Consider the following 144,179-nt stretch of genomic DNA (forward strand, 5'->3'; position numbering starts at 1 on the left):
TCCTCTCCTCCCATGTTTATACACTCCTTGCTGCACTGAAGTCTTGGCTGTCATTAAGGATTTATTCAGTGGTGTAAATAAGTGTAAAAAAAAAAAAAAAATTCTATTGTTATTGACTGAAATAGTCAAAGGAAGGAGGGGAGAGAAACTGGCAGTCCTGCAGTGATGATAACTTACCTACAGCTAAGCCTTTGGACTGGCAGTTGCTCCTCATAATGTTGACTGGGGTGCCTGATCCTGCTCTCAGCCAATATCCAAAAAACCCAGCTTTGGGAGAACATAGGAATACCTGTTCCTTTGACACCAGTGTCATTACTTGATTCTCAAATTGTTTAATCATTTCTTTAGTGTTTACATCTTTTCTTAGTGTTTTACAGGAAGTTTGAGGCTGCCCCTGCTGTTTGTGTTACCACACTATAAATTGACATTTGATCCTAGCCGTTTTGATGAACACTCAGTCATGAAGTTCCCTGGGGAGAGGATGGTGGGGAGGATGATTTACTCCTCAATGCTAAAGTGGAGTTAGTGGACAATAAAAGTTCAGTAGGATCACTTAAATCATATTCTGAAGAGAATTTTAGAAACCTAGTCTTATATCGAGATATTTCTAAACCCTATCACATCCTTGTGGCAGTTTTTTAAATCTTGGTATCTTAATAATCCAGCTATCAAAATATGGTTTAGGGGAAAAAATACAGGATTCAAAGAGCACTATTTACTCTACGTGTTTAAATACTTGCATAGTTTATGGTAAATTAATATCTTATATCTTTAGGGATATTTGTTAAAAAATCACTAATGGGACAACCAACCAGTAAAAAGATCTGGCTGCAGCACTTTAGTCTCTAATCCACCACCTCTTTTTTTTTTTTTTTGGCCTTTTATGAAAAGGCAAAGATTCTTTTAATAGTAAACAGTGAGAGAAACTGCTTAGTGTTCAGTATGTCTCCTTATATTCAAGAGCTGTAGCTCTCTGTAGTCAGTAGTCTTTATGATAGTTTACAGAAAATTTGTACTGATGCCTTAGTTTTGCTCTGGTGCTATGCTGCTAAATATTTATCTTGACTAAAAGTTCAGCTGGTTTGCTCACATAAAGTTAACTTATGATTTACCTATAGCAGGATGGGAATCTGAAATGTGATCTTCTGATAGCTTATCCGTGTTCTTTCTCTTCTTACAGAAAAGGAAGAGCAAAGGTCTATGGGATGTGAAATGTCAGTGCATTTAGAAAATCTAGTTAATTGGATTATGAAAAAAAAGAAGATTTTTTCTTTGTGTTTATATTCTATATTCTCATTATACTGCTGGAAACTTCTTTAAGTAAAGTACAGAATTGATTTGAGGCAGTTCATTAGCGAACAAATATTATGAGGAGTAGCTGAGGGAACTGGGGTTCTTCAGTCTGGAGAAAAGGAGGCTCGGGGAGACCTTATTGCTCTCTACAACTACCTGAAAAGGAGGTTGTAGCGAGGTGGGTGCTGGTCTCTTCTCCCAAGTAACAAGTGATAGGACAAGAGGAAATGGCCTCAAGTTGTGCCAGGGGAGGTTTAGATTGGATATTAGGAAAAGTTTCTTCACTGAAAGGGGTGTCAAGCATTGGAACAGGCTGCCCAGGGAAGTGGCTGAGTCACCATCCCTGGAGGTATTTAAAAGATGTGTAGATGTGGTGCTTAGGGACATGGTTTAGTGGTGGACTTGGCAGTGTTAGGTTAACGGTTAGATGCAATGATTTAAGGGTCTTTTCCAACCTAAATGATTCTATGATTCTTACATTTCAAGACCAAGGCACATTGGTAAAAAGCATATGATCAACTTGGTCAAATGCTAGAACTGCCTTTTGTTTAAACAATATCCCACTTATTTGTCATACTTCATTTGTGCTCCCTTGCCCTTTTAGCAGCTTTGACAGCATTTTTCTGTTTGAAAATATCTGATACTGAAAAATTTTTCTTGAAAATATGTAGTGTGAAAATGAACTCTGTTCTGCCCATTCCAGAAGGAGAAAACATGTATGCTTGCTATTGGGTGTAACATCTGTATTAATTTAACAGAGATACTTGTATTCAAACTGCCTACATCTTTCCCAAAAATCCCCTACTAGTAAAATATGGTTTGGTGTCTTGCTTGAATACTCTTCTTCTGTTAGTAATCCTTTCTATAGCCTGTGGAGGTTGACCAAGGCTTTTGTACCAGCAATTTCATTATCCCAAAGGAGGTCTTGAGGACTGTAATAGTAAGGTTGTATTAGAATAACCTAGATGCATATATGAACTTGACAAGATGCACTCAAAAAGAAATTATTAAAATTCACAAGATAAATTTGTCTAGTGATACATTCTTCATTATGTAAAACAAAGTATGTAGCTGAGATGTGCTCTAACCACAAGTGTAGAAAGATTAACAGAAGCAGAGGCTACTTGTTTGGGTTCCTCTTCTGCTACTAGGTGATGGTGAACTCTTCATTTGGAACAACTGTAGCACCTGCTGTTTCAACTATTTTAATTGTGGTTCAGCAGCATATTGTCTTTGAGGAATGAAGATAGTGTACAAATGACTTGTCATATAAACTTGTATTCTTTCAGCAGGCAAGAAATCCAGAGTGCCTACCACAGAGTTTTTACAGCCTGTTTGGGAAAAACACCTCAACAAACACCTGTTTGTTAACTTAAATAAATTAATAATTTTAGTCTGAGAATGTTCCCTGCCTGTTCAATGCTACTAAGTTTTACCAGTAACGGTTGCACTTGTCGGGGCAGCCTTTCACACATACATCAGTCAGTTTTCTGAAGAAAACAGACCTCTGGGTAAAATCGCACCACTTATTGCAGTGATGCAATGTATCTATCAAACACATGTGAGCAAGCAATTGTAGAAATTCCTGTTGCAAGACAAGTGAAGGGATAAGCCTAAAACAAGGCTTGCATCTGAGAGAGTTGCACAACTGCAACTTGCTGTTGAGCTTCTTAAAACCACATTTTGTACATCCCTTGCTTGATTTACCATGTTTGCTTTGAAAGCAAAACCAATACATTATGTTTTGTTGTGTCCAAGTGGATGGTGGAAGCAATAGGTTATTTGTTCACAGAGATGAAAGAACACCTATATAACGATTGGTACAACACTTGGTATAATGCTTCTCCAGAGATGATGTGTTACCACTGCGCTAGCACCAGTCTTGCAGTGATGATGTTTGTTGCCGCTCCCTAATATTTGCAGCCTCTTTTTTTGGCAATGCCTCTCTAGCTGTCCAGTTTCTGAGAGGATGTGGGTGGCTGGATCCGAAGAGGGAGCGCTAGTGAAGCCACGTGTTCCAGCTGCTCAGGAGGGAGCACTCCATTTCTCTTGGGCTATTGAAAGGGAAAACCAGTACAAACTTAGATATAAACTTCTACCAGAAAAGAAAGAGCAGTGTGATCGTATCCATGAACCAGGGCTCAAATGTTGAGCAGCACTGTCAAGACTAAATGAAGGCCTGTCCAACATGAGCTAGCAGAAACTACCCCAGGTACCCACTATTGTGTCCTGCTGGCTGCTGTATTGGGATGGGATCCAATCTTTTTAATCCATATCAGTGTATTGGTGAACAGTCCGAGAGGCTTCCAGCTATGCCCCCCTGCCCCAAGTGCTGTGTTTGCTGCAGGAGACCAAGAATCAGATGCTATGCAGAGCCAGGATTTTGCTAATATGCGAGTGGCCCTGGGAGGAAACCCTGTGAGAAAGAAGCCCAGTGCACTAATGCAGATTTGCAGGATTTTAATGTTTTGCAAGGGCAAATGTATTTCCTCTTTCATTCTCTGCCTGTCTCTTTGAAAAATGGTGGCTGTATTGGAACAGGAGAACTGACTTGAAGGTCCCCAATAATATTTTGAAAGTGTTCAAGCGTTAAAGCAGAGTCATTAATATATTCTAACATCAGTAACCAAAAATAAAAAGAGTCTTTGGGATGTTTCAAATAATCCTTGCAAATTTTACTAGGCCTCAGACCTGAAGACTAATAGATTAAACGTAATATTTAGCATAAAACAATACAGTATATGATTATTACTGATAGAATAAAGTAATACTAGGAAAAGTGGTTTAGAAAATATGAATAGCTATGCAGACAGCATACGGCAGCATAGTCTTATGAATAGAAAGCTAAATGACCAAGAAAAAATGAGCAGGGATATTTTTATGGGCAAAAAGAGGACTAGTTTGTTGAGGAACAGGATGTAATTTTTATTAATTTTAAATTGAGATAAGGTAATATATTTGATTACTTAGACTGTGATAATTTCGTATTAGTCATTAAAATAGTACAGGAAAAATCTGGCAGTATGCATTGAACCTGTGTTCACCCAGAGGTTCCCATCTGAAGACACTCAAAACCCTCCCTGAAACATGATCTCAAGGTGCAGATAAATTAGGTAAGGTTTTTCTGCCTTAATAGTTTAATTCCCACTAAGTGTTCTGTAAGAAGTATTCCTGTAGCATTATCCTGGACATCATTTTTAGATCCATGGCTTAGAGTGCTAAGAAAGAGGGTGTTATGGAGCATGTGGCAGCAGCCCTTCTTCTCTGAGGCATGCTTGTTGAATTGAGCACAGCTTTCTCATTGCTTTCTAGCGTGTTCTCAGCAATGTCTCCAAGAAGATACACTTAAATCTCTCAGAGCTGTTTCTGAGAAGGGACGCCATTTAAAAAAAAAAAGATCAGTCCATTTTTCTAATAAAACTAGATATAAAAAAGTCAGGTTCCATTCAAAATTGTTGTACCCATGATATGTGATTCCCTCAGTTCTCAACTGGTTACTTCCTTTGCTCACTGAGGTCTGGTGTCCTCATTAGTCACCATGTGGCTATTGCTGGTGGAAGAGTTTCTTCCTCCCATTTCTCTTCCCTTTGTAAATTAGTCCCTGCAACTTCCTGCTTTCTTGATTTGCTGTCCTTTAAAATCTTGGTTAAAAGAATCTATTTTTTCCTTTACCCTGTTTAGTCTCTTTGCTATTATGCTGTAACTTCCTCTAATATATAAGCTTTTTATAAAACACATCATTCCTGTTGCTATCAAATTTTCCAATGAATTGTTATTTGCTCCTGATTAGGCAAATGTTTATGCAAGTTTGTGGTGGGTTGACCTTGGCTGGACACCAGGTGCCCACCAAGCTGCTCTGTCACTCCCCCTCCTTAACGGGACAGGGGGAGAAAAAATACGATGAAGGGCTCGTGGGTCGAGATAAGGACAGGGAGATCCCTCAGCAACTACTGTCACGGGCAAAACAGACTTGACTTGGGGAAATTAATTTAATTTATTGCCAACCAAAAGTCAGAGTAGGGTAATGAGAAATAAGAATGAATCTTAAAAACACCTTCCCCCCACCCCTCCCTTCTTCCTGGGCCCAACTTCACTCCCAATTCCCCTACCTCCTCCCCCCGAGCGGCGCAGCGGGATGGGGAATGGGGGTTGCAGTCAGTTCATCACACGTCTCTGCCGCTCCTTCCTCCTCAGGGGAAGGACTCCTCACTCTCTTTCCCTGCTCCAGCATGGGGTCCCTCCCATGGGGGTCAGCCCTCCACCAACTTCTCCAACATGAGTCCTTCCCACGGGCTACCGTTCTTCACAAACTGCTCCAGTATGGGTCCCTTCCACAGGGTGCAGTCCTTCAGGAACAGACTGCTCCAGCGTGGGTCCCCCGTGGGTCACAAGTCCTGCCAGCAAACCTGCTCCAGCGTGGGCTCCTCTCTCCACGGGTCCACAGGTCCTGCCAGGAGCCTGCTCCAGTGTGGGCTTCCCACGGGGTCACAGCCTCCTTTGGGTGCATCCACCTGCTCTGGCGTGGGGTCCTCCATGGGGGCTGCAGGGGGACAGCCTGCCTCACCATGGTCTTCACCATGGGCTGCAGGGGAATCTCTGCTCTGGCGCCTGGAGCACCTCCTCCCCCTCCTTCTTCCCTGACCTTGGTGTCTGCAGAGTTGTTTCTCTCATGTATTCTCACTCCTCTTTTTGGCTGCTGCTGCGCAGTAACTTTTCTCCCTTTTTAAAATATGTTATCCCAGAGGTGCTACCGCTGTCGCTGATGGGCTCAGCCTTGGCCAGCAGCAGGTCTGTCTTGGAGCCGGCTGGCGTTGGCTTTATCAGACTTGGGGGAAGCTTCTGGCATCTTCTCACAGAAGCCATCCCAGCAGCCCCCCCGCTTCCAAAACCTTGCCACGCAAACCCAATACAAAGTTTTATTTTATAAAATTACAAAATAAAAGAATTACATGGTACTTGTAGGCAAAAGTCTTTTGTCAATTGCTTTAAGCAGTTTTCTTAAACTGAAACCATCATGCAATGTTTTGGAAGGTAGACATTTCAAACCTCAACGGATAATACGCTATAATTACTACTTTTAACAGGGTTAGTAGCAAAAGTCCATAAAAGTGAAGTAATTGTACATTGTTTCCTAATTCTTCATACCAGATGAATTGCCATCGCAACAGCTTTTAATTTCAATTCAAAGTAGACAAAACAGGCAACTCCTTTGCAAATGTAACCCCGCCTGCTACTGTGGCTAAGACTCAGAGATTTTCTTGAATATTCCCATTTCTGATACAGATCAAAAAAGATAAATTACAACTAACACTGCAGATAACAAACCATGCCTTATTTTCATCAAGTAATAATGTCATCTTCTAGCACTTGATGTCTGCATTAACACTAGGCTAGCTAGAAACATGAGCAGATTATCTAACTTATTTTGTTACATGTAAAATCCAGTCAAACACTGTTCTCAATTGTCTTATTGTGGCACTGCACAGATGTGGGCTTACTGGGTACCTATTGCATCATAGCTTCCAGTCCCCAGTAAGCACTACCTAGAGCAGAAATCACTAGCCACAGTAGCAATTTGAAGGACAGTCCCCTCCTCTAGTTCAGGGTTATGCTTCTCCCAGATGTGGACCACAGAAGCAGACAAGAATACACACCCAAACAAGCACCCAAATGTCATCAGCAGAGGTCTTCACCAGTCATCTGTGTCTATGTTGCACAATGTGTAGAATAAGGGATGCTAACCTTCCTGCTCATGATCCTCTTTCTCCTCCAGCCCCCAATATGGTAGCCCTCAGTAAGGTGCACCAGCCTCTACAAACTTACTGGTAACTAGACCAGTTCCTTGCCAGCACCTAGGGCATAGACCCTCACCTGGTATCATGGTGCTCAGCAAAGCAGGCCAGGGAAGATGGAAACCCACATAGAGAATTTTTAAATTCAGCCTTTCAGAGGCTTACAATTTTTGTTTGGGTTTGGAAGTTTTTTGGTGGTTATTTTGTTTTTGGGGTGGGGGATGGGGAGGGCGGCAGGGGAAATGAGCTGTCCTACCCAGAGCAGACTTCAGTTTTTGCTCTGCTGTGCATGGGATAGAGGTGGTGGGAGCAGAACATGTGTTTGGCATTAGAGAGACATCCAGGCGAACAGGCATGAAGGTCCACAAGATAGGTAGGAAACCAGGCATCTCTCCAAATGTTGCCTGGTATACACACAGTCGGAGCTCTCCAAAAGCACTTAGTTTTGAGGCAACAGGGTTTGACGTGGCTTGCTGATCAGGGATTGCTTTTCAGTGTTGAAGACTTAGTGCAGTAGAGGAAGACTGAGTTTTCCTGGTCAGGATTTGGAGGGAGAGAGACTTTTGTCTTCTGCAGCAGATGAAAATAACAACAGTGTATCAGATAGAGCAAAGAACAAGAAACTAACGAGAATAAAGCATGTACAACCTTATTTCACCCAATAGTTGGTAATTCTAGCAACTGCCCTGAGGGTTAAGCTTCAGACACGCTCCTGTAGCTGTTGTAACAAAAATGTTACAAATATAAAGGATTCAGTTTCTTCCTAAATGTCCACAGATGTATGATGAAGTATAAGCATAACAGACTTGTAACTTCTAGGTGTTAGGGGTTGCCAAATCCAGCAGCCTGAGAGAGGCGAGGCTGCTGCAGATCCATGCCCCCAGGTCCAACTAGCAGTGAGGCTGAGCATGTATTCCCAGTAGGCACACATACAAATGCCCATCTGCAACACGTATTACATATATACATAGCTGGCCACACAGATCAGCACAGACAAACACACTCAGCACACATGCAAACACAAACAGCACCAACAGCCTCATCTTGTTCTCCTCTCTGGCCGACCAGGATGAAGGTCTGTTAGTGGAAAATATGTCAATACAAATGTACAAGGTGGATGCCTCCAGCAGCTGGGCTCAGACACCCAGTCTGCCCAATAGCTGCCCCTGGATCCCAGTCTCCCCAGTCACTGGCACCTGAATGTTTGAGCCCCTGCGTCTGCAGCCCCACTGCAGCTGCTAGTACAGACCCCCCTTGCTCACAGCCATTGTCGTGGTTTAACCCCAGCCAGCAGCTAAGCACCACGCAGCCGCTTCCCCCTCCCCGCTCCCAGTGGGGTGAGGAGGAGGAAAGGGAAAAAAAGTAAAACTCGTGGGTTGAGATAAGAACAGTTTAATAACTAAAGTAAAATATAATACTAACAATAGTAATAATGAAATATAATAATAATAATAGTAATGAAAAGGAATATAACAAAAAAAGGAAGGGGGGGGAGAAAAAAAAACAGTGATGCACAATGCAATTGCTCACCACCCGCTGACCGATGCCAGAGCCACGATCCGCTCCTCCCGGCCAACTCCCCCCTGTTTATATACTGGGCATGACGTTCCATGGTATGGAATACCCCTTTGGCTAGTTCAGGTCAGCTGCCCTGGCTCTGCTCCCTCCCAGCTTCTTGCACACCTGCTTGCTGGCAGAGCATGGGAAACTGAAAAATCCTTGGCTTAAGATAAGCGCTACTTAGCAACAACTAAAACATCAGAGTATTATCAACATCATTCTCACACTAAATCCAGAACACAGCACTGTACCAGCTACTAAGAAGAGAGTTAACTCTGTCCCAGCCGAAACCAGGACAATATCCACCCCTTATTCTATACCATTTACATTATGCCCAGATCCCACACTTTCTGATACATTTCCAATTAATCACCATCACTTTTGCTGTCTTTTAACATATACATATAGATATCATTCCCACGGTCTATGGGCCATCTCTATCAAATATCTGCTGAGTTCATTCAGTCCATGACTTTGAGCTCCATCTGTCGTAACAGTCTGTCTGGGCAGGAGGGATGATGCAAAGTCCGCTCAGTTGGCAGAACAGGATTGGGCTTCGGTGTGATGTGGCAGGCAGGTGACCTTGGGCGCAGCAGGAGGATGGTGTGTGGTGTCGGATTGTTGCATGCTGAAGTCAGTCCTGGTTCCATCACTATTGCACTTCACTCAGCTTTGTCAAAGTTCATTCTTCATTATTCTAAGTAATTCTTACTGTAATACCATTAATATAGCATATAACAATTATAATAATGATGACATACAGTAGCAAGATTATATAGCAATTAATAGCATACAATTTAATCTATTGGCTGTTCTCACCTAAAATCAAATCCCCTTGAGGCACACATCGGACTTCCCCATCCTTCCGCATCACCCACCAAGTGCACCCAGGCCCTTGAGCAAAAGCGATTCCACGAATGGGTTGCCTTTGCCTGAAGCAGGAGTAACCCAGACTGTCTTCCCTAGCATACTTTTTATGTGCACTACAGGGACTTTATCCCCTTCTACAGTACGTAAAAGTTCTGACTGGGCGGGGCCAGCTCGATTGACAGATCCTCTAGTGTTGACTAACCAGGTGGCCTTTGCTAGATGTGTATCCCAATGTTCAAAGGTCCCACCACCCATTGCTCTCAATGTAGTCTTTAACAACCCGTTGTATCGCTTGATTTTCCCGGAGGCTGGCGCATGACAGGGGATGTGATATACCCACTCAATGCCGTGCTCTTTGGCCCAGATGTCAATGAGGTTGTTCCGGAAATGAGTCCTGTTGTCTGACTCAATTCTTTCTGGGGTGCCATGTCGCCATAAGACTTGCTTCTCAAGGCTCAGGATAGTGTTCTGGGCGGTGGCATGGGGCACGGGATATGTTTCCAGCCAGCCGGTGGTTGCTTCCACCATTGTAAGCACATGGCGCTTGCCTTGGCGGGTTTGTGGGAGTGTGATATAGTCAGTCTGCCAGGCCTCTCCATGTTTGTATTTCAGCCATCGTCCCCCGTACCAAAGAGGCTTTAACCGCTTGGCTTGCTTAATTGCAGTGCATGTTTCACGTTCATGGATAACCTGTGCGATAGTGTCCATGGTCAGGTCCACCCCTCGATCACGAGCCCATCTATATGTTGCATCTCTTCCCTGATGACCTGAGGTGTCATGGGCCCACCGAGCCAGAAATAATTCACCTTTATGCTGCCAATCCAGATCTACCTGAGCTACTTCAATCCTAGCAGCCTTGTCTACCTGTTGATTGTTTTGATGTTCTTCAGTGGCCCGGCTCTTGGGTACATGGGCATCTACATGACGTACTTTCACAACCAGGTTCTCTAACCAGGCAGCAATATCTTGCCACAATGCGGCAGCCCAGATGGGTTTACCTCTGCGTTGCCAGTTACTCCGCTTCCATTGCTGCAACCACCCCCACAGAGCATTTGCCACCATCCATGAGTCAGTATAGAGATAAAGTATTGGCCATTTTTCTCGTTCAGCAATGTCTAAAGCCAGCTGGATGGCTTTCACCTCTGCAAACTGACTCGATTCACCTTCTCCTTCTGCAGTTTCTGCAACTTGTCGTATAGGACTCCATACAGCCGCCTTCCACCTTCGATGCTTTCCTACAATGCGACAGGACCCATCAGTGAACAGGGCATATTGCCTCTCATTTTCTGGCAGTTTACTATACATTGGGGCCTCTTCAGCACGCGTTACCTCCTCCTCTGGCGATATTCCAACATCTTTGCCTTCTGGCCAGTCCGTGATCAATTCCAGAATTCCTGGGCAACTGGGGTTTCCTATTTGACTTCGTTGTGTGATCAGTGCAACCCACTTACTCCATGTAGCATCAGTTGCATGATGTGTAGAAGGGACCTTCCCTTTGAACATCCAGCCCAGCACTGGCAGTCGGGGTGCCAACAGGAGCTGTGTTTCAGTACCAACCACTTCTGAAGCAGCTCGAACTCCTTCATATGCTGCTAATATCTCCTTTTCAGTTGGAGTATAGCGGGCCTCAGATCCTCGATATCCCCGACTCCAAAACCCTAGAGGTCGGCCTCAGGTCTCCCCTGGTGCTTTCTGCCAGAGACTCCAGGTAGGGCCATTCTCCCCAGCTGCGGTGTAGAGCACATTTTTAACATCTGGTCCTGCCCGGACTGGCCCAAGGGCTACTGCATGAACTATCTCCCGTTTAATCTGTTCAAAGGCTTGTTGTTGTTCAGGGCCCCATTTAAAATCGTTCTTCTTCCGGGTCACTTGATAGAGAGGGCTTACAATCATACTATAATTTGGAATGTGCATTCTCCAAAAACCTACAACACCTAAGAAAGCTTGCGTTTCCTGTTTACTAGTTGGTGGAGACATAGCTGCTATTTTGTTGATCACATCCATTGGGATGTGATGACGTCCATCTTGCCATTTTATTCCTAAAAACTGAATCTCCTGTGCGGGTCCCTTCACCTTACTTTGTTTTATGGCAAACCCAGCTTTCAGAAGGATTTGGATTATTTTCTCCCCTTTCTCAAAAACTTCTTCTGCTGTGTTGCCCCATACGATGATGTCATCAATGTACTGCAGGTGTTCTGGAGCTCCACCTTTTTCCAGTGCATTTGGATTAGTCCATGGCAAATGGTGGGGCTGTGTTTCCACCCCTGGGGCAGTCGATTCCAGGTGTACTGGACCCCCTCCAAGTGAAAGCAAACTGTGGCCGGCACTCTGCTGCCAAAGGGATTGAGAAAAATGCATTAGGCAATATCAATTGTGGCGTACCACTTGGCTGCTTTTGACTCCAGTTCATATTGAAGTTCTAGCATGTCTGGCACAGCAGCACTCAGCGGTGGTGTGACTTCATTCAGGCCACGATAGTCCACTGTTAGTCTCCATTCTCCATTAGACTTTCGCACTGGCCATAATGGGGCTGTTAAAGGGTGAGCGAGTCCTGCTGATCACTCCTTGGCTCTCCAGTTGATGAATCAGCGTATGGATGGGAATCAGGGAGTCTCGGTTGGTGCGATATTGCCGCTGGTGCACCGTTGTGGTAGCGATCGGCACCTGTTGCTCTTCAACCCTCAGCAACCCCACAACTGAAGGGTCCTCAGAGAGACCAGGCAAGGTGGACAATTGTTCAATTCCCTCTGTCTCCAAGGCAGCTATACCAAAAGCCCACCGATACCCCTTTGGGTCCTTGAAATACCCTCTCCTGAGATAGTCTATGCCAAGGATGCATGGGGCCTCTGGGCCAGTCACAATGGGGTGTTTTTGCCACTCATTCCCAGTTAGGCTTATTTCAGCCTCCAATACAGTTAGCTGTTGAGATCCCCCTGTCACACCAGAGATACAGATGGGTTCTGCCCCTCTATAACTTGATGGCATTAGAGTACACTGTGCACCGGTGTCTACTAGGGCTTTATACTCCTGTGGATCTGATGTGCCAGGCCATTGAATCCACACAGTCCAGTAAACCCAGTTGTCCCTCTCCTCCGTCTGGCTGGAGGCAGGGCCCCTCTAGTCCCGGTCATAGGATTCTCCACTCACTCTTTGTAAAAATGGATTAGAATTCTTTCTCATAGGATCGGGAGTAAGATCAGCCCTTCCACTCTGTCTGCCACACCACTCACAGTGCTCACTGGGGCCTGAAGCAGCAATTTTCCTGGAAGAATCCCCTTTTCTGGTTGTTTTTCCTTTCAATTCACGTACCCGTGCATCTAGGACCGAGGTAGGTTTTCTATCCCACTTCCTCATATCCTCTCCATGCTCACACAGGTAAGACCACAGGATACCCCGTGAGGTGTACCTTCTATCGCCTCTCTCTTGAGCAGAGGGACGCTTATTCCTAATAGCTGAGATATTGGTCCGTGCAGGTGGGAGGCAGAACTTATCCTCAAATCGCTGGAACTCTTGGGACAGTTTCTCGGCTATTATGTCTGGCAGTTTCTCCACAGCCGCGACGAGGGAGGAAATGAGACTTTCTTCGTATTGCCAAAGTCAGCGAGCCAATTCATCTACTGTTGGTCCCTCCTCGTCTTTCCAGTCCATTACTGCCAATGCATTGGCACACGACAATGGTGCGCTTCGTACAAACTTCCGCCACATGGGTCGTGCGCATTGGACTTCATCTGGATCTGTGGGTAACCACCCATCATCTGAGTCATAATAAACCATCTCCCACACAGCTAATTCCCTCAGGTACTGGATACCTCTCTCCATGGTGGTCCACTTGCCTGGCTGACATACAACATCTTCCTTGAAGGGTACCTTTCCCTCATGCCCGATAGAAGTCGCCTCCAGAGGCTGAGGGCTTGTGGTTTTTTTCCAATTGCCTTGTCAATACCCCCTTCCCTAGAAAGGGATCCCAACTGCTTGGCCTCCTTACCCTCTAATTCCAAGCTACCGGGCCCGTTATCCCAGCATCGGAGCAACCAGGTGATAAAGTGCTCGCTTGGACGACAGCTGAAATCTTTTCGCATATCTCGCAGCTCACTCGGGGATAAGGGATCAAGTGATTATCTCCAGTTCTGCCTCTTCCTCCTGTTCTCGTGACGACCCTGGTTCACCTTCATCCTTTGCTAAGTGAGCTGTCTTTTTTGAGTATTTCTTCTTCTGTACAGGGGCAACTGACACCGGCATGGGTTGGTTCTCTGGTTCAGCTGCAGTGCCTGTCACAGGCGCTGCAGTAACCGTAGTACCTGTTGCCAGGGTCGGAGGGCTGCAGTGTCTGTCACGGGGGTCGAAGTGGCTGCAGCATCTGTTGCTGGGGTCGGAGTGGCTGCAGCGCCTGTCGCCGGGGCTGGAGGGGCTGCAGTGGCTGTCATTTTGTTGTCAGATCCAGAGACCTTTGCTTCCCCTTGAATAGTGTTGAACAGAGCTCGGTAGGCATGAGCCAGGCCCCAGCACATTGCAGTGATTTGTGTTTCCCTGGAATTGTCGGGGTGACAGCATACTTTTTCCAAATGTTCTGCTAGTTTTTCAGGATTCTGCACTTGTTCAAGGGTGAAGTTCCAAAACACTGGAGGCGCCCACCATCCTAGGCGTTTACCTATGCTACCCCACACACCCTGCCACTCATAACTCTGCAGCTTTGGGGCAGATCTCTGGGTGATCCTCTTAAATAGTTGTTTAACCCTAAACAAGACCTGAACCACATTCAGGAACAAGCTAGTTCCTAGCAGTAGAACCATGTTAGTTTCAACATTCCAAGGATATTCAAAATTTTCAAAATTCTCAAACACTACTGTAATTAGCCTGGAGGAGGAGGGGAAGGTGAAGGAAGGTGTCTCCCCCATAGATTGGCTCTCCGAGGAGAAAAGGTAAAGGGTGTAATTATTAACAGTTTCTGCTAGATAGCTCCCGAAGTACGGCGATAACAGCAATGCTGAGTACAAATAGTGGATTAGTCCCACAACCAATAATTTTATCTTACCATAAACCAGTGTTACATAGTAAAGCAAAGCGAAAACCTTAATCCACCGCACCTTATGGGTGATAAGCAGCAGCACAGGGACTATATACGGCAAGTGAGGTGATACATAACACAACTCTAAGAATGAACGCCACAACTCTAAGAGCCAATAAACCAACATTGTGACCAGCGACTACTAAACTAATACAATACAACAAATAACAAATTTTTTTAACATGCTCTGGTCAGATCTGTTGTTATCTCAACCCTTTACGCCCCACGTTGGGCGCCAAAAAGGCTGTCGTGGCTTAACCCCAGTCAGCAACTCAGCACCACGCAGCCGCTTCCCCCTCCCCGCTCCCAGTGGGGTGAGGAGGAGGAAAGGAAGAAAAAAGTAAAACTCGTGGGTTGAGATAAGAACAGTTTAATAACTAAAGTAAAATATAATACTAACAATAGTAATAATGAAATATAATAATAATAATAGTAATGAAAAGGAATATAACAAAAAAAGGAAGAGGGGGGGAGAAAAAAAAACAGTGATGCACAATGCAATTGCTCACCACCCACTGACCGATGCCCAGTTAGTTCCCGAGCCACGATCCGCCCCTCCCAGCCAACTCCCCCCTGTTTATACACTGGGCATGACGTTCCATGGTATGGAATACCCCTTTGGCTAGTTCAGGTCAGCTGCCCTGGCTCTGCTCCCTCCCAGCTTCTTGCACACCTGCTTGCTGGCAGAGCACGGGAAACTGAAAAGTCCTTGCTTAAGATAAGAGGTACTTAGCAACAACTAAAACATCAGAGTGTTATCAACATCATTCTCACACTAAATCCAAAACACAGCACTGTACCAGCTACTAAGAAGAGAGTTAACTCTGTCCCAGCCGAAACCAGGACAGCCATGCGCACATACACACACAGACACACGCCTGGAGGTACAGTATGGATCGACCATTAACTGTGCTTAGACATGGAGAGCATTCAGCAAGTGGCCCTGGATCCTCACTCTCCACAGCTGACAGCACCTGGGTATGCAAAACACTGAGGCCCACAGCTCCACCCCAGATGCTGGTATATTTAGTCTATTCTCTGCTCAGATTTTCTCTAAACACCTTCAATTTTTTAAAAAACTATTCAATGTTTTATTCATGTAACATTGTTTTGCACATAGAGAATTTATGGACTATTTCATGAACTGATCACAAGAGGGGTTACTGGATACCAGATACTTGAAAACCATTCGTTGTGCTTGGTCATCTCTAATGCTCCTTCTGTTTTTTGACTAACAAGATCTAACTTTTATAACATATTTTTTGCCCTGAATTAGTTTCCTTTTAGCAAAATATGTTTCCCTTAGTGATCTGAAATGGTGACATAAATACAAAATCTACTCTAAAACCATTTGCACAAACAGAATTACTGTTTGATGTTCACACAAGGAATTTAACTTCTCTATCCACTTCCCAGAAGTGAAGTACTCATACGTAAAAATAACTATGATGCAGACTGGCCTGTATATGTGCAGGCTGAGCAGAGGGGCCTTCCAAGCATCAATAGAAAGCAAAGCAAGTGACACTGTGGCCAGCTAGGAAAAGCAAGCTTCTGTAAGTCACTCACATGACTTTGTATTAGTATGTCATTACTATTCTCATTAGTATGACAGTATTAGTCCCTATCTGGAAAATAACTACAGAGAAAAGGTTGTTTACGGAAGCAAAGTTTTACTTTGTTGGTTTTTACTTTGTTGTGTTTTTTTTAAAAATAATATCAAGACTCTTTAACATAGAATTGTTTGTGTTTGTGCTGGTGAATCTTAGGTGAAGCACTGTTGACAGGAGGAGCAGAAAGGGAAATGCTTGTGCTGACCAGAAGCAGAGTTTGGTCCTACATTTATTAGTGATTTGCAACTTAAATATGTTCTAAAGTACATGAGTGTAGCATAAGATGTAGGGGAAAAATACAAAATACAAAGCACAGCTCTATTGTTTATAGAGATTGTTTTCCATAACACCATATTTTTCAGCCTAAGAAGTATGCCTCCACGGGCATTTTGAATGGCAACCTTTGAATGACCTTTCATTTTAAGTAAATCTGTTTTCTTAAACACTCTCCAGCAAGCATCTGGAATGGATATTAGTGAAGTCTCCAGGTAATTTTGGTCTGTGGGAACAAGGTCTCTTACCTCTGTTAACCTCTGTATAGATTCCTCCAGAGAAACGTACTTCCTTTTTCTACTTTCTGCTCCAACAGCAAGGCCAGCTGCTTGGCAGCAAGGCTGGGCACTCAGCCAGAGCTCTACTTGATCTAGAAAAGGTTTTATCTTTCCTAATGTGTACTGTAAATAGTTTGTTCTAGCAGATCTGATTTGAAACTTTCCTGAGTGATTGATGAGATCCGCCCTGAGACATCACAGACCATTTCTTCTTCCTTGTGAGTAAATGCAGATGTAATTTCTGTGAGACCAAAACATTTTGTCTATAATTCTTGCTGGGTTCCATGTGGCCCAAATGAGAGAGTTCAAAATGAATGAGAGAGTTTGAATCAGGCCCAGCAAAGAATTACGCCATGCAGTACAAATGTCAAGAAATTGTTCTTAGCAGCTGTGCAGAAAGCTGAGGCAGAGCTGTCTATCCCATAAATGGCACAATCAGGGTCAAACCACTTCCACCCTGTCTCCTAGCCCTATGCCAGAGCCATTGCTAGTAACAACACATCGTTTCGAGGCCTGCACCAGGCAATAGGATCCTTATGGCCAGGCTAAGTAGCACATTATGCACCGTAACCTGTCATCAACAAGAAACACACTACACTCAGGGCAGGAGAAGGATTTCCCTTGTCACAAGGATGCAGAATGTAGAAAACAGCAGGAAGAAATACAGTGCAAAAGGTGAGAGAGGCAGCTTCCACATCCTCAGGACAGCAGTTGTAGACAGATCCCATAGTTTTTGCTCTCCACTCCTAATAGATACAGTCCAAGGGAAGACTCTGAAGTGGTCTGCACTTCACAGCCAAGAGTCAGCCATAGATTCATGCAATGGCACTCTTGAAGCATCCCACTAGATAGTATGAGGTATAGACTGGTACTATATATTGTTCTCATAGGTAAGTTAAGGAAGAGAATGATGAAGAGTCCCCACTAGAGGTGCAGAGGGACTGGGCAATCTATACAAACAAGGAGCTAGAGGAAGATGACTGTATCATGTAGGAATTGGCTGAGTCCCCGACACAGCATCCCATGAGAACACTACTGTCATTAAGGATCGCCTCTGGACAGCATGACCTAGACCATCAACAAGGGAAGGAATCAACAGAAGCATTTTTTAAAGATGGCAACAAAGTTGTTAGAGAAGCACTTTTCAACCATTAAGTGACATACGTGTGGGCAGTAGCATGGCTTTATGCTCAGAATCACTTCTGTGGAGTTGTCTGCATGGCCAGTCTGATTGGATTCCTCCTAACTCATGGTAGATGAACTCAGCAAATAAGAGGCAGAGACTGCACAAGAATTATTCATTCAATGCATTTTGCTCTACAGTTTTCTCCCAACATGCAAGACTCATTGGCAGCACGGATCTTAACTCTCCGCACTGGTAGCCACATGGCTTAGCTGGGTTCTGAGAATTTTGCACAGTCCTAAAAAGCTTGCGGTTTACATTGCGTTAATGTCTGTCACCTTCTGAGTACATGCTCAACAGATTATTTCCATCCAACAAAAATAGGTCTCATGAACCATGTTTGTCACCACCTCATGAGGAACCACCTGGGATAAACTTCATAGATATCACCAGGCAACTCTGAGAAAACAGCTACAGCCTGGTGATGAAAAGAGGTTCTCCAGGTCCCACTAGGCAGCCTTAGAGCCACAAGCACATCTGTCCTGTGTCCAAATTAACTTGTTTCCAGTAAGAAGGAGGTCCATGCATCCTTGCCACCACACCAAAAGAAAAAGACAGCTGAGCAAGTTTTGTGTTTCTGTGAGCAGAATGGGTGCTCCACCTACTTGCTCCATGGCATCAGTCAATACCACACCATGAGCTCTGCCAGAGACTCTGCAAGAAAAGAGTATCCCATTGCACGCTTCATCCGGCAGCAACTATGACAAATAAACAGGTTTTAGTTAGATTTGTAGTACTGGAGGCCAGACTGTTCAAAGGCAGGCTCCTGGCTGCAGGGCAGTCAGACCTCTCACTCAGCTGGGAAGCACAAGAATCATCAGTGAGCTGTCTGGACACCAGGACTCAGCAGAGAGGATCACCAGCCTATGAGGCCTCCCTGTGGCCTCACTGGAGGAATCTGGAGCTGTTTCCAGCCTTCTGGATGCTTTGAGCCAATGGTGGTTTTGAGGCATGGGGAAAAAATGAAGCTGCTCCTTCTTGAAGTTACATGGGTGCTTCACCTTGGCACGTGGCAGCAGGAATGGCAGCCTCTCCTTGCTCTGGCCCACGACCTGCCTGGAGAGGCAACACCTATTCTCCTAGCTCAACCTAAGCACAGTAACCGCAAGCAACCAGAAATCCTGATCTATTTCAATGCTGACATTTCACTCCTCCTTCCTCATACCTTTTCTGCTCTCATCACAGTAAATGAATGCTGTTTCTTCAATGTTACCTACATGTCCATAGAGTGCTCTCAGTCAGCAGGTGGTGAGCAATTGCATTGTGCATCACTTGTCTTTTCTTGGGTTTTATTTCTTTTTTTTTGTTATATTCCTTTTCATTACAATTATTATAATAATAATATTATTATTAGTTAGTAATGTATTTTATTTTACTTTAGTTATTAAACTGTTCTTATCTTAAGCCACGAGTTTTACTTCTTTTTCCTCCTCCCCACCCCACTGGGAGGCGGGAGGGGGAAGCAGCTGTGTGGTGTTTAGTTGCCGGCTGGGGTGAAACCATGACATCAGCCTAGGAGCTCAGAGGCATAGACTTACTGTGGAGCCAATGCTTGCTGAGATTGGACACTGATATCGTGAACAGACTCCTTAACTCAGTTCACTTGGCTGTGGAGTTGGAGACTGCCATTGCAGATAACTATCATGTTCACTGCCGATACCCACGGACAGGAGATACAGGCACTGCCATCACAAGGGACCTTTGGGATATTCAGGTATGTTCTCTTCATCTACAGTCTTCAGGATCCCAAAGGCATGTCTGTTCCACTGCATGTGCATAAGGTCCCAAGATGAAATGGTACTGACAAACTGAAGAAGTCCTGGAGAAGTCCCAGCTGATCTCTGTCCACAGTCTGTCCATGCACTGGAAAGAACTGATGGTGAGGCTGTTATCATGCCTCAAGGGAGGCAGAGGAAGTTGTGAAGCCCATTATTGAACTAGGAGGATTTGGTGCAAGAAAGTTGGAGTGCTGGCAGAAAGTCTGGGGGAGAGGTGTCTGAATACTGTTCTGCTGGTCCCTGGCCTTGACTTTAGCTCCTTCGAAGAGCAAATGGCAAATGTGTGTGCTGATGGATGAGTCAGCGCTCTGCCAGTTTTCCTGCCCCCCGGCCAACACCCGCATCTGTCCACTCCACCTCCTTTGTTCTCCTTATTCCTAGTCCAGGTCTTTCTCTACATCAGATTAAATGTTCAGCCATGCTCTCTTACTGACTCACACTTTCCCATCCTTGTTCCTATCCTCATTCTAAAGGACCTGCTAAACCATATTATTCTTCCCCATCAGTCCCTATCTAATCTATCCTACAGCTGCTGCGCATTAATGTTACCTAAAAACCCTGCCAAAAAATCTTGCTCTCCTTTGATCTTCTGTACTCCTCTGCTCACTTATCCATGGGCCAATGTGAATATGGCTTGGGTTAGCACTTTTATACTGGCATCAAGCTGTTTCTCTTCTGGAAGTCTCCTTCCTGAGACGTCCAAGTGATTTAGTTTTAGCCCAAGAACAGTTAAAAATAATAGCTTTGAAGGTGGAGATGCAGAACACAGACATATTTAAGGAGAGGGAGGTGCATTGCAACAGAGTGCAGTTTCTATTTAAAGAGCAAATGCATATAGGTATGTGCATGTGCTGCCTATAGATGAGGACCAGTGGGCAGGATGAACCAATGAAAAATACTTAGGCAGCTGACCACGCAAGATAAATTAGCTTCTAGAAATCTGTACAAGATCAAATATGGCTTTGATCTAGCCTGGAAGCTAATAAAAGTGAGCTACATCTTTCACCATGATAGTCTTTGCTGACACTCGACGTAACTTTTCTTTAATTCTATCCACAGTCATTCTTCTACGCATAAATGATTCTTCCAGATTTAGTACAGAAGCAGCTGGTGCCCTATCTGATACCATGTTGACATGGCAGATGAGGGCTCCAGGGCACATCCTCACTAAGCAAATTTTACATCAGCTCTCTCACAGCTTGTCCTGTACATCTTAGCACTTCTTTATTCTGTTTTTTTTAACAGTACCTTGCTCTCCTCAGCAGAAAGCTTACATTCAACAGATCTGAAGGAAAGCATTTTATTGTAATATTGTTCCTAGGAGGAACAGTGTGTTACTTACAGATTCTTTTCCTAGCAGAAGGTCTAGCCAGATCTGCTTTTTCCTTCCATTTTAGAGCACGTGCAACCACACTGTGAGCTGAGATCACTTCCCCTTGCCAGGATTCACACAGCAGGTTCTGTATGCCCTCAGCTGTCCTCTACACAATAGCCTGGAGAATGACAACTTAAAGATGATCCTGGGACCTCCTAGAGTGCAAACATGAGTAAGGGAGGAATCCTGACCAGTTCATTCCCATGAACTTTCACGAGAGTCTCCTTAATGTGTTCTTTCAACCTGTCATTCAAAGGCAATGATCCTTCTTACAAAAGCAACTCTCTGCAGGGTTCTGCATTAATCAGGAAAGGAAGGCAGAGCACCTGATTTCATACAACTCTTCAGATCCCACTTAGAAAAATACTTTCAAAAGCTTTATAGATATTTAACATAAACTTCACTTGTTTGTGATCCCTCTCACAGATTATTTTCTACACCTAAAATTATTCTTAAAACCCTCTCTGTGCTTGTTATCACAATTTAATTTCCATGTCTAAATAAGCCTTTGATGAAAGAAAGTCTGTAAGATTTAACTGTCTTCAATTAGGTGTTAGTGCTGGCAGCATATTCTCTCTTAAGAAAACTACAAGTCTTAAAGGTAGAAATTCCTAACCTCTGAGTGTCCTGGTTTCGGCTGGGACAGAGTTAACTTTCTTCTTAGTAGCTGGTACAGTGCTGTGTTTTGGATTTAGTGTGAGAATAATGTTGATAACACGCTGATGTTTGATGTTGCTAAGTAGCGCTTATCTAAGCCAAGGATTTTTCAGTTTCCCATGCTCTGCCAGCAAGCAGGTGTGCAAGAAGCTGGGAGGGAGCAGGCCAGGACAGGTGACCTGAACTAGCCAAAGGGATATTCCATACCATGGAACGTCATGCCCAGTATATAAACAGGGGGGAGTTGGCCGGGAGGGGCGGATCGCTGCTTGGGCATCGGTCAGCAGGTGGTGAGCAATTGCATTGTGCATCACTTGTCTTTTCTTGGGTTTTATTTCTTTTTTTTCTTATGTTCCTTTTCATTACAATTATTATTATTATTATTATATTATTATTATTATTAGTTAGTAGTGTATTTTATTTTACTTTAGTTATTAAACTGTTCTTATCTCCACCCACAAGTTTTATTTTTTTCCTCCTCCCCACCCCACTGGCAGCAGGGAGGGGGAAGCGGCTGCGTGGTGCTTAGCTGCTGGCTGGGGTTAAACCACGACACTGAGTTAAAAAACAAACCTTCCAAAATCTATATCCTTCCAAACTTTCTCTAGATGAGGAAGAGAAACAAAACAGAACAGAAGAACAATTTAAAAATTTGCATAGACCATCCTTGATACAGAACAATTAAATAATTATTTGTCTTATGTCACGGAAAACTGTAAAAAAATGCTGTGTTAAGTATTTAATTGCTGTGTAATAAGCCAAGATAAATATTCATAATAAAGCAGCATTTTGAAAGTAATCCCTATCAGAGTCCCAAATATATCAATGGAAATAGAACGTGGGTGTATCAAGATGACACCTTTATCTTGCTCCTGTTGTAGTACTGCACATCTATACAACGTACACAGTGATGAAAGGTCTCCAAGACAGAGTTCCCACCAGAAGCGTTGACACACATCCAGCAGTGTGAGGCAAGAATCACACCTGGCTGTCCATGCCACCCTGACTGCCAGCGTACTTGCATGGCTTGTGAACCGCCTCCCACGCTTTCTCCATTTACCACCCAGCTATTTTATGTAGGCAGCTAGAAAAGGATTTTCATGTGTATGAACATGCCTGGCTGGAAGCTGCAGCTGTTCAGCTGTTGATTTATCATTTGTTCGGCTTCTCTGACACAGGGCTGGCAACCGTTGTAAGAGCAGGGGAAGACGGAGTGGGAAGAGGAGACGGCTGGTGGTTGACAGCTGTTTCAGTCTCTGCACTTTAATTGGCTCTGAATGTGCCTCAACACTCTAAATTTGGCTGACGCTCAGTGTTCATCAGAAGAGGAGGTAGAGCCACAAAGAGAGGAAGGACTGAGCAAAGTGGAAGATTTAAGGAGGGAAAGATAGTATGATTTTACCCTGTTCAGGATTACTCATGCCAGGTCTTCTTTAACAGGAGACAGAAGCTGTTTTGAAGAAGGTAAAAGCCAGTGTTTCCAGAGGACAGATTACAAGAATGCCCCAAATCGTGCCTTGTAAGAACCAGAAATTCCTGTTTTGGATTTCTACTTGTCTCCCCATTGTGATCAGCTCTGTTTGAGAGTTGAAAACTGTATCTCCACTCTCCTGTTCAGGAATGTGTTTACTGAAAAAAAAGTGACAAGAGTGCAGCTAAGGAAACTGTCTCCCATTTACCTCCTCCCCAACACTGTCTCCTGGTGACTAGCACACTCTGAAGGTCACTTGTTAGAGATGCACCTCCTTGGCTGGCCAGCCTTTCTCTCACAGCCCGATCCAGCCCGAGACCATGGTTTGTTCAGTTCTTTCCTCTTCCCGCCTTCAGCAGACACAACACTGGTCAGATATACTGCTGAACCCTACTCTCTATGCCTTCTCCATCCATCCTATGAGCCGCAAAGGCTATCAAGAAGGAGACCAGAGCTGGCGCGCGTGAAGGAGGTATGCATCAGAGGCTTGCAGCGAGATTGTGGGTGACCAGAATGAAGGTCATATGGGACAAAATCCTGGAGATGTCCTGGAGAGTGTGAACTGTTGGAGAACCTGTTGGTCGCCTCTCAGCTGCTCTGTCGCCCTGGTGGAATCACATCCATGGTAACTCCCAGCTTCAGAGAACAGAACTAAGGTTGCATCACATGGGTATGCTGTATTTGCATCTCATAATTTCCAGGAGTGTAAACTGAGCCATATTAAAGGTATGAAACACTATCTACCTTTATCTGTGTTAATAAGTTGAGAGGGTTCATTAAAAAAATAGATTAATAGCAAGCATTGGGCAACAGTGCCCTGTATATATCCCACTTAGGTATTCAACTCAATTGCTATTATTTACCAAAACACATGAACTATTCACAGAATTGGAATTGCAGTCATCAGGATGTCAAAGTCATCAACTACAAGGTTACGAAAGACTCCAGCACTGTCACTGTTGCCAAATCAAAGATGTATTTGGCTGAAGCTGAAACTGAAATATAATCTTCATCCAAGAGGGAGCTGTGGTTGTGTTCTCTGTGACAAGCAGCCAGATTAAAACACTTCATAACAGATGAATTAAATGACCTCAGAAGTAATGAGGCTACATTTTTAGTCATTAGTTGTGTAACTTCAAAGTTAAATACTGCCTTAAAGTAACTGAAGTCACAAAAAAAGAGTAGATACAAGGACATTGTGTTACTGGCATAAGACAGGCAATTCTAGTATAGGCATTTTAATATGACATTAATAATCTGAAACAAGCATTTGAACATCCCCATGGCAAACAAGGCACCGTGTCTCCTGCGGTTAGGATCTTTTCATTATCTGCTTCCTCACAAGTTCACCAGTGGGAAGGAAGCTCTTTTGAAAAAAAAGCAAATTTTTCTGATGATCAAAACTATACTTGACTTTCAAACTGTCTGAGAGTCTTACCTTCAGTGAGTAGTTTCATTCAGTAAAGGACAACTGAATTAAAATCAACCAGTCTTTTAAAAAAATCAGTCCCAGCAAAGGAAATTGTCACTACCTTTAGAGGGAAGTTCTCACTTTAAGGAGACAAGATTAGAAACATGCTTTATTTACATTTCTTAATGGAGATGTTAGAAACAGAGGACAGTAAGAGCTGATGTTAGAAGATGATAATTTTTCTTGTCCTTGTGCCACAACAGGCCATTGGGTGTTATTTCTTCATATTATAAACACTCACGAAGAAAACACCTAATGTCTCCTTTTCTCCAGAGATATTTCTGTGACTTGCCGCAAGCTTCAACAAATCATAGTGGGATACATGAGTGAACTGGCGTATTAACAAACCATTGCTTATAGATTTCTCAGAGAAGACTTCCTTCTTCTCCGTGTTCTTAAAACGTGGACCCCTGAGTAGGTTGTGTCCAAAACTTCCATCCTATGCTCTCTGCTACACTCACATGGTATTTGCTGCCTTGAGCCCATGGAAAGAACTGACAAAGCACCATTGTAGCTTCAGAAATTCTGTCTACAGGAACACAGTTTAAGTCAGTGAGAGGCAACCCCTTCTGAGAAGACTGTAGCGACTTCAGGAAACAGCCTGGCCCCTTCCAAGACAGCGTTGGGACTGGTGGAGTCTCAGGAATACTGTGTCTCTCCTCAATCCAAAGCTGCTTTTGAGTTATTGCCTCTTACACGGCAGCGGTCTCTACCAGCTAGATCTCAAAATGAAGCTGGAGATAATTTTAGCAAAGTGGTAAATCAGGCCCTCTTGGAAGCGCTGACTTTTAAAAGATGGCAGCAGGGCAGGGAACAAAAGAAGGAAACAGGTCATGAAACTGCAGATCTTGGAATTGCCTCCATAAGATCAGTCCTTGTGGTTTTTTTTTTTCTTTTCCCCCAAAACACTGATCAGTACTTCTGTATTAAGATTTTTATCTCAGCAGCTTGAAGATGTGATCTTCACCTGCTGTGTGAAAAGTCAGAACATGGAACTAAAAAGGTTGAGATCTGGGCTCTACAGCCTCCTCAGCCTTCTCAGTACTTCAAAGTGGATCTACAAAGTAACCATTCTAACCACCAGCATACCACACTGGCTAGGCTTGCGGAAGTACTGCCAATCCTCGCCTCTCCTTGCTGAACCTGGGCCATCATAGAGGCAAGAATGCAAAGTATTCAGGCCTAAAAGAAGAAAGAGACAGTATAATTCTGTGGTTTATTTCTTATGGCATTTATATAAAAAGAACACAGTTGAGGGACCTGTTTATTTGTCTCTATTCAAGTTCAATTAAAAACAAAACAAAAATATCCAAAATCCTTTGGGAAGATGAACTGTAAACCCAAGGACCGCTATCAGTAACTCAAGCGGCTGAAATCTGTGCTGAAGATCTGTATACCTAGTTGACCATGCAAGTTAGAAGGGCGCTTTGGTTTCATCAGATGGAAATTCTGGTGAACATGCTTTTATATGAGACAAGCTTAACAGCTCTTTCATGTGGTTTGGTTTTGGTTAGTTTATTGTGTACTTTTATGTATAGTTTGGCTGAAAAGAGATCTGCTTCTTAATAAAAACAAATGAATGACTTGCTCTTTCTAAATGACTTCCAACAATAAACATTAGGCTGTCAGCCTCAAATCAGTTTCTCTTGCTCTGAAGTCTAAGGGTATAGTTCGAGAATACAGCTGCATCAAATGCAACTGCCCTCTGCTAACAAGTGACAGTCCTGTTCTCTCATCCTCTCTCCACCCCCTCCTTAGTGCCAGCTCTGATCGCAAAGTAAGCTCATTCAAAATGAACTGCTGAAAACTATTACTTTTCTTCCTAGTGCAGTTTTCTGCTGAATTAACAAGTTAAATTGGCTCACTGATCAATATCAGGGCTTGTGCAAGGGAGCAGGGAAAGAGAGTAGCAGGATTACAGAGGGTGGGACCTCTCCTCTTCTCTTCTGTGGCAGTAAGTTGTTATATCACCTAAGATGTACCACACAACTGCATTGGAAGGCTGTTGTAACTGGGATTCCCTGATAGTATTTGTCATTATGCATGTTCAACCCTTCTCTCTGCTGTTCTGCAGTCAGGTAAGGGCTGTATCCAACTGACTGGTGATTCCTGGACCACTGGAGACTCTGCAGGTACCCCGGGCAGAGGACACTTGCTCCATACACATGCTGGAGCTGCTCGAGGAAAAGGCCAAATCACTGGATTAGAAAAAGAACAATTTATGAACATCATTCTGGAAGGCTGGCTATTAAAGCTCATCTTTAGACCACAGAAGAAACACAGTGTATCTGCATTTGATCCCACTCCAACAGCCATATGCATTTTACCCAGTGATAACTGCACATGAAACCCATCCGTTAGAGAGACACCCCCTGGAACAGGCACCGACCCCCTGACATCCAAGCCCAATAAAACCCCTAAGTATCCAGTGGAAACGTAGTACTTCGCGGTGCTTTCTTGGCGCTAGGAAGACAAGCAGGAGAGCCTCCCCTTGCTCATGAACTGTGTGCTTCTGCCTGTACGCACGGCCCGCCTGCTTCTGGGCCTCCCCTCTCCTCCAGTGGGTCGGCACGGCCCTGCTCAGCCCCCGCACTGCCGGCCACTCAGCCCCTCTAGAAGTAGGTCTGCCTGTACTCGCTTCTCATCTCAGTTACTCCTCAAAATTCACCCTTTTATTTCTGTGGGAACGGCGCCACACCTCTCCCGAGGGATAAGCCCGGCACGGAGGAGACAACGCGGTGCTTGTGGAAAACCGCCGCTGGGCCGCGGCCGGCTGCTGCCTCGCACCGCGGCCGCTCCAGCCGCTAACGGCCGCGGCCGCGGCCTCGCAGAGGCTCCCGCCAGCAGGGGCCAAGCTCGCAGGGCCCGGCGGCACCGCCTCCTCCCCTCCTCCCCGCCCAGCGGCGCCCGGGCCCAGCGCAGCCCCGCCAGGCGCAGGCCGGGGGGGGGGGGGCGAAGGAGGGCGGGGCCGCTCCGCGCAGGCGCGGTGGACGCCGAGCCCCCTCCTCCCGCCCGAGGGCTTCCGAACCCTTCCGACGTCCCCGGGCCCGCATGCGCACGAGGGGGAGCGCGCCGGAGCGGGGGAAGCCTTCCCGACGTCCTTCTCCCTTCCCCTTCCCACCGGCCTCGGCGGGCCTGGCCCCTCCCCCCGGGGCGGCCAGCGCGCATGTGCGGTTGCCAGGGCGGCCGTCTCCAGTGAAGGTTTAAAATCTGCGGGGCATGCGCAGTGCCGGTTCTGGCCCTGGCGAGGGGGACGCCACATTGGAACGGCGAGGGGAGCGCTCCGGGCAGCGCCGGGCCGGGTACAGTTTGCGCCGCCTCCGCTCCTCCCGGGCCGCGCTCGCCTCGCCTCGCCTCGCCCGGCTCTGCTCCCCGCCTCCGGCCGCCCTCCCTCCTCCCCGCGACACATGCCGCTGCTCCCGGCCCGCGTCTAGCGCCGCTGCCGGGCCCGGCGCGCTGAGGCGAGGGAGTGCGCGGCGGGCGGCGAGCGGGCGGCGGCGCGGCGCTCTGGCCGGGCCGTGAGGGTCGGAGGCGGGCGGGCGTGGATGGATCCCCGCGTGGCCTGGATCCAGCCCGAGCAGAAAGGCCCCGCGAATGCGCTGTGGATGCAGATCTGGGAGACCTCGCAGGGCGTGGGGGGCCGGGGCGGCGCCAGCTTCCCGCACTACCTCTGCCTTAACTCCCCGGCGCTGGACTCCGCCGCCGCCGCCTCCCCGCCCCGCGGCCACAGCTGCGTGCGGCTCGGGGCGCCCGGCGGCGGCGCCTGCTGCTCCTCTTCCTCGCCGCCTTCGCCTTCGCCTTCCCCTCCGGCCCTGCTGACCGGACTGGTTCCCGCTGCCACCGCCGGCCCCGCGGCGGTGAACGGCGGCGGCGAGGGAGGGCGGCGGCTGCAGAAATCGCCTTCCGTGTCTTCCTCGTCCTCCTGCTCGTCGGTGGAGTCCGGCACCGAGAGCCCCGGCTTCTCCTCCTCGGGATCGTGCAGCGGCGGCGGAGGCGGCGGCTCCTCCTCTTCCTCCTGCGGCCCCCGGGCGGCGGCGGTGGCTCCTCCCGGGCTGCTGGGCAGCGGGGCCGGACCCGGGGAGTTTTTTAACTTCCACGAGAACAAAGTGAACGGTGTGAACGGGCACCACCAGCCGCCGCACCTGGCGCGCAGCCCCCACCCGCCGCCGCCGGCGTCTCCCCAGCAGCACCAGTACCACCCGGGCCGTAGGAAACGAGAGAATAAAGCCAGCACCTATGGGATGAATTACCTGCTCTCCGGCAGCCGTGGCGTCGCCATCAACAACTCCCCCCACCAGCAGCGGCAGCCACCTCAGCCAACACTGCAGAGCCCCGGCACACCCTGGAAGACCAGGAAATACAGCCCGGGCGTGCAGGGGTGAGCAGCCGGGGCCCCTGGGGCTGCTGCAGCCCGAGAAGGAAAGGGGGACCTCGGCAGCCTCTCCTGCGGCCCCTCTGGGCACGGGGGTGGGTGGGTTGGGGTCACACAAACTCCTCTGGAGCCGGCTGTGGCAGCGAGGTTGATGATAGGGGATGGCGGGGCACAAAACCGTGTTCTTTCGTAAATCACCTTGGTCTGTGCTGGCTGGGTGGCTCCTGGCTGAAGCAGAGATGCGGCAGGCCCTGGGAACGCATAGATACAGGGAGTTAGGCCTTGCCTTTTAGTAGATTGAGCGGTGAAGTTGTCAGGCCACTGTCAAGTGGCACCTACAATAATTAAAGCAAAGATGGGTGGGGGATGCTTGTCAAAGCTCCTAGAGGTCAATTCAGATTGTAAGGGGGAAATTAAAAGCTTTCAGAGAAGCTCAAAGAAAACCCTTGCACTAATTTTTAAATGCCTCTGCTTAGGCTGTAACAGACTGGTTACTTTGGGGAGTGTTAGGAACATGAGGTGAAAGGCCAGTGCCTGATTCTGGCCGAAATAAGCATGCAAGTCAATGTGGTCTTTGAACATTTTTGAGGGAAATATTCTAGCTCTAGAATAGATTGAGCCAGCCAATATCTGAACTGAAATCTTGGCTTTCTAAAGAGAACACTTTTATGAAGCTTATCCTATTCTGTGGCCATAACTTTCTCATATAAATGGGTAGTTAGTAAGGCTGAGTATTCAGTTTGGTCTGATTGGCACGTCGAAGGGACTAAACTTGAACAAAGCACCTCTGGGGTGCTCCATGAGATTTCTGTATTTCAGCTGTCAAATTTCACTCAGTCAAGGGGAAATGTTGCTTTCTAATGTTAAGGTTATTCATGGAAAAAGTGCTAGCTGCGTTGATTGACCACAGCAGATTTCTGATGTCATTTCAAAAATAGTTTCTTGGAACTCCTAAAATCCAAGACCCTTGGATGCCCATGGAGTAAAGGCGCTGCATATTTGTAGAGGGAAATATGTAAAGATAACAGGGTACACTTTCAGAGCTGGAGAAATTTAAGTGAAAGATTTAACTTAAGGACAGTGTCTTCCTTTTCTCTTTTGCAGGGTACTGTCAGGTGTTGAGTACATTAAAGTTACCCAGAAGCATTAAAAGATGTTTTTAAAGTTCTGTTTTTGCAAACCATAGCTTCTCCTGGGGAGGACAAGACTTGTAACTACTGCTTTTTAATTCCAAACTGACACTGAAAATGAAAATTGCTTACAGGAAGCTGAGCTTTGGATGCTTAAGAGGTGTCATATGCTAGGAGCTTTGGGTCCTGTACTAATAAGATGTGTGTCTAAAATTCCAATAGTATCTTAAAAATAGTCGGAATTTCTTTGTTTTATTTGCATATAGATGCAGTAGAACACTGAGTTAACATTTTAATTTATCTGTGTAAGACAAGTCGGTGTCACTGAGGTAGATCTCTAGGCAGGTGGATGAGGGAGTTGCCCGAGGTCACTGAGCAGGTCTATGGCAAACCTGGGAATCGAAACCAGGCACTGCAGGTTCTGTCCTCTAGCTGTTAGGCAGCACCATCTATGCCAATCACATATCCTTATCTTTCATCTTCTGCCCTTTTGTTTTCTGTTGGCTTTCCTTTAATAAAGGTTATGCAACTTTTCAAGTATAAGTTTGTAGAGAATCCATACACAAGAAAATTGTTTAGCCAAGCTTCAGTTGCACTATTCAGTTCCATAATATAGGTTATTCTTTTGCTGATGCGTTCATGACAAGTTCTTGGCTAAGTATCTTTGAAAGTGAAAGCTGTGTTGCGTCATCTTCTGTCAAGGATCTGTATTACTACAGTGAGATCTGATGCTATGAGTGAGACACCAGTAACTACAGTGTGTGATCCCATAGGTCAAGCTTTCCTTATAGTAGCAGGGAACTAGTGCTGAAGGAGAGCATGGAAGTTGAAACTATAGACTTAAATATGAGAAGCAGTTTCTGCCTTAAACTTTGAGTTCTGTTACCCAAGGTGAATCTTGGACAAGCATGTATTCTAAAACAATTTTCAGTTTGGTGTTAGCAATTTTTTTATGAAGTACTTATATGACTGAAATAACAAAAATATTGTCACTGATGGAGTGGCTTTAGGTGTCTATCTTCTGCAGTAATTCCTGATTACTGGTGAGTTTAACTTAATTTTCCTGAAGGCAGGCTGGTGTATTATTTGGCTGTTCAAATAAAAATGCACTGAAAAGACTGGGATGGGAACAGAACCCTACAGAAGTTTCTTCTGGATCCTTTATATTCCGTATTTGTTGCCTGGTGTTACTTGGAACTGTCAGCCCAGTCCTGAAGCATAACTTCCATAACTGTGATGGTCTATTGACAGAGCATCTTCAGTGGTGTCAAACTGGTGTATGCAACTGTCAAAAAATGTGGTCCTTACAATCTTCAGTTGCAGTCTGCTTTGGACATAGATTATAGGAAGGAGGACTTGATCATAGATGCTCTTATGCTCATACTATGCATGAATGTTAGTTTACTCTGCCATGAATATTGTTCTCTGCAGAATGTTTTTCTACAACACGCTGAAATTTCCAAGTGGTACACAGTAGCTCACAGTGTTATTGTATTTTCTTCTGGTAACAGACTAAGAAGGGTAATCTCTGTTTGCCCTCTCCCAGGCTGCAGTAGTACTTTTGATGAAATGCCTGCATGCTTTGAAATAGTACTGTGCTCTCTCTGCTTTCTTATTCAGAGCTGGAGGTGGTCTGTAGCAGTGCAAGTTGTCACTGTTTTTTTCAAATGGATCATATTCAGTGGCTTTGTGATGGTAGGTGTGGTGATGTTTAGGAATGCTTTATGTTGTAAAGGCTGTGTTTTGCTCTGGTTATGTACAGCATTCCTTTTTTCCAGTGGACTCATATCTATTGCTTTTACCACCTTTTGACAGCAGCATGCCAATCTTTGTGTTGTAAAGGAAATTCTTCCTCTCATAAAACACAGTGTGAATAGCCATGCGATGATTAGATTTCATCCTAAAGCTATGCTTTAGGGTGTCCTAGGTTGGCCTGTATCTTTTTCCAGATTTTTGGAAGGTAAGGCTTGAGGAGAATGAAGCCATATTTATTCCAATGCTTCAACAGAGTGATTAATATAACAACAGTGTAAGTTCTTAAATGCCTGGGTTTAGGTTAGGAGTACAGATGACAAAAGGATTGGTTTCAGATGCGATGCAGATAAGTGTCCTTTAATATTATGAGTTTAGCTCAAACTGTTGTGACTGATGTTGAGAACTACATGTGATTTCTTGCTACTGTAAAGTATCCTCTTGAGTGGTTTTAAACTACATCTAGCATCTTACGGTCTGCCTTCTTTGTACATCAAAGTGATACCTTCTGTTTCTGTAAAGTCAGTATTTTAAATATATCTGACTAATTCAAGCATCCAGAGAGTTTAAAAGTGCTGGAATTTTATTTCAAAATACGGAATCAAGCTATTCTAAACGTTTTACTGAGGACTCTACTGCTAGGTTTGCATTGCTTGGGTACACAGCTAATAGGGCACTTTCTCTTCAAATGTAGCTAATAGCTTATGAATAGTATAAAATCATATCTGGTTTAATTATTTGGCTTCTTAATATGCATTTAACAAAGTAAAGAATTAAGGCATTTTTAACAATATGAACCTGTTCTGCTTAATACTTTCAACTAAGTATTCAGATTAATTGTAGATGTTGAATGAGATTAGTGCTGAAATACCTGGCATATCTGCTTGGTACATTACAGTGCTGTGTAGAAACAACAGAACTGGCTTGTTGAGGATTAATGTGGATACCAGAAGTGCTATGATACATTGGAATGGTGCTCTGGCTGGACTAATTGGCATTGCATAGCATCTGATGACTTACTGCATCCGTTTTTCCCTCTCCATACCTGTTGTCTTTACCATCTCTTGATAATGACACAAAAGTTCTGTTATAGAGCACAAGAGCGCAAACACCTCCACATTTCTTTAGGGTGAAGGAGTGTTCAGGCCAGCGTTGTCTGGTGACCATAGCAGATACTTGGGGAGAGTTCTCATAAGCAAGGTAAGCTTATGACAGTGCTTCCCCAGAAGACTTGCTTCAGTGTTCACCAGTTTGCAGCTGAAGGATACTGTGTACCAAAAGTCATGTCCAGAGATTCATTTCTGTAGCTACTCAGATGTGGTGGTGTTACTATATACTAAGTCTATATTAGGTTTTGTTTATTTCTTCACCTGTGTGCTGAAGTGTTTCTAATTCCAGTCTTACTGGGTTTTTGCTTTTATGATATATTGCTGAACTTTAGTGACCAAGATAAATTTAATTACTGGGTTTGTGCAATGCACTATTAAAAATGCATTGCATTCAGGACCTTCCATAGTTCTAGTTCTATGTTTGTCAACCCTTGCTGCTTATTATGCAGCTGTCAGAGCTGGACAATGCAAATTAATGTGTAGGGATGCCACATTGTCAGCCCCTTTTGCAAATTTTATTTTCTTGTACTTTTGCTGAGTTCAAAAAATGCAGACTTTGGAAACTCTGTGAAGCCTTTACTGTCTGCACTGGGGTGTCCAGTGCTTATAAGGGCTCTAAGGGATTCCCAAGGGTGGTATTCTAACTCCTCCCTGTACTTAAGAGTGCTGTCCTGCTCTAATACCTTCTAATAAAGAATCAGCACAGTGGGCTATGCTTCATCCACACTACTGTTAAATCATTAGTGTCTGTTATCTGCAATGTTAGGTGGATACCTGTAGTGAAGGTCTTAATGTAAGAGGCAGGCAGTGCTGGCAATGTACACTCGATTCTTGTTTCATCTGGCTTTAGGATCAGGGCAGAACTAGGCAGTATATACTGTAGTATGCAAGGAGGAGGATGGGAGTAGTTGCCTGTTAGTCACACTAAATTGCTGGAGAGAGACTTGAGAGAGCATTGGGACGTGGTTGAACAGATTGTTTTCATGCCTAAAGGTTGGTACGCAGCAGAGCTCAAGGGTAGCTGCTGGATGAATTGTCAAAAGAACATAACAGCTCCTTTTTGTGATCGACTAAGTTGACTAGAGTAGGTAAACCTCAAAGTTTCCTTGCAAAGTGGATTCCTAGCGTAGAGTTAGACTCTGATGCTTTCAGTAATGGAATGAAAGGAATATTTTGGCAGCAGTAGACTTGAGAGAGAACATACTACTAGAGCTCAGAAAGGCTGAGCTACAGTAGTAAAACATGGGAAGCTTTGCATGACAGGTGCTCACATCTGTGTGTAAAGGAGAATGGGACATGTTTGGAGCAGTTTAATCCTGGCATCAGCTTCATGGTGCTTTTCACATTTGTTAGGCTTTGGCAGTAGAGATAATTGGCACTAAGAACATAAACAGCTGTACCGGGTGAGACCATTAGAGGCCAGTGCCAAATGTTGGGAGAAGAGTATATCAACATGAGCCTGTGGTGATATTTCCTGGAATAATCTATCAGATTTAAATGATCTGTGGTTCTCGGACTACCTGGTCTACAGGCAGTGCATTGTTAAGTTTATTGTGGATTTTATGTATGAATTTGTCTCATCTCAAGCTGGTATGAGCTTCTGGGGTCAGTAGTGTCCTGTCGCAAGGTGTTCCTCAGTTAAGCTATGCATTATGTAAAGATCCATTTTTTTTGTCCTGAGGCTGTTCCTAGGGTTGTAGTTGCTGCCAGCCACAGGTCTATGCATTAATGAGGCAGTCCATGAGTGCTCTTTGCAGCTGGCTTGAAAGAGGAAGGGAAAAGTTGAAACACCTGCCAGTTGTTTGTTTTCTAGTCTATTTAATCATTCCTTCTGTTGAAGCTGTTTCCTGCCTCTAGATGTTTATCACCTCTGTATACTTTACAGTTCTGTTGTATCTTTGGGATGTGGACGAACCAGACGTGTGTGTGATAGTGTCACAGTATTCCTACATCTTGGGCTATCTTGTTCTATCTTGTATTTTGTTTCCTGATTACTAACATGGGACTTGCCTGTTCTTTTTTGGCTACTGAGTATTGAACAGACCTTTTAACAGAATTCTTATTTCAAGATCTTGATTCTAGGTGTTTAGAGCCGGTGCAGAGCCCCTCATTTCATATTTGTAGAGACAGAATTTTCTCATATGCCTCTGTTGTGCTTATATTTATCCTATCTCAAATTCTGCCTGCTACTTCGTTGTGCAGTCTGTATTTTAATGTCCATCTGCAGTTCTTGAGCCGACTTATTCTAGATAACCTTGCAGCCTCAGACTTTTCTGCTTTACTATTTGGCCCATTGCCGGATCACTTACGAGGATGTTGACGAGCGTAGGGCACTTTGGAGCTTCACTAGTGACCTTCCTTTAATATGGAAACTAAGAGTTCCAGCTGCTTGTTTTCTGTTTAAAACAGTTCTTTACCTACATGAAGGTCTTCCCTCTCATCCCATGTCAGCTTAGTTTCTTCGTAAGTCTTCGTAAGGACACGTGGGACCATTATCAAATGCCGTTTGGAAATCCAAGTATATAACAGGATTTCCTCTGTCGTTCACTGATTCTTGCAAATAATTCCTAATGGTTATCTTTAAGACACTACTTCCATTTACAAAAGCTATGTTGACATCTTGATATAGTCATAACTATTCATGTGTTGCATTGATTCTACTTTTGACTAGTTTGACTATTATGAATGTCAAAACTAATGCTTTTAAATTAAAAAAAGAAAGATTGCTGCTTAATGTTCTTCTGATACAAATGCAGTATGAAGCGAGTGCTGCTTTTGGTGAATACCAAATTGTCAGGAATAGATTTTGCTGTGAAATGTTTTCTGCTAAAAAGTTAGTTTGGCGCAAGTTCTCCCTGTATGGTTAGGGATCAGGGAAACCTCTGAAGGATTAAAAAAAAAAAACAACAAAACCCTAGCTTTTCTACTTGTCATGTATTGTGATAACTTAACTTTCTCTATTCTGATCACTTAATTCACTTAGCAGAAGCAGGTTTTTGGGCTCCTGAGCTAGTTTATCCTTTCTCAAGCATGGGTTTGCATCTTGTTAAGTTGTTCCTCATAATCCTTTTTGATATCCTTAATCTTCCAATCCTCTTTTCTTGCTTTGTACATGACTTCAGGGTTTCTGAAGACATCTCTGATGGAATCCTGTGGTAAGGTAGTAGAAGCTCTTTTTTCCCTAAAATCTGATTAGTGATGCACACTTTTGCTAAACAACCAGTGTGATATCTTTAATAGTCTCTGAAACACCTTACTCTTTTGGTTGAGATTCTTAAATTAAGAAGCTTCCTCTTTTATATGGTGAACTGCAGCAGTACTTAAATCCAGAAAAGGCTTCTCTAGCTTTTGTTGCCTTGCAGAGATACTGACTTTGAATATGCAGAGTTTGCTGCTAGTGGTGCTTTGCTGGATGCATTTTGAATTAGACTCTGCTGCTCGAGATTATGTCAAGAGTTGCTTCTCCTCTTAAATGTTTCAGTGGCTAACCTAGTGTAATGCATACCTGATCTACATGGGCATAATTAGTCTCTCATCACTAATTTGTTTTTGCTGTTGCAACCTTTCTGACTTGTCTGGGATGTTAATCGCTTGCTATCTTTGGGCATTTGGAAAAGAATAGTATTAAGACAGGAATTTCAGTGTTTAGCTGTTCTATTTATTGGCATAGTGAGCTTCCTGATTCAGTTCCAAGGTTTAACATATGGTATGCTCCTTCACTGGTGCAACAAAATAATTATGTGATGTTTTCTTGGTGTTGTGGTGAAGTCCAGCAGCCTAACTCAGGAGTAATGTACAGCTGTTTAGAAGCTTACGTAGTGGATCTATTTTGCCATGTATTAACTTGAAGATATATCAGTTTCTTTTCTAGATTTTTATAATGCAGCTTTTTCAAAGTACATCCAGCCATTAATAAGGTAATTGGTTGAGTTTTATTCGATTGACATACTTTGCAAAAATAGATTAGTTTTTGGTTCTTTTTCTCTTCCAAAATACAAATAAATTCTGTTACTTAAGTCTGGAAATTTGCAGTGTAAAATCAGTCCAACGAGCTTAGTTTCTTGAGTGCGTGAACTGTCAAAGTGTTCCTAAGTGGTAAAATTTAATTGGCAAGAAACTCAATCTAAAATTAGGACTGGCTCTGACTTGCAAGTGTGTGGGGCAAAGAGAAAGCTTAGAGAGGAAATAAGAACAATACGATCTCTTATGGAAAAGGTACAGTATATTTTATAAACTACTGTCTTTGTTCTGTGGATGAGAACAAAAGTACTTTCTTCTTCCATTCTCTCCTTAGTAGCTAACTTGCAAAGTAAGCTTGATTTTTATTTGAGTTTAGTATTTAGGGTACCTGCCTATAAAATATTTCACAGCTCTGATTCATAAGTTCTGTACAGTTGAGATTTTTTTATTTATTCTGCCAGTCTTTGAGTTTGCTGCCTTCCATACAATTACAGTGATGAAGATAATTGCTGTCTGAATTACATAGTAATATGAGACTGATTTGGTGCGGCAGTACAGTCTCGAACATAGCACTCTGTCTTCATAGTTTCTCTCATCTGTAAGCCTAGAACATTGCATAGGGCATGGAGTACTATTACCTGAGTGCTACTGGTAGTGAGGAGGACTGGTATAAAAAAGTAAAGGCATCTGATGGGTGTTGTGAGTGGGGTGAGAAGAGAAGAATTCTAAGTTCATCTCCTCTTCTTGGTCATAGTTCTATTTTTGCTACTTTTGCAGATGTCTTAATCTTAGATCATATTGGGAAAGTCTGTATCTCAGAATATGCTATTGCTTTCAATCATATATATATTCTCCTTTATTGCACTAAACTGTGTTCCTGAGTTTTAGACTGTAACACTGATTTCAACTATTGAATGCATTTGATTGTTGTAGTGTAAGATTTCACCTGCATTTCCATGATAATGCAGTTGTGCTTTGCAGTAGTTGTAGGTGAAGGTATAGTTCAACAGATTCCTGAAACATGCACAGTGGCTGCTGGGCCTTTCACCATTTAATCTTGAGCCAGCAAAGTCCTCAGGCATGTTTCGGAGTTCACACTTCATTGAAAGAACGTATCCTATTACTTGTAACCTTTATTTCTACAAAGCTGTTGAAACGCTGCCTATGCCTCCCCATTTCTTTACCTCCCTTTCCTACTCACCCCTAGTGTTACACCCACGTGCTTTAACTGTGGCATCTGTTTTTTCCTTTTATAAGGATTCTTGGCTGATGTGTTACTTTTCAGTTAGAAAAATATTCTTTACTTACTAGAATAAGTATGTTTTTAAAAGGAATCCGTTGTTCCATGTAAATGATGCATCATGTTTATATCTGTTCCTTTAGAATACATTAATGTGCTTAGTAGTGTAGACATGATCTTGAAAAGAAACAGGATGCTTACTTGAGGGAGCAAAGTCTCTGTAGCTTTTCATTCACCATCTAGTTTGTTGATGCTGTTTGAGAATTTCATTTCACTGCCTTGAAGTTAGCCCTTGAAGTAACAAGTCAATGTTATATATAATAGTAGTTGTAGATACAGTAAATGATGAGTAAAGTCAATGATCTCCTTTCTTAGAAACCTGCCTTTAAGGAAAAACATTACAAAAGTCTGAGAGAGTCTCCTGAATATTTTAACCTGAAGACTAGAAGTGTGTCTGCCTTTCCTAGAACAGTAAAAGGGATACATTTTTGGTAAACAAAAGGTGTCAATTCTGTTGCATAGTTCAGCCTGTAAGCAGCAGATGTTTACTGTGCTTAGTAGTAATAGCATTAGTGAATGGTAGGTTCTTCCAGGCTGTTAAAATTAGCAAGGTAAGTAGTGTAGCAAGTACAAGTAGCCTCTCTTCTGCATCCCTGTGTTTTAATCTTTTCCACCTTGCATTAAGAGTACAGTTATATCTCACCAGCAAGTTTCGTTTCCAGTGTTTCTGTAAATGTAGTGAAACTGTCTTATGAAAAAGTCAATTAAAATGCTTATTTTTGCTAGGAAAGTAGTATAATAGGCATCTTAAAATGTGATAGAAGATAGCTAGGTGCTGGGATGCTGTTGGAGCCCAAATTCTTTAAGAAGCCAGAAGGAGATTGAGAAAATTGACTTGTGCTATATGTTGAAGGAAGTTCTATTTTTAAAAAAAAAGAGTTAAGATGTTACTTATATCTGCATGTACATCATGTACTGCAAATTGATATTCTGTTCCTAATGATTAAGATACTGTCACAGTCCTGACTTAAGAAGTAGCAAGTGCTTATGATCATACAGGCTACGTGGGCAAAGTACTTAACTGAAAAGTATCACTGTATTGACTGGGTGAATATCCCGTTGTGATGTGGTTTGTCAAACACCAGATTATTCCTTTAGCTAGTAGAGAAGTTACTCTGAGATTAGTCCTGAGCAGCATATAGCATCTTGTTTTATGTATATCAGAGCTGTTTTTTTGTGACTGTGTTCCAATAACCTTGTCTGAGCAAAGATGTTTAGAAAAATGTAAAATACAGTAACATTAAATTTTAAAAAAGCATCTCAGTTTTGAGAAGCTTCTTCAGGAGGAAGCCAAAAGCGTAAAATGCTTGAAAATGCTGTATTAAGATGGTCATGTTGTCATATGCTGACTGTGAAGATAGCATTGATTCTTATCCAGAAGGATGTAGACCAGGAAGATGTTCTCTGAGAAGCAGAAGCTTTTGGATTAAGGAAAGCTGGAAAGAGCAAACAAAATAGAAGTCTGTTAAGACAGAGGGTTTGAGAACTGGTTTAAGTGCATTGAAACCTGAAAACCTTGCACATCGAAAGCAAGAAACTTGCCAGTCACTAGGGCTCATAGAGAGACATTAAAAGGCACCCAGGAGAAGTCAGATCATGTAGTAAAAACTAAGTGAACTAACTGCCTTGCTTTTTGTCAGAGGAGGGCTTAAGAGACTTCTCACCAGAACTTTCTTTGACTCCAGGCAACTGTCATTTTAAATTTCAGTAAGGAGTGTTTAAATCCATCACCAGAATGATAACTGTTGTACAGCCATGTCTGGTGGTATATGCTGAAGAATTCCAGAGGAACTTAACGATGAAACCATGGCATATGGTTTGTGCTTTAAATGAGTTTTGATTATCTAGCTCTTGTGCTGTTGTCCCACGCAAACTGAAGCATTAAATGAAGTGCTGCCTTGCCAGTGCAAGGTAGAAAATATGAAGGTGACTTCTTTCAAAGTAGAACAGGGAAGGAAAAGTAGTCTAGTGATGGGTGGTATTCTTTTGAGTCTTTCTGTTATGATTAAGAATTGCGACAGTGTTAATCATCTGAACAGAAGCTCGGTGGGGCATTGAAGTGAGAGAGTGCTTGTGTGCTTGCTATTTTTTTGACCTTGCTGACATACTAGGGACTGCTTTTGAAAGACTGTGCTGTGTATGGTAGAGGCCGCAGTGCGTAGGGGAACCGAGACCCCTTTTATTCTCCTCCTTCCCTAATATGGGATGGCTACTGTAAACACATTTTTTTCAGGAATGTCTGGATCTCCTGGAGTAGTTGGATGGGGTTGATAACATAACAAAACAGAACTTATTTGTGTGAGTAGACAGAAAGAAAGGGGCTAGTGCATGCTTTGTTAAAGGTAGTTGTCTCACAGTCTCATTTCGTTGAAGGATTCACTGTTAATCCTTATTCATGTGGTCAGTCTGATAACACAGAACTGTTGGATTTTTTTCAGAATGTTTCTGAGATTCTTTTTTGAAGACTTCATAAAAACTGAACAGTCACAGGTTTGCTGGGCTTATGGGTTAACTGCTTAGAAGTAACCAAAGGAAAGAATAAATTATTTACTTTATAATAAGGGAAGGTTACCACTCAAATTACTCAAGAATCTGTTGCTCGATATATTCATAAATACCTGGAGGGAAGAAATGAATGAGAAAAGGATAGAAAGGATAATAGAAAGCTAGAGCTGACTGCAGACAGTCGCAGTGGGAGTTCATTGTTCATTAGGTTATAAAATTGCTGATAAATTAAATTCTAGTAAATACGGAATCATGAATCTGAAGAAAAATAATTCAGGCTGAATATACCCAGTGGATGGGCTTTATGTTGGTGGCTATTGTTCAGAAAACACCTTGAAGCTCCTTCATAATGGTTTATTTTAAAGAGCAGCTGTATGCTCAGATATCCTCAAATAGCAGTTAGCAGCAATCTTTGCAAAGATATGGACAATAAAATGAAAACAGGTGTGTGTCACGGGCTGAATGGTGTAATTATGTATCAAAGTATTATAGTGATCAAACTTTGGACCTGCTCCTGTATAAGGAGAGAAAAACAGATGAGGATTGCTAGATTGAAAAAGAGCTGGTGGATAGAGACAAGTGGATATGAATTGAGAGCCTGAGAAGTGTTATGTTTGGAGATGAGCTGCCAGTAATAACTTTTTCCCCCAAGAAAAAGAGCATCAGATAAAATCATTAACAGGCAGCAGTTTAAAATAAAGCACTTCTTTATTCTGATGCATACTTAAATTCTCATAGAATGCCATGAATGGCAAAAGCATAAATGGACTAAAAAGACCTGGAAAAATCAGTGGAAGAAAAGTCCTTTGAGCTAATACACATTATGGTTGGGATCCACCCCAAGAGTATGCCAAATGAAATTACTGGAGGCTTGGAAGGATTACTGCAAAGGAGTTGGATAACTGCTTTGTCTTTTCCTGCTTTCACGCTGTGACTGCCTACTGCTGATTTTTATAAGCAGGACAATGGGAAGTCTTTAGTTTGGCCCTACTGCTGTTAGGTGTATTCAAGTGTTTTCTTCATTGGTCTTGTCATCTTGGAAAGGCGAAAAAAAAGAAGCATACTTTCTAGAAACAAAATAAAATAGGAGCATGTTAGTTTGTATTTTCTGTCTTGCTCTGAAGTTTTGAAATCAAGTAGATTCATCAACAAATTGAAATGTTTAAGTCTGCGGTGTAGTTAAATGTTCAATTGTGGATGCAGGCCCAGTTTAAGATAAGAGAAAGGGCAAACAGTAATTCTAAATATGTATGTTTTTTAGAAGTATCTTTGTGCTTTGCTGCTAAAATCTTTGTGTATGGAAAGGAATCCTGACACTTAAAAATTGGGCATATGGTCTGTTGGAGGCTATCTGTTAGAGTGGAAATTCTCTAGTAAAATGAGTTGCAAAAATCTCAGGGGAAGAGTTAAGAGTTCTACTAGCGATGTATAAAATTTTCCTTTTGGAAGGCTAAGTATATTAACTAAGGATTGAACCTGATTTCTTTTTTTTTAGGACAGTATTTGGATTTCACTACAATGTTGAATTGATGTGTTTCTTGAATTAGAAATCTTAGAAATATGTCAACATCAAAAAGATGTTTTTGTAAAATATCACAGCAGTAGTTATTTCCATTTTTTTGTTTGGCATGGCTTGATGCTTTTCCATTGAAAGCAAACACAACACTCACCTGAAAACTCAAATTGATCTTCTTTCAAATTTGGCAGTGAGTGTTCTATACTATCAGGAGAAGGGAAACAAAAGGACTTAACAGGTGTATAAAGATCCAGTGTCAGTACTCCTCATGTAACACTGGCATTAATGTACTTTACACTTGAGAATGTTTAACACTTCTCACTTTGAATAGTTCAGTTGGAAGGTCGCTTCCTTTATGAATGAATGGCTAATAAAGGGCTTGAGCGGTCAAAGGAATCCTTGTTTGTCAAAGTGGACATTTTCACATCAAGTAATACTCAAATATCCCTTTTATCGCCCTCTACAAAAAAACTCCTTAATGCCCGTGGCCTGTTTCCAAGTCTGTGTAAACTTCCACATACACAGAAGTAAGAACCCCTGGAAGAATAAACCTAGTTGAAGATTTTAATTGTTCTTGTGCTGCTTCATCATTGGATCATTGTGTAGTTTTTAAGACTATGCTTTGTTTTTTAAAGAAAATAATCTTTGGGAATCAGGAATTGAATTTGACCTTCAATGTTGAGCCAGTGAGAAGGTTAGTAAATGTCTACTAGTGTTTGCGTCCTGTGTCTATTGACATCTTTAGCATTTAGGTAATGTGATGAGGGCTGATGTGTAGGTATTGTTGAGATTACTGTGCGGTGCTGCCATGAAAATCAAGTATGAATCTATCCCAAATCCTCCAGTTTCCCATATGAAAGCCTAATTGTTGTGCCTTTCACCTTTCTTGAAATTACTGCTGGTTTTGGTTAAATGATATTAAATAAAGCCTGTGGCCTGTTTTTGTTGAAATTTGTTGTAATAGTTAAATCGTCATTATAACTGATGCTACTTTCTCTTTTAGACTCCATGAAGAAATAATTGACTTCTATGACTTCATGTCCCCTCGTCCTGAAGAAGCAGCTATGAGAAGAGAAGTGGTGAAAAGAATAGAAACGGTCATCAAAGATCTTTGGCCTACAGCTGATGTGAGTGTAATTTAAGTGTTGATTTGCTTCTCTAGTAAATTGTAGAGCTCGGTTCACTTAACCTTGCTATTATCTTTCTGTGTTTTAGAAATGAACAGATAAGACTTCAAACTTAAGGCAATTGACTTAATATCACAGCTCTTGCAGTACTTGGCAGTTTATTTTAAAAAGTGGAGGAAATTTAAAACCTAGATTTCAGGTTAATGAAGGCTACTGATATTTTTTCATTTTGAGAACTGGGGATATGAAGAACTGTCCTACTTTAAGAATTGCATTTCTTAAAGTAAAAGCTTATTAAATTGATTGTCTCTGCATAACTTCATTTTGAATATTAAAGGGAGACTGACTACCTATGTGTCCATTTCTGCAAGGAGTCCTGACTCTGTGGATATTTGTAAATACAAATATTTTACAAAAGAACAGTTAAAAACCCCAGATTTTTTTTGTACTCTTCACAAATTTGACATTCAGGGAATTACTTTAGCCCTGCTTTAGTGGGAAAATTGGACTTGACTTCCTGAGATATCTTGCAACCAAAGTTGTTGTGTTTTCAAACCCTTTATTGCACAAAGAGTAAGTTTCCTCCAAACAAAAAACATCCACAAGATATGTAATGTAAACTGTATCTCTAGCATCACCTTTCTAATTACCAGATAGTAGTGTTGTCATTAACAAGCAGAAAAACATTTCAGACCACTATGATTTCATAGCCTTCCATGAGAAAAGTGAGGGCTGTGGCCACAGTACTGAGCTAAAGATACCGTAAAGCTCATCTACTTCATCCTCACCTGTGATTTTCCTTAGTAATAACATTTTTTCTGGCTTGTTGGGAACAGATATAAACACTGAAGTGGCCCACTGTTGCCTAGCCTTTTCATTGGTCACTTCAAAGAAGTGAACTTGTAAATTGTGCTCTGCTGTAGCAGAGGGGGAAGAATGTCTCAATTCTCTAGATTGGAAGCATACTAGAAGTATTTGATGTGGACTGTGAATGTCTCTTCAGCATGCCTTCTTTTCCACACAAACGCCTACCACAATTTCATAGTCATCCTTACAGTAAAATCTGAATTATTCGTGTTTATCTGAATTACATGTTTAGATGCACTTGATGTTTTTTAAACCTAAAAATTTGGAAAAACGTTTCCCTAAAACTCTTCCAATTTCAGTATAGATGTCCTATGAGGAAAGAAGGGAGCAGGAAGGAAATTTATAACAGCTTATATTTCTGTTGAACTGGAAATAGTGAAAAGGACTTGTTTCAAAAGTTTATGCTCTGCTGCTAGCAGGATTGGTGGTCATTTCATGTTAAAAAACCCAATTTCTTCTAAAGTTGCATCTATAAGAGAAAGTGTGTTTGTGCAGGCTTAACAGAGTATGTAGTAAAGTAAGTTCAATAACTTTTTTACTGGGCTACATCCTTAACAAGTCCAGAAAAATCTTAAGTCTTGTGAAAGTAAATGAAGTGAGCATTCATAATTACAAGATATTTCACTGGTGTGGGGTTTTTTTTTTCAGGTCCAGATATTTGGCAGCTTTAGTACAGGGCTTTATCTTCCAACTAGGTAAGTAATAATTTACTTTTTATATAAAAGCTTGTCGTCTTTTAGAGTAATGGTAAATTTCAAAGGGGAATTCAGACTGGAATGTGTAAACCTATCAAACTTCCAGTAAAATTTTCGCCTAATGTCCCATGTAACAAAGGGAAGAGCTTTTGAACTTACAGATTTGAGATAAGTATTTGAATATCATTGTACTGCTCTAGGTACTTACTCTTTGGTGAATTACCTTTTCTTCCTTGTGTCTGGGGTTAGTCTTTGGCTCTTTGTTTTCAAGATACAGTGAAATTTGAATATTTAGTATTTCCTGTGTAAAGATTGTGTTTTGTTAAATAAGGTGAATTACTGAGAGTGTGTCATCACAGAGTTGCTGTGCAAAGTCAGAGGAGTCATCACAGCTGTGTTCTTCCATTTTTTTGGAGAGCAAAAGGTCTTATTTAATTAAGTGTTTTATATCGCTTAATGGTTCAATAGATGGATGTGGAAAACCTGTGTAGCTGTGTCTTAAAGACTATGTCTTTACATCAATTACATTTTCAGTAAAAAAGCACTGAAAATTTCATTTCTATGAATAACAATCACTGATGAAAATTGTTTGGACTATTAACATGCCAGTCAACATGGGTAGATGAGGGATGGGATTGGGCTGTGGAAGTCAGAGGGGAGGGAGCAAGAAAGGTAAAAGGGAGAGGAGCTCAAGGAACTCATCAGAGAACTGGAAGCAAGAAACTAGAGTACTACTTTGGGTCCTAAAGCACACTAGACCATCTCTTACTTAACATTGCTAAAGGAAGCTTATTGGGAACCTAGATTAAAAGTTGCAAAATGGTCACCCTAGAGGATTTGTAATATGTGGAATGCCAATTTTACCATTTTTTTTGGTGGAGTATTATGCTTTAGACTTAATGGATCTCATGCTGTGTTCTTTTTGTCTAGTGATATTGATCTAGTTGTTTTTGGGAAATGGGAACGGCCCCCTTTACAGCTGCTGGAGCAAGCACTAAGAAAACACAATGTGGCTGAGCCATATTCCATTAAAGTACTTGATAAAGCTACAGTAAGTAATAGTCTTTGGAATACTGAACTGAAAAGCTTTCAGACCTCTTAAGGTTGGTGATAAATAGTGTTCTTAATTCATGAAGCAAATGATAATTGTCTTAAGCACAATGTTTTGCTCTGTGTAAGATTTTAGGAGAATCTGTATGTGTTTAGCAATAGCACACACTTTTTTACATGGACAACGGTAATTCTGTGTACTGTATTTGCTGGAAGGCCATACTTTATGCTTATGTTGTCAGTAAAGAGCTGAAAGTCAGTATTTGCAAAATATCTAGTAAAATGAGTTAACTATTTGTATGATGTTTTCCCACTGACCTTTGAGAGGACTTTGTTTAGCCAGGGCCCAGTAGCTAGAGCTGTCTAGCTTGAAACTCCGATTTTTCAGGTTGTCTTGTTTCTGATGGCATAGTGAAGTGTTACAAACCTAATATTTGTTTTTCCCTTCCAAAATAAGCTACTGAAGAGCTTTATTTCATTTGTGAAACTGATGCATAGTATCTCTTGCATCTGTCTTGTAAGCGTAAGGGATCACATTGAACATGCTAAAAACTTAAAGTATGAAAATTTTATGTTACTGAGCAAGCGGTGTTTTCTCCAGGAGACTAAGCAGAGTATTCCAGACTTCTATTAGCAAGCTGTTATGTTTTGTGGTCTCTGAAATAGGGTGACTCTTTTAGGTCCAAAAGATTCCTATGGCTTGTGTTGGAGTAGCAGTACATAACAGTAGCTCTGGTAATCTTTGGTTTACCTGAGAATGAGTGGGATTTTCAGAATCAGTGATACCAGTTAGTGATGGAAAATGGCACTAGGCTAGGTTTATCAATTTTACTAGCCTTTCTTATTTTATTCCCTCTTCTGTTGGTATAAAATGATGCTCTTTTTTTTTTCCATTTCAGATTCAAAATACAAGAAGTTTAATTTAAAATAAGTGTTATCAGCCGAAGTTTAGCTTATGATTGTAAGATGATTTTGTAGGATACTGCCTTCAAGGTGGTGGTGTGAGACTGAGCTACCTATTCAGTAGTTCTATAATAATTTATTGCTGCCAGAAGAGGAAGTATTGCTACTCCTGCTTTGCTTTTATCCACTCTGGCTTTCGTTTGACTCTGCAGTGAACCAGTTCAGCTTGATAAACCAACAGACAGTGCTTTATTTTTTCTGCTAGACTAGTCTTCTGTCAGTTTAGCAAGTGAATGATGCAGTGCTGGGTTAGATGAATGCAGTTCCCACAAGTTATGAGAGTAGAATGTCTCCTATTAACAGCAGTGAGTCATTAAATTAAGTAAATTTAGTTGTTTTACAAAACACTGATATTGCAGCTATGAAGGCAGATATGTAATAGCTATGGGAGAGTACGTGAGTGATCATAAGTTAATGTGATCATACATGCCTGTGTTTTTAATCACCTCACTAAAAAGCATTTGCTTGTCATTCAAATTAGGATTGTTATCTTTTCTCAAACACGTTTCCTTGTCTTGATAGTTGCATTCATTTGGACTGATAGTATCCATGTGTCTTAAGTGAGTAAGCTAGAGAATAGCACCAGTGTTGCATTTCTGGGGATTCATAAAACCTTGTTTTAATCTTTTCAGGTACCAATAATAAAACTTACTGACCAGGAGACAGAAGTGAAAGTTGACATCAGTTTTAATGTAGAAACTGGTGTGAAGGCAGCTCGATTTATCAAGGAATACATGAAGGTATCAGCCATATAATGAATGTTATACTGCTTACCAAGGATGAGCTAGATGCTTAGCTAACCTTTTTTGGTATGGCTTAAGACTTTTGAAAATGTATTGCTTAAGACTTTTGAAAATTTATTGCTGAAGACTATTTTCATTAATACTAATTAAACATGGATATTTTAATTTATTTTCTACTGGTATCTATTCTGGTTGCCTTTGAGTGCTAGGTGTTTGTGTGGATAAACCTGTACGCTGAAAGGACTTCTACAATCATATCTAGATCTGCAGATAGGTACTAAACTTTGCTTCTAAAGCAAGTCTGTTCAGGTTTTGCTTACCTTGAATTTAAGTGATGCTTGATTATGAATGCTATCTTGCTAAACAATGTCTAAAAACAATTCTTCTGTAGCTACATACTTAAAATCAAGTTTGCTTTTATGCCCTGCAGTAAAAGTACTGTTTAGATGGAAAGCTTTGACTATAATGAGTGACACTGATGTTCAAGGAAGGATATAAAAATCTTCCTGTTTAGGGGGAGGAAATAAATTTGATATGTAAGCTGTTTGATCAAATAAGAGTTGAAGTCTATTCATCTGTTTCTAGGAAAAAAAGCATGTTTCAGTTCTTCCTGTGGAAACACTTTATAGCACACTACTGAATAACATTTTTTGTATTAGAAGATGGATCTTCTTGTGTTGAGATTGTGTAGTTCTTCCTTTGTTTTGGAATGTTGACATTGTCATTGATAAGACTTATTTTGCTTTGCAGAAATATTCTTTGCTGCCTTACTTGATTTTAGTATTAAAACAGTTCCTCCTTCAGAGGGACTTGAATGAAGTTTTTACTGGTGGAATTAGCTCTTACAGCCTAATTTTAATGGCAATTAGTTTCCTGCAGGTAAGTCTGTTCCTTATTTGTTTCTGTGTTCTTTAAAATATTTTGGTTTCTGTACTTAAGCCCTTTTATGGTGCTGTTTCACTCCCCTAGCAATGCACAGCTTTACTGTTATGGCTCTAGGTGTTTGATCATTGCCAGCTCCTGTGGACTACCTCTAAGAACTTCTGTTCACTGTGTGAAATGAAACAGCAGCAGGAGCCTTGTGAATGGCATAGAAGCTGTGCATTGCTTTCTATACCAGGGCCTGTGATGTGGATTATGCTACCTTCCTAGGCAGCCTGTTTGAGTACCTGAATCATCTTACTGGTGTTTTATAAATCTGCTGGGATGCAGTTTAAGTCTGTTGCTTCCTAGACTACTGACCCTGAATGTGCAGAGTAGTTAATTTCAGTGTTTATTAAAATTATGAAATCAAACAGTCAAGTTGTTTTTTAATTATGTGTTGGTTATGTTTTGACATACTTAAAACTGGCAGATTGTAGGTAACTGATGAAATAGCTAATGAGTTATAACTTCTTCCAATACATTTTTGTGACAGTAAGCTTTGAGTATGATGAGGTACAATGTTAGTGTCTCTCAGCAGCTGTGATAATGGAGAAACCTACATATTCTGCTGCTGTTAATGATTAATTGAAATATTACTATGGATTTTGCATGCCGTATACAATATGGGGAGGTTGAGAAAAGAACTGTATTTCAATTGGAGTAAATAGATTCCAGCCCCACTTCTGCAAACATTAAGACCGATGGATTTGCTGTGAAAAATCAGGTATTACTCTGTTACTAAGCTGTAATGTAGTATGCAGTACTTCTTTATTGCTTTTGGCTTAGGGAAAAGAATTTACTAATCCGCAAAAAGCTGGAAGAGGAGGGAAGAAAGAATTCTTTGGCTTCCAGATACTGCTGAAGTGCTGCCCCCTCTTGGTTATGTGAAAGTAGTTTAAGTACATGAAGAATTAATGATTCAATTCAGACTTGTGTAAAGAGATTATACTCAGCTGTTTAAATGAGAGCTTTTTGTTGCACTGTGTTATCATCTGAAAAGCATTAATTTTTAATAATTAACAACTGCTCTGTGTCACAGCTGCATCCAAGAATTGATGCCAGAAGAGCTGATGAAAACCTTGGAATGCTTCTGATAGAATTTTTTGAACTCTATGGAAGGAATTTTAACTACTTGAAAACTGGTATTAGAATAAAAAATGGAGGTGCCTATATTGCCAAAGAAGAAATCATGAAAGTCATGACTAACGGATACAGACCATCCATGCTATGTATTGAAGATCCTCTCCTGCCTGGTAAGATTGTACACTTCTTGCAATATTCCAGAGCTCTGGCTCAACTTGTGCTCTCACAGCTTACTTTAGAGTCCCTAAAGTCTGTCGAATAAGTTAAGAAGCTGCACTGAGAAGAGACTGTTGCTGGTGTCGAGGTACAGTTACAGAGACGGGCTAAGGGATAAGGACCTGAAGTGTCCCAAGATTCATAGCCTGAGTAAATTGGATTGCACGCAAACAGTGCAGATATGTAATGCATTGGAGATTCAGAACTGTGTTGAGTGTATAATAAGATTCTCTAACAGTGCTGAGGGGTAGCGAAACAAAGAGGTCCAGGAAATCCTGGAAAGGGGTTTGTTAGTAGGAACAGCTCACTGTTGTTCATTATGAGAGAATAAGAATGGAAGGTGTAGCTTTTCCTGCCACAGTCTGTGGTGCCATACTTCAGATAAATTACACCATATCAAAGAAGTGCCCCAGATGAGGTACCTGTCCTGCAGGGTGGTGCAGTCTCTACTGCACAGAAACATGGGTGCATATCCATGAATGTGTAGCAAGGGAGCAGCTGTATTATGGTGTTGGTGTGAAGAGTGGTTTGCATAACTGGCTTCTGTGCTGCACAGAGACCTTTAGAGAATGCCAGTTACAGTTGCATGTACCTTTGAAAGTAACTAACTTAAAATATTTTTTTTTCTTTAAGACTTGGTTTTAATTCAATAGCCTTCAAAGTAATCAAGATTAGTTTTGGCTGAGCTCCTGAAAAAAATTTCCAGCTTTATAATACTCAGTTTGGATTCTATTTAGACTGTCACAAGTAGCTGAAATTCCAAAACAGCTTTTTAACAAAGTCAATTTCCAGTTAATTTGGACTTCAGCATTAGTATTTCTAGAATGTAATTGGCACTCAAACTCCATACTGTCATGTCTTGTGGGTAGACTGCTTATGTATAGCACTTTTAAAGCAAATACCATGGATCAGGAGCTGAAGTCTGGCACCTTTCTAAATACTCAATATGCTGAATGTTCATAGTTCTCTAGAACAGGTTGCAAGCTAAGATACTCATTTGTCTAACCACATCTCTGATATGTTTGTAGCTCTGAGTTTGTGTCCATCATGACTCTTGCACTTGGCCAGGCATAGGTGTGATTTTGCAGAACTTTCATTGCGTTATTGAGATTTCCTTCAGAAGCTGTGTACTTACTTGCCTGAAGACCCATTTGAGTAGCAGCATGAGCCACATTTCTTTAGAGTCAAAAGCCTTTACTGTCCTCCAGTTCTGTTTCTTCCTATCTGCTGAGGACTGAAAGAGAAGACATTACGTATGCTGCACAATGTTTTAATCACTGCTAATGTGCTTTGGAATTTTTTCTTCTCTTCGATGACTCTTCAGAGAAGAAAAAAAAAATAAATTGCAAGTCCAGAACGGGCTCTGAACTCTTCCTCCTAGCATAAATCTTGCAGGAACAAAGAACTATGGTTTAGAGGAAAGATATCTAGTTATATGCTACCAAAGATTTGATAAGAATTAAATTTTTGATAAGGTTATATGGGCTGAGATAATGTAATTCATACGAGAGAGAAAGTGTTTTGGCAAGGGTAATGAAAGCTGACAATAACTTGAAGTTATCTGACCACTATGTCCCGTAGGGGTATTTTCTGGCAGCTACCACAGAGCTTCAGAACTTGCCTGATGGAACTAGGAGGAAAACTATAGAGAACATATAGGATGGTTCTTTGAATCGGATCTCACGAATACAGCCTCCTTCGGTCTAGACTTATTCACATATTCCTACAGTATCTAAAAGTACCTGTCAAGTGTATGTAGATAATGTCTAGAATTCTGTTAATTAGTTCTCTAACAGCTTGTGTCCCAGTACAAAAAACTTGTCCAAGGGTTCAGGTCCTTACCCAGTTGACAAGTCATCATCTCTACTTGATGAGTTTGTGGTCAGATCCTGCTCAGTGTTTAACCCCATGAGGGTCAGTGCCAGTACTGTGGAGGAGATGGGAACAAGTATTTTGGTAAAGAGTGGACACAGATGTTTCTTGACTTAAGTTAGTATAAGCTGCTGTGGAGTTTTTCCGTCAAACCTGTTTTTGCATTGTATGCGCAAGTTTTTAATCTTTTCTTGCGATCCTTTTTTAGCCTGATCACAGCTTTTTCTAAAGTTCTGGTTAAGCCTTGAAAGAAGACTTTAAAAGATGACTTCTTAATCCAGAAATCAGACAAAAAATACAGGGATGAAAAAAAGCCTTTCAATTTCTCAAGATTATCCAAGTAGTGTAAAAGTCCCTCCTGTAAGTGTATGCATTAATTCAGCAATAGGATGCTGAAACATATAACTCATAAGAATAGCTTTAGACAGTCTTGTAGGGGACAGGATTAAGCACAGTGGGATTAGTTCTTTTAAGTTGGAGGAACTGTTTTTTCTTCAGTGTGAAATGGTGATGTCTGGCTAACAGATAAATGATGTCATCAGAAGGATATGATACTTCAGTTCTACCTGCTCAGTACCTTCTGTTAGTTCCTAGATTTGGAAGGAACAAGTGTCAGCCTGTTGTGTTGCTGTTTTGGTCGTAGCGGGTTTTGCTCAGATTCTCCTGGGTACCGTAGGGTTTCCTCTGAGATTCCCAAAGACTGATTATTGGGTGCTAGAGGATTACAATTTCTGTGATTTGAGAACCAAGATTCCAACAAAGATGTTAGGAGTCTACACTTGAATTGGGAAGTGTGTTGAAATCTGGATTTGAGATGTCAGACTAATCTAGCCAGCGATGCATTTGTAAAGTGGTAGTTTATACTTGATCTTCATACATAGCCTAAGATTCTTTATCTTGAGTTAGTGTCCTAGGACAGGGTAATGAGATGAAAATCTTTCCCTTAGCATCATCCAAAGAAGGGAGTTTCTATAAACATCTTGTAGCTGCCACCATTTCAGTTTCTCAAAGCAGTTGTCCTTTTTGATGTGTAAAAAGTGAAAGCATTCGTTTAGGAGAACTGCAAAGCCAGGCACTCAGAAGTCACTCACAGGAACATGTTGGAGCAGGGTAGGTATCATCATCCTAGAAGAGGTTTGTGCAGAGTTGGTCTAGCAGTATCCTGTCCTGGAAGACATGACTCTGGTTGCAGGTGACAAATCTTTAATCTGTGGTTGTAAAACAAACTTGGCATTTATTGAGCAAATTGTTAGGGAAGTTTATTTTATGCCTTTGTGAATCAGGTGATTATCAGGGTCATTCAGTCATTTCTGATGCTCAGAACAGGAATAATTTTGATCTTTGTTCAGATTGGTAGTGGCAAGAGTAGCTAAATCGCAGTTTAAGACTTGGAGTTCTGCCTGCACTGCTCTCTTCATGAGAAAGGTTGGTCTTCATTCTGAATTGCGATGGGCACTGATAAAAGTTCTAAACCTTAAATGCGTTTTCTTTGAAAAGAGACTCTTTAACATGCAGGACTAATTATGCTTCATGTTGCTTGTTTCTGCATCTTGATAGGTTGCAAATACAGGAAGTAATTAGGTTTGAGACTGGCAACAACTGTTGGGATTATCTGTTCTAGCCTTAGTGGCTGCCCAGAGTTATTCATTGCAGCTTTTCAATATCTGCTGTTTGTAATACAACCTGCAAATATATGTGTGTGTATATAAAATATATGCATTTATAAAAATATACAAATACATTGAAGTTGGCATCTGAAAGAATCCCTTTAATGCTGAATGTTGCAAAAAGGTACTTACTAGATAATAGCTTAACATAAATGGATCTGCTTCAGTCCTAGCTCGTGGTCTTGCCTTCAGCTTTCCAGGCCACATTCTTAAAACTGCTTCAGGTTAATGGAAGGCTACCTGATGGAGTGGTAGTACTAATAGTGAGTGATGGAAATCTTAGACATGCTCCTTTAGGGATGAAGGTTCTGTAAGAAAGAGGATTGAATTATACATGAAATCACACACCATTGTTATCTACTAATGTACATCTGAGGATTGAAGTCTGTATGATTTTTTTTTAAAGAGGGAGAGCATTTGGGTTGCATGCTTTAACTGATCAGTCTGTAGATTGTGACAAAAGAAGGATGCTCAGGTATGTAAGATGTGATCTGCTAATGAGAATGATCTCTCAGAAGAAAATCTATTCAGGACAGCAAATGCAAATATGTGATCTTCTGGCTTCTTTAATGTGTTGCTTTCTGGATTGGATAGGGCCACGTCTATACAAACTTGACTGGTACAGGTCACAGTAGCTTGTGTAGTAGCTTTGGCTTCCATACCTGCTCTTCAGCTGCAGTGCAAGTCAGAAGCTCTGCATACTGTATGATTGAATAAGACGTGTTTATTCAGACATTTTTGTGAACTAATTACAGGTGCAGAATGAGGCAATCCAGGAACGTAGGCATGCTATGGCATGAGCTATACTGCCTCTGTTCTCAAATCTGCTTCAATCAAGACTCATACACAACTTTGTTGGTGGTTTAAACTAAACTGCCTGAGTTTGCTGTAAGTGGATTAGGGAAGGCTTATGATTTCCTTTGCTGGTGCAACAGTAGAGGTGGCAACAGCTGACGAAAGGAGTAACCAACAGTTTGTAGCAGCAGTGTCTTCATTTTGGTGTTATTCCATGCAGGATTCATGTCAAATGTAGCTGCCTTAGCACCAGGTTAGACTAAACTAATACAATTTGTTTGAGTGTGTATTCTTAATTCCTATTATGTGAATCTATAGAACCATCTAGGTTGGAAAAGATCCTTAAGATTGAGTCCAACCGTGGATGGACTCGAATTTAGTGGTAGGTGCCAATTGTTTGTGATTAGCCACTTGTATATATTCCATTTTGGTATTGCTTCTCAATTTAATTCTCTTTTGTATATATATTTAGCATGTCATTATGTGGAAGGTGGCATTGTTGCAGGACACAACAATGTGTCCTGCCCCTGGGAAACATGTACTAAATTAGTAATTGTTTTTCTAGTAGAATTAACATTTTTGTGTTCTGATTTCTTGACCACTGAAGTACCTTGATCTCTATTCAGCTGCTTTTGGACTAAGTCATTTGTGAAGTCCTCTGCTACTTTGTAGTGCAGCTCTGAACTTAACTACAATGTGTTTCTTCCTAGATTCACTGTCCTAGGCCCACATTGGTCTCTGCTTCTACTTCAGGAGAGAGTCCGATTGCAAATATGCAATTTAGAGAGGCTTCTGTAATTTTGAGCCTAGTAGCTGCTGGATACTGTGGTGATGCATTCAGAACAAGATACTCAGTTACTGCAGTAAACAGGAAATGTTTCTTGATCATTTTTTATTTGACCATATAAATTACTGAAGAAATTCTGTGTTCCCAAAATGCATTTATGTTCCCAGTCTGTTTTCATTGAGTGTGCTTTTCTGTTAAAGTGGCATTATGGTTGGAGAATCTTGAAGGACTAAAATGTGTTGTGAAGTAGTAAAGCCAAGGCTGTTTTTTTTTTTTCCCCTGGATGGCAGACCTCAGCATGTTTATCTGTAATGGCTTGCTGGACAAAATACTTCAGCGAGTGAAGGGTTCCTCTAAAGTCAAATTCAGCCTCATTGGATTCAGTCCTCCAAAGGATAGATTCTGTCCTTTACCCATCAATTTTTGAAGCAGATTTTTCATTAAAACCTGTTCATAGGCCCTGATTTGATTTTCAAGCTTAAAATAAACATGTTCAGTGGTTCATCCCTTTCCAGTGTTCTCACAGCATTTCAAGCATCGTTCTGAAGGAGGGAACCTTTTACTGTAAGCAGCTTTCTACCCACTCAAGATCTAGTCTGTATTTTAGACTTGCAATTTGAAGGAAGTTTTCTTTGTGTTCCTTAAATTGAGTGGTGACAGTGAACCTTTGGTGTCTGGTGCCAAATATATCTACAAAAAACCCCAAATATTTCTTCTTGCTAGTAATAGCAAGATCTTTCTAGGTGTCAAATGGGAGACCAATGCTTGTACACTGTCACTGATACAGAAGCTTTAGCATGTTCTTAACTTTGGCAGTTCCTCACACATGGCACTGGATTTGGAAGGAGTTCTGTTATAAATGTCACTCATGCTTAAAGAGGGGCAGTCAAGAAGTGCCACTAACTTGATCAAAAAACAATGCTGTACAAACTTCTGGAATCCTCTATGATAGATTTTGACAAACTGGTTTATCCTGTGTCGGTAAATTATCTGTATGAGTTGGTTTATTAATCTGTAGTTTTGATAAGGTTAAGTAGGGGTTGATGTAAGTATACCTGGCCCTGTGAAGATAATGTGGTTGCACAAGTGGAATTTTAAGCTGAATTTGGCCTGCAGAAACTCTACTGGTAAGTGAGACATGATGCTTTAAGCTTGGTAGGTTCCATCTTAAGACAGCTGTAAAAGCTTTAAGCTGATCTCTATTCTCTGTTTCTTTCAGGCGCTGGTACATCGGTATTTTAAAAGTGGTAAATTGAATGCATAATATTAAGTCTCATTCCTAAGGTTAGCTTCTTTTATGGAGATAGGCACACTTAGTTGTTCCTGATATGAGTAGGATGGGCTAACCAGTTTAAACAGAGTTAAGCTGTATTGTTAAGGCTTCTGAGCTTTAAGTATGAATAATTTTCTGGTTACTGATATTAAAAAAAGATGATCTGATGACTGTCACATTATTTCAGGAAACGACGTTGGCAGAAGTTCTTATGGTGCCATGCAAGTGAAACAAGTTTTTGATTATGCCTACATTGTTCTTAGCCATGCAGTATCACCACTTGCAAGATCATATCCAAATAGAGATTCTGAGAGGTAATTAGTCCACTTTTTGAATATCCATTTGTCTGTGTAATCAATTAGGAATGCTTGGGTCTAAATCAATAAAAGGAATATTGTTATTTATTGTTTAACTGCGGCTGTATTGAAATCTGCCCTGAAATTTAGGCTGCCCAGTGGTATGAGAGTGTAATACCTCAATGTGCAGCATTGAAATGAAGACAGCATGACAAAACCCAGGATGCGTCCAATGTGATGTTCTCTTAGTGTGGAAGGGAGCCAGAAGATAATCGATCTTTCCTCAAACATTCTGCTTAAAGTATTTCAAAGGAAGGTCTGCTGGTTTAATGGTTTGGTATGATGTATGTCTGTACTATGGCAGAAAGAAATGTGTGTGATCAAATTGCTTGTTTAGAGACAAAACTAGACAACAAGGGTAGAAATTTCCCTAGTTCTTTAATACATGCTCCCATAAGCTTTTTTAAAAGACTTGATATGTAATTAAGCTATTAAAAGAATCGGTTCAGTTTGGCCATACTGTCAGAACTGCCATTAAAAGTAGCATACTTCTAGATGTGCCATTTTTAATGCAGTTCTTAATGTCTTTCATAGAAACACTGTACAGCTAGTACTTTCTCAGCTGTCACCTTTAAGTTTTCTGTTTTTTTTGAAAGGGGGAGGAGAAAGAAAATGAAGGTATGTCAACCATGTTGTATTTTCATTCATGTATCTGCTCTAGCATCTGTTAGTCTAACCCTCAGTACAAATTGGGGCTAGATCAGAGGATGTCTCTTCCCTGAGACTTCCCTAGAATCCCAATGACTTTGAGCTCCCCAGCTAATCACAGGGAGGGATGACTGTAACAAGTGGCATAAACCATCTAGATACAATTCCAAACTCTAGTCAAGCTGTTAACTTCCAGCATTAATGTCACTGGAGGGTGAAATATTTCTCCTATAGTAAGTTTACCACGAAGTGGATGCAGTCTTTCACTTGTGGATTTAAAACTGACAGTATTTTAATAGTGCCCATGAATCTCTAGGTTTTCTGTGGTATTAAATTCACAAAGGTTGAGACTGCACTTTTGCCTGTGATGGGGATAGAGGAAGAGTGGTACATAGTGTTACACACTGACATTTGAGACTGCTGTTTTAAGATGGATTAAAGGTGTTTCTGTTAAATGTGTACTGGCTGACAATTCTTGTTGCTGAATGAAATGTCATTCTTATATAAGTATAGATAAACAACTTAGGGATTCCTGAAGTTTTGCTTGTGTCTTGGGTCCTGGCCTTCATTAACTTCTCTGTGGTTCTCCAAAGGATATAGTCATTCTCTTATGAGGTACCTGTATTTATTACAGACATCAAAAAGTATATTTGTAAATGCATTTAATGGCAGCCTCAGATGCCATCAATATGTGCACTTCACATGTACACTTCCTACTTTATCTGGGAAAACGTTTGAATTTTGTCACAACTTCAAACCTGGGGAGAAGTCCCAGCAGCAGTGTTCAGGTGTCATATGTCTGACCTGTCTTTCTGCTGGTTCTGGACTGTCTGTGCCAGTGATGTCTGAGTCTCAGAACTTGTCATGCCAGTGGCTTGCCATTCTGTCAGAGGGAGTGGTGTCACAAGAGGAACAGCATTTAGCAAAGTCCTGTATGCGAGTAGTTCACCCAGCACCAGTCTTGTCAATGCCAAAGGACCTGTAGGTGGATGATGAGCTGTTTGGTAACAAATTTGTTGCAGAACCTTGACAGCAGTCCATGTTCATTCTCAGTTTTTAGTTAAACCTGATGTGCTTGGGCAATCCAGGTGTATTTCAGATCCTTCTTCCACCTGTTAGGCAGAGTGGTCCAGCCTCTGTATAAAGACTTTTCTGGTGGCCTGACCTAAAGCCTTAGCCATCCAGGAGCCTTTTGTCCTGATCCATTTTTTTCCCTTTTCTAGGCTTGTTAGTGATAGGTTAAACTGTAAACAATGGGCTTGTGCCCAAGACCAGTGACTAGCTATATGACATTCTACTAGAAGGATCAACAGAGACAAAACAAAGAGCACTTGAAAGGGTAGGAACTTGGGCTGAACTCCCCAGGCTGACTTGAGTTTTCAGTTTTGTCATAACTGGGGCTAGCTTTCCCTTAAGTGGAATGGTTTGTTCTTGAACTGCCTGGTGGGTATGAATTCATATCAGCTCTTTCCAGGGAAAATTTCTGTCTACAGAGTCCTATTTTGTAGATCACAATCTCACTAGATTTCAAATCTTTCTGGGTGATCATTGTTACTGCTCTTTTTCAGGGTCAGTCCAACTCAAAGGAGCACAAGTCTAAGTTAATTTAAGGCTTTCTAGCCAGCTGCTGCTTCTGATATTCCCACTGTGGGGAAAAAAAAAAAAAGAGATTTTGGTCCTTCAGCATAGGCCTTTTTCTTGTCCATGTTCTATAGTAACAAGTCCCACGGAATAATAAGGGGTAGATTCAAATCACTCTTACCAGCATCATCATTCAAGCTTCCAAATACAACATCTGGAGTTGAAAGCTATCTTCTGAGTGGAAACAGTGATCAGCTGAGTCCTGAAGGTAATTCTTACAGCTACAGAAATTACCTTAACACTGTTTTGTCCCCAGTCTATCTCACCCATCCTCTTTCAAGAACAGCTCAGAAGAGGTTGTTAGACAGTTCAGTAGATTTTGTTAGAGCTAACAGATTCCCATCATCTTGGAAGAAGGGGTTTTCCTAGTAGGAAAATGAGGAGACTGATCCATTTTGAATCTGTACAACTTGTATGCAAGGTAAAGTTTGGTGTTGTGACTTCAGCCAAGGTGATTGAAAATCATGATTGGTTTCTTAATATTTGGGGCCACAGGGATATGAGTCTAGCTGTAAAATATATTTATGGACGGATAGCTCCTGCTTAAGGGTCAGTGTCTGTATGTGCTTTGAACAGCTTTAGTATGTTCTTTGGCCATAGCCTGTTTTTAGAGAAGAGTGTGTCATCTTCAAGTGAGCTAGCTGAAGAAGTCTGTAAGGAGTGGTATTTTCATAGAATCACTTAGGTTGGAAAAGACCCTTAAAATCATTGCATCTAACCGTTAACCTAACACTGCCAAGTCCACCACTAAACCATGTCCCTAAGCACCACATCTACACATCTTTTAAATACCTCCAGGGATGGTGACTCAGCCACTTCCCTGGGCAGCCTGTTCCAATGCTTGACACCCCTTTCAGTGAAGAAACTTTTCCTAATATCCAATCTAAACCTCCCCTGGCACAACTTGAGGCCATTTCCTCTTGTCCTATCACTTGTTACTTGGGAGAAGAGACCGACACCCACCTCGCTACAACCTCCTTTTCAGGTAGTTGTAGAGAGCAATAAGGTCTCCCCGAGCCTCCTTTTCTCCAGACTAAACAGCCCCAGTTCCCTCAGCTACTCCTCATAAGATTTGTTCTGTAGACCCTTCAACAGCTTTGTTGCTCTTCTTTGGACACGAAGTTTCAAGTTAGTCACCATTTTCCCTTTTTATTCTGTTTCTTGATAAACCACAGGAAACCTTAGCAGATGTTTGGCAACAGGCTCTTGCTCATTGATTTATGTTCTTTGACCTAGTGGACTATCTGTTACTACCCTGTCCATGGTCTCTATGTTAAGGTGCAATTTCACATTATACCTTGTCTAGCCTAACTATCGGTAGGCTATCTCCTGTCAGCTGCCCTTTTTCTTCCTTCTCAGTCTGTATTCCTGACTCTTGCCTTGGATCAGATCTAGTGATCGTGCAGTCACAAGGTGAGTCAGATGAACTTTCTGGTCTGACTGAAAACAAATACATCAACGCTTCTGTCATGTCAAGAAGTTGATCTGGCTTGTGGCTGCGTGATGGGCAGATCAGAAACAAGAGAAGCAGCAGGAGTTCACGTTTGAGGGAAGGCGGAGAGAGTGGTATTGTACCATTTGACAGCCATAAGTTACGCTGATCTGGATGTGACAAAGATGCATCCTTAGGTTAATACATATGTCTGTAGATCAGGATGTTGGCTTACATGTTGGGCTGTTGCATGGTTCAGATACGAATGTGCGCTCAGACTACGTCTAAACAGCAGTGTAGCCACATTTGGGAGGCAGACGAGGTCATATGAAATGGAGAATGGAAGACTGGTTCTGCTGTGATGTGCCCTTCCAGTATAACTAAGACTTTTGAAACCTTTCTTCAGTTCCTAGATCCTAGATACAGTTCAGATCCAGATTGGTAACAGGTTCCTCCTTGTTGGTGCCAGACATGTGGTGCAGGTGGATGAGGGAAAGAGACTGTCATGCCAACAGGCCAGAGTTCAGAGTTTGAGAAAGCCTTGGCAGGGTTTTGCTACTGCATGTCTGGAGTTGTCATTTACAGGTGATAATCTTCAAAACAACAATAGTCTGGGCCATATATAAAGTGATCTTTCCATCTCTGTGCTTGAAAGCTGTTTGGTCTCTTCCTAGTGTACCGTTCAACTGATCTAACTGCTGACAGGTCTGTATGTTAGGTTTGGGTAGCCCCTGGTTGGCCAAGATAGTCCTGGGAGCTGTCAAAGGGAATGTTAAGTTTGCCTGCTAGATCTGCTGACACAGAAAGCAGAAATGTGCTGTCTGAAACAGTCCTTCTTTTGCTTCACATCTTGAATGGTGGGTGGCTGTCACTAGAATGCATGCTGTCTCTTAAGAGGTATCAGCAATATCAGCTTTTCCTACACAGAGTATTTGTCTGGGTAAAGGTTTTAGATTTTTTTTTTTTTTTTAATCCTCATGTGCAAGCGGATGCTTCTCAGGTGCTCCTTAGTCTGCTTTTATATTACCTTGCCCTTTTAATAGCAGGGGGATATTTCATAAGCTCAGTTAAGGTCTACTGGCCAGTTATTTTGACTGTTCTTTCACAGACTTGATGTTTTTTCCTGCTGTGGTACTCACTCGTTCATGTGGAGCTCAGCTGGAGCTTTAGATATTTGATTTTACTGAATCTTATGCCAGCAATGTGAGCCTTTTAAGAGTGATCTTAAGATTTATTTGCACCGTAGTTGTTCTATAACGACAGCTAGAAAATGTCCCTGTGAACTGAGGGCTTGAAGTATGTAAAAAGAGGAGCTTCTAAGCTCATATAAAATAAACTAGGTATGTAAATAGCTTATTCCTGGTTTCCTATATGGTAATATTAAGGGAAAAACCTTAAAGGGGCATCTTTCATAGGAGACCTGTCTAATTTTATTAACCGGTTAACTGTGTGTTTTCCATGTCTTCCAAACAAGCATCTTTGAAGAACTGTGGGAGTGTCTCATATCTGTAGAAGTTCTGGCCTCAGCCAAAAAAAGAAACCCCAAAGCGTGGAATTTCCTCATACTAAAGGCGGGGCAGATTAATAGCTTTTTTGTTCCTAAGCATTTTCAGTGTTGAAAACAGATATAAGCACAATTTTTAAATGTTTATTTTAAAAAATTGTTCTCTGACCCCATGGATGTGCTTGAGTCCCATACATATGAAATGGTGTTCTTTGAGAGCAGTATCTAGTTTGATCACGCTTGCTTCCTCTTTCTTTGCTGCTATATTAAGTATATGGCAGTATAGTCTTAATCACCTTTCAGTTTCTGATGTCTCGTAATGAATGTTTAATTTTGGTGTATGAGCAATGTGGCATAGATCTGCCTTTGAACTCCTGACCTGATAACTTAGTGAATTTCTTTCATTTTCTACCTTTCTACCAAAAATGAGTTTGGGGCTTTGATCTCTATTCTCTGTGAAAGGAGCTAGTGAGAGAAGAGATTCCCAGGTTCTGTATGTGCAACTCTGCCATAACTGTTGGTGTAGCAGTAGTTTCACCCTTTACACCTATTTGATAGCAGGCATTTTTGGTGTATCAGTCACCCAGGCTGATAAAAATACCATCCTATATCATTCATTTTCCTTCTGGTCTATGAAGAAATGATTATTGATTTGCTTCTGGGAAAGTACTCCAAGAAGCTTCAGACTTGACAAACTCCTTCTCCATAAGATCTTGTGTTATTCAGTCCATATTCATTTTCTGGTTCTAAGACCGCAGTTGGTAGTAGTTGTGAAATTTATAGGTTATCCTGGAGTAAAAGCTCAAATATTTCTGAAGGCATTTTCAGATGAAACTTTTTAGCTGCAAGATTTCCTTCTCTGTCCCAGTGCTGAAGAGACCGAGCACGTGTCAGTCCCATACTGGCATTGCTGTCTTGGGAACTGCAACTTCAGGGCCACAGCTGATTCTCTGCAGTATTGGTCATCCCTGTCTTCATTCTGTCTCCTCTGGCTTAACTTCCTTTTTGAGATTGAGAAACCAGAACTGTATCGAGTATTTAAAATGCTGTTATGTCATGGGAGTGTACATTGACAAATACTATCCTGTTTTATTTGTTCCTTTCTTAATATGTTCTGCTTAGCTATTGAACTGTGGTTTCCAAAGAATTACCTATTATAACTCAGATCTTCAGTTGCTGAGTGGTGACAATCACGCCTTTAATTCTGCATGTAAAATTCAAGATTTTATTTTCCAGCATGCATCATTTTATCTACATTACATAAATAGAATGGTGCATGACATTCATTCTGTCCGTGAGGCCCTTCTGCAGCTATTGGACTTGTAACTTAGATGATACTGTCTGGTTCAATGTTTGCTTAAAATGCTGGACTGCCTTTTTCAGTACTAACACACTGACATGTCTTTAAAGTTGGAAGACTAAACATGGAACATGTGGTATTTGGTCTTGCATGAAATAGTAATCCCTAAGCCAGTAGGAGAACTACTGCTCCTTTTTAAAGTGTTACTATGAAATGACCTAATAAAGGTAGCCTAAATACGTTTAGGCTATGTATGTCCTCCCTTCCCATTATACACCTAAACCAAAAGAAAATTCCAGTACAGGTACAATGTACCTTTATGATGTGAAATACAAAATAAGCTTTATTGTAACCGTTGAAGATTTTCAAAACTAAAATAACATTATCTTCTCCAAGATGGTAACTTTTCACAGCCCATTTTTGTACAGTAGTCAGTCCTTCATGTATCTTGAGCATGGAGTTAATGGTTTTTCAGCCACTAGTCCCTGATGAAAGGAAAGCTTGAAAGTTTAGCACTCAAACAAGGACACAACTCCCGCTCAAGAAGTACAATTCAAGTAGCTGAATGTTGGGAAGGTATGTTGGAAAAATATTACTTTGTACTTGTAGGTAACTGGTCACTGTTCAGCAGGACCAGGTAGACTTTTCCTCTGAACTGTTATGAATTTTCTTAAATCCTAGCTTATTCTGGTTTTGGAGCCAGTCTGTTTCTTGTTTCCACTACCTCACGATCCATGGTACTTCCTTTATAATTGTGGGGATCTTACACCGTTTAAGTTGTCTTGTAAATTTGTAAGCAAGGACTATAGTGAAGGTCTCTGTCTTCAGTGTGAAGGTCAGCTGGGGGGCTGGGATGTTAATGTCTTCAGTGCATCCCATAACGGTTGTAATCCAGATTCTGTGGAAAAAATATTTTCTGTATGGAGAAATGCAGGAACCTGCAGATTGCTTTTATCAAGTATGCTGGTATCTGCATGTACATTCTTGGTAATTAAGATGCACTCCATTTAGAAATACAGAGTAAAAATCTTACCTGTGTGTCAGTGCTTGCATGTTAGTATGGTAGAAGATAAGTAATATACTAATTTAAAAATTGTGACGCTTCAGTGGATTAAATGGTGTGCTAAGGAAATGAAAGTTCAAAAGGATTCTTTGGTTAGGGATATCTTAAACTGACTTTTAGCATAATTTGATTGTTTATTGAAATGCTTGTAAATATGTAACCAACAGTCTTTGTTTAATACTTAATTGAAAAATTTTTTTAGCACATTAGGTAGAATCATCAAAGTGACCCAAGAAGTGATTGACTACAGGGCCTGGATTAAAAAGAAGTGGGGGAGCAAAATTAATTTATCACCTGAACTTGGTAGGTATAGCAGAAATCTTTGAAACCAACTTAAACTTTTTTCTTGAATTTGATGTAATTCAAAATACTCATGCCTTGAAATTAATCACTTTCAGATATGTAGGAAAAAATAAAATGAATTTGTAGCTTTCTAACCCAAGACTAGTTTTCTCTGAGCCTGTTTTTCAATTACCTTGTTAAACTGCAGCTTCTCTTAGACTTCAAGGCCCATGTGTTTGTATTCTGTGCTCTTAAATGATACTTATGTTTTCTGTTAACAGATAATAGGTTGAAAATAAGAGACCAGATTGCTCCATGCAATGGAGAACAGCAACAGAACAGAGACTCTGAACCATCTTACAACCAACGCTTGGCTTTGTCATTGGCTAGTACGCAACAGTTATCCTCTGGCTCATCTGCCTCTTCTGTATCATCACTATCCGGCAGTGACATTGTAAGCTTTTTCTTTTAATGGGTTAAACTAATAAGAAGCAGACTTTATCATACTCTTCAAAGCCTCAACTGATACAACAGCAGTTAATGTTATACTATCCCTAAGCTGCTACAGCAAATGAATAGCTTCCCATGCTCAGAAAAATTACTGAAATCAAATATTTTTTCATTAAATTAAATGGGTCTTAATTCCATCCTAAATCTTCAGTACTCTTTGTGGTAATAGTTAGATGTAATAAAACATAAAACCCCAAGTTAACAGTAGCTGATTAAGTAGAAGAGTAGAAATATTTCTTCCTAAATCTTCCCATCAAGCAAAATCTCCCATGGTCAAATTCTGGTCTTTTTTCCCCACACCCCAAATTGAACATGAACATCATATCGTGCTGTGAAGGTGAATGATATTCCTTACTATTTTCAGCCAAGCAGTCAGTTCATGTTTTAATGGTAACGGGGCCCTCATGTAAAGTCTTGCTGTCAGCTTCCTTGTCTGAAAGTGCAATTTGAAAGTAATTGCTGGGCTTTATTGTAACTTCCTGGAAGGAGGAGGCTGTAGTCTCTTTAGATATGTTCCCAGACTCTTAAGATTCTGTAAGGTGTTTTTGTTTTGGAATGGAGTTAAATCAACACGGAATTGGGCAGTGCAGATTATAAAGCACAAAATTGCATTGCATGACATGAGGTGCTCATTATAAATCTCCTGAAGCATTCTGTGCTAGGTAGAGATATTGACTGGAACAAGATGTAATACCCAGTTAACTACAATTGTGAATAACTGGATGATGCCAAGAGAGGTCCAAGTACCTGTTTCTTGACTGCTTTCAAAAACTAGTCAAATATGGAATTAAAAGTTGGGAATTGTATTAAATAAAAATTTAATAACTTTTGAGGGACAAGCGCCTTCTTTATATGTTCTGGTTACTTTCTGTAATTCCTTTACACTACTGAATTTTCTGTGTTGAATTGTCTTTTCACTCCACCTCCAGTAAATATGGTAAATGCTTTAGTTGCACCATCTGGCTAATGGAAAAAGAACAGCGTGATGCTTGCCAGTGATACTGCTAGCCATGCTCCTGGTTTGAGTATGTCAGTGAGAAAGATTTTGCTGTAATAAGTTTTATGAGAAAATGCAAATATTTGATTAATATATTGCACCCAACATAATGGGTGGTGAGTGGTTATAACCTCCCCTTAGTTCCTTTTTGCCTGTTGTGGAAGATGAAACTTCATTGCCTGATGTCAGAGAAATTAATGAAAAGTGAAAAGGAAGCTCTCAACAAGAAAGACCTGCAATCAGTTTGGGCATCCACAAAGTAAACAGAAATGCTACCCTTTTTAACAAAACAAAAAGCCTTATGCCCATGTGCTTGTGACAGACCTTAGTTTAAGCCCTGGTCATTTATTGGTATTATGTCCTTAGTAAACTGCCAGCACGTTACCTTAGTTTGGAATGGAATGGCAGGTTTCTGACAAATAACTGATGAGTTCATCCTACTCACACTTGGGTATGTGAGGATGAGCAAGTTCTGGTTGAGCAGTCCTGGTTGAGTCGAAGAGGCTATCCGTGGTAGGATCTGGCGTAATACTATGTCCAGGTTCCAGCAAAGGAACATCTAGCATGTGACAACTGGTATTTGTGCCAAAACTTCTGCTTGCGCTGCAAATAGGTATGATGCAGTGAACTTTGGTACCAGCTTCAGAACAAGGGAATATGAATATGGTGCATCTTATCACTGTAGAGTTATATGTAGTGTTAGCTCTGATCTTGTGGAAGGATTCTTCTTCAGGAATGATTCTGTATTCATTTAAAGTTAAATCTTCTGAACTTCTCTGATACTGAAGACTGAAAGCAAGGTACAGATTATAAAGAAAATGCAGGAGACAGGGAGATCCTAGATTGACAGTTTGCTGATCTCTTCCCAGTAATTAAGGTTTTATTTTAATAGCAAAATATTCATCCCTATGATGTCACTGTTAACCTTAAGCACAAGGTCTGTGTCAAGACACTGTTTCTGGAGATATATTTTGCATGACTGCAGAATATCTTTTGCTGTGTATCAACTACAAGATCCTAGCTGTCAAATTAAGAGGGACTTGATAGTGTATTTGCTTTTCAGTTTACTGCTGAAGTTTCACTGGTAATAGTGATCAGGTGCACCTTGACCTTTCTACCTACCAATATAATAGAAGTCAACTTATGTATGTTGAGGAAGAGGAAATACACTTGGCAACTTGTGACTTTACTTGGTCATATTGTCCCTCTCTGAACTTCAGCTTCTACTGAAGTTCAAGTATTCCAGCTGTCCACTCTAGCACAGAGGTAGCTATATTCTGAAGTCATCACATCACTGTACACTGACCATAAGTCTGGAGGCCTTGCATATATTTGTCAGTATGTTCTGGAAGCAGTATTGGGAGTATATATTAAGTATGCAAGCCTTATCAAAGCAGTGCAGTATTATAGGGATCCTAGAATTTTTATTAAACCCTATAGTTTAATAGTTGGTTGTAACAGTAGTTAGTTTAGTTGGTTGTAATACAGCATGCTGTATGGCTTTTAAAGATTTGCTTCCTTGAAGTTGTGGCAGCATTACAGATTTTGCCTTATATTCTGTAAATATGGCTCAGCAGCTGAATAGACAAGGTTCCTGGTGTCTTGGACTTGTGGGCACTTCAGAGATAGCAATGGTTATAGATTTGTTCCAGCACTAGGAGAACAGATGTCAGAATAGAACAATAAAAAGGAGCGGTTTTTTCTGGAGACCAGATTGGCATAAACCAGAGCTAATATTTAGAAGTCAGCCTCTCAACTTTTGTACATACTCAGAAAAATGGAAGTGTAGGGATATAAGAGCTTAAAGTTACCACCCTGAGTTCCTTCCATTCCTGCTACTGCTTTCCTTCCTTCAGGGACCATACTGATGGTAACCTTTTGAAGATGAGAACTTGTGTACCACTGAGGAACAAGAGAACTGCCTCCTTCAAGGACAGCCTTCTCTTTCCCCGTATATTTTAGATGTATGCGCTTTTCCTCAGTACACTGCCTCAAATTCAGGAGGATGATTGCTTTCGTCTCTGCACGTCCAGGACTAGCTTGCAGGGGAACACACTTCTGGGCCACTGTCTACACAGCCCAAAACTAAGAACTGAATCTAATGAGACTAAATCATAATTTGTACAAGAAGTACCCTTTAATGGATTTTCCAAGGCAGCAAAGCTGTTTACAAAATGCCTTATGCTAGCACTGTCTAGCTGATGAAATTCTAGTTGTGCTGTCTTTTGTAAGTGTCCTAGCAAACTGCAAAATCTTAGTCACAAAAGAAAGCTTTCATAAGGACCAGTAAATTTCGTATCAAAGACTGTGTAGAAGAGAAATCTGTCTTCTGATATGACTTACTATTAGTGAGATAGCTGTTGAGTTTATGGGTTTGTCTTGCTGTACATGTCAATACAGAGCTCTGACTCTCTCACTGGCACTTCTAATGTAGTTCCTTGCAAAATACTGAGTACTAAAGTTCCTGCACTGTTACCTCAGCTCTGTGAAGAATATAAATATTAGTGATCAGGAGCGAACTGAGGAACCACATGGAAGTAAACCTATGGATACAAGGAATCTGATCATCAGAACGTGTTTGACTGCACATACATTTTTCTGGATTCTGTTAATTATCAAACTGATCTGTGTAGTAAGTCTTTTCTCAATGCAGTATTCTCCTGTGCAGGTATTTAAAATACCATATGCTGCCCTGACAAAAAGGCAGTATGTATTCTTTACTTACTCATGCAAACAGGTAAGTTGCAAAATATTACGCATTCCCACATGATCCAACAGATGTTGAAGTGAATAATGGAAGATGCTTTATAAATATCTTTGCCATCAAGGACAGTGCAAAGTGTGTGAGTTTTTACTGTATGGGAGCAAGAGTCCAACTGTTCCACAATAGAAAATAAGCCTCTGGCATTAGGAAATCTCACTTTAACCTTCTTACTGAGTTAACTGATTGTTATGAGAATCTGAAACCAGATGAAGTGAGCTATGTTCACCCCCAGCTCTCTGCTTGTTCTGGCTAGTTGCAGATGTCAGTCTGAGAACCTAAGCAGTGACCAAATTGCTCTTGAAAACACCTTTTTTTTTTTTTTTTTTTCCCCTGGGTGCTTTTTTGTTCTGGACCTGCACTCTGTAACTGGTGGCCTGGATTTCTTGTTGCTAAAGCATTGTTGAAACCTGCTTTTTATTAGCTCAGGAAGTCCTAGAGTAGTGCTGGAGAATATCTGCTGCCCAATCAACAGTCTCTGCCAAGTAAAAAATAATCCTAGGTATGTTTTTGCAGTCTCATTTTGGTCTGGTATAATTCCTGGTGCTAAGTATGCTCCGCAGTTTTGATGCTATTATGCCAAATAAAGCATAGCATTTTGTGACCTGCATATCAGTAACAGATGTAATGGCTCATAGGAAAGTTTTAAAGCTCTTTTCTGTTACCTATTCGATATATAATCTCATATCCAGTCCAGCACAGAATCTCAAAGTTGTCTGTTAGAAGTTTGGATCTAAGAAATTTCATAAACCTTATCTCAGTGTTTCTGGTGATAATGTTCTTTGGGCTTCTACGACAAGATTATTTTGTGAAGAGTTCTGACTTCTCAAGACTGTGCAGTCATGTCAAGGTAGTTGAAGTTTCAGTGAACAAGGTACCTGTGTAGTCTAGTTCGGGGGAGAACACCATCCTTGCCTCTGTTTAACTTTTTAGCATTTACAATATGTTCTTTCAGACTGTTCTTGAAATTTTAGCTGTACCCATTGCTGTTCAGGCTTTATAACAACCTTTCCTCAGAATGTCAGTGCTTGATCTGCCCACTGTTCTGCCCCCATCAGCTAGGGGATATGCCAAGCAGTACCTTAAGTGTTTCGTGGAATGTGTCTTTTCACTGACTTTCAAGTATTACGTATTCAGTACTTTGATCGGACGCTTACATTGTGAGAGTAGTATATAAATATGACTGATAAGACTAATAGTGAGTATTCCTATCATTCTGCTGAATGCATACAAGATCCATACTGACTTTGGAACTGTTACTTGCCCTGCAGTAATTGTGGCTTAGTACTTGGACTCAACATGCTTAATGAAGTTATCACCATCTCTCCTTCCTTCCTATTAGTCAAAGACTGTGAATTTCAGCTTATTAGCAGGAACTGTTGTACTTCCTTATTCACAGATAGAGTATATGACATATCTTGTCCTGATAAATGTTGCTCTTTTTAAAGCGATTAGATTTGCAGGTGTAAGGCATGTGCTTATCTGCAATAGAGGGACAGACACTTCAGAATAGTTACTATAACAGCTCTTGTAGTCTTGTTAAATCTGTCTTAATGACTATGATTAATTTGTAGAGTTCCAGTTGAAATTGTGTGTGTAGGGAGAGGGGGCAGAAGGGGGTGGCCGAACAAAATTCTCAGTCTGAGAGCAAGAGCTACACAGATTTTCTCCCTTCTTTCTACATGCCTGAATATTCTCATGTCCTAACCAAAGTAATAATTCAAATGTGTATGGATAGTTGATCATCTTTTTGTAGAAGAATGCAGGTTCTATCTTACTCTTTTCCCCTTCCTGAACAAATAGAAGCAAGTGCTCTAAAAAGTAGGCCTCTTAATCTTTAGTCTTTAAAGAAAGATATAAGTGCTGACTTGCAGCTAGCTTGTCTCCAAATAAAGCAGTGGGCAACCCTGAGTGTGCAGACGCAGACAACCTGATGTTACCAGGGAAAAGCATTTGATTGACATTTGATTTGGGGCATTTAAGGGTTTAAGCCGCAAATCCTTTAAAACTCTACTCTTTTATCCTATTCTTGCTGTGCAGATTATTGATAGTTTCTGTGGACCAGAGGGGAACAAATTTTTCCAGTGCTGCTTTTGCCTATTTTCCTCTTTCACCGTGTAGTCCCACATTTATTTTTGTTTTTTTAACCATATCTCTGACTATGTGCTGTTTTGTACTGTCTCATGCTCTCCATCAGTTCTTCTGTCTCAATTGCTTGAACAGTCTTTTATCTGTATCCACTTGAAGTAAGAGTAAATTTCTGCAAAGCTGCAGGAGGCACAATTTTGAACACAAAATTATAAAGTAATTTTATTTAATAACAAGTTATTCTAAGCAGCAAAGGGTACAGAGGGAGTGTGTAAATCAGCAAGTAAAATTGGATTTTACTGCTATGATGTCAGTGAAGCAAGGAGAGAAGCACACAATTTTGTAGAAGTCAAGCTCGGGCTACTTTCTGATGCCAAAGGCTAGTCTTATTCTTGCCATATCTTAACATTTCCTCCCCTGAAAAAAACCAGAGGTACCTAAGCTATTTTAGGATGGAAGAAAACCTAAGTACAATATTTATATGCTACTATGGTATATGTTCAGCTTGCATAATGAGTGCTATAATTTAGTGCTTAACTTGAAAAACACTAACTTGAAATATTACTGTACTCTTAACAATACAGACCAATTGAAAGCCTGTGAAATGAAAGTATTAGGGGTAACAAAGGAAATTTGAAATGACACACTTCTGGGACCTTTTTTATTTAAGAAGGCTTATCTGAAATACAGTGAGTATTGATAAAAGATGGAATAAGCCCACGGTCAGGCCTGGCAGGATATAATGAGGTGAGGTTAAAGGGGTACTGTGCTTGTATTATAATCTTGGTAGATAATAATTAGATTATACTTTTAGTTGTCTTTCTGTAAAACGAGCACTAATGCTTTTGGAGGATGCATGTTTTTCAGTTTGCTTGTGTATCCTATATCTCTTCTTTCACTTTTCCCCTCCTGTAGGCACAATGACCAAGATATTTTCTTTTTGTAATGCAGTTGACCTAAGGGCAGAAAAATCAACCAATTGCGTCTTACCCGAGACTGTTTTGTATTGTTTATAGGCTGGCAAATAGAAATGGTGCAACTGTATTGATGCAAATTCTCTACCTTGTGACCTCCCATAGAAGCAGAAATTTTGTTCATCTTAATTCTACTTTATTTACACCATAGTTAAAGTTATGGCTCCACCTACCAAAAAGGGAAGTAGCACAAGCTGATGTGGAAGAAATGAGATGGGGGGTGTAATCCACGAAATTGCCTTGGAATCGTGTTGATTTATCAAGCAGAGTTAAGTACGCTGGGGCTAAAACCATTCAAGCTAGAGCATGCATTGAAGTTCTGCTCCTGCATGTGGCCCCAAACTATGAAATGTCTGAAGTTTTCTGGTGTTGCTTTATGTTCCAAGGGGTGTGGGTTTACACTTTTACTAAGCCAATCCAATAGTTAGATGTTCTTGCTAGGGATGTTGCTGTTCACTAGCTGCTCCTGCTTTTCTGCACTGGTGTTCACCTAATCCTGTGGTGAGCTGATTCAGAAGGTGAAGCTAGTAAAAAGGGGATTACTGTTTCTGTGGTTCACCTCCATGAATTGGCTCGTAATAATGTCAAATGCTAATGCAGGTATAATGGAGAAGACCAGAATGGGAAAAGAGGCAAAAGAAGTAAGACTGGCAGCAGTAGTTATCTGTTAAATCACTTTAATTGTAAGAAAGGAGAGGAGCACATGAAAAAATCTGTACAGTGTAAAGTGTTAACTATAAACACCAATTTTCTCTCTATTTTCAGTTCTTTGCTTTCAGAGATGGAACACAATTTTTACTGAATTGGTCATTGTTCTCTCGCAGCTTCCAGCTCCTGAATGTTGTGGGAAAGAGAAGAAAATTGCTTAATTAGTGGGAGAAGTTTGGAGAATGGAAACAATACGAATGTTTTTGCCAAGACCTCTGTAGTTCATTCTTGGGGCGTGGGGAGTAGGGTGTAAGAACCCAAATCTGTCACATTAGCAGAAACTTTAATTCTGTTGTTTAAGTTCTGATTTCTGAATACTGACTTCTAGGATAGTTAGACTCTTTTACCACTGGGCCAAAACTTAAACAGACTGGGATTGTGAATTAATCTTCTTAGGCCACTCCAGCTTTTAAAAAAAAGAAATTCTTGGAAGTTGAAAGCTCTAAAATGGTAGCTATTCTCAGTCAATTGAAACTTTTCAACTGACTACATCATGAAACAAAACAGAAGGCACCACTCTTTCATACATTTAGAATCATGGAAAGGAAGCTTATGAGTGTAGTTGAGTGCACATGGAATTCGTGGAAACTGAACTGTTGTCTTGATAGATGAAGGTACCAGTACAGTTTACCTTGTATCTTAAGCCTTGAGTTATTAATGGAATTGAAATAAGCTCTTACGGCCAGACCTAGTTAGTAAGGAGCTTCTGGTGAGTAAACATTGTCTTGCTGATGAGGTCCTGGGACTTTTTATAATGGGAGATGCATTTTGCAGAACAGTAAAGGATTTTTTGTTCTCTGCCAATGTCAGGAAGAGAAGTTTGGATTGTAAGATTGCTTCAGCTCTTCATCTTTCATATGACTGCAGTGTTTCACTGTTTCTGTCTAGACAGAAGACTGGGGGATTCCATTTCTCAAGCAAAATTTGCAGTTAAATGAGTTCATCAGTAACACTTAAAGTATGGGAGAGGCCTAGCAACTCATTTCCAACATTAAGGTAAATTAAAGAATCCTCGGTAATCAAGGCTATGAATAGTAGAAATCTTCCTTCCAGGTACCAAGTTCTTACTCAGGAAGTTGCAACTGGTTTAAAGAGTATGTTTTAAAATGGAAACTTCCCAGTAGGAAAAATCTGTATCTGGCAGTCTCTCTTTGTTTCCAAAAGCATCTCTTTAGAAGATATTTTTCTTGCAGGATGAGGGACTCTGTATGATTGGCACTCATGGTAGTAGTATTCAAGAGATCAGGAGCTTATCTTGGCTTTTAGTGCAGTCATTGTAGCTTTATCCCTAGATTATTTGCTAAAAGCAGTTGAGGGATCTTACAGCTTTATTTTACATTCATCTTTTTACAATGTGACCTCTGTAGCCCTTACCCTAGTAAGGGTCAGAGCTTTTGTCTTCCAGACATGGATCTAAAGCGTCAGAGTGTTACCTGTATGCATTTACTTACTTGTAGGTCTTCTGAGCTTCTGTAATGCTTCAAGTTTGCACATTACACTTAAGAATCCTGTCCAGAAGACCAAGTAAGACTTAATCCTTAAGTGTATGTAGTGCTTGTGGTAAACCAGTTTTGTTCACAGTAAGCTCAATTTTCTGCTCACTGAGGTTAACCTTTCGGTTTGAATAAGAAAGGTAATACTCTTCCTCACAAAAGGATTTTGGTGCTGATGAGAAGTCAGCGTATCAACTTTATACAGTAATCCTGTTAGCAATCCAGGATTGCCTCAGAAGAGAGTTACAATCTACTTGTATAAGATGTGTATCAGTAAATAACAATGAGGCAGAAGAACATACCTATTACAAAATTAAAATAAAGCAGCACAAGCTTCCTTGTGTTGAAATTGATCTAGTCTCAGTCAAACCATATAACTCCCTTTTCCATCTGCTGCTGCTTCCATACTAGAGTTAACTTTTTTGCACAGAACCCCTTAGAAATCTTAAATGGGAAGTGTCCCATCTGGGTTAGGTATGTGAATCTTCAGGGGGTCTAATTGTATCTAAGCAGAAGAGAAAGGGGAGATTCTTTGAGTGGAGAGACTAAAACTATTCTTTGGTCAGGTTTGTGAAGGTTGCATCGTAGAAGACAACACATTGGTTTGGATAGACCGTAAGATCCCCTTTTCCCTCCCATCTGCCTACTCATGGTTACTTGTGAGCATGCTCAGAAGTTGTCTGTTCAAACATGACTACCCCCTCTTTATTTTTCCCTGTTTTTATAAGCTTTTTAATAATTCCATGACCAATAGTGTCTAAAGAAACTTCAGCTTAGAAATCCAAGTTCTTGCTCCTGTACCTGACTCTACCACCTACTTAGTTAAGAACATATCAGCTTCATCTTTGTACAGACCTTAGCCTGTTCCTGTGGCTAATATTGTAGGATTGGGTGAAGGAGAAAAATGCCATCTCATCCAGTCAGTTGGCTTTGCATGTGCATACAACTAAGCTTGATTTTTTGATCAGTGCTACAGCATGTAGTTGGCCACTGTGAACATTTATTAAATGGTAAACATCTGATCTCATAAGACTTCAGTTTCTGCACAGATTCTTGTTACCAGTATGAGCTGTCTCTAGTGAATTCATGATGCAAATATCTGAAACTGCTTCACAAAGGCATACTGTAACTTTTGCCACTAGTTGACTTAGTAGAAGAGCAGCTCCTTTCTTTCTAGAACTTATTTTTTAGTAAGCACAACTTTATATGGACCAATAAAATAGTGATTGTTCTAATAGCTGACAGTTTTATTGAGGACTGTTTCTACTGTGGGTATTCACTTCAGCTGGGATGCAAGTTTTGCTTTCTAGTAGCTCATTGCTTAGGCTGCTCAGTAGTCAGAACTGTCAGTCTCTCTTAAATGACCTCCTTTCCCCAAGAAAAGCTTTAAAATATTTTCTTGTTTCTGTTCTTGAAAATATTTTCCTAGACAGCCTATTCTCTAACTGAAGAATCTAATTTGGAAAGCAAGGCCATGTGAGGGCAAGTAGTAGAACTGGAGGTCTATTTAAAGTTTGCTTTGTTTAAGTGAAGAGTCTTTGCTTCCAGGCAATTAATCTTTAGAGAAAGAGCAATAGCGTATTTCAGTAATTACTTTAACAGTAAAGATCCTTGATGATCTGAGCCAATAATGTCTTTTAATATGGTAACTCCTAAACTACTAATTGGCCAAGCCCTATCTCTTGCTATACTTTGAGCCAGGTGGTTGGGAATGGAAAAAACACTAGTGGTTTGGGATAAAGAATAGGTTTTTCCATTATTTTCAAGTTCAGAATACTTTGGAGTTAAGGGTGAGGTAAAAAGCAGCAGTAAAATGTAGGGAAAGCTACTTACCTGTTGCCATTGTGTTACGGCTGAAAAACAAGTTTTAAAAGATCTGTGTTCAAAGTTGTTTCAAAAGGCTGTAGCTCGCTTTTCAACTTTCTCAACTTAGAAAATAATTGGTCATTTAAGAATTGAGGCAGTCAGTTGGGTGTTTTTAGACTTCAGTAATGCCTATAAACCCCTGCATCTGTGCTTGCCTCCTTGCTTGTTGTCTGTTAAGCGCTCCAGGCACACAGTGTTTTAACATGACCAGTGTGACTGCTTATGATGCATTTGTAATTGCTGTTGGTCAGGCTGGAAGGAGGAGGAATAGTAATCAGTAATATCAGTTCCATTACAGTATCTTTTTCTGTAATCCTACTTCCATCTTGCTTCCCCTGAAGAATTATCACTCTGATTTCCAATGGAGAGTGAGGGGAACAGAGCTCTTAACGAGCAGTGAAGTGGGTGACTGGTGTGCATATATTAGTCCTGACTGGCAGACCATCTCCTTGTTTCTTGGTAGGTGGAGCCCTAACTTTGCTGTTGCTGGGTAGAATGGGAGAAGACTATAACAATTACAGTGAGTAACTTTGCCGTACAGATAACTACAATCCAGAACACTGTTCAGAGGACTGATTCTGTCATGACACCTAAAATTCTAGCCCTTGTATCACTAACAGTGTCGCTGTTCTTGTTCCGTTTTTTTTTTCCCAGCCTTAGTTCCCATCTTTTAATTCAAATTTGGTAGAGAATAACCTTGGCTTTAGATTGCACTGACTGGAACTGACCTGTGATTGCCATAGACCTGTTGACATTGTCTCCTTGATGCAGGTTCAATTAAACTTTTGCTAGATGTGTAAAATAAACATAGTGCTGGCTTGTATTTTATTTTCTACCATTGAAAAAAATCATTAAATTTTACAGTATTTACATGAGTTTATATTTGGGTGCATTTTCACATGCATAGCCTGTATATACTGTACTTTCTGTAAAGTTGCTTTTCTTTTCCCCTTTTTCTCTGCCAAAAGGATTCTGATACACCACCTTGCACAGCTCCTAATGTTTACCAGTTCAGTCTGCAAGCACCGACTCAGCTTATGGCCAGTTTACCACCCGCATTGCCTATGCCAAGTGGTAAACTCCAATCTGCGCCTACGAGAACCTTGATAATGGCCGCCAGTAATCAGGTATGAGCCAACTAAATGGAGCAACTTTTTCATGAGAAAGCGATCAAATCGGAAGTGTAGATCATTTGCGCTGTGCTGTCAGTCTAAAAACCTCTGCAGATAAGCTTCATATAGCATGTGCTAGACTTCATGTAATCATAACAGTACTTACCTGCCATGTCAGAAGTGTGGGGAGAAGAATGGGTGGGAAAGGGTTCCGTGTTTGAGATGCATCTCTGAATGTAAGAGCCCTTCCACAGCACACTGACACCTAGGAATAAGTTCAAGGGAGTGTCAGATGTCTGACTCCTTAAGTTGTATTTGAGACTCCTGGTGCCTAACCAGTGGGATATTTGCAGATCGTTAGGCTATTTAACTTCCTGTTCTTAAAATAGAAATTTCATGTAGGTGGTGTATCTGTAAGCTAGTTTTTGAATCTGAAGAAATAGTACTGACCTGTCTAGACTTGTTTAGTTGTCTTGATTTTGAATTATTAGAACAGATCTGACTACACTTGTAACTTCCTGTAATCCATTTTAAAGATAGAAAACAGAAAATTAATTACGGGCATGTGTACAAGAATTTTTACCAAAATACTAAATGTGTGCTTAAATGTGCTGGGAGGTGAACGTGGAGGGAAACTGTGTAAGTATTTTAGGTAATGTATCCATTGTAGTACAAGGGGAAGAAAAATCCTCAGTTTTTCTTACAGCCTCAGTGCTTCTATCTGTAGGAAAATACTCCTTCAATCTTGATTATTAAAACTGTTAGTCAAAGCTGCTTTACATGAGCTTTAATGAAAGTTGTGGGTTGTAGGTTGCCTGTGATAACAAAATAATGAGCTAGTTTCTTTGAAACCTCGTTTTGGTCAGGTTTGTATAATGTTTTCCTTCTTTCAGTCCTTCTGTCACAGTTCTTGAGAATCTAGGGCCAGGATTCTTTCCACTTAATGACCTTGTCTTTTTTATTTGATTCAGCACTTCCTTGACACTTTGGGCACAACACAAGATGTATTTGCTCCAGTTTCTGCTTTGAGATTGTTCAAGTATTTTGCAGAATTGCAGACTGGTTGAGGTTGGAAGGGGCCTCTGGAAGTCACCTAGTCCAACCCTCCTGCCCAAAACAGTGTCAGCTGCAGTGGGTTGCTCAAGGCCTTGTCCAGTCAGGGTTTTGAGGATCTCCAAGGATGGAGACTCCCCAACCGCTCTGGGCAACTTGTTCCAGTAAAAAAGTTTTTTCTTAAATTTAAATGGTGTTTTCTGTATTCCAGCTTATGCCCATTGCTTCTTGTCCTCTTACTGGACACCAGTGAGAAGAGCCTGGCTCCATCTTCTTTACACCCTCTCATTAGTGAGACCCATCAATAAGATCCTTCCCGAGCTTTCTCTTCTTGAGGTTAAACAAGATAGCTAGCTCTGTCATCATTTCCTTGTGTGACAAATGTTTCAGTCCCTTATTTATCTTCATGGACCTTCATTGGACTCACTCCCATATGTCCATGTCTCTCTGTTACTGGGGACCCCAGACCTGGGCCCAGCACTCCATGTGTGGGCTCACCAGTGCTAAGTAGAGGGGAAATGATCCCCTCCCTTGACCTGCTAGAGATACTCTTCCTAATAAGCCCAGGATGCTGTTGGCCTTCCTTGATGCAAGGGCATGTTGCTGGCTCAGGTTCAACTTGTCCACTGGGAATCCCTGGTTGTTTTATGCTAAGCTGCTTTCCAGCTGGTCAGTGCCTGATGTGTACTGGTGTGTGGGATTATTCCTTCCCAAGGACAGAATTTAGCATTTCCCTTTTTTAAACTTCATGAGATTCCTGTCAGCCCATTTCTCCAGCCTGACGAGGTCCCTCTTTATGGCAGCACAACCATCTTATGTATCAGCCACTCCTTCCCGTTTTGTGTCGTCCGCAACTGTACTGAGGGTCACTCTGTCCCATCATCCAGGTCATTAACAGAGATGCTAACTAGTATTGGCCCTAGTATCAGCTCTTGGGATATACCACTAGCTGCTGACCTCCACCTGGACTTTGTGCAGCTGATCAAAATAGTGTGAGCCTGGCATGTAAGGGAATACTTTTCATTCAGCTTGTGGGTTTGATTTATGTTTCTAGAGATGGTAACTGCCACTTACTACAGAATAGAAAAAAAAATTAAAAATCAGTGCTTTAAACGTTGAAACTTTTAGATGAATAATGAAGAAATTTCATCTGGACAGCATTTTAAATGTTCAGTAATATCAGCATTGAGTTAGGGCATGTTATAGCTTGATGCCCAAATTCTTCATAGTTACTACACGAGTGCTTGTTTTAGGCACTTCACTGAAATGTTTTTCACCCTCTTTTTCATTTAGACCAGGCTGCTGTCCCTTTGCATACCGCGGGTGTTCCACTATTTCCTTGTAGGCAGGTTAACATAGAAGGGGCACCATCTTTGAAAGCTGTTATCACATGCTTTTCCCAGCTACCTCTGCAATCCTCAGTCATCTACCAAGTCCCACTTGTATCTCGAGGTATGCCTTTTGTTTTAATCTTCTGAGTGATTACACAGATTCTTCCCCCCCTTACCTGTCTTCCCCTACTGCTGAATCTTACCTAGGCAAAAACAGCTTATCTGCACAGGAAATGTTTTCTATTAGTGAGAAGGTAATAGAACAATATATTGCTATTTTAATGTCTGCAATTGAGTATTCACATGCCAGTGTACAGTCTGAAGTTAAACTTCATCTAAAATACAAACTTAAGTCTAGTTTATTCTTCTCTTTAACAACTCTGCTTTTCTGAAGAGGTACCCTGGAGCTTAACTTCATCAAAATTACCCAAAAAAAGAATCAAGTTTTGAGGCATGCAGTTGTTGGTACAAAACAAGCTGGCATCCAGAGTTTTTGCCTCAGTTGTGAAGAGGCAATGTGTTGCATGAATTTTGGATCTCTGTTGGAATTTTGAATCCTGGAAAACTGCTTTGTAGCACTTCTTCTGGCTGTTACTTGGCTGTCCTTTCCAATACTTGTTAACTGTTCTTTTAGTAGTTTGTACAATACTTATATGTTTAAAATTGAGAATTTTTCTGTGGCTTTTGCTTGACAAAGATGTGCCTTTGAGATTCATGTTACATCAGAGGAATTTCTTGCTATCTGCAGTTCAGAAATGGGATGATGGTTTTTCTGCATTGAAATTCCCAAAAGCTTATGTATTGTGAAGTAGAAATGATCTTTTTTGGTAAGGATTATGACCAAGTCAGAAGTGGGAAATGAAATAATTCTACCCAGAATACTGTAGATGTCTACTTTTCATTTGCAACTTTCTGGAGCATGTCTGAGCTAGATTAGGTTGATGGCTTTCCTTTTGCAGTTGATGTAACTTAAGACCATGCTAGTTTATAACTTTTAATGGGCACATTTTACTAGCTCAGAGTACTCCTATCCTGATAGACTTGAACATGTGCAAGCCTTTTTCTTAACAGCAAGTGTTCTTTCATATTCAAAAAGTCTGAAAGGGATTCATTTGTCTGCATGGTGTCTTCAGCCTTTTCCCTGGCAACTTTCTCTGCCTCAGTTCAGCTTGGAAGCTGTACCTAGGTGTCCAGTACTACCCTCAAAAGCAGGCAGTGCCAATGTCAAGAGCACTAACTGTATTTTGAACAACTTGCAGCCTTCTAGGCAAATTTTCTGCCATTAGAGCTTCCTAATACTTTTTTTTTTGAAACAGCTTTGATGTGATTACCAGTTCTATTTACATACTGCATAATTAATTGGAGAATTTCCAGGTAGTTCAGGGACTAATTAAGCTCCTGATACAGGTCTGCTTGCTTTTCGGGATCATCACCATCATTTTTCCAAGGTAATCATTCTTCTACTTTGCTGACAAGCAGTTTGAAATTTCACTTGGTAGAGCAGAAAATTTTATGAAGCAGTGCTGCCAACTGGAAGAAGCAGAAAAACAGATACTGGCGTGCATGTCCAGATGAATGGAGAGGGCGGAAATTGCTTGGTGACTTCCCATGGAGAAGAAAGGACTACTTCCCTTGTTATTTTGGGATGAAATAAGTTCAGTTCGTTCTTGGATTGCTGGTCATTTAGTCACCAATGAAGACAAAAGAAACTTCATGTTGCTTAGGTCAGAAGAACTCTTTTCTCCCCCCCCCCCCGAGGGTCTTTTGATTCAAAAGTATCTAAAGCCAGTAAGCACCAGTCCTTCTGCTGCACTGGCTTCCAGTGTGTCTAAGAGAACCTCCACTGAAGACTTTTTAGGGAAGTGGTGTCTGATCGTGAATATGTTCACTGAAGATTTCATAGCAGCATTCACTGGCTCAGTTGTGAAGCACAGGAGACAACTAGGAAATGAAACCTTCTGTCAATGCTGAAATACTGCAGTCTAAATAACTCTTAGAACTTGTAGAAGTAGTTTGGTTTTCAGATTCTTTTGTGTTTGGCCGTATAAGGCCAGACACTTAAACGGCTTGTTTATATTGCTTTACAGGCACTTCACTGGCTAAAGTACTTTGCTTCAGAGTTCGCTCTTATCCAGAACAATTGTTAATGGTGTTGCTTTGTCTCACTAGTAATGCTGATACTGCTACTGTCTCTGGAATGATTCCTCAAAAGTTAGCAGCATTGGAAACAAAAATAACATTGGTCAGGAAGTTGAGTCAAAAATGTATTTCTTTTAGATGAGTGCAAGCAGTTAAGTATAGTTCACTTTGAAAGATACATTTGTAAAGATACATTTTAATTCATGTCAAGGCTGAACTCTAGTCCACTTTACCAAGTATTTCGGAGGATGCAGATGTCATCAACTAGTCAGATGTACAAATATGCTAAATTCCCTTAGGATAGGGTGATGCTTCAGAGTGTTTAGTGTGTTAACTTCAATTTAGAAGTGACCTGATTTGTTTCTTCAGTGGCATTATTAAGCTGTTTAGGTACTGAAGGTTTCTTCAGTCAACCAAATGGCATTTTTCTTATCTTTTGTTTAGAGTGCTCTCATTTAGGGTGGAATACTTTTTCGGTGTCTATGCATTTTTGTAAGGCAAAGGAAGGAGGATACTACTGTCTACTTTGGAAACAGTTTTGATTCTGAATGTAAGACTCCCATCTTCTGTGTATGACAGAACATTGTTTGGTTTTTGATTTACGTGCAAAATTAGGAAAAGATGATGATGTTTTATTTCCTTTCCTAAAGAATGGAGAGAAGAAAAAAATGCATCTGCGTTTCAGAGGCTGTTCAGCTGAAAACAGTACTCAAGATATTTTTCATCTTAGTTTGTCATATATTTATACGACAGTGTTTATGTGGCGATACCCTTCTGTGTATGGAAACTGACTCAGTTTGACTAGACCCTGGATAACCTAATCTGACTCTGCTTACAGCAGAAGGTTGGATTAAATGATTTCCAGAGGTCTCCATATAAACATCCAGCCTCCATATAGACATCCAGGTCTCCAGAGGTCTCCATATAAACATCCAGTCTAGATGTGTCGATGACTGTATGAAAGTCTCTGGCCACTTTGGTGGTTCCTTCCTGAGTGCTTTTTGACTTGCAGGAAAGACACAAAGTCTAAATAGTAGTTTACAGGAACATAAATAAACCCACCATAAATAAAAGATAACTTATGGAAATGTAGAAGTAATACCTGATTTTTGTTTGCATAGTACACCTTTATCTTCCAATGTCACTATAATCAAATTGTTGCTCCCAGACTGAGATAGATTTGAATATTCACTTATGCATTTCCTCTACTGAGTTTCACATGTACTCTATTGATATCAGCTCATCATTTGGAAAGCGTTTTGGGTCTGCTCACTGTAATAATACTTGTTTGTTCCAAATAAAAAGGTGAGAAATCTCAGTGAGGTAAGATTTCTCTTTAAGGTCTAAAATTGTCAGCTTTATGCTAGAGAAGCTATTATCTGTTGTTCTCCTTAGTGACAAGTATGCAGATAACACTTCATGGCCCATCTCACAACAGTAGCAAAGTTGCAGTATGACTTCTGTCTTCTGGTAGTGTTGTTTTGACTCTTGCCCCCTCATTTTTGAAACTTGACTGGTGACAAGATCAAAAAGGGTATTTATTTTGTGTGTCAGATTCTACTTTCTTTACCATAAGGTAGTTCAGAATATGCTCAGATTATGATGGTAGTCTCCACTGTCATTCACTCATTCTGGGGACTATGCCCTCTGATCTCTCAAATACTAGTTTCTTTGAACTGGTCATACTAATAGTTGCCTAACCTGTTGTTAAAGGTGAAGAGAACCAAAAGCTTCCCTTTGTTACAGGCTACTGGCAGAGCTACCCCACAAAGTAAAATAAGATATGAAGGACCAATATAACCTGCTCCCTTGTGGCTTTGAGTCTTTCAGTTCTCTGGTGTTAGAAGATAAGAAACATCTAAAACTTCTCTTGCTTTTGAGCTCTTTCTAGTCTCCATATTGATTTTTTTTTTTCCTTTGCTGCTCTCACAGCTGGTTGCATAAATGCTGTTTTCTCGTTTTAATGGGAGCAGAAATGGGTTTTGGCTCATTTTATAAAACCTGTTCAGGACTCAAGATCTTGTCAGTTGTAGCTGAAAGTATCCAGTAGGTCCAAACAAGGGGCCCAAAAGGAGGGGAAGTGTCTTTCATGTTTGCAGTGCTTTGGGCCTTATTTTCCCAGATCACCAGTTCTAAACAAGTTGAGTAAGAACTTATTTTGGTTTTGCTATACTTAAGCTTAGAAATCTAAACCACTTAAATCTTACCAAGTTAAGAGTACGCCCAGGTAGCTGGTGCAAATATCTTGTAGAATCTTGTTAGCTAATTTAAAGTAATGAGGCTATGTTGAACCATTGCCTAATACTTGACTTATTGCTCGTGCAGTAATGACTAAAATGTTGGTTAGGTCATTGCTCATAAATTCACTGTTTTGCAGAGAAACAATTTCATAAAGAACAAGAAGTTAAATTTTACTTACATGCAAGATGCATTTTTTAGTATATTTGCAGATGTGCTCAGAAAGTGGGAAAGTGAACATGAATCCTTTAAAAAGGGGTTCTTTATGGGTTTTTTTTGCTACAAGCCTAATAGAGAATTTGGAAATATGGTGAAAAATTGAAAAGAACTTTGTGAAATATTTTGAGGATGTATATTAAGTTATTTAAGGGCATACTTAAAATGTTAATGGTGCATTAAAGTTATTCTGAATACTACTCTGTAATATTTCACATTGAATGATTTTGAAGTGTACGAGTTTGATTACAATTCCGATCAACTGCAGACTAGATTCAATCGTGGCCATTAATCCTGTAGTCTTAACAAAAAAAATAGTAAATATGTGTTTTTTCTAAACTGTCTTATGCATTTTCTAAACTTTAGCTTTTTAGGTCCTTACCAATTATTTTTGAGTGCTGTATGTATAATCTCTTTTCTTTTAAAATTAATGGTACTGATACTTCATTTTCATTGCTAACACTTCTCTGCTTTTTTCTCCTTACTTTAGAAATGCTAACAGGCAAAAAAAACCCCAAATACCAAAACAATTCAGAAACCCTCTTTACGTTTAGACTTCAGCTCTGTTATGTTACTTGTGTTATTTCAAAGTGTAGGTGATTTATTTTTGGCTATAAATTTTCTTTTTGAATAATGACAGTCTTTGAACGTCAGCAGTTTTGTATAGTAAATTTGCCAGTATTTAAGAATAAAAGTTTGGTTTCCTTAGCAAATAATTACTTGGTATTTCAATTTCCACCAGATTGCTGTTGTTTGGGGCAAAGGCCAGGAACATCCTTTTCTTAGATTTCTGTTAAAATATCTGGAAACTTTTTTAACCTGGTAGGTGATACAGAATGCCACCCCTCCCCCCTGCCCCCCGGCTTGTCTTACATGCAATTTTTTAGTTTTCCCTCCAGATCTAGCAGCTTTTATTTGCAGAGGATCAAATTCAACAGACTTGTTAAAAAAAAAACCAAAACAAAAACCAAACAAAAAAACCAAAACCAAAAAGCAAACCAGTTCTATCATTCAGTTGTTGAATCAATAGCCCTATGATGGGAGAGATTATTCTATCAAGAGAAATAGATCTAAGAATTCAAAACATCTAAACCAAAGATTTGTCTGTCATATCACAGATAAAGGGCTTTCTTTTTTGATTATCTGATCTCTCTCCAGCCATCATCTGCTTAGACATGCCATTTCTCAGTGATTATGGGAGTCCTGAGCATGTGAATATCCAGAAGTGCGTGGACGAGAGAAAGCTGTTTGATACAGCATCTTGGGATTTCCAAAAGACATGAAGTAAATTTCTTTTACCAAAGATTCTGAAAGAAACTAAGTAAAAGATGTATGTCCTCTTGTAAACAATTAACTAGTTAGAAGATGAGGAACAAAGATTCAGGTTTTGTAGTAAATGGAGTTCACCAGGAAGGCCCTGGAGGAGTTTGTGCTGAGCATCATGCTGCCTAACATCTGAAGGGCAATGGATGAAGTGTGGCGAATTTTGCTCGTGTTATTAAGCTCCTTCAGGGCCAACTGAGAAGGGGTGCAGAAGGACCTTTCAAGGCGATGTGTCAGGAGGGAGAGAAATACTTTAACCTTTGTAGAGAGTGGTAGGCCCCGGGCTGACAGTTTCTTGCGAAGATGAGATCTTGACGTTTTTGCAGAAAACTGCTTTGATAATGCTTTCTTGATTTCCTACTGAGAATTGAGTGTCAAACCAAATTTCAGACATTATTAGGAATAAAGAGCAGAAATGAAAACATCATGTAAAAATCCATGTACATCCCCCGTCATGAGTACATCCCCCGTGAGTACAATTTTGCCTCCTACATCAGAAGAAAGTTAAATACAAATGGAAGAAGAACAGGGAAGGATAGTGAGAGTGGTCAAACATATGGAATTGTATCTGTGTGAAGAATGAATGATTCTTTAACCTAGAGAAGAAAATGAGGAGGTATATGATCTAGGTCTGTGTAGTCATCAGCAGTATATGGAAAAGTCAGAGAGCAGAATGACAAGAAATGAATTACTCCAAGAACTGAAAAATCCATCAGATAGTAGGTTCAAATTAAACATGATGCTCATTTAAGCTGTGAAATGCCATAGCACAGGATGCAGGATGCTAAAAGCTTATGGCTTCAAAAATCTGAACAAACTAGAGAACAATATCTAGTTGAGAACTAGTAAATATAAAGGCATCATCTCTGACTTAAGAGGTCCCTGAGTCAGCTTCCTTAAGGACCTGCTCTTGGCTGATGAGTCGTAAGACAGATGGATTCAGATTCTGCTCTGATAGTTTGACAGTCTTTATCTTGGTGGCCTAAAAAAAACAATGCAAAATGCTTCATGACAAGATAGAGATCACTTCCTGGCTACCTTCTTAATCATTCTTTGGAAGTTTGATTACCTTTTGAACAAACCAGGGATATGACTTCTTTTAGGATACAGGTAGAGAGGCTTAATTGTCATACTTGCTGTGGTGCTTGTCTGATCTTGTGGTGACCTGCCTTCCTGCCCCCAATAATTTTTTTGCTGAATCCCCAAATTGAGGATGAAGTTGCCAGATTTTTCACATTTCCAGCTGAAGAGGATAGGCTTGCTGAGGCTTTGTATGCTCCTTGGTCAGAGTTTTGTTCTGGTTGCACAGTAGCAAACTAAAGTTTTCCTCTCTATTTCAGCATATAGTTGAGAGTAACTGTAATGACTGGCTGGTTTTAGTGTTTTGACTGTTGAAGGATCATTTTTACTATTTTGACCTCATTTAATGTGGATGCTTAATTGTCTGCTTATATAATTGAAAGTCGGATGTATACTTGTTGAACTAGAAAACTTTGCTGCACAAGAATGTGACAAGATGGCGTGTTTGCTTGAAGGACCGATTGCCAAAATATAAAACATATTGTAATTTTTTTTTAGTTTCATGTTGTTGACTTTCATAAATAGCTTCTAGTAGATATTTTAGCAACATATGTCAATAAATAAGGTTTGGGCAGTTGTCCCTCTTAAGAATGAGGGATTCTCAGCTTGCATTCCCTTTTTCTGTTTGTCCTTGAATATTTTACCATTGGTAGTCTGAGGATAGCACTTAGTGTGTCTGTCTTGGGAGTCTAGAAGTTGCATGTTGAAGGTTGATTAGGTTGCTGTAGGACACGCTTTACAAATTAAAAAACAGTTTAAGCGTTTTTTACCACCCTGCAGTTAGCTTTAATTATTCCTCAATACTAGTCTTCACCAGTTTGTTTTTCTGTATGCTCAGTGTCTCTTCTAGTTATAATTTGACAGTAAAATGTTGCTTATGGAATTATGCCTTCGATAACTGTTTTGGTTTTGTGTACACAATTGTAATGATGGCTTGGTGTTCTCATATTTCTTTCTACTCCAAACTTGTTTGGAAATATAGGTTACTAAAGTAGCTGCAGATATTTCACATTCTAAGCAGTTGCCTCAGATGTTAGCTTTGTGGTATTCCTGTTTAACCACTTACGGTAGACAAAATGATGTATTAGCTTTTGTTAAAGGCAGTCAGTTGTCTGTCTTAAAGTTATTGCTGTCAGACATCAGAAAAGGTTGCTTGCATTGAAGTTATCAGTATTTGGGAAGTCTGTTTCAATTTCATCTTTTGAAACTCTTGTACCTATTTTAAGTATATACACATTAAACCAACTTACTGTATGCCATTAAGTGATAGGGATGCCTGTAGTTACCTTATGGTGTGGTAGATTTACTCAGGCTGCCACTGAACCTTTTTGGTAGTTTCTGTTCCAAGTTATTGGAGAGTCCCCCCAAAGAAAGTGTCATGCTATGTTCCTGATCATTTAATTGTTTTGCCTTGGTCTGGATGTGAGGTATGGTCTAGGGGCCATGTAGCCCTACGATCAGACCAGTAGGATTTACAAGCTCCTTACAAGCCATAGCTAGTTTACCTGTAGCTGAGTGAGATTATGGGCAGAGCAGACTTGCGCTTTGTGTGTATCAGCTCATGATCACGCCCTTACATTTATCCATGATGTTTCTGAAAGTCTTATTGAGTATCTTGCTTGGTCATGCTCTTGCTAAGATCCTCTAAAATAGATATGACTGTCACAATTAGTATTTAATGTGGAAGGTCTCTGTTTTTGTAAGGGTGGTGCATAGTGAGCGTATTTCATACTGAGATCCAAGGGTTTTAAGGACGCTTTGAAATCTACACCATTTCATTGGCAGGACATTTACTTCAGAAAACACTTCTTAAGCTGTTAGTGCCATCGGACTTGCGCAGCTAAAATTAGACAAGCATGAAAAGACCAGTTGCTTCAAGCAGTGTTCTGTGGGAATGACTTGTATGTTCAGGAAATACCACTGGTAATAAGTGCTTTGTTTCAGTTGTTTGTATGCCTAAACTGAGTGCTTATCTTGTGTTTTTTAGCAGCACAGTGGAATGAAGTTTTCCATGAAAGGAACTCATAACCAAGGCAACAGCTACAGCCCCGTCAGCAGTGGAGGCATGAGGCAACCAGTTGGTAACCGAGGACACCACCAGTACAATCGTAATATATGGAGAAGAAAAAAACACAGAGACAGTTTGCCTATTAGTCTGAGCAGATAATGGCAGATGCCAAAATGACCTTCCCTGTTCAGACAAACTGAGTGAGTGCCACTCGACTTGAGGGATGGAGACCAGCGTCCAGCACATCGTTTTATTGGTGTTGCCAAATATCTGCAGCTGACTTCTTTGCATGTTTCTTTGTGTGGTGGTTCAGTCCATCTTCAAGAAGTAGTTGTGCTTATCTGTGAAGCCTTATTAAATGTGGAAGTTTGTTTTCTGCCTTCCCACAATGGTTCATACAGTGCCGAAGCAGCTCTGACAATAGAACTGCAAGGACATTTACAAATGCTGTGGCTTTTTTGCTGTGGCTACATCTGTTCCTTTGTGGGTTCTGTTTTCTTTTATTTTAGAAGTGAAGGAAACTTCAGCCCCTTGGAATTCTTTTTTTTTTCTTTGCAGCAAATCAAGTTGGGAATTCATAAAAGTAAATTTGCTGCTCTCCTGTTTTTGTTTCAAAGTTCAGAATTTTTTGCTCTGTAAATATTGGAAATATAATTTGTGCAATAACTTGGAATTTTTAATTTAATTTCATATTGTCACATAAGTTATATTTAAGGGGAAGAGGTTTTTAATTTACAGATCCTTTCCCAGGTTGCATTATCTAAGTTGGGTTCATAGTTTTGGCAGGTTGTCTGAGCAGTGTTACAAACATGACATTTGGTAATATTTGAGGCTTCTTGATTCACAATGAAATGCGATTTGGCTTACAGTTTTAAGAAGGTATTAAGCTCCAAAGCATTTTGACCCTGTGTTTTTTAGCTCATTGTCTGGCCTCTATCAGTCGTCTTGCTCTGACCAATGAGTTTTAATTTTATTCCTTTAACTAGACAACAAATCCAGCATTTGTAGTACCAGAGGTAAAACTTTTGAGAGGAAGGGGAAAAAGGTTGGTTCAAGTCCTGATGTGAAATTTAAAAGCTGTGAACTACAAGCTTTGATGCATTTTTAGTAACGTAACCTGTTAATGTTTGGGTTCAAACAACATTATTAAACAGAGGTACCCGGCTTAAGGAATGTGGAGAAAGGAAATATGTTGATTCCATTAAGGAATCTGTATAGCAGTATGCATTAGTTCTGTTAAGAGCAAATATATAAAAAGTACTTCAGCTGCTCTAAGCATTACAAGAAGTATCTTTTAATGTATTGCAGGAGAGCACAGCCCAGTGTTGTACACAGTATGAGTGGCTGGCACTTAATTTACAGATGCATACAGGTATACTATGCAAGTGTGTATTGCCATGACAAACACTGTCTTTAACTTTTTGAAAAATGTACATCCTGCCTAACCCTGAGTTTTTAAAGCACCACAGTTGTCCTGGGAGTAGGTCACATCTCATGCCCTCTGACTTCCTGTTTCTTTTAATGAGAGTTCTTAAGCTATACAGAAAACTACAGATCAGTTATATAAGTCCACTAGCAGAGAATGCTGAAGATTCCTGTTAACAGGACATCTATACTGTGTACAGATATAGAAGGTTTTAAAACTGATATCTGAATATTAAAATGAGGTGTCAAGCATGAAGCTTTTTAATATGCTGTATGCCTTTGAAGCAGAAGTAGTTCATGTTATTACTGAATCTGTCAAACACGAACAGGTCCTTGAGGGGAGAGAGGGCAACATTCCAAAGTAGAGTAGTACATATCTGTTTGCAAAAAGTTTGTCTTAATGCTCCAGACTCATCACAATTTAAAAAGAAAAAGTTTTAAAAATTGTGAGCTGATTCATAAATAATATCTAAGGGCTGTTACATGAGCCTGTACTGCTTAGTCTTCACACACTAGCAATATTGAGCATAATTACATTAAAGAGCCTTCAAAGGCTTTAGTTGGTGTCTTATACTAGCGTCCATTTTAAAGCAAAACTCATTTGAAAAGTGGTATCATGTAACACTTCAGTCATGGTGAACCAAATAAATTGGCCTGGCTATCACTGTGGTTATGTGCTACAGGTTTAAAAAAAATCATGTTTAAATTTTTTGTGTGGACAACTATGTGGAAGCTAAAATTGACATATTTTTATGTAAAGTTTTCTATTCTTTGATTTTTAATAAACTTTGGAGACCAGTCACTCTTCTGTACATTTTTATGGGAAATTTAATGGATGAAGTAATACTTGACCTTATCCCATTGTTTGATGTACGCTTTGAACATCTGCTTTAAATTGTTCATGCTGAGCACCTTCAGAATGAGCGTGGAAGGTGGATGGACACCTCCGCAAACACTTGTGATGTGTTTATGAAGGGAGTAACGAACGTGGCTGTTGGTTTCGTAGTTGTGGATTTGATCCCTTGATAATGAGAGAGCAAAGGAGCTGGAGGTAGTTCCCAACAATATTCTTAAAAGAGGAGATTGACTAACTGATCCCTTGGGATACTTCAACTTTCTGTATAATTTTTTTAGTCCCTCCCTGTAGTTTCTAAATTCTTTTCAAAATCTTTGCCCGGTTTTCAGCCTCCTCAAAGATCGGACATATCTTGTCTTTTTTGTTGATTTCTGTTAACCCTCTGAGAGGACTCTGAGATGCCAATAACTGACTTAAATTCAAAATTTCAGAAATTGAGTCTTTGGAAGAACTTGTGTAAATCTGTGAACTCCAAGAAAAGAAACTGAAGTATTTTTAATAGACAGTAATTCAGGGCTAGGGATTCAGAATCAGAGAGGTCTGTGGTACCTGGTCAGTCTTAATGAGTATCCACTGGAGAAAAATAGAGAAGTGGTGGGAAGGGAAAATAATAAGCACTCAGTAATAGCTGGGATAATTTTTTTCTGTCAAGGTCTGTTAGCCAGTCGGACACGGCTGACAGAGGGATATGTAATCTCTGCAGACACAAAGATTTAGTGCAGCAGCATTGGTCTTGGAACTTCAGTTTTTCTGGGCTCCACCTTTTCCCTTTTCCTGTCCAGATGATGACTTTGCTTTATTGTTCCCACAGATTCTGCCCAACTATTTATCCTTCTTAGTGGTCTCCTTTTAATGCATTAGGACTCTCACTGTGTTCCTTTGAACCCTTGTTCTCTGATAATAATCTCAGATATCCACCTGATCTGTTTCCCAGCCCTACTGACTATTTTGTACACTGTTCATAGGCAAAAATTAGCCATGGACTTTAGATGTGGAAGGAAGAGACGGCAAATTGAATGGATGAACAGGACCCACAGAGTACATCGTAGAAAGCTCAGTTGCTCTCTTGCCATTTCCAAGAGATGCCCATGCTGGTGTTGCATTGGACTTTTCCTGTAACTCTATCCCCCCATGCACTGAGGCAGGGTAAGACGACAGAAATGTGACTGCTGGTACAGCATTGCTGGTTCAGCAGTGCTTCTTTTCACGGGAACAGCTGTGGGACAGCATCTTGAGAATGGGCATGGCAACAGCCTGTCAGAGCAGTGTTGAAATATAGTATACCTTCAAGCACTGTGACCCCTTTATCATTTGTAGGCAAAAAGAAAAGCTTAAATTGTGAATGCCAACAGGCAACAGATAGCTCAGTGTATGTGTGTGTGGTGGGTGAATATGTCAACTTCTGAGCTCTCAAGGACAGCAAGCTGCCTACTTGCTGGCTGCTGCCAATATAGTCAGGTTATAAATTTAATAACACCCAGACTAAACCAAAGTTATGTCCTGAATTCTCCAATTAAGAGACATGACAGAGCCATCGATTAGGTGGCTGATCATGTCTTGTACTTCTGCACGTAGACTATTTTGATTGGGGCTTGGAGTGTTCTGGAAAGTAGATGTGGTGCCAAAAAGAAGGATTTTGGAAGTGGCCTTAGAAAGAAGGGAAACCTGAAAAGAAAGATCCTGGAGATCAGGAAGATGCGTGGAGGTGCCCCGGGACCTCGGCTGATACTGCCTCGGGCTGATAACTGCGGGTAGCTGTATAGCATGAAGGGATGTGGTTTTCTGCCTGACCTTCGCACACCAGCAGCAAGCCTCCCTGCTGGGGAGGGAGTTGAGACCCTAGCAAACGTAATGCTTTGGGGGAGGGAGTGGATGAGTGTGTGAAATAATCAGCTGCGATAACAACTCTAATCTTGTTGGTTTGTAAATAGACCCCAGTATTCAGACCCAGTACAGGTTGTTGTTTAATTCACCTGTGTGTCAGAGTGACAATACTGACCATTTACTGAACTTCAGGTTCACAGCCAGAAGACTGTTGTAGCTGACCTTTCCCAAAATCTTCTTCAGATGGCTTTAGGCTTTCTTTTCAACCAGGATATTAACTAAGTATTAAGTTTGTTTTGGGGGTTTTTTTTGTTTGTGGTTTTTTTTTTTTTTTTTTACTTCCTTCCAACACACCGCAGAAGTTTCAGTCCTGGAGGTGCCTTGCCTATTTTGGATGACAGAAGTCCTTCATTTGTTCTTGGCAGTAGGAGATCACTTAAGGAAACCTATGGATAGCTTGTGTCTGCAAGGGATCTATTGGGCAAAATGTTTTTAACTTTTTAACCAAGGATTCTTGCTAGATCAGCCATGTATTTCTGTTATAATTGGTTAAAGTAATGGTCACAGGCTACAGTTGTGTTTCAGTGAAAGGATGATAGGGCTGCCTCTTGTAGAACATCTTTGTGCCTGAAACATGCAAAATTGCTGCCTAAAGCTCTGGTCACATTTCTTCTCAGTGTTAAGCTACTGCAAAAGTTTTGGCACAGAATGTTGCCTATGGCACAGCAGCCTTTCACTTTCAAATCATTTAGGGATTCTCCAACCATTTGCTTTTTTAATAAGCCTTTTTTATTGAGGGATTGTTGCATGAACATAAAAAATTATGAATGGAGGGATTCTTTTTCCTTCAGGGAATAGTCCATATGCATGCTCATACTGTTGATATACATGTCTACACTTGAGATCAGGAAAATTTTCTGCTGTGTTACTGCTAATGGCCTTTGTGCCACTGCCTCTCATGGTAGGACTGGGGGTGCAAACGGCATCTCGTCCAACCCCAGCTACTTTCCCCTTACCCACTGATGTGATGTGTTTTTCTCCTGTGAATTCTTAGCTGTGCAGCAAGCTGTTTCCTGCTTCAGTAACTTATGAGAGTTGAACCATAGGTTGATTTACTGTCTTACTAAAAAATGGGTTCCAAATAAATGCTTCACTGAATCATTTTTAAACCTAAAACAAGCAGGATTTAGGAGCTCCTATTACAGGATTTTCTGTGTGAGGATGAAAGCAGTGCTTAAACTGGAAGTCCATAACCTCTGTGCTAAAATTACCACTTTCTATCAGTGAAAACTTTGGCACTGATCCCCTTGGGGATGTTCTGTTGAGAAAATCTTTGCAAGAAGATTCCTTGCTTCTTGCTCCTCCTTTCCAGAGAGGAAAAACTGAATCTTCTGATGGGCTACATCCACCCCTTCAGGATTACTGTTGGATGCATCTGGCTAATTTGAGGAGCCAAGACGAGTAGGCGAAATCTCACCCTTGTCAAGAGTTGCCTGTCCAGGTGATAACAGGCAACTTGAGTACCACTTACTGTATAGTCATGGGCGAGATCATCAACTCATCTCTGTTCTCTCAGGGAAATTTCTTAGGAGGCTGAAGAACACAGAATAAAATTAATCTATTAGTCGTTCATCTACGTGCATGCAGTCTCCTGCGGATGAACAGAGCAGAGTTGCAGTTCTCAACTGCAAGTGCGAGATTTGTTCTGCTGTCCTTACAAGGACCTCGGGGGGAGCAAAGTCAGCCCAGTAGGTCTGTTTGCCCCTCAGATTAAGAGGAAATGCTGCCACTTCTGCTCAAGAGCAGGTCTGTGCAACAGTTTTCCGACCAGCTCCTGATACAATGGTTGGACAAAATGACTTGCCATTTCCTCCCACTCCTCTGTTAAAAAGGAGTGGTCAAGGAATGTAAGGTTATGCGAGTTACATGCACCGTGTGGATGCAAGTGTTAGAAACCGTGAGTGGTTAAGCACTGAATACAAATGCTCTAGAGTGGTTGTGAAATTTCCATACTTTGAAATTTTAAAAACCTGCCTGGACAAGGCCCCAAGTAACCCAATTTAACTTCCGTCAGTCCTGCTGGGCCAGGAGGTTGGGCCACATGACCTCTGTAGGGCTGCTCCTAATCTAAATTAGATATCGCAAAATAACAACTTTTTTGATTTTACTTTATCTCTGTTGGGTTTATGAAGTGTTTTAATAGGGACAGAAGTCAGGCAGGAATTGTTCATTTTTTTGCTTTGTCCTGCACTTGGTAAAATGTATCTGCAAATTCTAGGACCAACAGGTTGAAACGGGTAAGAACATATTGACTTCTGAAGTTAATAATCCCTGGAGATGCATAGTCCCCAAACATAGATTACTGATCGAGAAGTAAATCAATAAATCTTCCTAAAGTGCATTTTTGTTCATATCTTATCTGTATTATTATTATTATTGATAAACATATATTTTGTCTCTTCTGATTTCAGTCAACTTGCATTTGCAATGGTAATACAATGAAGACATGCGGGAGTAGTGGTTTGTGTAGGACATCAGCAAAATACTCCAAAATGCTAAGTCCTTCACTTTTTCTTCCTGATGAGAGTTGCATAGATTGATCATGGAAACTTTTGATAATTAAAATCTACTTGTTCGCATTTATTCTGCAGCACAGGAGTAGGTAGATTACTTACACTAATACTGCCTGAAAGGTAGTAGGACAGCATTGATGGAGCTGGAAGCATCACGAAAAGCCTTTTTTAGAGGTAAGCTTTGGAAGCTGCTATTAGCCCAAGTTTTACCTAAATAACTCTAGATCAGAGCTGTCCCTTACTTTGCATCCTAGAAATCGGAGAAAGAAAAATGTTCATCAGGAATGGGTATATAGAAAAGGAAATACCCACAAGGAAAAAGGAAGCAAAATCTAAGAGCTTAATGATCTTAACTTGAAATATAAAATAACCATCCCAGCAGAATGGGAATTGGTACATGCCAAGCTGCAGATCTACTAATAAGGACTTAAAACCACCAGCAAATAACCCCCTAGTGCTAGTATGATGTATGGAGAAGAGCTTTAGGATCTCTTGAGATACTAGTGTCACTAAGAAATGGCAAAAGTCATTATCTGGACAACTCATATCAGTATTTCATCTTTATTTCTGTGGGAAAGCAGAATAGGGCTAATTAGAAACTGAGGCAAAATTTAACACTAATTTATCAAATGTTCTGTAATGCCTAACCCAGTGTTGCTGCTATTAAAAAAAAATAAAATTTTTTTAAATTGTTCAGTAAATTGTATGATATGGTTCAGTGCTGCAAGGTGAATCAACCAGGGTGTTATCTTCTACTTAAGCAGCATGGAATCAATAGATGGCGCTGAGTGCAAATTTTTGGGCCAAGGTGGTGCATTTTGTTGAAGATTAACTTTGGAAACAGATTATTTTGACTGTGTTTGCTAATGATTGTGACACAAGAACTGCCATGCACCCACTGAATTTGCTGATGTGACAAATGTGGCAAGTGTGGCCAGTACACACTGTTAGAGTTTTGTAGTACTGAGTATTAGAGATGGGATGAAATACAAAACACAAGGCTGGAAATTAAGAATTTATAGCTACTTTCAAACAGTGAAAGCTTACGGGTTAGAAATGATAAAGAGGAGAGAGACCTGGGCCTATTTGTTGACAGTATGTCTGAATTCACCAACCTGTCTCATAAAGATGATACGTGAACTTAAGACATATCAGATGAAATATTTCCAGTAGTGTTAGTGATTTTCTTTTATTACAAGTCCAGAGTTTTACTGGTTAAATTACCTGTGGCTTTCCTCACTTCAGGAAAAAAAGGGAAAAAATAGAAGGACAAAAAGAAAAGAAGTGTAATCCTCTTTTTTCTTTATTCAGTCATGGCAGGAGCTACAGACACAGGTTTAAAGAATCTTCTGACACCTGAGGATCTACTTCATCTGGAGATTCATCAAAGCTCAAGTTAGCTTTTATGATGTCATGTCAAAATGATGTGAAGTACTAGGGATGACAGATACCATCACCCGGCTTTTTGCATCAGTTTGCACCATTCTTGTATTGACAAACTTTTGATCTTTGGCTTTGACATAGGAGTGACTTGCCTCCTGGGGATGCTGAACATACTAGCTGACTGTCATTTCAGACCTATGGATGACAAGTAGAAGATCTGACTGGATGTAATCAGTCTAGGGAATGTGGTATGACTGAGGCAGCCAGCCCTCCTTTCTCAATTTTGGTGGAGAAATACATATGGTTTTACTCTGGGTTTCTTGTCAGATGCTTTTGTGGCATCTGGAAGAAAAAGGCATGCAACACTTCAGACCCCTCCAACAACCCTGAGCACTTCAGTGGATAAAATGGGATAGGAATTTCATGACACTCTTTGACCTAGCCTGGCATCCAAGATGTAGCTCAGTCCCTGATGGCTCTTGCTTCCCATTCCTGTTCATTGACCTACTGATACAGATAGGTCCAAACTCAAAAGTGTGGGAGAGGAGGGGTGGGGAGGCATCTGAGATAGATTGTGAAGAATGTAATCCTGTAGGCATGAAAGCTATTTAAATTCTCCTTGCATGGCTCCTGGCTGTCTGTGATGGCGTGAAAAAAGGCCAGTTCTTCATCAACGAGAAGGGTCCTCCCACGGGGAAGGAGAGATCTACCACAGGATTGTTGTGTCTAAATGGAATAAATTTCTCTGTCCTCTCCCCAAGTCCCTCTCCCATCTACTTGCACAGTCAGGTCTTAATTACCTGAAAGAATTTTCTTCTCCGCTATTTTAGTGTATTTGCTTTAACTTGGTATGGATAGTCTAGACGGTCCCAAAGGGGAGAAATATCTCCATTAAGCTGATTTTAGCCGTTACTTGCTCTACAATATTCTTAATACCAATGTTCTCAGATTTATGTGGGATATAGTTGTTTTTTTCCTCTGTACACTCCCTGCAGCTCTAAATTTGATGCTTAAAAAAATCTGTCATGAATGTGCCCTTAGATTATAGCATGGTCTTACAGCTTTATACAACAGAATTTTTGGTGGTTGTTACCCATTTCCTGGAAAGAGTCAAGGTTCAGGACTTAATGACAGATCTGACCTTATTGAATCTTTATCCTTGCTAGTTTCCTATTTTCGGTTCTTTCAAATGTCTGATGCAGTTTTCTCTAAAGCACATTTTGGATTAGGAAATTAATTTATTGTTTTATTTTCTCAGATCAGAGGCTTCCAGGCCAGAGGAATTTTTGAAGTTTTCTTGACCTCTAGGAGATGCTCATGGCACTAAGCCTTAGTCCCAATACTGTACCCACAGCAGACAGGATATTGGGACCAACCCTGACTATGCAGTTGTCATTCAAGCTGATGGGGCACATTAGGTCAGGTGAAGAGTCTGCTACATGATCATGCAGTAATCACAAGATGCACCTTAACAGATCAGAGCATGTTCCACCATGGCGTAAGCCACACATGGAGCTTTGCTCAGAAATGTCTCCATCTCCGATGTGTTCAGAACAGCTGGATGGGATGTCTGTGTGTACCTTCATCAAACATTATGGAACTGTTGAGACATCCAAGTGTACAGCGACGTTTTGCAGAGCAGTGCTAAGATCGTTATTTGCTTGGAAGACTCAGAAATGCCTGGACAGACCCTAAGATGTAGGATGCTGCCTGGAGTATCCAGGCATATAAACAGTCATGTTAACGAAACCTCAAAGAAAGAAAAGGCTAATAAACACTTCCCAAAATGATCCACCTGTTCATTCATCTCGCAGCTATCTTCTCTTTTCCCCTATAGTCCTTTATCTTTTGTAGGAACTAAAAACCTGTGCTTTCTGGCTCTCATGAACTCCTGAGAGGAGAGAGGACCGTGGGGGAGGAGGGGCGGGGAGGCATCTGAGATTGTGAGGACTGTAATTCCCTAGGCATGAATGCTATTTAAATTACCAATGCAAAACGCGCTATTCATTATGCATTTAAATTTCAGAGACCCTTTTGATGCACATGAGGTAGAAAGAGCTCAGCAGGATCTTTCTAAAGATGTTTTATGAAAAGGATTGCGGTGAACATGAATTAATTTTTTCAGCATGGTTTAAGCAGATTGCTGTCAGTAGTTACTTCACAATTAGCTTGTCCTTATTTCTTTCTAGGAGAATCTGGAGAAAAAAGAGCTTTTTTCCTGGGCATTTTGCAAAGTTGTTTTTTTTTTTTATATTTTATTTTAAGTGAAAGTCCCCATGGAGTCCTGGAACTGAATGTTGCTCATCTAGCATTAAGACTATAAATTGACTCAAGTATAGGATTTTTTTTTTTTTACTTATCTCCTTACAGGGTATTACAAGATTTTTCTGCCGTTAATAAGGTGAATGAAATTTGCTAAATTCAATTTGCCCTGACTGCAGAGTGGGTGCGCTCTTGCACCGCTCTTATGTCTCATCGCGATATGAACAGCTCACCCGCCTCTGGTTTGGAGGCGGTGCTACCTTGATTGAAAAACCTTTCCTGAGGCACAGGGTAGCTGTAAACGTAATCGTATTTTGTTTCGTACGGGTAATACTCAGAACACTTTATTTGTAATAAGTAATGGATCACCGACCAAGGTAGTGGTTTTTCTATCAAGATTGTATCTGGGAAACCCTACATTTGATTTGCGCTGTGCTGCTATACCACTAGCATAAAGTTTCGTACTTCCAGATGTTAAATTGTTGTTTCCTTCATAGGGATCTCTCAGTCCCTTAACTACGCACATGCAGCTCAGGTGCATGAGCTCCTGATTGTTTTAGCATGCAGAAGAGATTTTTTATTCCTATGCGCTCTTGGGAATGGAACTGGGACACTGTCAGGTTTTCTCTAGCTAGCCTGAAATGGCCGTTTTCTTTTTTTTCTCCCTTCAAGTTTAAGATGTCAGCTGAAAATAGAGTATACTCAGCAGGGATGTAAAAGACACTCTTGAAAATAGCTCCAAGCATCATCCAGATTGGAGACTCTTTGATTTGTGCAAACAGGTACTAACGTTCCTTGTGTTATCCAACTTTAGTTCAGTGGTCAATTTACCATTAATGCTATTTTCTAAAGGTTAAAGGGTTGATAGAGTGAAATCTTTAGTCAGTAACATAATATCAGCAATCACCATGGCAAATGAGTTTGTGTTCACTAAATGTGCATGGGGAAGAATAAATAGGAATAGAACTTCTAACATAGAGCAAAGATGTGTGCAAGCCAGGACTTCATTCAGTTCTTCTGTGCAGTCTTGGCTGTGTGCAGGGAGTCTATGTTATCATCAGTTTAAGAGATAATTCTGTGCTTTTAAAGAGGAATTGGAATTGCAAGTGAAACAGGCTGAATCAGTAGACCTTGTATTTAAATAGGCTTTTACATTTAATTAAAAAACTTCTAAACACAACTATATTTGTTCACAAGGTTATGTTTTCTTGCCCCAGAATTAGAGTTATTTCACTCTAGGTTTGGCTGTTGGTTTTATGTTTGGGTTTTGCTCCCCCAAGCTTCTCTTTCCTGTCTTCCTCCCCACTTCTCCCTGGAAGTTACTGGAGATAAGGGTACTAACATCTGTTTCTCATCTTGTGCCTTTTTGCTGGGGTACTGCCTCCATTTAGACTAATATTCAGTATAAGCATCTAAGACTTCCATTGTCTTGTGTTTATATTGACACTGTGAGAAATGTGTGGTTTTATGGAGATTCTTGGCTTTCACTGGCAGAAGTAAGCATTTGCTCTACTGTAGCGGAAGAATCTTGAATTTTATTCCAAAAGAAGATCTTTGCTAGAGCCTGTTTCACTCTCCAGCTACTTCCTAGGCTGTATAATGAGTTGTCCTTCAGAAAAAATCATGGTTTGTCACTACTGTGTATCAAACCTTTTGTGTTTTGCCGAACCGTTGTCTGCTGGAGGTTCATCAAATATTTTAGATTTCTGCTTTGGTATTGTATTTCTTACTTTCAATTCAATATACATTTTAAAAAAGCTTTCAGCAATGCAGCCTAGCCCATATGTCTTTTTTTCCACATAAGTTGCTTCTACATAGCTCTCAGTCATTACAGTCATTACCTCAATTCAGGTTAATTTAAGAATCTGAGCCACCTATTCAAAGTATGACCAGATTTGGAGAGGCCAAGAGTAAAGTTCTGTTTAGTTTCTATGTAAACTGTATAGTTTCCATATAAGACTACATAGAATACACAGATTAGGACTTTTCACCTTTGACAAAGGATAAGTGAAGAAGGATATGACAAAGGTCTAAAATATCAGGCAAGGGAATCGTTGCCAGTCTCTTCTAATAACAGTTGAACAGCATCAAGCAAATCACGTAGGTGCAGGTTGAAAGGGAACAAAGGGAATGATTTTTGTAACTCCTGGTTTAGCTGCAGAATTTCTTCCTGAAAGATTTTGTATGTGAAATCTTATTTGTGTTTGAAAAGCAGTTGGACAAATCCCAGGAAAAGAAACCCATTCGGGGCTATTAAATGCGAGAAAACACCTCTGGATGCAACAACCAGAGCTGCAAAGGGGTTGGTTTGGAAGGGGGAGCTGTGTGGTCCAGATGGAGGCATCTCTCTCCCGCTACATCTCTTTCCATCCCCCTTCAGAGGCAGGCAGCAGTTTCCAGAGCTTTGGCTGGCTTCAGGGTGAGGTAAGCTGTCTCCAGATAAGCTGAGAGTGGTTTGTGTAGAGGAGGAAAGGGACAGAAGAGAAAAGGAGTTTCTGCAATGAAAAGGATCTGGGACAAGGCATAATAACATGCAATTAAAGAAAATTGCATTAAAAGGGGCTGGTGATACTGGCTTCTCCAACTGTACAGGAGAGCAGAGAGCAGTAAAGGGCTTTAGAGTGAGGAGAAAGTGAAGAGTAAGCTAATTGCACAGAGGTGCTGGAGAGGGGGAATGGAGGGAGAAATCAGTGGGACCTGTGGGAGGTGAGGGACAAGGAAGAATAAAACAAGAGAGAAAATTTGCAGCCATTTATGGGGCCTTAACACTTTCTTTGTCCATCGTGCCCCACTGCACCACTTACCCGCCTAGCACGTAATACCGTGTGGTACTAGAGCCTCCAGTTGTTGTTGTCTTTTCCACCATCTGCCACTTCCCTGATTTATCTCAGCCTGTCGCTGCCACCACTCTGTTGTGTGCCCCATGCTGTTTCTAGTACGGCTCTGCTCCTACCCACATGCGGGATTCAGGCCACTGGAGTCTGTGGTAAATATTAGTAAGGCTAATGTACTTATATGAAATCCACTTTCTCTAATGTGTAGAAGCCTCTTTTGTATGTAATCTGTACCTTATTATTTCAATGTTCCACTGATTATTTTAATCGCACCAAATTTCTGAATGTTGCCTATTGGGTCTGCCCTCTGGTTTGGACTATTGGCAGTTCTGGTTGGGTACAGGTTAGGGGAGTCTGAGAGCTGCTGTAACGTGTGTGGGAATCCCTTGCTCATGCTTTTAAAGAGGTTTTTTTGAACTAAATATGTCCTCTCTCTATATATATTTAATTCATACTACACAGTGTTTACTAGAGGTATGCAGGAACACTCTTAATCCCTGTACTTAACAATGTCTAACACTAAAACACTTTCCTTCCTGAAAATCCAATGATTTCACATGCAGGGAATTACTCCATTTTTACTCCATAACTACTCCATTTATACATGGACTTTGGAGGATGAAATCTGGATGACTTCTGTTACTTCATTATAAAAACATTTAGTATGCCCCCATATGGAAAGAAAAAATAGATCAGGCAGACTGTATAATGAATGCATCAGGGTAATTCTTTTCTCCTTAGCTGCAATCCAATATTACTTTTTTTTTTGTGGGGATGCTTCCTCTGTTGGTGTATGTCAGAATACCGCTGTGGAATTAACTGATTTACAGCAGCTAAGAAAGTGCTCTCAAGAGTTTTAATATAATGCAGGATTTAATGTTTGTAAAATGTCTTGAGAAGTGTAAAATACTGAAATAATTAATAAGTGCTCATAAAAATCTGAGAGGGTGATATTAAGATTCAAATGGCAGCATCTTCAGTCGATGATAAATGGAGTGTGTAGAAGCTGAATTCTGCAACTTTCCCTCCTCAAGTACACTGCTGTGATTCAGTGTCCTCTACCAAGCTGCTAACGTTCATGTGACTTAGGGTAACTCTGTCATCTTCCTGATATTCACCCCTTTCAAGCCTGACTGAAGTTGGCCAACAGAATCAAATCTTCTAATAGAAGACATGTAGATGGGACAGCTAGAAAATGGAATTGCATAAGCTTCATTTTCTTAGGAAATCTACCTAAAAATATGGTCTTCTAGGCCTATTCATCAGTCTTGCATCCCACTGAACTACAGTTTTTCGTGTGTGACAGATATCAAGATTTGGAAGCAGAGAACATTTTGATTAAATTTGTCTCCTTTGTTGCCGCAGGTACATTCTGTGTATTCTTAGAATGTAAGTCCTGCTGCTAATTAAGTTGTTCGCTATTTGACATGACAGTCTTAAAAAAATATAGCTCACCTCAGGGAGTCCCAGAAAGTAAAATGTCCACGCGCAGGATTGTAATTTACCAGGAATAACTACTGTATATCCATTCAGTGGAAACAATTGAAGCAATTTTCTTTTTTTATAAATTCTTTTCAGTTTGCAAAAGTTACTTTTATTCTCAAAACCTGGAAAACAGTTATCATTCTGAAAAAGTCACATATCGATGACTTGGATTGAGTTGAACAATGCAGAGTAAAATTGTTCAAGCTGATCTCTGTTTGCTTCATGCTCCATTTTTAACTATAAAGAGGAGAACAATAAATAGATATCATCATAATATCTATGCAGAAGCAACATGCTCAAAGGGCTACAGCAAATACAAATCTTACATAATGAGTTTGATTGAATTTTGTGTCTGAAGAAAACAAAACCCGATAGAAGCAGGCTGGTTTATGAGCAGCAGAACTAATGAATTTCAGTCTGTTTTGGTTTTATTGTTTCTGTCTCCTACCCTCGATCCCAGTGCTTCACGTGTCTCCTGTGATATCGCCACCGGGCAGAAGCCTGTAACTAACCTGGAGCCGTAGCGTTCCTGCTGACCATGGCCGTATGGACGCCACACCCTCTGAGTTATGACTGCAGTTTGATGTCAGGACGCTCACGTACTCGTGCTTCCCCTTCACCTAGCTGCAGATTTTCGGGGAAGCTGTAGAAAGTGTTACCTCAGGGACTGCGCAACCTGTGCTCTGCAAGGAGCGGCTGAGGGACTGGGGCTGGCTCAGCATGGAGGAGGGAAGGGTTCAGGGGGACCTGAGGGGCTGCCAGGACCCACAAGGAGGTTATCAAGAAGGTGGAGCCAGGCTCTTCACAGTGGTGCCTGGTGGGACAATAGGAGCCAACAGGTATAAATTGAAACCTGAGGGGTTCTGACTGGTTGTAAGGAGAAACTTCTTAACCATGGTGACAGTCAAACAGTGGACCAGGGTGCCCAGAGAGGTTGTGTAGTCTCCGTCATTAGAAGTTCTCAAGACCACGTTGGATAAAACCTTGAGGAATATTTTGCTGATCCTGCTTTGAGTAGGAGGTTGTATTAGATGACCTTCTGAGGCTGAAGTCCCTTCCAATCTGAGCTATTCTATGATCCTATTTTTCTGTCCAATTTGGTTGACCTCATGAGATAGCTGCATGAAATATACAAGGAATTGCATAAACAGGAGATTGCTTTTACATTTTTGCCCCTCCTGCTCCCTTAAAAAAAAGCTTAATTTTGCTTACAATAAAAATAGGTAGAAATTTTGTTTCTCTCCATCACAGCAAGCTGGTAATACTTGGGGGGGAAGCCTTTCCTACACCACATCCTACACCCATAGCAGATCAAGGGAAGTGAGGAAAATCCTCCTGTTAAAACAGGACCACTGTGCAGGATGAACTGAAGAAAGCTGTTTATGCTTTGGTATTTCAGTTTCTCTTGCAAGGGATTTCAAGGGACTTAAGCATCTCTGTTCTCACCTATTTAACAGTTCTAATATTTATTAATGTAATTTGTCTTTAGTTTCTTAATCCTACTATTTATAAAATAGCTATTGGTTTAAAGTTTAATCCTCTTATAATAACTCATTCTCTTAGTAGGGGTGTTTACTGTCTTGTAGACTGACATCTTACAGAGCTTTTTTTCTTTTACAGCCGTTCTTGAAAATGTTTCCCAAATCATGAAAGGAAGGAATCAGCTTAGGTAATCGGAATACTCCCCGTATTTCTTGCCAATTTGCTTCATTTAAATGTGGAAAAGCCTAGGAGGCTGACTTTGACTTTCTCCTTGAGATTATCTTTTTGTATATGAATCTGCTACACCTGTCTTAAGCATCCTGCGGTGTGGTGACTGCTGCATTCCCTTTCTATGCACCATTGTGACTTTTTTATATCCTGACAATGGTTATTCTGGATGCGAAACAGTTGATGGGACTTTATTTTTAAAAATCAGTACTGTTTCTGAAGACACCTTGTTACATCTGTGATATGATTGAAGTATTTCTTTTGCATCATTAAGCAGCGGAATTCTTTTCCCTTGAGCCATGATGTGAAGTCAAGAGCTTAAACAGGTTCAGAAAACAACTGGCTCTCTACTATTGATAAAAACCTGGACTGCAATGTTAGATAAGACTGAGAGAAAAACAGCCAAATAAAGAAGATTATTAGTTTGGACACTATGTGGGCATCAAAAGAGTTTCAGGGAAAAGAGGTGGGAGAGGGAACCAGCTCATTATATTTTTGAGGTTTAGGCTGGACAAATGGTTTTCTTGTTACAAGTGGAAAATTTATGTTTTAAGTTTGACTTAGCTGAGAGAATATAGTGAAAGACCAGCTTTAACTGCTCATGATACATTTAAATAGCCAGAATATTGACAGAAAGTATTGAATGGTTGAAAAATACACTTTCTTTCTGAAAGGAACAATAATTGATAAGCAAGAAGCTAATTAAATATTATTAGTACCATTCAGGGTTGGCTTTAAAGGCTAATAGGAAAGGAGAGAAAAAAGGACTGTGGTAATTATTTCAGGTAATATCAGCAAGGAGTTGTTTGGGTTTTTTTTCCCAATTTGCCTATTAGTTGTTAGTTTACTGTGTGTAATAAATTGTTACTACTCATACCTCTGCCCTAGAATTTAAATCATAGTAGACATGTATTTTCCTTGCAAGGGCATAGTTTTCACTAATCCCAGCATGAGACAGCATATGTGACAGCAGCTTGATGCCACAGGGCACTGTTCTTTCCAGCACAGGCTGGAGCAACTACCCGGGGAACATCGGAGGTCTCTGCCCAGATGCAGCTCCAGAGGAGGCTGCCATTCTCCAGGTATGGAGCTGCAGGGAGTGCCTGGTGCCGCTGGCTAAGGCTGGGGGAGAAGGAGATGATGTCCATACCTACAGGAGGTGTGTGCTGGTGGAGGAGGTGTGCCATCAAGTTAAGGAGCTGTGGGAGGACAGTGGCACATAGCACAGCATTAGGGATGAAGAGAAACAGATTGGCTGGTTCCAGACAGGACCCAGTCACTGCAGAAACAAGAGCCTGGACTCTCAGCTGCAGGCAGGAACAGCCAGACCCCATGCTCATCAGGGCAGCCAATGGAGGCTCCCATGATCGTGAAGGCTGGAGGCTTGTGACTTTAGGCAGCGGGAGGGCAGTTCCTTCTGCAGGTGCAGATCTGCACCTACAGAATAGGCTCAATGCCCTGGTAGCAGGTGAGGGGCTGGACACCAGGTATCAGAGCTGGCCAAGCCTGAACCGTGGGACAGCACCAAGAGGAAGTGACCTGTGGTGATAGTGGGAGACTCCCTCCTGTAGGAAACAGAAGCCCCCACTTGCGACCTGACTTGCTGTCTAGGGAGGTTTGCTGCTTGCTGGGGACTTGGATCCAGGATGTTGTGGAAGGACTCACACTATTCCCCCCTGCTGCTTTTCCATGTGGACATTAGTGATACTGCTGGGGAGACCTCGAGTATATCAAGAGTGACTGTGTGTCTCTGGTGTTCAGGGTCAAGTACATGGAGACCCAGGTGGTTTTCTCCTCAATCCAGCCAATGACAGGGAAGGGCTTGAGGGAGAAGTGGATGGATCCTACTTTTCCTCTTGCTGAACTTCATGAGAGGTTTCTGTCAGCCCATTTCTCCAGCCTGTCAGTGTCCCTCTGGATGGCAGCACGACCCTCTGGAATATCAGCCACTTCTCCCAGCTTTGGGTCATCTGCAAACTTGCTGAGGGAGCACTCTGCCCCATCATCCAGATCCTTAATTACTCCATTTCCTGATGTTATGCTCACTCTTTCCCTGCTCCTCTGGATCCTACTGTCTGTGGTTTCATTCTGGTGGTGGTGGTGGGTGTTACGGTGACTTGTGAGCACCTGGTGTCCTTTGCCAGGAATATGATGTTCATGTTGATAATTTTGTCTTCCTCCTCCTAGGATCCACTTGGGGTCACTTCTGTGTGTTTTCTAACATACTTTTACATCTTTGCTCTTTCTTCATTTGTGTCCAGCTCTGTGTTACATCAAAATTTTCTATATCTGGTGTCTTTTATATATTACTGTTAATAAATGTATTATTGTTCTGCTATCTTACTAGGCCTATATTTCTCTATACTTTATCATTATGTTAGAGGCACAAATATCTCATTCTACATAGAATAATTTACTACTACTGCTATCTATATAAAGCTGTGGTTGTACAATACAAAGATAAACGCAAGTAAAGCAAATTAGCCACGGACACGTGGTAACCAAGTAAACTAATTTAGAACAACCAAGTAAAGCAAACTTGCAGGCAGGTCAAGAAAAGTTGAGACAGAACAGATCTGAGAAGCTTCAGATCTGGTGCCTTTTAAAATCATTACAAAGCTTATGGCCTGTCACTAGCCATGGCAAAACTGTATTACGGGTCTACATGGTCAAACTGTCAATAATTTGATTCCAGATTTTCTAGAATCAGTAAGCTGGGATTTGGTTAATTGTCTTCAGATCTGTTGTTCCTCCCACATGAATTATGCATAAGAAACAGAAGTTCCTAAGTATAGTAACTTGTTGGCTTCTAACATCATCACATGTTGGATGCTGCACTATTTCTATCACAATGAACTAGCCTGTTCAGTTTAATGGCCATGATGTCAGACTCCAGGAAATGCCATGTATAGCATGAGCTCTTTAAGAAGCAAATGCTACAGTTCTTGGGCTGTAGCAGTATTTTCTGTACTTAGGCTGTATAAACACCCTGAAGTGCCTTTAGTTCAGCCTATTCTTCACTATAGGCTGAAGAATATCTCACCTACATATATTGAGGGAAGCTTCTTGCCTTACTACTTTTGAGACCATGGGTTCATAGTGCTCTTAGTGTCAGTGTTCAAATAGCTGGTGTTATCTCTCTCTTGTGTCTTTTTGCCATTGTTATACACCAGGTTAAGATGAGTGCAGGTGAGCTATCTAGTGTTTGCATTTTCGTTGCCTTTCAGATTATCTGTACTTTTTAGCCACTGCGTATTTACTCTTCATTTTGTCTATGGGAAGAACTATTCCCATGGGTATTCTTCAATAGGCTTTGAATATTTCAATATCATGTCAGTCAATTAATTTTCATTAAAGACCTAACCTTCAGGAGACTCTGCTGAGAAGGTCTGAGACTGCCTGCTGCACCTAGTTGTGGACCTGAATAAAAATCTGTAAGTTAAGAGCAAGGATGAGGCTGGCTAGGAATAGAAAATTATCACTAGCGGTTGTTTAAGATGCAGTTTTAATATGAATTTAGATGCAGATGCCTATAAATAGAATAAAACTTGGAATATAAAGGTAGTTAAATAGTTTTTTAAATACAAATAGAAGACTCCATTTTCTGAGAGTTTTCTTTAGTACGACTCTTTCATTTCCTGCTTCACAAAGGCCATGCTCATGGGTTTAAATGATTTCATTTTCAACTTCACAGTAATTTACAGATAGCGAAACAGCCATGCAATATGCTTATGGTCCTACCCAAACTGTGATTGCCACCGTTCAATGGAACTTGTGAACAGCTCCTAGGTGGCCAAATCAGTCCAGATGTATTGCAAGCATGAACTTACTAAGACCCATTTTTAAACTATTTGAGGTTTTTGATCCTACTCTTCTTCTCAAAATCCCATTTCAGAACATGATCGTGTCAATGGTCTAGATATCCTCCTCTCATTTGAACTGGATATTTATTCATGGCTCATTAAGAGTCATTTGTTCTCATGCATAATAGTTAATTTTCTTCCCTGCCATTTCATCTGCTATTATGTGTATAGGTATACGTGCTAGAATAATTTTTGCCTTTTAGAGGAGGATTGCTTGGAACCAAACAGCAAATACTTTCTGACAGTTTCTCTTAAAACAGGCCCCCCACTCCTTTCATCTTTCAGGCTGGCCTTCTCCACATGCCTTTTAAGATTCATCTTCCTTGAGTATAGGTCATCAAATTCGGATCAACTACTGAGATGATGGCTCACAAGAGCAATTTTCCATCTACTGGGAAAACCTCTGCTGACAGATTTTATGATTTTATTCTTGGTTTTTTTTCAGTACTGTATCACACCAGCAATTTATGTAGGCATACCTGAGCAAAGTGTCCCAGCACTGTCTATAGAAAGAAAAGCTAACATGACACTGGCTCTCTGGTTATAAAACCAGAGCAGGTCTGCCTGACTTTAGTGTACTGTGGTGTGCACTGACCATCTTGAAAGCAAAGCTTTACCTACTACTTCTTCACAGTGTTGGTAATGACAACAAAGTTCTTCCAGAATCTCCTTCTGCCTTTCATAAAAGAGAGAGAAAGAGAAATGAAAAATCTTACATAAAGTATTTTATTAGCAAAAGATCTTCTCTTGAAATAATATGTTGAGAACAAAGACCAAATTTCTGAAATTTTCATTATTTTACATTCCTGCATCCAAGGAGATTCTTGGTTCAGTGTTTATGATATTTCCCTCTTCACATTTCTCAGGGATCTATTTTAAATCTTGCTTGCTAAAGTTTCTGTACAGCATCTGTCAGTCTTATGCCATTACATACAATGTATTGCTATACTCTAGGAAAGTAGATCTGAAATGTAGTTTACAAAATGCTAGTTGGAAGAGAATTTGCCTCCAAATTCTTACTTAGAAAAAACATGTGACTTGAACTGCACTGTTAAACCAGTTTCTTTCAAGGCATTGCTTTTCTTTCAACAAATCCAATTTTACTATGAAATATGTGAGGAGCTGGGTAATGCCGCACAACAAAATTTCTCTTTTCTGGTTCTTTCATCACATCCATCACAGTGGTACCTGTGGGTGCTTTGAATTCCAAAATCCAGGACCTTTGAGGTGCTTGGATTTAGAAGGGTAGCAACAGAAATTAACCTCTTGGGTTTTCTAGATTCAGCCATATCTGAAAAGCAGATGTCTGGTTGTAGATTTTCTTCCTGAATTGGCACCTGTAATATTCATATGATCTTGGGATTCTTGAGTTCCTGTAAGGGGTGAAAGTTAGATATGAAAGGGTATGGAAGTTCCTGACAGAGACATTTTAAAATTATTTAAAAAAATGAATAATTTAAAAAGAAATATGTAAATATTTAATCACTTAATAGTCATTACTTATTAATCAATAACAAATGATTCAATTAATAAGTAATGATTTAATATTGTTTGATACTTGAATATTAAAAGAAACATTTAAAATGCATATTGGGTTTATCTACATATTGTTATCACTTTATATACATGTATGCATACATACATACACACATATATATGTATAGTTATAGTCATTGTATCACACCATAGTGACCCTTTGCCAGAGGCTGGCTTATGTCAAAATTATTTTGATCTATTCCCAGTATTCCCCACTATGAATGACTGGCCTTGTTCCTATAGCGTAGCACTTAAGAGAGACCCTTGCCTCAGTATGTGTCCTACAGATTTTGCACACTAATTTTTACACTAGCATGCAATACATGTTATGCTCAGCATTTGTCTATCTCACTTTGCAACAGCCTGCAAAGTTCATTACTGTGTTTACTGCATCAGCTGTTGCTGCTGTTGGTGCTTCTTAAATGCTGTGTTTGTTGCTTGTGTTTGAGTAGTCTTTTTCACTACGTGAGGCCTGTTAGTGGGCCAGCCTCATCAGCAGACTGATTTATGTCCTGGGGCACCTGGTCCATCAGAGCTTCCAGAGTACGGACAAATAAGTAGAACAGATCAGTATCTTTGGACAAAGTCCCTCACCAAACCTTTCAAGGAAACTAACTAGCTATGACATCGGACAGAAGGCCCATGCATTAATATATAATTGGTTAAAAAGGTAAGTAGTAGAGAGTAAATGGTTAGGTCTGGATAAAGAGAGATCACCAATGTATCTACAAAGACTTGTGCCGCTTACCAGAAAAGGAGATGAGCAATGGGTTAACAAAATTGCTGATAGTGCAAAGTTATTCATAGCAGTAAGGTTTAGAGCAGACTATGAAGAGTTGAAGGACATTTCCAAGTCATTCAGTCTTGTAATAAACTTACCCGATGAAATTCAACAGAGGTAAGTGTAAAGTGATGCACTTTGGGGGAAGACATGCGTAGCTTCAATTGTAAAAAAATGGGCTCAGGGCGGATCTGTACAACTCAGGGGCAAGATGATGGGGTTATGCTAAATGATTCCATGAAGACATTGGCTGAGAGCCCAGTAATGGTCCAAATAGCAGACCAAACATGAATTTTTAGGAAAAAAAAAATGCCATTGTTCCATCGTATAAATCCATTCACCTACCATATAACTTTACAGCCTAGCAAAGAGGGGGGGGATATAATAGGGGTCTACAAATCTGTTCACTGCTCTACAATACAAAACCTAGAGGCCTAAACTACTAAAGCTAGCAGGAAACCAGTTCAAAAGAAACAAAAAGAAGGTTGTTCTTTTTGCAACAATTATATTCACAGATTTATGGTCAAGTCTTGAAGATCTGCTGTAGAGCTTGTGCTGTGAGCAGCTTCTGCTCTCCATTTTTGCTGCTGTTTTCCTTCATTGCTTGCTCTTCTAGCCACACCTGCTTCTTTCTCTGCTCACTGCTCTAGCTGATACTGCAGTTTTTCTAACAGTTTCTTGTTATTTCAGCTCCTAATTGGAGGGTCTGCAGTACTGCAAAAAGGAGATGCTTGAACATACATTATTTTGTCTCTAAATCATGAGAGATCTATCTCAGTCTTACCTACTGTAACTGTAGCCTGCACAACAATCTGAGACTACTTTACAGTTTACAGCAGATTTCTAAACCAATCTGCTGCCCTTTTTTCAGGCTGTAACTTCTGTAACCTCAAGTCAGAAACCATTGCCCTAGGGTGACTGCTACTCCTGGCACACTTAGGTGTAACTATTTTTTTCCAATTTTGTATGGCTCTTTTACAGAGGCCTACTTGGAAGAGAACTCCAGGCAGGATGACCTACAAAATGCTGGTGCGAGTTGTCTCTGACCTGGGGGAAAAGAGCAGAGCCGCAGTGATTACCTGTAGCAAGCAGACTGCAGGAGAGAGTGGGTGGTGTGGCAGTTCACTGCTGTGTTTTTCCTCCCTGTTTCTATATATATATATGAGGAAGCGAGCAGGGTTCATCTCATCCCAAGGTAAGTTCGGCAGCTTCCTCTGTCCCCTGCCTGAGGTTACTGTTGACCCCCCAGTGACCCGCTCACAGACTGGGTGGTTACTGGAGAGCAACTGGGAACTTTCTAGACTTGGGTGAGGAGCAGAAGGGGTAGGGAAAAGAGCACCAGATTTCTGATTCACCTCTGTCACCTCCATATATGCAGATGTCCATCTGAACTAGTGCTGTGCAATCTCTTCGCTTTTGGGCATACAGCCAGCACCTTGTACAAGGCTGATGTGATTTGACATTACAAATCTCTCTCCTTCCTCTCTTTCCTCTGAGGCTTGGGAGCGCTTCAGACAGACAGCTACAAGGACCCATATCTACTTCCTTTGAGTAACGATGCTGCTGTCTCCGAGCTTGCTTCCACAGGATGATGCCAAGGGTTTGAGCTCCACGTGGCAGGGGGAGAGGAGGTATGGGTGGAGACAGGCCTGCTTGAAAGAGTGTTGGAAAGGACAGTTCCTGCCATCCTCCTCACTGCCCGGGCAGAGCAGACCGTGGGATGGACTTTGAGGCAGAGGCACTATCTTCCCATGTATATGCAATGTCCTATATAACAAACCCCTGGTATCAAATGGGAACTCTAGATGATGCGCTGTGAGTAACAAACAGCAATATACAAAAAGGCAAAGAGGATCCCGGAGGCAGACAACACATACAGCAGAGAGGTTCTCACGATGGTTTGCGCATGCGTCAGCAGTTCTGGCAATTTATTTCTGGCATAAGCTATTACCAAATGTTTGTCTATTTAGGAATGATCATCTTGACAAATGATGGTTATAAAATGAAGACTCTTAAATTGCTGACCTTAGGAAGCCTGAAGAGGAGGTAGCTTTACTAACTATCAAGACTGAAGACACATTAAAATAGACACAAATCATATTTGCCATCATGAAGGTTATCCATCAGGAAGTGAAATAGAAATCACCTTTTTTTCCTCCTAAAATTCAATACATATGGACAATTTGCAGTTATATTTAGGGAAATAAGAAAGGAAATCACAACATCATTAGTATTTCTCTATGCATTGTCTGTCAAAAGACTGCAAAGCTGGTAAAAATACCTGTAGTGCATTGGAACCAGACCCCAGACTAAGCTTGAAGTTTTATGTGAATGTAAAATAGAAGTGAACTTGTTGCATGTTTATCACAGTTCAGGAGAAATCACAATTGAGGAGTTCAAATTTAGAATATGTTTCCATTACTATTCCATTTGCTGTTTTGTGTATCTCTCAAATAATTTACTACAATTGGTATGACTTTATTAAACCGTGACTTTATTAAGTTGAAGAGGTCCAACTGTTCAGCTCACAAACAGAAAATGCTCAGAAATTGACTTAGCCTATCTTTCTTTATTATTTATCCACCAGGGACAAATTATTCCTTACATCTGATGAAAAAGCTACGGTTCATTTTGAGGACAATGTTTAACAGTGTCTACTCTGGCACTTTCTCCCTAAATTTCCTGAGGGATTCCAAATGTATGCTATTAGTTATGAAGATGACATAGATGGAAGAGGTTATATATAATAAGCTGGCAGCAAAGTAAGACTTTAATGGTCAGCTGAGAGATTGTGCTTTTTAATTCAGATGGGGATGAAAAACTGTGGAGTAATAAACATTTAAAATAGCAGGGAAATGAGAAACTGTACTATTCAATTTTAAAACAAAATGTTCCATGTCTTAAGGACCACAACAACCTTTTGGTTTTGCTCTTCAGTGAGGAAAGATGACTAGGAACAACATAAAAAGGAACCATTCATTTGCTTCAGTCACTTTCCAGTGTACATGCCAGGCATCCATGTATCCACAACTAATTTTCAACTTCCATGACTACAGGTGACCTGAAAATTTCATTTGTCATGACAAGCTGAAGACTAATATTAACCGGAGTTAAGCTTGCATTTATATAACTATTACCAAATTAAAAAGAGATTTGTCTAATTTTATGCTGTAATTTCTTTTTCTTGTATACGTTCTGACATAAAGATTTGTAAAACTGAAAATCTACAGAACTGGCAACACGTAAAACCTTGAGACTTAGCAGTTTATCCAGAGATTTACTAATTATGCACCCTGAAGGACATCTCTTCCAACAAGCCAGAACTCAGTAATATGAGGCATTTTTTCATGTTTGATTAAGTGTCCTACTGCTGAATGCCAGATTTATTGCACACAGTAAAGTCAGGTGTTGCCAGAATCAAACATGACAAATTCTTAACATTGCAGCCACTTCCTATAAAAGACTATGCCCTCAAGAAACAGCTACAGTGATCACATTCTCCTCCTTAGTGGGGAAAAAAAGAAAATCTGGCAATGAACTCTAATGAGCTAACAAATGGTAAAATTCTAGTGGTCCTTCCAGCTGGCACAAGTAACAACAAAAGTTGAGTTCTATTATTGAGGAGGTATCCTCCTTAAAAATAAATAATGAGAAAAGCTGCAAACCAGGGGAACTGAATTCCATCATCTAGACTCCCATCATGACTAACTCCCCTGGCAAAACCAAGGGAAATTCACTGAGAGGGAAATGCATCTTCACTGAGAGAAGATAATGCATCTGGGGAAGCCAGAAGTGAGCAAATGGACAATACCAAGGCAATCATTATGGCATCCTTGCCTTGCGTCATTACACACTCAGGACTTCCTCTCTGCTCACTGTGGATCCAAAATACAGTGCATGTGCATCTCTCCATTGCCCATTTGACACTGAATAAAGAAGTCTTACCAAAGTCCCTCAGCTAGTCCAGAGGTCTGTACAATGGCAGCCTGAGTAGTCCTATCATTAGGTTAACTATCTGAACTTGACTCTGACCAGTTCCACCTTGGCCTGCTACCATTGCGCTGCTGCTAAGCTCCCTTGGCTTTTTACATTGTGGCTGTCACTCCACCATTTTTGCCTCCAGAGGGTTATATCTGAGATATATGGGATCCACTAAATAAACTCTTGTCCCAAAACAGAAAACCTTGGGTAGCTTTGTCAAGGTCCTCTGGACCTAGATGGGAGAATGAGAGTCCAGAAGGCCCTTTGCTCTAGATAGGTCTCTTATCTGCTTGCTGCCCAAAAGTGTTAGTAGCAGGTTTTGCACTCAAAGTCAACAAAACCTCATATTTTAACAAAAAAAAGCCCTGAACTGTGATTTAACTTAAATTTAAGTAAGACTTGACCCACCCACTCCCCTTGCTGAGCAGAAGCCCTCTCTGACTCATCAGATGCCTGTTTACCCGGAGTCCTCAGGAAACCCTGAGCAGCTCCTCTCCCTCACTAATAACAGTGTCTGCAGTGAGCTCCTTGCTGTTTGGAACTACAGTTACAGCTGGATGTTAGTGGAGATAATGTTTTACAAGCAGGGAGTTATGAGGGAACAGCATATTTTGTTCTAGTAACATCGCCAGCCGGCATGGTGTTTGCTGTTGTGTGCTGTGCCAACAGTTGCCCTGTCCATCCCGCCGAGGGGGCTGAACTGCCTTCTGGAGGGGTGAGTTGGGGTGAGTGCTGAGTGCTCATGTGGTCTTCAACTTGATTTGCTAGACTGGAAACTGAGCCGCCCTGTCTGTACGAAGACAACATTGTCGTTCTGTTAGAGCAGACCGAATGCCATTTTTTACTAATTTGAACGTAACCAATCTAACAGCCTGAAATTTCTGTCTGACAGGTACACCTACAAGCAGTAGTTTGACTGGATATCTGTCATCACAGTATAGCTGGTACCCCTCTCTGAACGTCTCATTAAAATACAAGGAGTTTAAAGTGACAGCAGTTGCACACTGGTGCAACTAAAATGCTCTGTAATGCAAAGAATGATAATTTATAGCAATATGAAGATTCATTTATTTGAGTACAAGATGTACACAAATGCACACGTGCTCTCATTACCCCCATCTGCAAGCTAAGAATTGTGGAATTGTCTTGAGCCTTGCTCCTGCTTCTATGAACACAGGATATAGGCTGAGACTCATATTTAGCCCCTCTTGTGATAGGACTTAAACTCTTGCTAGTCTTTGGATGGTGCAGGCTCCCATGTTACGTGGCAGAGTCACATAGGTGCTGTGCAGCACCTGTATTTGGATCAGGATTGTATCTGCTCTGGTTTACAATAGATAATCATTAAAAGTGGATTCACTAGTACTGTAAACAGTGACTGGGGAGGAGGTGAGTGGGAGTGATATTTACCCCACCCAGAAAGGAGGAAGAAGTCTCTTCTCCTTCAACTGGGGAGAATAAGGGAATTGCTATGGTACACAAAATTGAGCCAACCAATTGTGAATTTGGAGATTTAGGACTTTGAGTCTCGAGTCTCAAGTCTCTGGCCTCCTTAACAGCATTCAGAGCTTCACATGGAAAAAAATCATCAGGTACAGGAAAGTTTAAAATAGATGAAAAATTCATTATGCATTTTGTAATTTGGTGCCTGGATGTTGCATGAGTGTCTTGGTTTTCAAGCTTTATTCTGCAATTCCTTGTTCCTAGTCTGGATGTCTGAGTTTTATCGCCTGGAAATCTTCTCTCTTGTCATTTGTAAGAAGAGTGCAGCCAGTCTAAGACTTGAGCATCACGGACAGGCTCAGAGAATTTGGGATGGTGGAGCCTGGTATTAGAGGGTGGAAGTAATATAGGTGGAAGAAGAAATAAAAGAGATCAAAGATGACAAATCAGTGATATGTCCAAGCCCAGATGGCTCTTTGCACTAGCATGGCAAAACACAACCAGTTTCTGTAGTCAAAGACTACATAACGTTACATATAGCCTCACCTCTTGTGGTCTCTGATGCTATCTAAAGGATCTGTGCGTGGCTGGGTTGACTGGAAGCAGCCTTTGGGGCAAGAATTAACTTCATCATAGCTCCAGATTCTTGGGTGCCTTTCCTCTCTGTCACCACCTTCTCATGGAAAGGATTAGGAGGAGACTTTATTTGATCAGCATGTCAGCTAGAGTGTGCTAGAAAAGGAAAAATAGATGTTTAAAAGGATAAAAGTCACCAAATTTACTTGGCAAAGAGTTAGAGTATATTCCAAAGGCGATCACACGTTGTGATGATTTTGGATATAGGCAGGTAGGAAAGATGAAGAACCAAATAAGCCATTAAAAATATTTTTTGAAAGCATCATCCAGGACTTGTGGATTTTTCAAAGCATACATCTACAGAGGAAAGAGATGAGGATAATAGAGATGAAAAATGTAAACAGACATGAAATACCTGAAGGAAGTACTCACAGTATGTTGAGAGTGATGAACTAGGAGAGAAATCGTTCAATGCCACCTTGCTAGCAGTCTGTTTTGAAAAAGTAAATGTTTTTTGGCTAAGAATAGGAATGCTCAACAGAACAGAATCCAATAAAAAATGTAAATTATAATAATCAAGACAAAGACTAATTTCTTTGCTGATTTTTGTATATTTTGCTCTGCAAAAGTATCTGTAAAAAAAAGGAAAGACAATATTTGGATTTTTTAAACTGCACTGAATAACAAATTGCCTTTACATCATGCAGTCTATCTTGATAGATCATTTTTAGTATTCACACATTGGTGCATTGCTCCTGCACTCGTTAGTACCTAATGAATGGATATTCTCTATCTATTTCATTTAATTTGTCAGTAGTAATAAATCACAGTGGGTTTGTTTATATGTCCCTGAAGTAAGACAAATAACTTAGCCTTACTGCACTTAGCCCCAAGCTTCCTTGTGGGTGATATGTATGCCTGGAAAATTAAGTCAGAAGCAATAGCTGGTTTTTCATGATCCAGTTGCTGTCTGTGCAGATTTAGAGAATGGAGAATTAATACTTCAATTTTCAAGCAGTTGCGGCTGAGCTGCAAAAAATGACCTCCAACCTCCAATCTGGAGCCTCATTGAAAAGATTTCACAAACAAGTACATATAACCTCTTCTAAAAAGAAACAACTTGAAGTACAAGCGAAGTAGAACCACTCACTAACAGCTTTCAGCTTCTAAAGAGTTGTGGTTAAAATTCATTGAATTAAAACAAGGTAATTTTGTGGTAACTCTAGCATCATAAAAAGGTTCTGTCTGTATTTAGGGCAGAACTGAGTAGTTTTGAAGATGATTTTAAATAGCTCACTTGCTAAAACATGCATGTTTGAGAGACCTAAACGTAACCAAAAATTCGTGTAGAACAGTTTTGTCTGAAAATGTTACCTAAAACTGAAAAGGAAATGGTGCTTTCCTTGCTACAAGAAGTTCTGACCTCTTCAATGTTCAAGGCCCTGAGAGCATCAGTAAGCCTTAATGGCCCTCACCAGCCTCACCTGGGGCCTCCACTCACCGCTTCTGCCAGTGGGCGCAGGGGCCTCATTTAAGCTTAAGCTTGGGTCTTTAGTCCTTGCCTAAGCTATGCTGTGGGAATAATGGTCTCCAGTTCCTCCTCGGGACAGACGTTGGACATCATAAACAGCAGGTAACATTACTTGCACCCCTGCCTCTGGCCCTGTCTCCTGCCAGTCCTAAGTGGACCCCCCAAACCCAACTGATTGCTTTACTTTGCTTTGTCCAGAGCTGTTGATAGAGCCTGTTACCAGCATCCTGCCCTGCCTGCTCTGCGCAGATCCTGTGGGACTGCGTCCTAACCCTGCGGGACTGTGCCCCATCGGTGAGGACACTGCCTGGGCTGCGGTCGCCCTCAGCTCCTGGCTTGTCCCCTCTCACTGAGCAGCCCCTGCTGCTCCCTGGCACTGCTTTGGGCTAACCGAAGTACAAATCATTATTTGCCTGTTTCAGAGATGGACCCTGTCATGGTTTAACCCCAGCCAGCGACTAAGCACCACACAGCCGCTCGCTCACTCCCTGCCGCTGGGATGAAGGAGAGAATTGGAAGGGTAAAAGTGAGAAAACTTGTGGTTTGAGATAAAGACAGTTTAACTGGGAAAGCAAAAGCTGTGCATGCAAGCTAAGCAAAACAAAGAATTCATTCACCACTTCCCATCGGCAGGCAGGTGTTCAGCCATCTCCAGGAAGCAGGGCTCCATCACGTGTAACCCTTTCTTGGGAAGACAAACGCCGTCACTCTGAACGTCCCCCCCTTCCTACTTCTTCCCCCAGCTTTATATGCTCAGCGTGACGTCCTATGGTATGGAATATCCCTTTGGTCAGTTGGGGTCAGCTGTCCCAGCTGTGTCCCCTCCCAACTTCTTGTGCACCCCCAGCCTCCTCACTGGTGGGGTGGTGTGAGAAGCAGAAAAGGCCTTGACTCTGTGTAAGCACTGCTTCAGCAGTAACTAAAACATCCCTGTGTTATCAACACTGTTTTCAGCACAAAGCCAAACCATAGCCCCATCCTAGCTACTACGAAAAAAATTAACTCTACCCTAACCAAAACCAGCACATTCTCCACCCCTTATTCCATATCATTTATGTCATGCTCAGGTCCCACACTATCCAGTACATCCTCATTAACCACCACCCCCTTTCCCATCCTTTGATATAATACACAGGTATCATTCCCTTAGTCTATGGACCACCCCTGTAAAATGTCTGTAAAATGTCCACAAAATGTCCACTGACTTCATTTAGTCCATGACTTTGGGCTCCATCTGTCATGGTGGTCACACAGGACAGGAGAGGTGGTGTGTTGTGTGGAGTTACTGGGCACCAAAGCCAGCTGAGGTCAGGTCACTGCTGCACTTGCACTGCTCCTTGTAAGGCTTGTTCAGGTGGTTCCTGTTATAGTAATTCCTGTAACATGCAACTCAAATCATGGGTTACAACAATTTAAAGGTATTTCCATTACAATCTCCACCCCTGGTCCCTTGGAACAGACCATAGGGTTTAACATTGCAATGAACTCCTCCCCTTGCCCCTGCTCTGGCTTGGACTTATCCACAGACTGCAGTCCCTTAGCGGTGTACCTGCTCCAAGTGGAGCCTTATCTAAGCCACAGTCTCTTCAGGGGTATACCTGCTGCAACATGGACTTATCCACAGCCACAGTCGCTTTGAGGTGCACCTGGTCCAGTGTGGCCTTCTCCATGGGCCACAATGCCTTCAGAGATATACCTGCTCCAGCGTGGCCTTACCCACAGCCACAATCCCTTCAGAAGTAAACCTGCTCCAACATGGCCTTACCCATGGCTGCAGTCCCTCCAGGGGGTACCTGATTTGTTGGGGGCTTATCCATGGCCGCACGCTTTGAGGTGCTCCAGCATGACCTCATCCACAGCCACAGATGCTTCGAGGTGTACCTTCTCCAGCATGGACTTATCCTTGGGCCACAATCCCTTCAGAGGTATACCTGCTGTGACACAGACATAACCACGGCCATGGACGCTTCAAGATATAGCTGGTCTGGTGTGGACTTATCCGTGGCCACAGACACTTTGGGGTGTCATGCTTCCATGTGGACTCATCCACAGGTCACACTCCCTTCAACTCGAGTTCACACTGGAGTTCCAGCCTGTCCAGTACAGCAGCACAGAAACAGCAGCGATGCCCTGGCCATCTGCCAGCCCAGGCGCATCGCCATTGCCGTTATCAAAATGTTCCCAGGCACAGCAGAGTAAGATGATAAGCAGCACAGCAGTACAGCAAGCAGCAAAAGCAAAAAGCAGCCACTAACGAGCACCAGACTCTAATATACGGTAAGGCAAGCAAGCCCCATGGCAAGCACAGGAGCCTGTCAGTTAGTAGCTGAACAGCAATAACAGCTATAAATTCGATCATCTAGCACATTCCAATCAAACCTGTCATTATCATGAATGCTTCGAGCCCAATGTGGGGCACCAAAAAGGACTGTCGTGGTTTAACCCCAGCGAGCAACTAAGCACCACACAGCCGCTCGCTCACTCCCTGCCGCTGGGATGAGGGAGAGAATTGGAAGGGTAAAAGTGAGAAAACTTGTGGTTTGAGATAAAGACAGTTTAACTGGGAAAGCAAAAGCTGTGCATGCAAGCTAAGCAAAACAAGAATACATTCACCATTCCCATCGGCAGGCAGGTGTTCAGCCATCTCCAGGGAAGGAGGGCTCCATCACGTGTAACCTTTTCTTGGGAAGACAAACGCCGTCACTCTGAACGTCCCCCCCTTCCTTCTTCTTCCCCCAGCTTTATATGCTCAGCGTGACGTCCTATGGTATGGAATATCCCTTTGGTCAGTTGGGGTCAGCTGTCCTAGCTGTGTCCCCTCCCAACTTCTTGTGTACCTCCAGCCTTCTCGCTGGTGGGGTGGTGTGAGAAGCAGAAAAGGCCTTGACTCTGTGTAAGCACTGCTCAGCAATAACAAAAACATCTCTGTATTATCAACACTGTTTTCAGCACAAAGCCAAAATACAGCCCCATACCAGCTACTATGAAGAAAATTAACTCTACCCCAGCCAAAACCAGCACAGACCCTCATAAAGCCCTCTTGTTTTCCGAGATGAGTTCCTGCCTCACAGACTCATGGCATGACGTCAAGAGGATGACTGTACATGATGGTCTGGGATGCAGTGTTTTGAGCATTTTCTCTGCAAGATGTTCCACTGCACCGACTCTAATGTGGTTACGGATGGAAAGAGCAGTCATTGCTGTACCTCATGAAATGATTATTTAATTGGCAGTTCATATGTTATGTGGAACTATGTTCTCTGTCCCTCAGTGGAGGCAACGCACTATATTTAAATGCAGTTTGGAACAGAGCTGGACACTGCTGCTGCTTCTGTATTTATGAGGTTATAGAGGCCTTCTTACCCCCTTCTTTGCCCTACAGAGCAGGAACAGAGCCAGAAACAGCAGTGCTGTGCCGGCCACCCCAGAATACCCTACAGCATGCTGGTTAGTTGGCATTTTGGCAAGGCAAACACTTAAACCAGGGTGCTCTGTCAGTGTGACTGCTCTGGCTCTGGTGGATAAAGAAAGGATACAGCACCCCATCCTCACTGTCTCTCTGAATGTTACCTAAAACCTAACACTACTCTGCTGGCTTGCTTTCAAGATTGTTTCTTTATGTCTCTGTAGGGGATAAATGGAGTATGAGATACCCATACAGATGGAGATGAAGTTGCTACAGGTTTGGAGGAAAGGTCCTCTTATGGTTTGAAAGCTTGTTTAAAGAATAGGAAAGAAAAAATAGGATTGATGGTCATTTTCCAGGATAGAGAAGTATCAGCAGTGGCATCCCAGGGATCACTACTAGACCGAGGTTTATCCAGCATCTTCATCACTGACTTGGAAATGGCAGTGCACAGTGAAATTTCCAAGTTTGCAAATGATACATTTTGGTGTTCAAAGGCTGTTCAGATTCCAAGGAACTCCAGAACGACCTCATAAACCGGAGTGAATGGATATCCATGCCATTTTGTCCAGGGAATGGGGAGAGGGAAGGAGCGCATGGACACTCCCACACCCCTCTAGGAGACATGAAGTTCATCAACAGCATTAGTCTGTGGTTACCCCTGGTGACACTAACCCTGTGGAGGAGGAATCTTGGTCCCAGGAGGCCAGTCCCTCCAGTGGCACAAGACAGTACTGTGAGCTTGGGATGAAGAGCAAGAGAGTTCAGAGCTTTTGGATGTAAAGTTCACCCTTCAAGATATGACCACTGGTCATATGGCCATTTTGGGACCATCACAAGCAACCTGAACACTTAAATCAGTCTCTGATCCTCTGAAGAGTTTAGTATCATTCAAAAACTCAGAGATTTCATTATGCATTTCCTTCTCTAAATTGTCAATAAACATATTGAATAGAATAAGTCCCTTTACTGATCCCTGCTGGGAATTTAAATATAAATTTTGGGGGACAGACACTTAGGCTATGACCATACTAGTGAATTAAACTGTGCCTACAAATGTTCCCAGGCATGGTTTGGGCCAGGCAACATGCCTAGTTCCCAGGATAAATGACATCATGCCATCTTGGCAAAAATCCCTCCAGTTCAGTCCTCCATCTCTTTCCCATTAAGTCTTGTGCTCCCATGTAGGTCAGCACGTCATGAGAAAATCACCCTTCGCATCACGTTGTGAAAACCCTGTTCCCAGAGGCTGTTGTTTTTTGAAGCCTTTGACAAGAGAAACAGCTCAGATCTGCATGGGATCCGAAGAAATGAAGATCCTCATTTTGGGGACCCTGTGTGGGAAGATGGACCAGGAGTGTGTGTATGCATAGGGGGTGAAGGTGCATGTATCATCAGATGAATCTTCCTAAGTATATGTGAAGGGGCAGTATGAAGACTGGAGGACAAAGACTATCAGTGACTTTGCCCCACCTGGTGCTGGGGCAAACTAAAAATCTAGCACTGTACTAGGTGTGGGCCCACACCTGCTGCCCCGGAATGGCATGACGTGGAGCTGCAGATGTTTGGATAGCAGAATGAACGGGATCTGTCTGTAGCATACGCTGCTTAGGTATCCCAGGTCTGCAATTTAAGCAGTCCCCCTCACTAGAAACATCTTCCAGATACAGAATCCCAGCTGACAAAAGTCTTAGGGAAGATGATGCTGGAGAGATCCACTGCTGTTGCATCCCCAACCATCAGTGGGTTACAGGCCAGAAGAGAGCTCTGGTGAGTGTTAACAGGGTTTCAACACTTGCTTTTGGGGTGGAACATGGAGGCTTTCTAACATCAGATGCTTGGTCATATTGGGCAACCTATGCAGAAACTCGGCACATGCCTTTGGGGGTGGTGGAGAGCTACCATCTCCTCAAATGACAGTCTCCCATGGCAACCATAGCAGACAAAGCAGCAGCTGCCAGGGATTACAGCTGAACTGGAACCAGCTACTTCACAGACTGGAGCGCTGCCTCCTGAGAAATGATAATGTAGCAGCTGTAAAGATGCTCAGATACTTGTCTTCCTAACCAGACTGACATGGCTGCCCACGCCAATGCACTCCAGCCAGCTCCTTCCCTGCTAGAGCACATAAAACACTGCTAAAACACCAAAACTAGTGTTTTGTATCTTGGCCATACAACAAAGGTTCACCTCCACGCTCTTGGAAGCAACTTCTGTGGCTTGTCTATAGAGGTACTTCAACCCAGTGGAGGAACTACCATGGCAAATACCCTCCCTCTCCCTCTTCTCACACCCAGAGAGGAGCCAACTCGCAGTTTCAGCATAGTCCCAAGGCAGCCTTGGGCAGCAGCCTCAGCTGCTTTCGCCTGCTCCTTCCTCATGCAGGTCCCTCAAATTCCTGCTGCCCTCCAGCACCCTTGCTCTACTTTTCAGGCAGCCCTTTCTGGGCTCAGAAGTGTCTGCGTGTGACTCTCGCATGTTGTGTGAGGTTTGCATCAGTAGTGTGAGATGGACACTTCTCAGTTCCTCGCACAGGGTAGAGCGAAACAGGGAGGTGCAGCAGCCTCACCAGATGCTTGATCTGGCCCTCTCCCCTTAAATGAAGCAGAGAATCACCCTTCTCACAATGACCGTCTCACAGCACAGGTTGTCTGGCTCCTTCCCACCTCTTGTTGTTCCACTCAAGGTATTGTTAGAGACAAAAAGGACCTCACCTTTATTTGTTACCCTAATTAAAAATCTAATAAAAATACCACAGACTGATTATTATTAGTCCAGTTACAATATTGCTTACAATCACAATAATGCTTACACTTGAAATGAATACAGGAAAGCTTCATTAATAATAGTACCCTTAAAGGGATAGGACTAGATAGAAAGAAGAGCTTTTTCACCATGAGGACAAAAAAGCAGTGGAACAGGTAGCCCAGAAAGGCTGTGCAGTTTCTGTCCTTGGAGGTTTTTGTGGCTATGTTGGAGATCAGACCAAGCCCTAGCTGTCCCACTTTGAGCAGGAGGTTGGACTGTATGAACCGCTGTCTTCCCTTCCAACCTGGATTATCCTCTGATGATGAGACAGACAGCACTCACAGGAAGCTCCTGGATGATACCCAGCTGGAGCTCAACTGCTATACTGCAGGGAGGGCTGCCCTGACGTTGAGGGACTGGGTCAACAGGAGCCTCATCAACTGCACAGGCAAAAGGTCCGTCCCTGCACCAGGGACAGCATCACCCCATGCAGCAAGGAAGTTTCGGCTCCCACAGGCTGGGCAGCAGCTTTGCAAAATAGGTGACTCAAGTCCAACGTTAGTCAGTGGTGTGCTATTGTGGCAAAGGTGACTACCAGCAGACTGTGGTCTCTGGGCTAGAGTGGAGCTGGTAGAGTGGGGAAAACCATTCTTTCCCTCTACTTGACAATCATTAGACACCAGCAGGAGGACCAGGTTCACTTTGCGTCTTCAATGCAAAAAGGCAGCTATAGGAGGAGGAAGCAGATACAGGGTACAAAGGAGGGCTTTAGAAATATTGCCCAGGAATGCAGGGATGGTTTACAAAAGCCAAAGCTCAGCTGCAGTTGAAACTGGTGAAGGAGGTCAAGAAATTTTTGTGAGGTTTGTCATTGATTGTACAAACATGTTTAAGGCTGTCAGTATTACTGCTAGCTCTACCTGCCATGTGCCTATGAGGATAAGATGGGCACAAGAATAAGGTGCCCTAACTCATGTGCATGGAAGTCCCCAGCCTCAGCATCCATTTCCTAGAATCTTTAGATATTTTTAACTCATGAAACTAAGCAGCCTTTCCCAAGCACTGCAATCCTAGGCCTGTGAGTGTTATTCCTCCTCCCGTCCTTTTTTTAATGCTGTTGAAAATGAAAATTATACAATCCATTCCTCAACATGAATATTATGTGTGTCAGGCAACAGCGATGACTGGCTGCCTTCTCAGGCAGGATGAGCTGAGCAAGATAACAGAGTCAGGAGGGCTGGTGCCTCGCTGTCCAGATCACAGTCTTGCACTATATCTGAGCAAGACAAGCAGGGCAGCTCTGGAGATGGTAGCCAGGTTGAAATGAGAGTCCAGATCATAAGGCAAGTCAGGTCCAGGGGTCAAGTCAAATGAGCCAGGTCCAGGTCAAGCCAGGAAACCAATCTGCAGGTCAGGGTCAGGTTTGGTTAATCAGGATCACATACAGATCGTTCTCTGAGGAGAAAAAGCAGTTCTTGGAATGGTACAAAGCAATGAAGGAGAAAATTTTTGACCTGCAAGAACTGACTTAATGCCCACAAGACATGAAATTTTGAGAGGCTGCAGGAGTGAGACTATGGTGAGGATCATCTCCCATGCTATGAGAAAGATGGTGATGAAAATGGGTGAGTGGACTGCTCTATGGAAAGCGACGCTGGCTTCTGCGTGTTCATGTTCCTGTTTGTGTTCCTCAAGTCTAAGACTGTAGTGCTAATGGGCTAATGTACATAGGGACATTTCAAAATAAAATTTGAGGAGAAAAGCATTCAGTGAGGTTACTGTGGCCTTTCTTATTTCGAGTGACTCGTGTGTACATTGCTACCAAAGAGCCTGTCCAAAAAAATGAGCTTAGTCTCATGCAAACCTTGAGCACCATGTTAGCTCTTTTTGCACCCAATATGAATTGTATCTTATCAGTTAATAGGTTCCCATATTCCCACAGTCTTTTCCTAAATTACTATCCCAAACTCATTTAATGCAAATTATGACAGCTTCTGCACTTGCTTCTGAGATTGTTTTTTATAGGACATTGGCCATCACACTGCTGCAGGCCAGCATGAAATTACATCTCCTTTTTATTTTAATGGAAATCCCCTGTGAACACAATGTTCCAACAGCCATAAACTGCACTTGCTCCACAGGCCAGTTCATTGCAGAGCGGCTAAAAATACTAATGCCCTCTCCTGCGCTTTGTGCTTGCTGTCTCCAAACAACTCCACCTCCAAACAACAGCCGTCATATGTAGATACCATAAGAAGTGGAGCTTGGTTTTGGTAGCCTTAACATTTTTTATTTTTCTTTCATGGTTTGTATGCAGTTTGGGGTAACTGTAGTGGACCTAACTAGAAGACTGTTGTCCATCAAGAGGGTAGTGATCCACAGAACAGTTGACCTGAGCAGGCACAAGACTGTGTTGTGACCAACAGGCGCAGGCAAGGTTAATAAGAGAGGTCCAAGGTCAAGCCAGGAAAGCCAAACAACACCCCAGGAACAGGGCTAGGGACAGGCACACCTAATACATAGCTCACTGTGTTGGGCTTGTGTGGTGGGGTTTTGGTAGCGGGCCAGGGGCACAGGGGTGGCTCCTGTGAGAAGCTGCTAGAAGCTTCCCCGGCTCCAACTTGGACCCACCTCTGGCCAAGGCCGAGCCCATCAGTGGTAGTGCCTCTGTGATAGCATATTGAAGAAGGGGAAAAAGACTGCTGAAAAACCTGCAGCGAAGAGAGGAGTGCGATGCGAGAGAAACAGCCATGCAGACACCGAGGTCAGTGAAGAAGGAGAGGGAGGAGGTGCGCTGGAGCAGAGATTCCCCTGCAGCCTGTGGTGAGATGGCAGGCTGTCCCCCTGCAGCCCATGGAGGTTAATGGTGGAGCAGAGATTCCCCTGCAGCCTGTGGTGAGAGGCAGGCTGTCCCCTGCAGCCCATGGAGGTTAATGGTGGAGCAGAGATTCCCCTGCAGCCCGTGGAGGACCCCACGCCAGAGCAGGTGGCTGGACCCGGAGAAGGCCGTGGCTCCGTGGGAAAGCCCACAATGGAGCAGTTCACGGAGGACTGCAGCCATGGGAGGGACTCACATTGGAGAAGTTCGTGAAGGACTGTCTCCTGTGGGAGGGACCCCATGCTGGAGCAGGGGAAGAGTGTGAGGAGTCCTCCCCTCGAGGAGGAAGGAGCGGCAGAAACAGCGTGTCATGAACTGACCACAACCCCCATTCCTGCCCCCCTGTGCTGCTGGGGAGGGAGAAGGTAGAGGAATTGGGAGCAAAGCTGAGCCTGGGAAAAAGGGAGGGGTGGGGGGAAGGTGTGTTTTTAAGATATGGTTCTATTTCTCATCATCCTACTCTGATTTGATTGGTAACAAATTAAATTGATTTCTTCTTCCCCAAGTTGAGTCTGTTTTGCCTGTGACCATAATTGGTGAGTGATCCCTTCCTGTCCTTGTCTCGACTCATGAGCTTTTCGTTGTATTTTCTCCTCCCCATCCCACCAGGGGGGAGGAGTGAGCAAGGGGCTGCGTGGTGCTTTGTTGCCAGCTGGGCCTAAACCATGACACTCAGGAAGGGACTGAAGGCCCAGGACTGAGCTTAAATGGAGCCCCTGGGCCATGGGTATGAATGGAGGCCCAGGAGAGGCTGGTCAAGGTGATTAGGGACCACTAGTGCCCTCACAAATTCTTGGCATGGCAAAGAGCTAATCAGGAGATGTTTGACCTGCAAAAAGACCTGAGTTGCTGTTGCTAACAAGATGTAAAAATTTTGAAGGGCACTTACAGATCACAAGGGAAGGAGATCATGGTGCTGGCCTGTCACATGTTCTGTGAGAAAGAGGGTGATGAAAAGGGGAAGGTTGATCACTGTGTCACTGTATAGTGATAAACCTTTCAGTAAACTACACCACTCTGTAGTTCATGTCCACTTACTGGTTTATGTTTCTTAAACCTAACACGGTGACACTCTTCCATCCAGATGGCTATCAGAGGAAAAAGAAATATTCCACTCTTTCTGTGCAGTGGCTTATGTACATGGCCATAAAGGAAAATATTCAAATCCATCGTGCATTACAAAACAGAAGATAGAAAGTGGACACCTAACTTCTTGGATGACTCCACAGTCAACAACAGGGTGCTGACAGCTTTTGAATTTAACGGGTGCTTTTCCCACAGCTGTGTCAAATTCTACCATGGAAATGACTGAAACCCTATGGCAGGGGCCACCTTTGGGCACTTGTGTTACGCAACACAACAAAGGACGGACCACCTGAAGAGAGTAGGCATTAATGTCGGCTCTGTGCAGGCGCACAAGTGGGCTGCTGTGACAAAGCCAGGTGGGAGCTCGTGCAGTTCTTAGCTGGCAGCAAACACTGCTGATCCCTGGAGGTGTGCTTCTGGGCAGCGGAACATATGCCTTTTGTCTGTATGATGGAGCAGCCCCTGATGAGAAGATACATTACTATGATTTCACTAATCGTCATCACTTCATCAACAAAACAATACTGTCTTGGACATCCCTAAGTTGTTTCTGAGAGCTCTGACACCTTGACGGCATACTTTGGGCTGGTGAAAGCAAACACTACCACTACGAGTGGGAGAGAACCAGATGAGTTGTATGGCTACCTCTTTTCTCTGACTTATGCTGTGTCCTCCTGTGGTTTTGTCGATAAAGATGCGGCCCCCATTTCATGGAAGCACACCAAAAGAGGTGTGACCCTGGAACACAGCACTAACACTTTTATAGCTTGTTTTGCCCCTGCATACATATGCCTAGAGCTTTATGACCTCGTAGGTGCCCTTCAATGCCACTGGCTTTATCACAACACAGACTCTGAGATTTTTGTGAATTGTTCAGGAGACCAGAACACCCCGAGCTTAGTGACTGTTTAGGTGACCTGACAAGTGAGTGCCGCTAGACGAGCACATTACTGAGTTTGCATCATCAGGACTCAAATCTTATGGCTACCTGCAGTGTGTATGAAAGTTAAAGGCATCACTCTAAAGGAAACAAACAGAAAACATCAATTTTGAGTTGCTGAGGGACCCCATCTTGGACTACGGCATAAATTCAGACAGTGATGCACCCCAAAAGATCATGATAGCACAGTGCTCTTGTCAGGAACAAGAAGTGTGTGCTAGAAACAAGGCCCCTTCAGAAGACGCAGAGATGCTCTATGACAAGAGGGTACTCACTAAAAATTTTAATGGCCTTCCCAATAGTTTTGGATCACTGGTCACTTGGTCACTGTCAGGAACATTCTTTTTCTGCTATTCTGACAAGGCACAGCAACTGTGGAAAAAATTACCTTGTAAAAAGTCTTGGAGAATGCCAACTGCTTGCTTTTTGCTATGCCTGAGACCCTCATGTTCAGTTACAGTTGTTGGCAACTGTTGCATCAGAACTGCAAATCTGCAAAAAAAAAGCAGAACTGCTCTGCAAATATTTTTTTAGTCAAATTTGTGGAGGACTTTTAGCTGAAGATCTTAGTGACTGTCCATATGAGGAGAGGCTGAGAGAGTTGGAATTGCTCAGCCAGGAAAGGAGTAGGCTTAGGGGTATCTTATCAGTGTGTATAAATACCTGATGGGAGGGTGTAAAGAAGATGGGGCCAGATTCTTTTTGGTGTTATCCCATGGATGAACAAGAGACTATGGGCATATATTGAAATACATTAAAAGAGCTGCATCTTCACCCTCCACTCAAAATATGTGGTGCTATTTAAGAACCCCTGAGGTAAGCTCCAGGTTGTGTCCTTAGCCAGGCAGATGTATGCCAGCAAGGCCCACTTCTTTTTAGAAGCATTTGAAGTTGCTACTTAGGCACCATATGGGTACCTGGTCGTCAGTTTAAATGCTTCAGAGGCTTTTAGGATAAGAACTGAATTTTTTCTGCCAGTGCAGCTGGCCATTTACATATCGAAAAAAGCTACCAGCATTCAGTGCTAAACAGGGAAGACCCAAACCAACATCCTGCCTTGCTATCAGGGCAGGCTTAGGAGCATGATGTCCCACCATCTGATGAGTGACCTGTACCTTCTGGAGCTGTTGATCTGTTAGTGCACTCAGGGCTATGCCATCAGTCACTCAGGTACATGCCTAGATATGTTTCTCTGGCATAGGGGTTTGCTGAAAAAAAAAGGAGAGCTGTTTGGTGTCCCTCTTCACATTTAGTCAAAAGGCACATCTCTCCTCTGGTTTATTTCTATCACATTGCCAAATACGCTGTCCACAATCGTATTAACAGTGGTGGTCAAAGCCCCTGCAAAGCATATTGCTGCTCTTATGTTTTGTTTTAATCAAGGAAATAGTGATCAGCATGTTGCTGATCTGGAGACAGGTTGAAGGCAAACAGGTTATAGCCAGGGGTGAACTCTTCCCTGTTGGTTGACAGCATATGTGGTCTTTCATATGGCTGCCAATCCTCCATATGAGCTGCAGGTATTCTCTCACACAAGAGCCGTTCCTAAAATCAAACTGCAATGGTTTTGCTGGGGTTTGTTCACCGTCCACATATAAAGCCACAAAATTTATATCCTAGTGTTTAAAGTTGAAAGGGTTCTAAGCATAATTGCTGCTAAAAGCATCGTTATCTATCAACACAATAACAACGAGCTCAGGCAGCTGTCCCAGAAACAAATTTTCCTGGTTGCTGACATGGCTGCCTGCCTGTTATGTTGAATGCTTTCATGCCCACCGGTCAACCAGGTATTTAGCGTTGGCCATGTGTAAAGACTCAGTGTGTCCCAAATGCAGCCTGTGTGCCACCCACACTCCCTTCACAAACAGCAAGCCATAGGTAATAATGGGCTTGCAGGCCTCTGTTGCCAGGGAGCTCATCAAACAAATGCCGTCTCTGCTGCGCATCAGTCTAATTTTTACATCCACTCGGTTCTACAAAAGCTTGTCTTGAAAGAACAGATTGTGGCAGAGTGGTCCCAAGTGCTCAATCCTCCTACTCTGGACCATCAGAGCTGAGCGTTGCCTTGACTGCTTTCCATTTTCTGCTTTCTGCTGCCCAGCCGTGTCTTTGCAGAACAGCCCCATGGAGAAATGTGTGGACAGTGTCACTGCTGTAACTGGGGAGTGACGAAATTAGTGTGCAGGAGGGGTAGCAGTTGTTGCTCTGGTGTGTAGCTGGTCTCCCAACGTAACTGGTGGAAACCAGAGGCCGGCAAGGCTCATAGCTTCACTGGCACTGAGGTTGGATCCCCCAGCTTTCATAGTTTTGCAGCAAAGATACAGCAGATATTGTTGTTTAGATCTCTCTAATCTTCCCCATTCCTGGCTATGAAGAAGTCCAGAGGTGCAGACTGCCATGCTGGGAAGTGGAGGCACCTCCACAAACAGGCTTTTCTCAGTGTTCATCTGCGCTGGGGACACATCAAACAAATCCAGCTTTGATTTGCTGTATTATTCTGAGCAGCCTTAAACGTAAGCCATCCCTTTTAAAATATATCTCCTTTTCTAGTGGTAGAACAGACCACCTTTTTTTCTGGGCTTTCAATTTCTTTTGCACCATTTGGCCTGGGTTGTTCTTTTTCTTCTTCGCAGCCAGACTGCTGTCCAGTGCCTCCTGTCCTCGTCTTTTTAAAGGGCAGGCACAGGCCGTCCCTGTGCCAGGAGGCATGACAAGTCTGTCTTTCTTTCAAAGTTTTTTCTTTGAATGTAAATAAGCCACAAGCCCTCCTTGATTTGCTGGTGTTTCCAACTTGCCCAGTATGGCCTTGGAAATGTGTCCAAACAGTATTTTTTGCCATGTCTTGAGTGATACTTTCAACATGTGACTTAACATTTTCCAAACACCTTTTCAAAAGTTGTCTGGCCTTTCTACAGCTAAAGTATATGGAATGTACCTACTACATACATGGAATATATGACAGGCAGAGTATACCACCTATGCCTGTGGCATACATAGCAGGAATGCCTGCAAAACCAAGGAGACCATTGGTAGCCTGGAGTGTATAATTCGTTTACAAGGCTGGGTCCCTGTAACAATTTACTTCTACCATGCTGTCAGGGTTTATTAAAATATCAGAGATTTCCAGGGCTTCAGATGCTACTTTACAATCAACTTTCTAAAGCAAAATAAGATGTGCTTGTTCTGGTCAGTCTTTATTTCAACCCTGATTGTGTCAATGTGCAGGCAGTATACTGGCAGACAGTGCAGCTTACTAATCATTGCGGAAATGATCTCATTGTTATTACTGCCGGTTGGAACACAGAGCAATAATGCAACTAAGAAGTCCCCAACAAGCTGGTACTCTACAAGATGTGTGTAGAGGTAGGGCAAGCTAAACCCTCTGGTGACGACTGCCGCAAAGTGAACTTTTTTTTGCAGGACCCCCTGGCAAAGCTCCTCCAAATATGTGCTAAAATCCCAGTTTCAGGAAAAGTGTAAGGATTTTCATCTGGTTTAAGCTTTGTTTTCCATATGACAGGATTGCAGACCAGGCCTATGGCTGGAGACTGGATGGCTGAAGCTTTGTTGTGAGGGCTTATAAGATGGGTCACACATTGCACCAAAACGGACCACCTTTCCGCGAGGTGTAGTGCCATGTCTACTACCCAGCAGTGATGTTTCAGAGGTGGCATTTTCACTGATGTGATTCCAGCTGTGTGGGTATTGTACTTCTGGTAGCCCCATCTCTGACTCACATGAGCTCCAGGGACCTCACCAGCTGTATAGTGAAGTCTGAGACTCTGGTCTCTGGGAAAATTCTGGTGCTGGCATTGCTGGGGTATCGAGAGGTATAAACCACTGTCCACCATCATTCTTTTCTCCTTGCTCCAACACAATCACTAGATGTCCTGGTCTTGGGAGGCTTCTATGCAAATGTTAAATATCTGGGGTGAGCCACGCCACATCACCAGCAGCTGCTTTTGCCTTCCTTTCCCTTTTGCAGCGATGACCTCTCAATTTTGTAGAGTGTGCCCTTATTTGGATTCACTTTTTGAGGTTCTTCCACGTAGAAGGTCCTTTCGATTGCTTCGTGACTGTGATCTATTGAGTGGTACGCGAGTATCCCTTTTCACAATTTTAGATACTTTGAAAATTTTATCCATGAATGCTTATAACACTTCTCAAATCTCTCTTTTCTTTCAAACACCCTTACATGGCCCCCCTTTTTGATGAAAGCTGAAGATTCTTTTATGTAAATTTAATTTAGATTTTTAAATGTAAACCCCCACAAAGTTTAAAGATTTCACTTCCACAGGCTAGCTGTGGCTATGACAGTTCTGAGGCAGCTATGGTTATAGCTCCTTATAAACCCTGATAATATACCAGTGTAGCAAAAAGTGTTGTGTGCTATAAAATATCTCCACATCTTGGTTTTGAGTGCCCTGTCAAAGTGCTCTATGATGGAGGCTTTTACTTCATTAATAGTAACAAAGTGGTGAATATTATACAACTTCAAAAGCTTTTTTGAAGACAGACTGGCTTAAAAATCTTTTCCTAGTCAGTCTGTAACTTCTGAGGTGGTGTGCCCTTGGTAAAAGTGGTTCTAAAATAGCCCTGGCTATTATGCAGCAGCCTGCATAATATACCTCTCACCATGAAGATGCACTTAATACCATCCTTGTGTTTGGAAAACTGTTGCACATCCACCAAGGCTGCCATTGTGCCTCCACCTCTGCCACAATCACCTTGTTTATTTTTAGGTGCTTTCTTGCTGCCTTAAGTAAGCTTTAAGCATCTTGGTTTGCAAGATGCACTGCCACCTGGCTTTTGTTTGGAGAGGGGATTTGCCCTTTAGCTACTTCAAACAGGTGATTTATACCCACAAAGCTTCTCATTTTCCCAGGAGCATAGTGTCTTCTAACAGGAGCTGTGGCATAGACATGTCTACCAACACACCACTACTACACACATTAAGAAATGAACCACTGGACAGTCTGTTTAACTCATACACAGAGAAATTTTACTAACTGGGTTTGAGGAGTAATGATTGCTGGTCAGGCTTCTGCAGCTCCAGCACTGATGAAGTCTCTCCTATATGTCCCTCGTCATCTTTTCCTATTAGGGATCTTCCATTAGAGTTTATAATGGGTATGACTAGAAGACATCAGAGTTCCTCCCATTTCTTGAAGCTGATTTACAAAGAAGCAGCTGTAGTAAGATGGACTTTTCTTCTCTCCCTTAGTTGTTTGGGATGAGTATTCTTCCTTCTGTGTCTGACAAGGTACCTTCACAGGGGTCAGTGGAGTCTGTATGCAGCATTGTGATAACTATGCTGATTCACAGGAAAACTCGTTGTTGATTTTGGGGGAAGAAAAAGTAAAGTATTCCCAAATTACAAACCACAGCAGAGAATGTGCTGCCTAAATGATGTGCTCAGGAGGGAAGTTAAACACATGATTGGAAGTCCAATACCTTGTTTGTTTTCAGATTCCACCACAGTCAAACTTAATCTGAAGGCTTCATAATTGATATTGCAGTTGAATGCATACTATACTGCACTGAAATGTTCTGTTTTGCTCTTTTGACACCGTGTTATCTGATAATCCATAATCATACGTACGTTATCCCATTTGTTCTCCCACGCTAGTATCCTAATGACTTGGATAATGAAATATTTAAATCCTATTTTTGGCTCAGCAAATGTTTTAAAACATGACAACACAAAGAAATGGAGCCAACCAAAAGTTTGAATTCTGTGTTTTGATTCTTAATTTTAATATCAATTTTATACTAATTTTTAATATGGATTGTTCTTTCTTTTACATGTGATCATTTAACAGACTAGTAAATTCATGAATAACTGTGATTTTAATTTAGGTCATTAACATATATGCAGACCATGTTTATTTTGTCAGACCATTTGTGATTAGAATTAAAAAACTTTGCAATCAGCAAGGTGAAAACATTTCTAACACTAGGTGTATTTTGGAGCATGACATTCAGAAAGATCTTTTTAGCCAAGCAAAATGTTTCATTTGCTTTTCTTACGTTTTCCGACTTACACAATCTCAGTCACTGCAGAATGATGAAAACAGCCTTTGAAATCTGATTGTTCAAATGAAAAATGAGATTCTGATTTTTTCACCTCCCAGCTGCCATATTAAACTCAGTTAAGATCAAGAATGAGAGAACGTTGCTACAGTTCTGTATTTGCTTTTTAGTGACCACTCTTCACAGTTTATTACATGGGCAAAAGGCCCAATATATATGTAAATGGGATGTTTACTTAACTTCACTTTCTTGCCTCGAATGGCTAGTCTAAGTTTGCAGTGGAACAGTGAAAAAGTGCATCGATTCCTGGCAACATACTTTTTATCCATTCTGGGAAGAAATACAAAGGTCCAGTTTGAGAGTTTATCATTTCATGATCTTTCATGAGCATTCAATTAACATGGATTTCATAATGCAATCATACTAGTAGAAGAACTACAATGACAATGTTGTGATTTTTATTCAAATTCATTTAAATTTCACATTCATTTTATTATGAATCGATTTCATTACAAATACTTACAAATTATTTCACTTCTGTACAAAATATCGCTTACTGAAATGAAGTACCAGTAAACAATATGTGTGCGGCCTTTCAGTATATAAAGGGGGTTTATAAGAAAGGTGGCGAGAGACAGAGAGAGACAGAGTTTTTACCAAGGCCTGTAGTGACAGGAGAAGGGGCAATTGTTTTAAATTGAAAGAGGGTAGATTTAGATTGGACATAAGGAAGAAATTCTTTATGATAAGGGTGGTAAGACACTGGAACATGTTGCCCAGAGAAGTTGTGGATGCCCCATCACTGGAAGTGTTCAAGACCAGGTTCGATGGGGCTTTGAGCAATCTGATCTAGTGAAAGATGTTCCTGCTCATGGCAGGGGGGTTGGACTAGATAATCTTTAAAGGTCTCTTGAACCCAAACCATTCTATAATTTTATTGTCTAAATTGCATCCAAATTGTAAATCATGTATAATTACAGTTTTGCTGTTAGTCAAAGGAGGAGACTGGAAAACTTTCACTCATATTCACATAAATTAAATTCTCTTAAGGTCAAAATATGAGTTAAAATGTCCATAAAGGAGAAGATTAAAAGTAATAACATTACAAAGTACTGCTAAAGCAGCTGGTAAATGAAAAAGGAAACTAACAAAAAAGTGAATACAAGAATGTACAGGAAGTTGTGGTAATACTAATGTGGTAATGGTTAAGAACATTCGTTTTGCAAAAAGAACAAGAGCTGGGGCATGTAGATTTTAGAAACAGAGAATGATTTATTACCAGAGGTGGTAAAAAGGCACTTAAAAAAATATATATCTTCCCATGACGATCTCAGAAAGCACTGTAGACAAGTGGTTAGAAAGTCACTGTGGGGCTGGGTGAGACAGGCCTAAATCCTGGTGAGAGTGCCTTAGTTATTAGGTAAAAGAGAGATAATTGCTTCTTTTCTGATAGTACACATAGCAGTGCCACTCTGTTTGGCTCTGTGCCAAGTAATGCACTACGATGTCTGTATCTCTGTTAGGCTGCATGCTATTTAATTTACATAGCCATGCACCATCTTTTTCCAAGGTTGAAGCAGATAAATTCAGATCCTTGACTCCATACCTTAGTAAGCATTTGGTGGAAATAGCATATGATGTCTGGTGTTCCTGAATTCCGCATCCTCCTTTGATATCTTGCTTCTCAATCACACCCCTGACTCAAACCACAAGACAGTTTCATGCCAGAGTTGAAGACATTTTTGTAAGTAAAAGCAGCAAGTGTGTCCTACTGTTGTTCACAAAGAGGCAGCAACTGGCATATTAACAAACACCTTCATAAATACTGTGGAGTCTGCCAAAGCTAAGCATGAATACAAATATTCATTGTACGAGCAAGCTGATCTCTGTGTCTCCTTCAATTTTTGCCGTTTCCTAGTCTTCTGTTTGAAAAGTTCCAGTCATTTCAACCTATGGCCTCTTGCTGCTCATCCGTCTGGGCACCAGTCACACAGCCAGAGAAGACGGGAGCAGGTCAAGGAAGAGGGAGAGAGAAGTGTGGCCTCAGGTGGTATCCATCTCAATCCTTCAGATCAAGAGGAAGGGCTTGGGTAAGAGAAAACACATCTAGTATAGCAGAATCTAGAACCCTGTAATAATGTAGATTGGAAGGGACCTCCAAAGGTCATTTAATCCAATGCCCAGCTTAAAGCGGCCTAATTTGGTCAGGCTTGTCTAGTCAGGTCTTGAAAACCTCCAAAGATGGAGATTCCACAACCTCGCTGAGCAACCTGTTCGTGTAATTGACCACTCTCATGTTTAAAAAAAAAAAAAAATCCTTATATTTAACCTGAATTTTTCATGATCTGGCTTGTGTCTGTTGACTCTAGCCTTACCACTGTACACCTCCGAGTAGAGCCTAGCTCTCTCTTCTCTCTGTCCTGTGGTTGAGTAGTTGAATATGGTCTCTCTTTAGTTTTCTCTTCTTAAGCCTGAACAGGCCCACTTCTCTCAACTCTCTTTGTATGTCTTATGCTCCAGCTGCTTCACCGTCTCTGTGGCCCTCTGTTGGACTTAGCCAGTATGTCCATATCTCTCTTGTAACAGGGAGCCCAAAACTAGATACAGCACTTCAGATGTGATCTCACAAATCCTGAGTAGAGGGGAAGGAACACTTCCCTGGACCTGCTGGTTACATTCTTGCTAATGCAACCCAGGATCTGATTGGCCTTTGTTTCAAGGGTGCAGTGCTAACTCAGATTTAACTTGTCCACCAGGACCACCAGATCCTTTCTGGAAATGTGGTTCCTTGATAGCTGTCCCCCAGCCTGTACTGTTGCAGGGGTGAACTGTCTGATATCTTCAGAAAGCTTTGGCTTCTTTGATCATGGCACTTCATTCGATGAAGACGAGGGTCTACTAGGAGAAGATGGTATCCACCTGATAATAAGGAGAACATCCCTGTGAATAGACTTACTAATATAGTAAGAGTGTCCTGAACTATGCTCAAGAACAGGGATGTCAACACAGAGGCAAGTGAGGAAGTGGTGCATATGGAGGAGGTAGCACATGGGAGAAGGTTACAAGGAGGACTTTTCACTTTCCTGTTCAAAAGGAAGGGTATTCAAAGGTGTATCATCTCAAATGTCTGGACATTAATGCACAGAGTTTGAGCTACAAGCAAGAAGCATTGGAGGTGCATGTACCATCACAGAGCTCCTTCAACATCAGAGCAGTGCATAAACATGTAGCTAATAACAAGACTTTTTCATTCTATACAAAGTGAACTTCTTCATGAGGGAAACCAGCAGATATAAAGACATTCTGTCTGTCTTACAGTTGTTACTGCTGTAACCATTTTCTCCGTAATTATTTCATTGGGTGGGCATAACTACCACATACAGAAGAAGAGACCTCTCTCTCTACAGGCTTTTCAACCCGATACATTGCCATCAGAAGACTCAGAGTGATGATACCTTACATCTCTTCAGAATTTACACAAGTTGTTTGTGTGGAAAACCAAATGAAAGGTAATTTCCTCCCCCCCCCCCCCCCCCCGCCCTTTTTCCAGTTCATTTTCTTTTCCCATATCTCTCTCCCAAACTTGCATTTGCTTCAGCAAATCCCTGGAATGTATTCCACGCTTTTTGTCAGCAGGATCACCTTTACCACTGGGAGGGTGAGGAGGAAAGAGCTGTTATTAACACTTAGTAGACTTTGCTGAGTTATCTCCCCTTTACTTGATTATATCATGCTCTAAACATATATTTCTCTTCAACTGTGCACATATTTTCCTCTGGGAAGACAGAAATTTTATTGCAGCAGCAGTCTGTGTTCTTTCTAAAAGAGCAGCCTTGTACTGATGAAAAGCAAAACTGTGTTGAGAAATGCACATATTTATTTTCACAGCTGAATGCAATTGTTGCTTATTTTTTGTGACCTGGTCAAATTCCAGTGAAATAAAAATTGAAACCAAGTTTTAATGGCAGAAATCTGAATGACTAAAATAGCATGCAAAAATTTTTCCCTTTCCATTAAATCTGCTCCTCTTCCATATCTTATTTATTCAAGATGAAAGGAAATTGTGGTGTACTTGAATGTCAGTTAATGAATTTTTAACAGGGAATTAAGCTTTTTAAAACTAAAGAAAGTGAGTCAGTAGAGTATATTTAATCATGAACCAGCTCAATCATCTTCAGTAGTCATTTTTGCTTGATTAAGGTTTGTAGGGCATGGTTCTTTATGATGTGATGTATGGTAGTCTTCTATGTAGGGGTTTATGTCCTATGAACTAACATAATGTTGACATGTTACTTACATATTTCACCTCCTGTTCACAACAATTACAACTCAATACTTTCTCCTTGCCTATCTGAGACTTTAGCATGGCAGAAACAAGAATGATTAAGGTCCATCTTGGATGAAGTGGAAAAGTTTCTTACTATAAAGTATCAGTAATAAATCAAAGCAAGCAGGGACTATTCCATACAAAAGCATATTAATTGTCTCAAATGTTTTTGGATACCTTAAACTGCAGTAGTAGCTACAGCACAAAAGGCACTCATGGGTCCCTTAGCTCTCTCTATGAGAGATACTGTCGTGGTTTAACCCCAGCCAGCAGCTAAGTACCACAAAGCCGCTCGCTCACTCTCCCAACCCTTGTGGGTTGAGATAAAGACAGTTAATAGGACAGAAAGGAAGGAAAAATAATGATAATGATAATGATAATGATAATGATAATAATAATAATATGACAATAATAATACTAAAAGAATTAGAATATACAAAACAAGTGATGCACAATGCAATTGCTCACCACTTGCTGACCGATGCCCAGTTAGTTCCCGAGCAGCGATCCGCCCCTCCTGGCCAGCTCCCCCAGTTTATATACTGGGCATGATGTCATATAGTATGGGATAGCTCTTTGGCCAGTTTGCGTCAGCTGTCCTGGTTGTGTCTCCTCCAAACCTCTTGTGCCCCTCCAGCCTTCTTGCTGGCTGGGCATGAGAAGCTGAAAAATCCTTGACTTAGTAGAAACACTACTTAGCAACAACTAAAAACATCAGTGTGTTATCAACATTATTCTCATACTAAATCCAAAACACTGCACTATACCAGCTACTAGGAAGAAAATTAACTCTGTCCTAGCTGAAACCAGGACAGATACCCAGAATATTCAGTGTGTCCAGAAGTTTTCTAATGTTAAAATGAGTAGACACAGGTCAAAGACATTTTGACTGAAATGTAGATGTACTTTAGATCAGGATTTTGGCTTCAGATATGCAGATAAATTGAGCAAGCATTTCAAGGCCACAAACAGTATCAATTATGTGTCTGCAGTTTTTATGTGCTTCTTTCCATTAATAGCTTCCTCTTTCTTCGATAAAATCCATCAAGAGCATTGGCTGTGTGGGTGATTTTCCACTATTAGTACTGTCTCTTGAAACTGTAAAACCCAAAGTCTTTGCACAATTTCATTGCAAATATGCAACACTTCCCAGAATTTTTGATCCTAACGATTTTACTAGGAATAAGTGGCATGCATACCCTTTAACAGTTAAATTTTAATCCCAGCCTTGCAGCTGGTGGACCTGGGGAGATGGAGCTGCAACAGCCTCCCTTCTTTAGCTAATTTGGTCCTTCATTCAAAACTTTGAAGGCTTTGTTTCTAGATTCACACTTGGATCTCTTACCTTGATTACTTTGAGTTGTCTAAGACAGGCCAGTGAACAACATATTTGCTTGAGGTGCAGAAACCACGGATTAGTAAACCTTAATTTCCATGTAAGAAAAACAAGTTTAGCATCTGAGCCAGTCAATGATAGAACATACTTCTTTTATTGGATATACTAAGGACATCCTGGTATGAAGAATGTTTTTAAGACCTAAAGTTGCCAAGTTCCAATATTTGACAGTAAACACTTTCACTAGATTTTGATGTGAATTTTCTAGCTAATTCCTTCAGATGTTTCTGCCCTCCTCATCAGTATTGCCACAAATGAATCTCTATTTGCTGTGATATTATGGTTAATTTATTGACTAAACTGATTTCATCTTTTTCCACTAAGGCAATCTATTTACTACAACATTTTTTTACCATCTACCTATTCCTCAGCAGTATCTTCATTCATTTAAATGAATAAGAATAGGAAATTAGCACATGGAGAACTGAAAGGCAGCTGCCTACGATATCTTCTATCCACATAGATCTGCATGCAGTACCTGCTACCTCATGGTGGTGATGATTGCTCCAAGAATGCAGTTATAGCTGTTTGACCCCACCTAGAGACTTAAAGATCCTATGACAAGAAGAGCTGATTGTGTGTCAAACCCAGGCAATATATTTTACAGGGTTCTAGAGAAAATTAGCCTTTTAAGAGAACGGGTCCTCCCTAAAATGATATGAAGCAGCTTTGTGTCACAGAATACATAGGACAGGAATTGTCCCAATGTTAGTAAGAAATCTGTTCACTTATGGAAATATGTTGGGAGTTTCTTCTCCATTCCTCTCAGAAAAGGAGAATTCATCACCGTTACATTTTTCTAGCCTCTATACACCCAGCAGCAGTGTTCTTTTGTTTACACAGGCTCATGTGTACAGCTGTGTATTGATGGTGTTTGGCTCATCTGTATGTCATAAGAATTGTTTGTGAGAACAGTGTTTTTTCTTAAATAAATGTCATTATTTCTGAAATATTCAGCAGTTCTCTGGCTATATTTGGAGTTCAGCTGTTTGTGAAGTTATTTGTGAACTGAATTACTTCTATTTTATGTTTAGAAATGTTAATTTAAGTATTCTGTTAATAGAGCAATCATTTTGAGAGCAAAGCGTAGTCCCTTTATTGTCCTTTAATGTTTTTCCCTAAGTTGTTATCAGCCTAAGGAACATATTGGTACAGCTACATGACAACCTATACACAATTTTAAAATAGGTATTAGGGACACCAAGATAAGTTCAAGTGAGCAAACCAATGTGAGTTCACAAAAGAGTAATGTTATTTTAATTATTGTCCAAGTGATTATTCTAGTAACTATCATTCTGTTTGTTGGTCTGAAAACAGATACGAACCTGTACACGTGGTTTCAAACCTCCTCCTACACGACTTATGAGCATGTCATCTATCTAGCTACAACCTACTCACACTGATGTCACCAGTGGAAGCAGAAGCCATCACAGTGAAATGGTCTCTCTAAAAGTGCCCTATCTGTTCTAGGACTCTCCCACCAAAGGAGGCTGTTTCCTCCCTGAGAGGTGAATCCTTCTGACTTGCCATCCACACCCGCTATCTGCATGTGGTTGTAATTGAGAGAAGGGCAATAGAGAATCAAAATCTTATTTTAGGGGATGTAGTGAACCAATACTGAACATTTTAGTTATTAGGTAAAGACAATACATGCATACAGAATCCTTTTACATATTTTCATGAGTTATGCTGCACCATAAAATGTGTGGAGTGTTGCCATGGACATTTTTCCTCCAGTGAACAGCTAACTGACTCAAATGAGGAGTTTAAGGAGAAAATTTTTTTGAAATGACAAGGTTTAAAATACTTCTTTTAAATATTTCACCAATACTTCAGAAATTTGCTGCATGTAAAAACAAGGAATAAATCTATGGAGTCCTTCTGTTTCCACAGTGTTCAATTATCAGTGTTTCTCCTGAAGTCAATATGCAGGGGAGGTCTATGGAGCAAATGAAAACATGAGTAGGCATATCCACACTAGTTCTCACCTACCTAATGCGGGAAATGAGAGTAATGAAGACATGATAGATCATAGCTCAGATGCCCTAGTGCAAATCCACCTTCACGAGCAGTCTACGCTGATACTAGACTGGGACCTGAAACATCTGCAATAGAGCATATTCTGTTCAGCTAACTGGTAGGGCGAAGAAAAATCAAACTAAAGTCAGGATACAAAGTCAGGGCAATAATCTCTTAAACTACTGCAGTAAAGTTTTGTCTGCCAGAATGAAATTTCTGTCACTGCGTATTACTCTTACTCAAGCTAGAAAGAATGATTCTACTTTGGGTGCATCTATCCACACCACAAAAGTACATTTCTTGATAGTGTTGTCACATCTACCAGTTGCATGCTGGCATTAAAATTTAACTGTTAAGTGGTACCGATGTAGAACAATAAAAAGTTTCCTACCAAGTCACTAAGTCTTTTTTCATAATTTATTCTGAGTAGAAGTTGCTGGAGTCACAGCAATCTCTGGATGAATTTAATATACTTCTGGCTCCCTTGCTATCAAAAAAAAAATATTCTTTGGTTAAACAATTTACAGTTCACTAGGCAGAAATGGAAAAGAAAGCACCAGAAAAGTCCATGTTCCAGAAAGTACTCTTCTCCTGTATGCCTTAATATATGTTTGTATTTCCTTTTCTAGAAAGTAATGTTAGAAAAGTCAGTGTTAACTTGAAACTGAAGTCCATTATGGAAGGTATTATAGTGAAGTTTTCTTGTTTCCAGGTTTTTTCATAGTGTAATGTGAGGTTAATAAAATTCCACTTTTCAGCTTCAGTTATATCTTATTCA

The 144,179-nt window shown here is 41.2% G+C and overlaps 1 protein-coding gene across 3 annotated transcripts; it reads left to right on the forward strand.

Moving 5' to 3' along the window:
• Nucleotides 1-28,194: 28,194 nt before the first annotated feature.
• TENT4A (terminal nucleotidyltransferase 4A) lies at nt 28,195-90,732 on the forward strand. 3 transcript variants are annotated; one of them, XM_050892087.1, is made up of 12 exons: nt 28,195-29,054; nt 43,324-43,447; nt 44,963-45,009; nt 45,940-46,060; nt 47,655-47,762; nt 48,516-48,644; nt 49,729-49,942; nt 56,570-56,696; nt 64,529-64,629; nt 64,890-65,062; nt 76,974-77,132; nt 88,485-90,732. In XM_050892087.1, exons 1-12 carry the CDS (start codon nt 28,222-28,224, stop codon nt 88,662-88,664), a joined length of 2,316 nt encoding a protein of 771 aa, XP_050748044.1. In that variant the 5' UTR covers nt 28,195-28,221; the 3' UTR covers nt 88,665-90,732. The 3 variants fall into 3 exon arrangements, with proteins under 3 accessions (XP_050748044.1, XP_050748045.1, XP_050748046.1); XM_050892088.1 differs by lacking the exon at nt 76,974-77,132; XM_050892089.1 differs by lacking the exons at nt 76,974-77,132; nt 88,485-90,732 and adding an exon at nt 76,469-76,520.
• Nucleotides 90,733-144,179: the final 53,447 nt, after the last annotated feature.

The sequence above is a fragment of the Gymnogyps californianus genome, chromosome 2 (genome assembly GCF_018139145.2).
Source record: "Gymnogyps californianus isolate 813 chromosome 2, ASM1813914v2, whole genome shotgun sequence".
Taxonomy (NCBI): domain Eukaryota; kingdom Metazoa; phylum Chordata; class Aves; order Accipitriformes; family Cathartidae; genus Gymnogyps; species Gymnogyps californianus.

Bases quoted from the DNA above. Each gene is read 5' to 3' on its own strand.
- TENT4A (XM_050892087.1), top strand. From the start codon at position 28,222: ATGGATCCCCGCGTGGCCTGGATCCAGCCCGAGCAGAAAGGCCCCGCG. The intron at 46,061-47,654 runs GTAAGTAATAGT...TAATCTTTTCAG, and splicing joins AAGTACTTGATAAAGCTACA to GTACCAATAATAAAACTTAC. The intron at 56,697-64,528 runs GTAATTAGTCCA...AAATTTTTTTAG, and splicing joins CCAAATAGAGATTCTGAGAG to CACATTAGGTAGAATCATCA.